Below are 142,726 nucleotides of genomic sequence, written 5' to 3'. Positions count from 1 at the left end.
TAACCAAGCCACACAGTACACAGTACACAGCCATATAATCCAAATAATAGGGGAGAAGTATAATGCAAAAAAAATGCACTCATCTCTGCTCTTTGATATTGTTATTAATACATATCAAGTCAACCTCATTATACTGTTCTTCAATGGCTTTTACATTGCAGCAGATTACACACAAGCAGAGCACACACATACATTAAACTATTTAAAATACAGTACACAGTGGAGAGAGTTACAGGAAATAGTCAGGTAATCACATTACAGGAATTTATGCAAATAATTTGCAGCACAAAAATGAAATACTTATGTTTTCATTGTGTTGAGTGTCACGTGCACATTGATGGAATGATAGAACACATTCAATCTAATTTGCAACCTGTAGTTTAGTTTTGTTGACATCCAATTGGCCTGCTATGGCCAAAGAGGAGTCCAATTAAAACAGTTGTTCTTTCCTATTTGATATCAGATTATGTTGGATCAGTACCCAGCTTGTCCATTCACAGCAACGCCCTACAATCATTTATGCCACTATATGTCACTCGTACAAAGGCTTATAAGGGATACTTCCTGTGAATGGCACCCAGCACCATTGTTTTGTTGGTGATTGATACCCCTGTACTTACTTTGGTAGTAAAGGCGGCAGATTGACTCACACCTCCATTCTAGTGGCCCTGCCCAGTGCATGCCAGTCATATTGATAATAGCCTTAAATGTAATGGATATATCTTGTATGGGAAGAAGCCTATACAATGCTGCCTCTCCCCACCTCCCATTGTGAGTCATTCATTGACCAATCTGTTCCCATATGAGGCTCAATCGAAATGAGTCATTATTTTTGACGAATGGCAAAAAAACTGGATTGTCCACCGTGTGTGTGTGTGTGTGTGTGTGTGTGTGTGTGTGTGTGTGTGTGTGTGTGTGTGTGTGTGGTTTGAATAGCCTGTAATTTTCTGTGTAAATGACCAGTAAATTGGGTTCAATGAGATTATGTAATATTGGCATGAACAAGCAATTCAATTATTGTGAAAATCAACAGTAGGGCCTTGAGAATGTTTATTAATAGGTCTGGTCAAGCCAAACCCCCTTGAAACATATTATTATTTTCTTGCTTGATCAAGAAAATAGTAAACTATCTGATATGATAGATATTAATGATAATCATTATTTATTTTTTCAGGCAAACTCTGGTCAACAGAACAAGAGCAGATAAAGATGAGCTACAAGCAAAACCAAATCACAGCCCCTGTAGATATGTATAGTTTGTCAGGAATTTAGTATGTTATATTTTAAGAATGAAAATGATCGGAATGAATGGTTTCATAATTTTTTATTTATTACACTTTTGTTTGCGCATAAATATTGGGCAACCTTGCTAGTATTTGTATTACTCTATATGACGTCATCATCTTTGACCCTGTTATCAAGACAACCAGCATCTTTATTATATTCTGACTTGTCCATTGGTACAAAAAAATATTGGTACAAATATCTCAGATGTTTTGCTTTGCATCTTGTGTAACTGTTCAGTTGGATAATGTTAAAGATTATTGTTAAAAAAATATATGTGAAAATCAGAGTGCATTCCTTAATTGGTCAGATATTTGAATAGGGAGTTTACACTAATAATTTGAAATCTTGTAAAATGGAAATGAATCCTAACTTGACTTGAGATCCCATTGCTGTCAATGGAAGATTTGCAAAAACTCAAGTTACATGCACAGATCTAAAGTTAGTTTTGGGAGTTGAGCACTACACATCATTAGTGTCCTTGATTTCTGTGTATTGAGTTTGTATCACATCATGTTATATACAATTTAATAGAAGACTTCATTGAAGTGTCCTCATTAAAGTGACAGTTCACTCCAACATCAAAGTTGGTATTTTTCTACCTTAAAAGTAGTTTAATGTAGAAATAACTACTTGCTTCAAGTCATCTAATCTGAAGTCATTCAAAATGCATGCAATCCCAAATATCCTTTGAATTACATGAAATTTGGTTTAGGCTTTATTGATTTACAGAAATAGGATGTGGGCTGGTACAAAGTAGATTCATTCATGAAAATGCTTTCAACCGTTTACCTCTGTCCATGTAATCTACACACCACACCCTTAAAGGAAGGATATGCCTTTTAAATGGCGATTTCATATTTATTTGAACCCAATGCGAATACCATTAACATTATGTAAGCAGACAGGTTGTTTAGCATGTGTAGTATATGAGTAATGTGTGAATGACATGATGCTCCAAGAAAATTATATATCTCTCACCATCCATCTCACTGTAAGATGCAGGTGTCATGGAGTTGGTTGATGAAGTAATTTGAAACATGAACTATCTTTGCATGATGAGTAAACCTGGCTGAGATCTGTTAATAACCTGTGCTTAGTATTTCTTTTTAATCATGATTAAATATTCAATTAAGATAAATGCTTTATTAAACATTGTAGCATGTTTTGTTTTGTCTTGCAATGTATTTATTTTTACTCCAATAAAATATATGAAAATCAAATATTTACTTAATGCTTTAGCTCAGCAGGCTAAGCGTCTGTTGGAGTGCAGACATTCAAAACGAGGTTCAAACCCAGTTGGTATTATAGGTGTATGTACTGTATATATCCGGAATAAGAAGGATATATATATATATATATATATATATATATATATATATATATATATATATATATATATATATATATATATATATCCTATACTGTACATAAATATAATAAACCTGTTAAAATCCTCCTTTACAACCATGAACACCAAATCCACATTGTGTTTGTGCATTATGAGTTGTAAAGTACAGAGTCAATACACGATTGGGAAAGTAAAGTCTACAGAATAAAACAGTCTTTCAGGCCGTAATCCCTCTAAGCTTTACACAAATAATCAGGTGTGTTAAGCTGTGCTCTTCCTGTTGTACATGCTCCCAGTGTGATTGTAATCAGATGGTTTTGAGGGAACCTTATAAAAACCCTCAACCAGAACCATGTAATCCATCTAATATATTTCCATTCCATTTTTTGTTCCATACACGTTGCAAACAACAAAGTTACTAACTACGAACGCACATACAAAACTTGATATGCCTATTTTTTGCCCAATCATTGAGAATTCTTCAATATATACACCTATAATACCAACTGGTATTTTATATTATTTTAACTGATATAATCACATTTGACAATTGATGTTAAACAAGCGATGTTACACAAGCCTCGACGTAATGATGTTTAGGGTATGGGGAGGAGTAAACAATTGTTGAAGGCTGTGAGCTCCAAAACAACAGAAACCCGTGATTGTGGGTGGCCTGTGTGATCCTTTTTGGTTGGTTCTTTATTCACGAGAACGTTCTGAAATCAAAAACGCAAACACAGTCTTTATAACACACACACAAAAAAGTTCAAATCTTAAGCTACGCCTTGCTCAGACAGTCGGTGTTTTTGCACTACACAGATACATTGTTTCTTTAATTTGCAACATGTTTCATAATCTTCTGCAAGCCTAACAGTTTCTCCACTCCACGGGTGGGGACAGAATGTCCTGTAAGGAACACAGTAGTACAACTTGTGTGTCGATAGCTCCTCTTATCATTTGTTTCACACTTGCACCCTGCTTACATACTAAAAAGGAGCAAAAGGTCCTTGTTCTAATTCTGACTAAAACTACACACATCATCAGATTATAGTTTTATGATTATAATAAATTTCATACAATTATATGGTTTCAGGGTGGAATTCTTTAGTCATTACTTTAAACATATGAATTCCATTATCAGGGTCCACTCCAGGACCGAGGAGCGGACCTCGTCATGAGCAAACATCCGGTTATCTGCCCCCACGCCCTCCCATGCTGCGCCTCAGAAACCTGCTTCCCTATTCTCCAGATGAGTGCCGTGGTGGCACGAGGTGGGAAGGATGGTCTCGGGTTCCGGGGTAGTAGCCGTGGGGCTATAGCAGCGTGACAGCCCATCTGGCTTGACATTCTTGGATCCCGGGTTGGTATGAGAGAAGTTGCACCGGTGAAAAGCAGGGCCCACCTAGCTTGCCTGGAATTGAGACGCTTGGCGGTGCGGAGATATTCCAGGTTCTTGTGGTTGGTCCACACAATGAACAGATGTTCCGCTCCCTCCAGCCAGTGCCTCCACTCCTCCAACACCATCTTCACCGTGAGAAGCTCACGATTCCCCACATAGTAGGTCCTCTCTGTGGCTTCAAGGTGATGGCGAGAAAAAGGTATGTAACTTGAGGTCCAGGGTAGAACACTGGGACAGGACAGCTCCCACTCCGACATCCGAAGCATTGGCCTCCACCACGAACTGGCGGGACCGGTCAGGTTGAACCAAGATGGGAGCTGTGGTGAAATGGTGTTTGAGATCCCGGAACGCCCGGTCAGCAGCTGGGGACCACGTGAACGGAAACCTTGGTAGAGGTGAGTGCAGACAGGGGGAAGCCAGGGTGCTGTAACCCTGGATAAAGCAGCGATAAAAGTTGGCGCAACCCAGGAAACGTTGCAGCTGCACCCTGGACATAGGCTAGGGCCAATCCACCACCACTCTCACCTTCCCAGGATCCATCTGTACACTCCCTGCAGTAATGATGTAACCCAGGAAGGGGATGGTGGAGTGAAAGCACTTCTCTGCTTTCACAGAAAGCTGGTTCTCCAGGAGGCGTTGGAGAAACTGTCGGACGTGGAGCACGTGTTCTTGGGCGGAGCAGGAGAAGATGAGGATGTCGTTGAGGTAGACGAAGACGAACCGGTTCAACATGTCGTCGCGGAGAACATAATTAACCAGAGCCTGGAACACAGCTGGATAGTTGGTAAGGCAAAATAAGGCATGAAAAGGGGTGCGAGTAAGGGTAGAAGAGAAGTTCTCCGTATGGCCCACCAGAGTACTCGCTCCTACCGGTGAGCCTGGTCTTTTAGTGGACAGGTGGAGATGAAATGATGAGTAGTCCTGCAATACAGGCAACTCTTACTGTGAAGCCTGTATAGCCGTTCAGCTGGAGACAGCCTACTTTAGCTCTGCCTAGTTGCATTGGCTCGGGAAGGGGTGAATTGGTAGACTTCGGAGACTCTCAGGAGAACCCGGGTATCCTCGGGTTCTCTCGGCAACAGGGATGGGGTGTCTCAGAGGCGAGTTGGAATCCTTGGGCAGGCGAGTGAAATCAAATCCCCTCTCCTTCTTTCGTTCCCGTAGTCACCCATCGATCCAAATGGTCAAGGCGATGAGCGAGTCGACATCTGTCGGTAGTTCCCGGGCTGCAAGCTCGTCCTTTACTTCCTCCAAAACTCCATGCAGGAACATGTCGAACAGCGCTTCCGGGTACCAGGGGTTGGTAATCCAGATCAGAGTCCAAACTGTACAGAACTGCAGGGAGAGGTCAATAACCCAGTGTGATGTGACAAGGTACAGAACGGCAGGCAGGCTTAGGGTCAGGGCAGGGCAGGCAGAATGGTCAAAACCGGGAAAGCTAGAATAAAGGAACTAGAAACAGACAGGAGCAAGGGGGAAAACGCTGGTCGGCTTAAAACCTGTTGGGTCTAGGGGGCAGCATTTGCACGTCTGGATAAAAAAAATGTACCCGATTTAATCTGGTTACTAATCCTACCCAGTAACTAGAATATGCATATACTTATTATATATGGATAGAAAACACTCTAAAGTTTCCAAAACTGTTTGAATGGTGTCTGTGAGTATAACAGAACTCATTTGGCAGGCAAAACCCTGAGACATTTTCTGACAGGAAGTGGATACCTGATGTGTTGTATTGACTTTAAACCTATCCCATTGAAAAACACAGGGGTTTAGGAATATTTTGGCACTTCCTATTGCTTCCACTAGATGTCACCAGCCTTTACAAAGTGTTTTGAGTCTTCTGGAGGGAGATCTGACCGAACAAGAGCCATGGAACGGTGATGTCCCATTAGACACCTGGCGCGCTAGTTCATGTTGGGTACCCTCGTTCCAATACGTTATAAAAGAGTATGCATTCGTCCACCTTGAATATTATTCATGTTCTGGTTAAAAAAGGCCCTAATGATTTATGCTATACAACGTTTGACATGTTTGAACGAACGGAAATATATTTTTTCCCCTCGTTCATGACGAGAAGTCCGGCTGGCTTACATCATGTGCTAACGAGACGGAGATTTTTGGACATAAATGATGAGCTTTTTTGAACAAAACTACATTCGTTATGGACCTGTGATACCTGGAAGTGACATCTGATGAAGAGAATCAAAGGTAATGGATTATTTACATAGTATTTTCGATTTTAGATCTCCCCAACATGACGTCTAGTCTGTATCGCAACGCGTATTTTTCTGGGCGCAGTGCTCAGATTATTGCAAAGTGTGATTTCCCAGTAAGGTTATTTTTAAATCTGGCAAGTTGATTGCGTTCAAGAGATGTAAATCTATAATTCTTTAAATGACAATATAATATTTTACCAATGTTTTCTAATTTTAATTATTTAATTTCTGACGCTGACTTGACTGCCGGTTATTGGAGGGAAACGATTTCCTCAACATCAATGCCATAGTAAAACGCTGTTTTTGTATATAAATATGAACTTGATAGAACTAAAAATGCATGCATTGTCTAACATAATGTCCTAGGAGTGTCATCTGATGGAGATTGTAAAAGGTTAGTGCATCATTTTAGCTGGTTTTATGGTTTTGGTGACCCTGTCTTTGACTTGACAAAACATTACACACAACTCTTGTAAATGTACTGTCCTAACATACTCTAAATTTATGCTTTCGCCGTAAAACCTTTTTGAAATCGTAAAACGTGGTTAGATTAAGGAGATGTTTATCTTTCAAATGGTGTAACATAGTTGTATTTTTTAAAAATTTGAATTTTGACATTTATTTGGATTCAAATTTGCCGCTCTTGAAATGCACCTGCTGTTGATGGAGTGCACCACGGGTGGCACGCTAGCGTCCCACCTAGCCCCAAGAGGTTAACGAACAAAACAAGCTGGCAACAGATAAACAGAGAACACAGATATAAATACACTGTGGATAATGGGGAAGATGGACGACACCTGGAGGCGGGTGGAGACAAGCATAAAGACAGATGAAACAGATCGGGGTGTGACACACACACAGTTGTTCTTAATGACGATAGCCTGCCGATAGAGTGGGCAGTACTTTCAGTACCATTTGTATGATGATCAATTGTTACTCCATTGAGAACGGAGAGTCAAAAATGTAATTAGAGATCATAGGATCCAAAAGGCCACGTACACAATGCAGGTTGTAGACAAGTACAATACCAATGTGGCCATAAGCATGTGCCCACACTTAGAAAATAGAAAAACACATTCACACATCATGCACACTCAACAGGGGCTCAGCTTTGCATCACATTCTAGAGTCTTGAGTGCCTTTCAACTGTGTAGTGCAAAGGGGATTCATTACAGGATTTGGAAATTGAAATAATGACATTATTTACTCTACCATGTTACAATCCATGATTAGATAGTACTAGCTTCCCCGAACCAAAAGTTGTATTCTGTAAAGAATGGAAGTCTGGCTTTCAAAACTTTAGAATGTTTTGGCTTTTTTCCTTTACCTGTCAACGTTTAGAGATACTGTATGCAAGAACGTGTCCATGATCATCATTTTATTTAGAGTTTTTTACCTTTTGACCTTAATTTACACATTACCTCCATCATGTCTAGTGACCCCAGTTATGTTTTCTAAATAGTAAGCTAACATATGACATGTTTTTGATATGCATTGAATAACACATTCATAAATGGCGAAAAAAGACAGTCAAAACATTTAACATAAGGAATACGCTTTTGAAGTGTCTGTCCTATATTTAGGAGATAAGAAAGCTCAGGAAATATTTGCGTTTTTTTGGACACATATTTAACCCCTTATTTTTGTTGGCACAAAACTACCTCCATACTTCCATTTGTTTGTAGGCCAAACCATTTGGACACTACTGACGTTTTTGTGAGACGACCGATTTTCGGATGTCTCATGGTCTGACAAACACCATTGTGAACGGGGCGGCAGGTAGTCTAGTGGTTAGAGCGTTAGACTAGTAACCAAAAAGTTGCAGACTCTTAAGGAGTTTCAACTACCATTTAATCCAATAACCAAAACATGCAAAAACTGTTATTTTTTTAATTCTGAATAGAAAGAATAGTAGATGGTAAAAATCATTTTCTATACAGTCGTGGCGAAAAGTTTTGAGAATGACATTAATATCCATTTTCACAAAGTTTGCTGCTTCAGTGTCTTTAGATATTTTTGTCAGATGTTACTATGGAATACTGAAGTATAATTACAAGCATTTCATAAGTGTCAAAGGCTTTTATTGACAATTACATGAAGTTGATGCAAAGAGTCAATATTTGCAGTGTTGACCCTTCTTTTTCAAGACCTTTGCAATCCGCCCTGGCATGCTGTCAATTAACTTCTGGGCCACATCCTGACTGATGGCAGCCCATTCTTGCATAATGAATGCTTGGAGTTTGTCAGAATTTGTGGGTTTTTGTTTGTCCACCCGCCTCTTGAGGATTGACCACAAGTTCTCAATGGGATTAAGGTCTGGGGAGTTTCCTGGCCATGGACCCAAAATATCAATGTTTTGTTCCCCGAGCCACAAAAGTTATCACTTTTGCCTTATGGCAAGGTGCTCCATCATGCTGGAAAAGGTATTGTTCGTCACCAAACTCTTCCTGGATGGGGGAAGCAAACCCACACATGAATGGTCTCAGGATGCTTTCCTGTTGGCATGACACAGGACTGATGGTAGCGCTCACCTTGTCTTCTCCGGACAAGCTTTTTTCCGGATGCCCCAAACAATCGGAAAGGGGATTCATCAGAGAAAATGACTTTACCCCAGTCCTCAGCAGTTCAATCCCTGTACCTTTTGCAGAATATCAGTCTGTCCCTGATGTTTTTCCTGGAGAGAAGTGTTTTCTTTGTTGCCCTTCTTGACACCAGGCCATCCTCCAAAAGTCTTTGCCTCACTGTGCGTGTAGATGCACTCACACCTGCCTGCTGCCATTCCTGAGCAAGCTCTGTACTGGTGATGCCACGATCCCGCAGCTGAATCAACTTTAGGAGATGGTCTTGGCGCTTGCTGGACTTTCTTGGGCGCCCTGAAGCCTTCTTCACAACAATTGAACTGCTCTCCTTGAAGATCTTGATGATCCGATAAATGGTTGATTAAGGTGCAATCTTACTGGCAGCAATATCCTTGCCTGTGATGCCCTTTTTGTGCAAAGCAATGATGACGGCACGTGTTTCCTTGCAGGTAACCATGGTTGACAGAGGAAGAACAATAATCCAAAGCACCACCCTCCTTTTGAAGCTTCCAGTCTGTTATTTGAACTCAATCAGCATGACAGAGTGATCTCCAGCCTTGTCCTCGTCAACACTCACACCTGTGTTAACGAGAGAATCATTGACATGATGTCAGCTGGTCCTTTTGTGGCAGGGCTGAAATGCAGTGGAAATGTTTTTTTGAGATTCAGTTCATTTGCATGGCAAAGAGGGACTTTGCAATTAATTTCAATTCATCTGATCACTCTTCATAACATTCTGGAGTATATGCAAATTGCCATCATACAAACTGAGGCAGCAGACTTTGTGAGAATTAATATTGGTGTCATTCTCAAAACTTTTGGCCACGACTATACAGCACTTGATTTTCAAAATACAAAAATCTGGCCAGTATGATTCTCTTGAAAACTTGATTGCTGACATGCAAAACATTTTCTGACTATATCAACATTGGACTAATGAAACAAATACCAAAAGATTTGGGGTTTTTGGGTGGAGTTTTCCTTTAAGGTCTCAAAATGGCCTAGAACATATCAATGGTTAAACAATTGGAGGATGAATGGAGGAGCAATTCAGCGGGTTGGATACAAGGCGTAGGTGGCAGGGGCTTCTAACGATCACGGATTACAAAACAACTTTTTCTTACGCTTTGAGCAAAATGACTCTGAGCTGCCGAGGAGAGCCCCTGAGGACCAAGAGGACTACGTGTAGGTCATTCAAATGGCCCAGACGGCATCCCTAGTTGCAGACCAACTAGCTGTTGTGTTTTCAGACATTTTCTCTCTCTAGCTCTCCATTATAGCCACCTGCTTCAGTGTCCAATACCATCCACGTGCCCAAGAAAAAGAAAGTAACTGAAATAAATGATTACTGACCTGTAGCACTCACTTCTGTTATCAGGCTAGTCAAAAACTACATCACCTTGTCCCTTCAGGACACAATCGATCCTCTACAATTCGTCTACTGCCTCGACAGATTCACGGACGATGCAATCGTCATTTTTTATTTTTATTTATTTATTTCACCTTTATTTAACCAGGTAGGCAAGTTGAGAACAAGTTCTCATTTACAATTGCGACCTGGCCAAGATAAAGCAAAGCAGTTCGACAACATACAAAAACACAGAGTTACACATGGAGTAAAACAACATACAATCAATGATGCAGTAGAATAAAAAAAAATAATAAAAAAATAAGACTATATACAATGTGAGCAAATGATGTGAGATAAGGGAGGTAAAGGCAAAAAAATGCCATGGTGGCAAAGTAAATAAAGTATAGCAAGAAAAACACTGGAATGGTAGATTTGTAGTTTGAAGAAAGTTCAAAGATAAAATATAAATAATATGGTGCAAAGGAGCAAAATAAATAAAATAAATAAATACAGTAGGGGAAGAGGTAGTAGTTTGGGCTAAATTATAGATGGGCTATGTACAGGTGCAGTGATCTGTGAGCTGCTCTGACAGCTGGTGCTTAAAGCTAGTGAGGGAGATAAGTGTTTCCAGTTTCAGAGATTTTTGTAGTTCGTTCCAGTCATTGGCAGCAGAGAACTGGAAGGAGAGACGACCAAAGGAGGAGTTGGCTTTAGGGGTGACCAGAGAGATATACCTGCTGGAGCGCGTGCTACAGGTGGGTGCTGCTATGGTGACCAGTGAGCGGAGATAAGGGGGGACTTTACCTAGCAGAGTCTTGTAGATGACCTGGAGCCAATGTGTTTGGCGACGATTATGAAGCGAAGGCCAGCCAACGAGAGCGTACAGGTCGCAGTGGTGGGTAGTATATGGGGCTTTGGTGACAAAACGGATGGCACTGTGATAGACTGCATCCAGCTTGTTGAGTAGGGTATTGGAAGCTATTTTGTAAATGACATCGCCGAAGTCGAGGATTGGTAGGATGGTCAGTTTTACGAGGGTATGTTTGGCAGCATGAGTGAAGGATGCTTTGTTGCGAAATAGGAAGCCAATTCGAGATTTCACTTTGGATTGGAGATGATTGATGTGAGTCTGGAAGGAGAGTTTACAGTCTAACCAGACACCTAGGTATTTGTAGTTGTCCACAAATTCTAAGTTAGAACCGTCCAGAGAAGTGATGCTGGACAGGCGGGCAGGTGCAGGCAGCGATCGGTTGAAGAGCATGCATTTAGTTTTATTTGTGTTTAGGAGCAGTTGGAGACCACGGAAGGAGAGTTGAATGGCATTGAAGCTCGTCTGGAGGGTTGTTAACACAGTGTCCAAAGAAGGGCCAGAAGTGTACAGAATGGTGTCGTCTGCGTAGAGGTGGATCAGAGATTCACCAGCAGCAAGAGCGACATCATTTATGTATACAGAGAAAAGAGTTGGCCCAAGAATTGAACCCTGTGGTACCCCCATAGAGACTGCCAGAGGTCCAGACAGTAGGCCCTCCGATTTGACACACTGAACTCTGTCAGAGAAGTAGTTGGTGAACCAGGCGACGCAATCGTTTGAGAAACCAAGGCTACTGAGTCTGCCGATGAGGATGTGGTGATTAACAGAGTCAAAAGCTTTGGCCAGGTCAATGAATACGGCAGCACAGTAATGTTTCTTATCGATGGCGGTTACGATGTCGTTTAGGACCTTGAGCGTGGCTGAGGTGCACCCATGACCAGCTCTGAAACCAGATTGCATAGCGGAGAGGGTGCGGTGGGATTCGAAATGGTCGGTAATCTGTTTGTTGACTTGGCTTTCGAAGACCTTAGAAAGGCAGGGTAGGATGGATATAGGTCTGTAGCAATTTGGGTCAAGAGTGTCACCTCCTTTGAAGAGGGGGATGACAGCAGCTGCTTTCCAATCTATGGGAATCTCAGACGACACGAAAGAGAGGTTGAACAGGCTAGTAATAGGGGTTGCAATAATTTCGGCAGATAATTTTAGAAAGAAAGGGTCCAGATTGTCAAGCCCAGCTGATTTGTAGGGGTCCAGATTTTGCAGCTCTTTCAGAACATCAGCTGAATGGATTTGGGAGAAGGAGAAATGGGGGAGGCTTGGGCGAGTTGCTGTGGGGGGTGCAGTGCTGTTGAATGCAGTAGGGGTAGTTAGGTGGAAAGCATGGCCAGCCGTAGAAAAATGCTTATTGAAATTCTCAATTATAGTGGGCTTATCGGTGGTGACAGAGTTTCCTATCCTCAGTGCAGTGGGCAGTTGGGAGGAGGTGTTCTTATTCTCCATGGACTTTACAATGTCCCAGAACTTTTTAGAGTTGGAGTTGCACGAAGCGAATTTCTGTTTGAAAAAGCTAGCCTTGGCGTTTCTAACTGCCTGTGTGTATTGGTTTCTAACTTCCCTAAAAAGTTGCATATCGCGGGGGCATTGCACTGCAAACTGACGTCATCATCCAGATGGACAAGCGGAATGCATATGTGAGGATGCTGTTCATCGACTACAGCTCGGCCTTCAATACCCTAGTGTCCTCTAAGAACACCACAAAGCTCACAACCCTGGGACTGAACTCCTCCCTATGCAACTGGGTCCTGGATTTTCTGACAGGCTGCCACAATGTTGTGAAGGTAGGCAACATTACCTTCTCCACACTGATCCCCAACAAGGGTACGTCCTCAGTCCCCTCCCGTACTCCCTCTATACCCACAACTGCGTGGCCTCCACAGTTCCAACTCCATCATCAAGTTTGCTGACGACACAACAGTAGTAGGCCTGATTACCAACCACGATGAGATGGCCTACAGAGAGGAAGGAGGCATTCTGACGGTATTGTGCCAGGAGGACTTCAGGAGGAACCAGGTGGGGCATGCCCCCAACTTCATCAATGGATTCGCAGCGGAGATAGTAAAAACGTCAAGTTCCTCGGTGTACACATCTCAGAGGAGTTGAAATGGTCAAACCACACAGACGTTGTGGTGAAGAAGGCACGACAGCGACTCTTTAACCTCAGGAGGCTGAAGAAATGTGGACTGTCCCGGAGGGCACTCACAGTGTTCTACAGGAGAATCATCGAGAGTGAGGGGGGCGCTGGTGAAGACGCGTTTTCTCGCTGCTCCGATCCAGGGCGGACAATTTACTATTCATACTTGACCAACACTTCCACCACAGTGTTCATTTTGTAACATTTAATTTGGAATCGAACCCAATTTACTAATCTGGCTTTTTTTTCTGAAATTGTTGGCCTTTTAATCGTAAAATGTCTAGACAACAACGGCCGTGGGCCACAAAGGAGCAGGCCTCTGCTGAAGCCTCGGGCTTACCTGACAAGGACTCTGATCCCCCCGACCTAGCCGTGGTAATGGTGGCTATCATTAAATCTGAACAGACTGTGCTGGCTAAGGTGGAGTCACTATCCACTGACCTATCCACACAAATAGCTATTCTTTCCACCGAGGTCAACATAAAGATCAACTCCGTTAACGAAGACTTGGCGAGACATGACACCCGTCTGAATAGCCTGGAAGATGCTGTAAAGTAGTGACACTGGAAGAGCAAGTCACCCGGCTATCATCAGATGTCGTCAAACTCACTTCCAAGGTTGAGGACCTCAAGAACAGACAGCGCCGGAGGAACGGTCGCATTTTTGGTGTGAGAGAAGGACTCGAGACAGTAGGTGGAATGTGGCCTACCCTGTCCATAGCTAAACTGCTACAGGAAATTCTAGGCCTCGATTATGCCCCCACCCTTGACCGTGCGCACAAAAGCATACAGTCTGCACTGAAGAATGGGGAGCCGCCCAGACCCATAGTAGTTAAATTCCACTACCTTCAGGAGAAGGAGGATGTCTTCTTCCGTAAGGCAGCGTGAGCGGCTCCCATCACCCACGATGGCCAGAATATTAGCATTTACCCGGACTACATGGCAACAGTCATGAAGAAGAGGTCAGCCTTCAACGAGGTGAGGGGGCTCCAGACAGCTGTCTGGATACCAGCTGTACTGAAGATCACTACTCCCTCCTGTGAGCAGAAGACATTCTTAGACCCAACCAAGGCCAAACAATACATTGTAGTGCACCAACATCCACAGGAGGACAGGCGAAATTATACTAACTAGCCATTGTAGGTTCATACTCTGACCCTGCACTAGCCGTGCTACCGCGACCAAGGACCAACTAGTGAATTCATATCTTGATTAGAAACGTGCCTCCACCCTGCTGCCAAAAAAATTACAATTATTCATCCAGTAACTTAACATTATGAACAATGATGGTATGTATAGCGTGACATGTTCTAACAAGGACAATATAGTTAGAGTAATATTTTATTCACAGTACATGGCACAATTAGCTTTTACCAACTAGCTGTGGCTGTACAGCCACGGTGCTAGGTGGCGCGGTAATAATTAGCCTTGTCGCTACCTAAGGCTAGCCACTGAGCTCTCTTTCCATGCCTTAATAGGATACTTAATAAGGACCATGTGTATTATTCTTTACTATTTGACTGGTTGGTCCGCCCTGGTGCTTGGTGGCGGATGGCATGGGTTTGCAGGTTGTATAGCCGAGCGGACACTGCAGGACGGTTATTAATTACCAAGCATTTGCCAGTCATTTTTCAGTGTTCTGCCTTGTTGGGATGTTCAACAGGGGGTTACATTTATACAAATGTTGAATTTTACTGGGTTTGTTTTCCTATTTACTTATTGAATTATGTTTTTTTTAAGTATGAGTGTGAGTTTTTGTCACAACCCGGCTTGTGGGAAGTGGCGGCCAGCTCTAGGAAAAGTCTTGGTGCTTCCAAAGTTCTTGCATTTAAGAATTATGGAGGGCACTGTGTTCTTGGGGACTTCCAATGCTGCAGAAATGTTTTGGTACCCTTCCCCAGATCTGTGCCTCGACACAATCTTGTTTAAGAGGTCTGCGGACAATTCCTTTGACCTCATGGCTTGGTTTTTACTCTGACATACACTTTCAACTGTGGGACCTTTTATAGACAGTTGTGTACCTTTACAAATCATGTCCAATCATTTGAATTTACCTGTAACGCTTGTCTTCATGAATGGACCAAGGCGCAGCAGGTATGTGAATACTCATGGTTATTTTATTACCAAAAAAAAGAGTAAAGCATCCACTTGAAAAAACAATGACGGTGACAACAGTAGCAGTTTTACAGGCTATACACGCAGTGTAAAAACAACTACCCACAAACCCAAGTGACAAACATACTCCTACATATATGACTCCCAATCAGGAACAACGATCCCCAGCTGTTCCTGATTAGGAGCCACAAGACCAACACAGAACACAAGACTGCCACGTCCTGACCCCAAAACTACAACAACAGCTCCATCTGCTGGTCAGGACGTGACAGTACCCCCCCCTCAAGGTGCAGACCCCGGAATGCACCTAACAATGAAAAAACACCAACAAACAAAAATCCCCAACAAAACCCATAAACAATAACCCCTAAACAATAAGGGAGGGAAGGGAGGGTGGCTGCCGTCACCGACGGCACTGTGCTACACCCTCCCTCCCCAACCCACCTATCCTGGAGGTGGCTCCGGTGCAGGACGTGGACCCTGCTCCACCCTCGGCGTCGCCCACTTCGGTGGAGCCGATAGCTGCGCCAGGCAGACGGACCCCTCGAGCCGGGCCGGAGGACAGGAGGGCCCCTCGGGCTGGGCCGGGGGACAGGAGGGCCCCTCGGGCTGGGCCGGGGGACAGGAGGGCCCCTCGGGCTGGGCCGGGGGACAGGAGGGCCCCTCGGGCTGGGCCGGGGGACAGGAGGGCCCCTCGGGCTGGGCCGGGGGACAGGAGGGCCCCTCGGGCTGGGCCGGAGAGCAGGAAGACCACTCGGGCTGGACCGGAGGGCAGGAGGACCACTCGGGCTGGACCGAAGGGCAGGAGGACCCCTCGGGCTGATCCTGGCAGGCCGGGCACCCTGGCAGATCAGGGCAGGCGGGCACCTCTGGCAGAACCGGGCAGTCCGGCCACTCCGGCAGAACAGGGCAGTCCGGCCACTCCGGCAGAACAGGGCAGTCCGGCCACTCCGGCAGAACAGGGCAGTCCGGCCACTCCGGCAGAACAGGGCAGTCCGGCCACTCCGGCAGTTCAGGGCAGTCCGGCCACTCCGGCAGAACAGGGCAGTCCGGCCACTCCGGCAGAACAGGGCAGTCCGGCCACTCCGGCAGTTCAGGGCAGTCCGGCCACTCCGGCAGTTCAGCGCAGTCCGGCCACTCCGGCAGTTCAGCGCAGTCCGGCCACTCCGGCAGTTCAGCGCAGTCCGACCACTCCGGCAGTTCAGCGCAGTCCGGCCACTCCGGCAGTTCAGCGCAGTCCGGCCACTCCGGCGACTGTTGACTGGCGGGCAGCTCCGACGACTGTTGACTGGCGGGCAGCTCCGACGACTGTTGACTGGCGGGCAGCTCCGACGACTGTTGACTGGCGGGCAGCTCCGGTGACTGTTGACTGGCGGGCAGCTCTGATGACGACTGTTGACCCCTGATGCGAGGGGCAGGTATTGGACGTACCAGCCTGGAGACACGCACCTCCATGCTAGTGTGTCTAGCGGGAAACACCGGACCGAAAGGGCGCACTGGCGGTCTTGAGTGCAGGGTTGGCATCACCCCTTCCGGCTCGATGCTCCCCTTGCCCTGGCACCTGCGGGGCGCTGGTACTGGGCGCACTGGGCTGTGCGTCCGTATAGGCGAGATGGTGCGCACCTCAGCGTAACATGACGCCCTCCACCTCGTACGCACCGCCCTGTAGTCACGGGTAGCTGGCTTACGGCTCTTCCCTGGCCTGGCCAAACTACCCGTGTGCCCCCCCAAAAAAAAATCTTGGGGCTGCCTCTCGGGTTCCCTTAGCTCCCTTAACTTGTCCGCCCAGAATTTTCTCTCGTCCTGCCAGGTCCATTCTTCCATTTCCTTCTCCTGTGGCTTCCTCCTCTTCTGCTGCTTGGTCCTTTGGTGGTGGGTAGTTCTGTAACGCTTGTCTTCATGAATGGACCAAGGCGCAGCAGGTATGTGAATACTCATGGTTATTTTATTACCAAAAAAAGAGTAAAGCATCCACTTGAAAAAACAATGACGGTGACAACAGTAGCAGTTTTACAGGCTATACACGCAGTGTAAAAACAACTACCCACAAACCCAAGTGACAAACATACTCCTACATATATGACTCCCAATCAGGAACAACGATCCCCAGCTGTTCCTGATTAGGAGCCACAAGACCAACACAGAACACAAGACTGCCACGTCCTGACCCCAAAACTACAACAACAGCTCCATCTGCTGGTCAGGACGTGACAATACCACAGGTGGACTCCAATCAAGTTGTAGAAACATCTCAAAGATGATCAATGGAAACAGGATGCATCTCAGCCCTATTTTGAGTCTCATAGCAAAGTATCTGAATACTTATGTAAATAAGGTATTTCTGTTTTTAATTTTTCACAAATTTAAAAACAATTCTAAAAACCTGTTTTCACTTTGTCGTTATGGGGTATTGTGTGTAGTTTGCTGAGGATTTTTTTATTTATTTAATACATTTTTGAATAAGGCTGTAACGTACCAAAATGTGGAAGAAGTAACGGGGTCTGAATACTCTCCGAAGGCACTGTATATATTATTGCTTTATTCACACCTGCACTGTTGGAGCTCAGATCTGAAGTATTTCACTGTACACAGCAACTACATCTGTGACCCTGTGTAAATGACTAAATAAAAACTGTAATCAATCAAATCTAACAATAAGCACAACATAGAGGATGTTTAAGAAAATATATTGAACATTTGACATGTAGGTAACACTTTGTTTGGACAGTACATCCGTAGATGCTCTACAGATTATCAGTAACATTTCAACTAACTACAGTGTCTACTAAGCCTAACCCTAGTGCTAACCCTAACCTTAACCCTTACCCTTACTTTAAACCTAACACTAATCGTAACCGTAGCAAGCAGTTGCATATCAACAGATAGTTTGATGATAGTATGACCATATGTAGAGCATCTACAGATGGAAAATCCGGACTATCCAAATAAAGTGTGACCTTTTAATCACTCTTTTGTTGCTGAGACTGAAAACCTGTAGTGTATTCAAGGTTTAAAAAGGCTTCTAAAGTTTGTCATTTCCATTTAAAATGCCAGACTTGATTTGCCCTAACAAAAAAATGCCTACTAGTTATATACCACATAATAGTTCACATTTCCTATTGCTGCAAATGAAGATCTCTGTACATGGTAAAGTATACAGTAGCCCTCCTTTCAGGTTAGACCCTGCAAAAATACTTTACTAATGATTAGTCAATGGTTTATAAGGGCCTATAATAAACATCTTATGAATGAGTAATGATTAATACATGATCAGCAAACTGTTCGCAAATGCCTTATAAAAGTTTATTACTGAACGTTATTATAAAGTGATATAAAGAGTTTGCATTATTGATAGCTTTGTAAAACCAACTTGTTGTTTTTTGGAATATGTTTAGTGGTTAGTTTCCAAGGGAGAACATTGGCAAAGGCCACCACCACTTCACCTAGATCTATCAATAGAAGATTCTTTACGTCAGAAGGGGAGAGGTGGGCAGAACAAAGGTCTTATTTGTGGATCATTTATCAACATGCTTTTCCTTTAAATGGCCATCATTATTCATCGAATTAGAAACCCGCCCTAAGTGCTTGAACATACTGTAGGTATCAGATCCTAACACACGCACGCACACACACACACGCGCACAGGACCAAATGTTCTATATCGTACACCTGGATAGGTAATTATGAGTGCCCTTATGAACTACTGGCAGCGTATGGAGGATGCCGGTATCGCTATAATCTCGATATCAATCAAATAAAACAATCTATTTGACATATTGTTATGTAAAGAATGATAATCGCTGATGCTTACGTCAGTATCAAAACGTTTTTTTTCTTCTCCCAATTACAGTCTGTCTTCCACAAAAAGCAAAGAGGACTTGTAATTAAATTAAATTAAAATCAAATCAAATTGTATTGGTCACATACACATGGTTAGTAGATGTTATTGCGAGTGTAGGGAAATGCTTATGCTTCTAGATCCGACAGTGCAGCAGTATCTAACAGGAAATATCTATCAATTCCACAACAACACCTAATATCTGACAAATTCCACAACAAAACCTAATACACTCAATCTAGTAAAGGAATGGGATAATAATATATAAGTATAAAATATATGGATGAGCAGTGACAGCGCGGCTAAGATGCAATAGTATAGATTAGATAGTGTAGTGTACAGTATACAGTATAAACATATGAGATATGTAAACATTCTTAAAGTGCCATTATTAAAGTGACTAGTGTTCCATTTATTAAAGTGGCCAATGATATCAAGTCTAGGTAGGCAGCCGCCTCCCTGTGCTAGTGATGTCTGGTTAACAATCTGATGGCCTTGAGATAGAAGTTGTTTTTCAATCTCTCTGTCCCAGCTTTGATGCACCTGTACTGACCTCGCCTTCTGGATGGAAGCGGGGTGGACAGGCAGTGGCTTGGTTGGTTATTGTCCTTGATTATATTTTTTGCCTTCCTGTGACATCGGGTGTTGTAGGTGTCCTGAAGGGCAAGTAGTTTGCCCCTGGTGAAGGGTTGTGCAGACCGCACCACCCTCTGGAGAGCCCTGTGGTTGTGGGCATTGCAGTTGCCGTACCATGCTGTGATACAGCCCGACAGGATGCTCTCGATTGTGCACCTGTAAAAGTTAGTGAGGGTTTTCGGTGACAAGCCACATTTTTTCGGCCTCCTGAGGTTGAAGAGGTGCTGTTGTGCCTTCTGTCTGTGTGCGTGGACCATTTCAGTTTGCCGGTGATATGTTCACCGAGGAACTTAAAACTTTACACCTTCTCCACTGCTGTCCCGTCAATGTGGATATCAAATCAAATCAAATCAAAATCAAAATATGAGGGATGTGGGGGTGCTCCCTTTAATGTGTCCTGAAGTCTGTCGGTCAATTTCTTCAACAAATGTTCAGGTCTATATAATTATCAAACACACATTAGTAATGGAAAGGAAACACAGACTCTTTATTTATGTATTAAAATACTCCTTTTAGTAATACAATTGTAGGCAGAAGTTGATACAGAGTACAGTATAACAGTATATGATAGTTCTCCCTAAGTTCTGCAAAATGTCTAAGACATCCTGTAACTCATATAGCCTCCCCAATCACCCTTACGTAACTTTCCCTAGCAACAACATATTAATAAATCTAACCTCCCCCTGACAGCAGGAACCATCTTATCAGCAAGTAAAAACTCAGAAGTGGGTTTGACCGAAACTTGACCTTTCATCACAAGTATAGAGTCATAACAATGTGAATGACTGTAAAAATCTTCTGACAGGGGGCTTTTCATCAGGTTTGTGGCAGCCTTGTGTTCTCAGAAAACCAGATAACCACGGTGGGTTCCAGACAGGAGGAGTCTGAATGTAGACGCCTTCTGATAGTGTCTGAAGGTCACAACACTCAAAAACAGGTTTTAACACACAGAGGTCTCCTGAAGAGGAGACATTACAGTTTATCATAATATAATTTATTAACCCTTTAAAAGGTATAAGGCCTTGGTTTAACCTTCTTCAAGTCCACGATTATCTCTTTTGTTTTGCTGACATTGAGTGAGAGGTTATTTTCCTGACACCACACTCCGAGGGCCCTCACCTCCTCCCTGCAGGCTGTCTCGTCGTTCTTGGTAATCAAGCCTACCACTGTTGTGTCGTCTGCAAACTTGATGATTGAGTTGGAGGCGTGCATGGCCACGCAGTCATGGGTGAACAGGGAGTACAGGAGGGGGCTGAGAACGCAACCTTGTGGTGCTCCAGTGTTGAGGATCAGTGGAATGGAGATGTTGTTTCCGACCTTCACCACCTGGGGGCAGCCCGCCCAGTTGCACAGGGTGGGGTCAAGACCCAGGGACTTAAGCTTAATGATGAGTTTGGAGGGTACTATGGTGTTGGATGCTGAGCTGTAGTCAATGAGCAGCATTCTTACATAGGTATTCCTCTTGTCCAGACGGGATAGGGCAGTGTGCAGTGTGATGGTGATTGCATCGTCTGTGGACCTATTGGGGCAGTAAGCAAATTGAAATGGGTCTAGGGTGACAGGTAGAGTGGAGGTGATATGATCCTTGACTGGTTTCTCAAAGGACTTCATGATGACAGAAGTGAGTTCTACAGGGCGATAGTCATTTAGTTCAGTTACCTTGGCTTTCTTGGGACAGGAACAATGGTGGCCATCTTGAAGCATGTCAGGACAGCAGACTGGGATAGGGATTCAGTTTTGCACGAATGCTGCAATCAATCCACGGTTTCTGGTTAGGGAAGGTTTTAATAGTCACAGCGGGTACAACATCTCAAATTACCTTTGTTAAAATCCCCAGCTACAATAAATGCAGCCTCAGGATATATGGTTTCCAGTTTGCATAAAGTCCAGTGAAGTTCCTTGATGGCCGTCTTGGTATCCACTATACATGGATATACATGGCTTTGACAATAACGGAGGAGAGTTCTCTTGGGAGATAATACATTTGATTGTGAGGAATTCTAGGTCAGGTGAACAAAAGGACTTGAGTTCCTGTATGTTGTTACAATTACACCATGAGTCGTTAATCATGAAACATACATCCCCGCCCTTCTTCTTACCGGAGAGATGTTTATTCCTGTTGGCGCGATGCACTGAAAATCCCGTTGGCTGTACTGACTCTGACAGCATGTCCCAAGCTAGCCATGCTTCCGTGAAACAGAGTATGTTTCAATCCCGGATATCTCTTTGGAAAGCAACTCTTGCCCTAAGTTCGTCGACTTTGTTAACTAGGGACTGGTCATTAGCGAGTAATATACTCGGAAGCAGTGGGGGGTGTGCGCGCATCCGAAGCCTCGCTAGAAGACCGCTCCGGCACCCTCTCCTCCGGCGGCGTTGTTTTGGGTCGGCCTCTGGAATCAGTTTGAATGCCCTGGGAGGTGCAGACAAAGGATCCGCTTTGGGAAAGTCGTATTCCTGGTTGTAGTGCTGGGTGTGCTGGTAAGTTGACGTCTCTCTGATACCCAATAGTTCTTCCCAGCTGTATGTAATAACACTTAAGGTTTTCTGGGCTAACAATGTAAAAAATAATACATAAAAAAACAAAATACTGCACAGTTTCCTAAGGACTAGAAGCGAAGCTGCCATCTCCATCGGCGCCATCTTGAAGTTAATTGACGAAATGAATGGAAAGTCTCAAAAAACCTATTAAAATCTGTAAGTAATGTCCAATTAAATTAATTTCCCTGTATCCTTTGGCATTGAACGTGGTTTTTCAAAGACCACATAATGCAATGCCGTATGGATTAGTAAACACTGACAATCAACACAATCAGAATGACAGTCTCACTGGATTTACAATATAAATGTAAGGATTGTTGAGGAGGACCCTATTAACATACAGTGTCTTTGGAAAGTATTCACACCCATTGACTTTTTCCACTTTGTTATGTTACAGCCGGAATTTAAAATGGGTTAAAAATGTAGATTATTTGGTCATTGGCCTACACACGATATCCCATAATGTCAAAGTGGAATTGTGTTTTTCAACATTTGTACAAATTAATTCAAAATGAAAAGCTGAAATGCCTTCAGTCAATAAGTATTCAACACCTTTGTTGCATGGACTCACTCTGTGTGTAATAGTAGTGTTTGACCGGATTTTTGAATGACTAACTCATCTCTGTACCCCACACATGCAATTATCTGTAAAGTCCCTCAGTCAAGCAGTGCATTTCAAACACAGATTCTAAATAAATACAATTATTTTAAAAATGAAGACATTAAATATCCCTTTGAGTATGGTGAAGTTATTAATTACACTTTGGATGGTGTATCAATACACTCAGTCACTACAAAGATACAGGTGTCCTTAACTCAGTTTCCGGAGAGGAGGTAAACTACACAGGGATTTCACTTTGAGGCCAATGGTGACTATAAAACAGTTAGAGTTTAACGGCTGTGACAGGAGAAAACTGAGGGATGGATCAACAACATTGTAGTTACTCCACAATACTAACCTAATTGACAGAGTGAAAAGAAGGAAGCCTGTACAGAATCAAATTATTATGTTTGGGGTAAAATCAATACAACACATTACTGAGGACCACTCCATATTTTCAAGCATAGTGGTGGCTGCATCATGTTATGGGTATGTTTGTAATCATTAAGGACTGGGGAGTTTTTCAGGATAAAAAAAAAACAGAATGGAGCTAAGCAGAGGCAAAATTCTACAGGAAAACCTGGTTCAGTCAGCTTTCCACCAGACACTGGGAAATTAATTCACCTTTCAGCAGGACAATAACCTGAACACAAGGCCAAATCTACACTGGAGTTGCTTACCAAGAAGACAAGTGAATGCTCCTGAGTGGCCAAGTTAGTTTTGACTTAAATCTACTTAAAAATCTATGGCAAGAACTAAAAATGCTTGTCTAGCAAAGATCAATAACCAATCTGACAAAGCTTAAAGAATTTTGAAAACAATAAAAGGCAAATGTTGCACAATCCAGGTGTGTTAAGCTCTTAGACTCACAGCTGTAATCGCTGCCAAAGGTGGTCTATAGAGTATTGACATAGGGGTGTGAATGCTTATGTAAATTATATATTTCTGTATTTTATTTTCAATACATAAAAGAAGTGGGGTAATATGTGTAGATGGGTTCTTTTTTTTGTAATTCATTTTGAATTCAGGCTACAACACAACAACATTTGGATTAAGAAGGGGTAGGAATAGTTTCTGAAAGCACTGTAGTAAACAGTACCAGTGTCTATTGCATATGATCCAATGTAACTGGTTTGCTGGATAATTAACCATTTTAAAGTTTCTTACATGGTTTCTTGATGGGGAGGGCAGGTGTGTGCGGACAGAGGTGGACTGAGGGTGTGAATGGGTTTGGGTTATTTTTGTATGTATTTCTTTGATTGTTTTTGTACCTGTAACCCCCCCTCTGAAAAAAATGATATAACTAAATAAAAAGTTGGCTCTGAAAGACTTACTTTATTGCATGTTAACAGAAATACCCATATCAATAGCACAGTCAAACACATTGTAAATAAACAGCAAACCAGACCTTTAGAACATCAACACATTCACCAATGCTGCCCTCTTGTGAGGACAGGGCATCAGTGGACCATGCACAAATATTACAGTAACAGCAGTGACTTTTTCTTCACAATGAAAAGAGGTGGAGGGTGGTCGACAAGTGCTGTAATGTCGCAAAAGGAAGAACTGCAAAAGTTTGTTCAGTGGTCAACAAGGGCTGGAATGACACAAAAATGAGTACTACAATGTCAGTTAGCTTTTGGTTAAAATGTCAAATGGACATACATTTTATTATTTTAAGGGCAGTCCAGAATATTCTTACTGTTTGAGTATTTTAGTATATCTGGAATATTAGAGCATACGCAAGAGACTCTTTTGCTTTGTTAGAGCAAATTGTTCAATAAAAAAAACAAGTAATAAATAAACAAATAAAAAAAGTAGATATTCAAACAAATGCCATACAAGTCAGGTTTCTTACGATGGAATCATAACACACACGGAAAAGGTTAGGCTATGGTAGGGATCAATTACGTATTCTGTGTGTTGATGTGGCATGTAACAGTATTTGCTTGCTTTTTGCTAATGTGTTCATCAGTGTTCATCTACAACTATTCTATATTCTAACATGATACAATCCTCTCAATGAGCACTACAGTACATTACCAGCATTGGTTGGTTAGCTTGGTAAGTGATTAGAGCTGTGATATCATTCACTTTAAAATACATGAATGTGCAAAACTAGACTAAAAACAATGAACAGAATCATATTATGTAAAGCAAGAAGCATCCTGAATACATCACTATACAGTATTATGACACGGTAGTGATAAAGGCTTGTATTATTTGGTCTCAAAAAGTGTGATGCCACCAAAACACAACAAAAGAAGCAATGAAAGTATACCTACTTACAATTTTACATTAGCTTCAGTTAGTCCCTAGAATCCTCCAATCCATGCAGTGACCGTGTTAGAAACTAAGACCTTGATTAGTTGATTATTTGAAACTGCTGTGTTAGTGTTGGGCTAGAACAAAGGCCTGCATACCCTCTTCAGGGATGTAGAACCCCTGTCCTATATGTTCATCCTTCACTTTCTGCATCCACGATAATACTTATAATCATAGTCTCGTAGCTTTGCAAACATCCTCAAAATGAATAACATTGGTAACAATTGACATTTTCTTCCCATTATATAGCTTAATAATTACTGAGGCAATACAGGTTTGAGTGCCTTCATTTACGGCAAAACAGTTATATGTCATTCATGGAAATTTGACCTGCTAGTCACCACACCATCTCCTTAAAAAGCTGAATTCCCAATTAACCCCTAGCCCCTATACCCCTTGGCATTCCTGTAGATCTGAAAGGATATGAAAGGTTTGAACAGTATGTAGGCCAAATGCTTCAACTTGTCTTCAGGTAAGCTGGGTGGAATTTCCACCACCTATCTAATCGTTTCAGATCTATAGAAGTGTCCAGGGCTCGATTTGGAATTCAGATTAAGACCTACACTGTTGCGCATATAATCCGGCGCAAGTGGCTGGAGTGGAGGATGAAGGAGGTTTGGTTTAAGGCTCAGCCGCCTCGATGGGCTCCACCTGTGGGTCAGTGGGGGGAGTGGAGACCTCCTCTACCTGGTCGGAATCGGGTTCAGTGACAACAACGGCCACCTGCTCAAGGAGAGAGGCAGAGAGAGAAAGACTGAGAAAGAGACAGTTATTATATTGACATGTAATGTTTGACATTAGAAGAATCTATTACTCGAACACATCAAGGTAATCAGACCTCAAGAGTAAATGGTAGCCAACAGTGCTAAATGGATAAGCCATTATAGGCTGGCACTATATAGTAGGCTAACCCCTTCGGGCTAGCTAGGCCCTACCTGAGATGCTGCAGCCTGCACAGCAGGGGGACCTGCCGGGGGGCGAGTCTGGGGGTAGGCTGGGCGCTGAGTTCCACTGGATGACTAGAGAGAGAGAGCAAGAAAGAAGTTAAAGGGAGAACAAGACATGAACTTGTGATGTTCAGTACCTATATGTAATAGAGGGTTCACCCTGCCATTCTTTTTTATACATGAAGGGTATCATTTTTGTTTTCTTAAAACAGGCACAATTTGCACTGAAAGAACTCACAAACCTTGAAGTAAAATGTCTTAAAACTTCCCATACAACAAAGTCCTTAAGAAGGTGGCAATTATTTATGCACATATGGGGAAATTCAGATCCGACTTCTCTCCACATGTATTCTGACCAGTGCCCGCAAGGTACGCATACCCTTATTGTTATAGTTTTCTCCTCTTCCAATATTTAATGGATTGAACAACTGAATGGCAACTTTCAGGATAATCAAACCACTGTATTTTTTATTCACCAATATATTTTGTCAGTAAAGGCTCTCCAAACCAGTTTTTTAAAGAAGTAGGCAGATCCCTAAATATGTTCCTAACCCTTAATAATGTACAGATCGGATACTTTTTCAATTTACCAATTGGTGCTAAAACTGAGATATGCATAGGCCTATAATTGTATGGCTTTCTTTCATTGATCCTTAATATTCTGAACCCGTTCTCTCAATATATTATAGTGACTGTCGAGAAAATTTGAATTAAAGGTGCACCGTATTTAAAGGGATGGCTTTAGATAACTGAAAACCCCATTGAATGAAAAGTCCATGAGGAAATCAGTTGGCCAGCAAGTGGGAGGGTTTTCAGCAGTTTAATTAAATGTATTCAGTGCGCATAAGGGAGCCACTCTCAAAGAGCTTGTTGCGCATCTGCGTAAAGTAAGTCTGAATACCAAATACTGAGAAGCGCAGGAAAGGCAAACATTTCCTAAGTCTGAATCGAGCCCATATAAAATAAATTGATTGAAAAACATTTTCACATGCAGCAAACACCACCTGCAGTGTTCTAAATTGTTACAGTTTTTAAATCGCAATGCCCGGGCAGCGCTGCACATGTAAAATGGTGCTTGGAGCCTTTTAGAATGCCCTTCCCCATGTGTTCTGTTATTATGTGGGTTCACCTGCATTCCACCACTAGAGGCCAGCACACTGAGGCCAAACAGCATCGCTGTGATGCAGATGAGCAGCTCCAGAATAAGGAAGATAACCAGAGTACCTATGATGCCGTCAATCAGGAGCTATAAGAAACCACCCAGGCGGGAGAGAGACAGGTGAAGAAAGACATGCGGGATGGACAGTCGTATTGTGGTCCAGAGAAAAATGCTTGATATTACAGTAGCATCAATAAATTCCATACAGCATGAAATGAATGCAATTGCAGGATAAAAAACATTGTCCAAAAAGCTAACTATAATGTCAGATCTTATTAATTAATTAATTTAGCAAGATAATACAAACAGATGTCAAACTAGGCCTTTTGAATAGCCATATAATCAATCACATGAAAGTGAAAAAATGTATAACAACTAATACCTATCTAAACATACGATTGGGTAAGATGTTTTTAAAACTTTTGCTGCAATACCTTTTCGGGTAATGTTTTGTTATAGTAACTATATGAGCAAGGCAGAAATACTGCTACCTACCAAGTGTTAGCATTGACCAGAACATATCTACAATAGTGGTCAACTACTTACTTTACATTTCATTTCGATCAGCCCAGTGCATTTCCTGAAACAATGTTGCTGCAGTAAACAGTAAACACAAAGAAAGACATGTTCCATTTTGAAGAACAATTACACTTTCCCTTGAAACTACATTAACCTAGATAAGATACTCATAGTGGTGTGTTTCTATTCTACAAACAGCAACTCTTCATATGTTCTTACATATTTTTACTTTAAAATATGACAAAAATACAATGGATGATTGACTGTATCATCAATTAAAACCTTAATAGTGTCATCAAAAATAGAAATGTCATTTACATTCAATTCTAGATCCCACACAGGTTTCGTACTGTTCTATATGAGGACTAAGTTTGAGCAGTTGTGTTAGCATAGTAGAATATGTATGTATGCTACCTCCTATGCAGACAGAATAAAGTGGGTCAAAGACTTTGATGCATGACCCCATTTTGACATAGCTCCCACCATAAATAGTTTAGGCCAAATTGTTCCATTGGAGCCTTTTTACAGTTTAGAACAATGTTGTTAAAATTGGTCAAAGCCTTGCCACAATAATCAAAATCCAAAACTCCTTTGCTGAATTTTTTTTAAAGGTCGTTTTTAATCATTCTGGGTAATACCAAACCCCAAAACACTAATTACATGTTTCATCAATGATTGCTTTAATTTGCTGTTTTGTTTAAACAATAATGACATTTAGACAAGTATTTTTGTTGTGGTACTGATATCTACTACTAATATGTGATGTGATAGAAAAAGAAAAGCCTGCACACTTAATTGACAGATTTAAAGTTGTTGTGGGATGTTTTTTTTGTATATTCATATGTTTTGATAAAGTGTTCATAAATCATGTGTAATGGGAGCAATGTTGAAATATAGGCCATTAAACAAATCCACTTGGTGGCCGAAATAAAGGTATGCATGTCTGCCAGTATTTCTTGGTGGAGATTGGAGTGCCTAACTCAAAACAAAAAAAATATTTGTGTAGATGAAATACTCATGAAAACCATGTAACTGATCCTCTCCGTCATTACTGAATGGTTTGAAGCTGGGTGCTGTGCTGAACCAATTAATCAACTAATGTTTTTAATGCTTATTTTACGGAAAATCTTTGCTTTAATCAGATGCACTGTATATAGGCCACACGTTGCTTTTAACTAGCAGCACATGGCAAAGGAAAATATACACTGACTATACCAAACATTAGGAACACCTTCCTAATATTGACTTGCACGCCCCAGCCCCTTTGCCCTCAGAACAACAAAGATTTAAGTGCCTTTGAACGGGGTATGGTAGTAGGTGCCAGGTGCACCGGGTTGTGTCAAGAACTGCAAAGCTGCTGGATATTTAATGCTCAACTGTTTCCCATGTGTATCAAGAACGGTCTAACACCAAACAGGACACCCAGCCAACTTGACACAACTGTGGGAAGAATTGGAGTCAACATGGGCCAGCATCCCTGTGGAACACTTTTGACACCTTGTAGATTTAAAAGGTGACATCAATAAGGGATTATAGCTTTCACCTAGATTCACCTGGTCAGTCTGTCATGGAAAAACCTTAATGTTCTTAATGTTTTGTACACTCAGTGTATAATATCTTGAGCAGATAAGTGTGCGCAACACAGATTTACACATTAATCTTTGCTCATTTAAGTTAAGCGTGCTGATCTCATGTCAGAATACCGCCTTGAGTGAAGACATTACACTAATACTTACACAAAAGACAATAGATTTTTTGTATAGGCTATTGTTGGATGCAACAATCCTTTTGCTCTCTATAAAAATTGAAATGTACTTCCAACAAATTCAGAGTTTTTTCTGAAATCCCGGTTGGAGGATCCCAGAATCAGGAGGGAACAGGCAGGATATCCGGAATCCTCCAACCAGGTGTCTGAAAAACCAGGGAATTTATTAAAGTTCCAGGAATTCTGCAACCCTAGTCCTGAGCAAACATTGTTTCAGAAAATGCATATCAACAACTGATACAAATGTATTCAAACAACAACGGTAACAATCTTTCAAAACATTTGTCAGAATAAATTAATTGTGAACACATTTTCCACAAAGAACTAACTTCAAATTATATGAAATTCAGCAAATGAGTTGGGGAATTTTACATTGTGACTCTCATTGTATGTCTTTTTACCACATGAACTCTCAAGTGGGAGAATGTGTGACATGGTCAGCTACTCAATCAAGATGACCGAGAAGGTTGACTAAACCATGATGACTATATCAAAATTCAGCCTGCACTTTATTGTTTCTTTTTAAAATTATGTCATTCTTTTAGACACTTTTTTTTAAATAATGTTATGCAATTTGCAAATGTATGTAATTTTTTTTATATGCAAATGTACACTAACGTTCAAAAGTTTGGGGTCAATTAGAAATGTTCTTGTTATTGAAAGAAAAGCACATTTTTTGTCCATTAAAAAAAAAACATAAAATTGATCAGAAATACAGTGCAGACATTGTTAATGTTGTAAATGATTATTGTTGCTGAAAACGGCTGATTTTTAATGGAATATCTACATAGGCTTACAGAGGCTCATTATCAGCAACCATCACTCCAGATACTCAACTATTCTAAAGAAGGCCAGTTTTATTGCTTCTTTAATCAGAACAACAGTTTTCAGCTGTGCTAACATATTTGCAAAATAGTTTTCTAATGATCAATTAGCCTTTAAATATGATAAACTTGGATTAGCTAAGACAACGTGCCATTGGAACACAGGAGTGATGGTTGCTGATAATGGGCCTCTGTAAGCCTATGTAGATATTCCATTAAAAATCTGCAATTTCCAGCTACAATAGTCATTTACAACATTAACAATGTCTACACTCTATTTCTGATAAATTTTATGTTATTTTAATGGACAAAAAAATGAGCTTTTCTTTCAAAAACAAGGACATTTCTAAGTGAGCCCAAACCTTTGAACGATAGTGTATGTAATAATTGTTTATATGCAAATTGATGTAATAAGTCAAGGTATACTGTTAGAATGACTGGTTACCACGGCATGCAGCTCCAGTCTCCGGCAGTGTTCACAGTGGTAGGAGTCCTGGCGGTAAGGCAGGTGTTTGGACATCAGGCCCAGAGCAGCCGTGGAGAAGGCAGCACTAATCAAGTGCAGCACCAGGGTACATTTCACCTGGGGAGAGAGTACACCACTACACTGAATACACCCAGATTGACAGAAAATATTATACATTGAAATTTTGTTTTTTGGGGTTTATGTGATTTCTTATAATCGCCTACATCACTCACAAAGATCAGTGGTCACACTCTGCCACAACAGGAGTAAACATACCTCCAAGAATGGTATGCAGCATTTCGGGATAATGTGTTGTTCGGTACATACTGTTGAAAAATGCAGCAAAAAATGTAACCAGCTGAATGCGCGCCAATTGCATTATACCCACCCAAAAGAGAGAAGGCTTCCTGCCCGCGTGGACAAGGACCGAACCAGACAGGATGAGCTGTGGGAGTACACCCATAACAGAATAAGACACATGACTCATAGGTCAGATTACACACCTATACAGAGATTAGAATAACTGATTCAACAAAATAAATTATATATTCTAGAAAATTGCCATTGTAGGGCTGTAAGCCTATTCAAGTGTGCTGGATCAGGGTTGAAGAGAAAGCCTGCAGGAAGGTTGGCCCGATCTGGCCTAAAGACACACTGCCAATGTAGAGGGCGCTGTTGTAATAGTTGATACTTGGCCAGTAAATTCTGACTGGTACGTGTCATCTGGAGTAGGTAGAAGTTGCCCTTACTAACTGATATAGGGTTGGGATTGATTATATTGCCCTAATGGTTAAGATTAGAATTGGGGGTAGGGACATCTAATTGTAGATCTTTGGTTGGGGTCAGCAATGGCTCACTCACCTGTAAGACAACGATCAAAAGGACAGCGACATCACCAGTGAAGTGGATCTCGTGGAGCTGCAACACAGAGGCACTCAGGCAGAGGACAAGACACCCGATGATGATCTGGACGGCCTGGGACAATACATTAAGAACACTCATCAGTACCATTAAAAGGACATTATGTGGTTCGATGGCTCATCTACAGCATAGTGTTTGGTAACCCCATAGTTGTGTTCAGTAGGACACACCGTAGCAAAACATTTTGAAATTCGAAAACGGAATTGAGCCTTCGTTATTAAGTCCAGGAATCACTCTCTGGTTCATTTTTTCCCTGTTTCATTTGGTGCCTACTGAACAAGACCCAGTTATGGGTTTGATTCAGGCATGGGAATATAAGTCTCCTAAATGAATACATTATCATTATATTATAAGGTAACGTGATTATGCTTTATTTTACAGCACAGAATTTAAGCTGTTATTGATTCATATCATATCCTTATAGTGTATCACAACCATCTGTATGGATGATTGGAGTATTGGTGTCTCTGAGGGGTCTTTGGCCTGGTTTGCTAACTACCTCTTTCAAAGAGTACAGCGTTTTAAGTCAGAACATCTGCTCTCAGCCGCTGCCTGTCACCAAGGGTGTACCCCAAGGCTCGATCCTAGGCTCCACAGTATTCTCAATTTACATCAACAACATAGCTCAGGCAGTAGGAAGCTCTCTCATCCATTTATATGCAGATGATACAGTCTTATACTCAACTGGCCCCTCCCCGGAATTTGTTTTAAACGCTCTACAACAAAGCTTTCTTAGTGTTCAACAAGTTCTCTGCCCTTAACCTTGTTCTGAACACCTCCAAAACAAAGGTCATGTGGTTTGGTAAGAAGAATGACCCTCTCCCAACAGGTGTGATTACTACCTCCTGAGGGTTTAGAGCTTGAGGTAGTCACCTCATACAAGCACTTGGGAGTATGGCTAGACAATACACTGTCTTTCTCTCAGCACATATCAAAGCTGCAGGCTAAAGTTAAATGTAGACTTGGTTTCCTCTATCGTATTCACTCCTCTTTCACCCCAGCTGCCAAACTAACCCTGATTCAGATTACCATCCTACCCATGCTAGAATACGGAGACATCATTTATAGATCGGCAGGTAAGGGTGCTCTCGAGCGGCTAGATGTTCTGTACCATTTGGCCATCAGATTTTCCACCAATGCTCCTTATTGGACACATCACTGCACTCTATACTCCTCTGTAAACTGGTCATCTCTGTATATCCCTGTCGCAAGACCCACTGGTTGATGCTTATTTATAAAACTCTCTTAGGCCTCACTCCCCCCTATCTGAGATATCTACTGCAGCCCTCATCCTCCACATACAACACCCGTTCTGCCAGTCACATTCTGTTAAAGGTCCCCAAAGCACACACATCCCTGGGTCGCTCGTCTTTTCAGTTCGCTGCAGCTAGCGACTGGAACGAGCTGCAACAAACACTCAAACTGGACAGTTTTATCTCAATCTCTTCATTTAAAGACTCAATCATGGACACTCTTACTGACAGTTGTGGCTGCTTTGCGTGATGTATTCCTGTCTCTACCTTCTTGCCCTTTGAGCTGTTGTCTGTGCCCAACAACGTTTGTACCCTGTTTTGTGCTGTTACCATGTTGTGTTGCTACCATGTCATTGTCATATTGTGTTGCTACCATGCTGTGTTGTCATGTGTTGCTGCCATGCTATGTTGTCGTCTTAGGTCTCTCTTTATGTAGTGTTGTGTTGTCTCTCTTGTCGTGATGTGTGTTTTGTCCTATATTTTTAATCCCAGCCCCCATCCCCACAGGAGGGCTTTTGCGTTTTGGTAGGCCGTTATTGTAAATAAGAATTTGTTCTTAACTGACTTACCTAGTTAAATAAAAGGTTTAAAAAAAATGCCTATGTGTGAAGATGTCACTCACCCCCAAGGTTTTAGGCTCCACCTTCTGGAAGGAGCCCACTTGTCCTGAGGTGAGGTTGCCAGTGGGAGGCAGGGGGTCCTGGCTTTTGAGGCCCATGTTGTCAAGGCTGACAAGGCTTTAGATGCAGAAAAGCTACACAAAATGGCATAGATAAACAGTAATGAACTGAGAAAATTATAGACAAGGCAATGAATGAAAGCTGCAGTAAATTACTGGAGGAGTATACAAAGATGAAGAGTTATGAGGAGGGGAAAATGTATGTTTTTTAAGGAACCCAGCAATAATAAAGACAACTAAAATGAAACTGCAGGAAATCTTTTTGCAGGATAATATGAGGAATTTGGGATACTTCATTGACATTGGTTGTAAACACACCATCTTCGGTTTGAACAAATATGCATACGCATTAGTGGGCAAAACCTGAAATTTGTCTTGACAAAGGTTATTATGAACTCTGGGAACAACAGGTAATTACAGGTCATTGTGATCTTGAACATGCAGGCTCTCAATTACATTTAAAAAATAACATAAATATATGACGTAAATGATCAAGAACTCTTCGTGAACATGAATCAATATCATGTTTGCATTCCAATTAACTTCAAAATATTTCAGAGGGAGGTAAATTGAGACGTCTGCCGCTGGTGAAAAAAAGAGCAACATCAGGACCGCAGTCGATTTTGGCAATTCTCCAACCCCTGTACTACGCCATCATCACACAACTTTAACCCATGTGAGGACGAGCTAATCACCATACTATAGATTATTTTCTTCACAAATATTTGACATAAAGCTTTAGTCAGAAAACCGATAGATATCTGCAATGTTCTGTGGTCGTCAAATTAGATAAATAAGGGTAGGATATTGTAAGTTTAACCATACACCTGCTAATTTGGGCTACATAAGACAGGAACGTGCTACGTCATGTCCCAGTTAGACCATCTCACAAAGCATGCCGCATTAAAGTGTGTATTCTGTCTTACCTCCTCTGGTTCGAACAAGAAGGTTATTCCTTTATTTATTTTCTGATTTATAATGTCGATAAGGCGCGTACAGCTACTCCTAACGCGTTGGTGTTGATGGGAGTTAAAAAATAACTAGCGGAGACGCAATGCGTGTGTGCTGTAGGTGGATGGGACGTTTTTCACTGCAGTGAGGCGCGGGATGCGCTGCTGCACCGAAGTGCGTGTGCATGTGTGCGCGTGTGTGCTGCGGCACTCTGGAAGAAAGACATGCATGACTCATGCTTTTTTAAAAACTTGCATAGCAATGGAGTAGAGATGAGACCAGTGTAAAATAAAATAACATATATTCATTATTTGCTGCTAGACCAAAGGATTTTAAATCAGAGAGATAAAACGCCTGTAGTTAATAGTGATCAAAAGTATTCCCAAAAACGCAGCACAGGGGCAATGTCCTACATTTTTATCCGACATTTATCCTACATTTTTATCTGATGCAAGACGACAAGCATCAGGGCGGTCCCATACTCAATGCAGGTATCCTGTATAGCAGCGTGCCCTATGCAATCTAAACTCAAGGACATGTGAAGCTTTACCTAAGGGGGGTTCCTCTACTCAGAGGCATGCCAGATTTTACACTGCCTGGATATACATTTTATGTATCTGCTAACCACATCATATGTTATAGCAAACTGTTGCCCTGATGCAGTGGCAAGCCGTCATTCAGGGCACGTGGGGGGCCTTCCTGTTTTGCATGTTATTTTGGCTTTAATATGTGTCACATATCAGTTTGCAAACAATGTAAAAATATATATATATCATTGAGTTAATAAAGCCACATACAAACATGGTCTCTTTTTTGTTTTCTTGAGTCAGCCTAGCTCAGTGCTTTCTGTGGAGGTGAGGCAAGCCAGCAGAAAATACGGAGTGTTGCACCGTGATTGGCTCAGTGTTCTGTCACTCATGGGGACACTACGTCAGCGCCAAGTCTAAGGGTAGACTTAAAAAATTCTAGCCCCTTGGGTGCTGCCGTAGAGTTACATTAGAAGTGCCCATCCAAGAAGGCTCAAGGTCATTGGCCACAGATAAAATGACTTCAAATCACGTTATATGTACAGTAGCTTTGATTGGACTGATCATGTCAACATCATACTTTCAAAATCTTAGCTTGCAGTCATCATCATGAATCAAGTCGACAATCTACTGGCAAATCCTTTTTAATCCTTGTCATATGAAGAGAAATAATGAAGAGAAATTATTGATAAAACGTATCGGTGCTCATCGGCCATGGGACATAAACATAAACACAACAAATTCAACAATGAGTGGTTGGGAAGGAATCCATGGCTAACTGCAAGCATTGCAAAGAGATCATAAGCCTGCTATTCAGTGGAGTGGCTGTGTGGTCCCAAGTCTAAGATTAAGGGTCTCTTTTCCTAGTTTAAAATTATAAACATTCAACATTGACCATGCTGTCAATGAAGCATGATTTGTGCCGTGCTCAAAAGAACTGTTAACTCAGAACTGCAAAATCTGACTTTAGTGAGTTCAAGACAACTGGGAACTCGGGGAAAAAATGAGCTACGACATGGGAAAATATGTTTTGAACTTTCTAGAGCTACGACCTGAAGATCACTGACATCATCATGATTCAACAATTTTGCCTTCTTCGAGTTCCCAGTTGTCTTACAAGCACTATAAATCCAGAGAATGGCAGACTTTGATGACAAAGTTTGATGACAAAATTTGCCCACGAAGGAACGTCGCTCAACCTTCCTGTTCAAGTGAGCACAGCACAACAAGGAGAGTCCAAAAATGTCTTGTATGCTGCTGCATAAATGATGTAATATACTGTAGCTAAGAAAGTCATAATAAGTTACTGTTGTGTAGTAAGCTGTTAGTAAGCCTTGTGCATCACCCTAAGAATTTGGTCTATTTTCATCCCTTAATTTCACCTACTGTTCTGACTTGTTGGTGCACATGTAGCCTATAACCTGTTTTTGAGAAATATAATCATTGAATATTGTAAGAGTCTTCATTGTCTGCTTATATGCCCCTTTTATTTATCCTACGGTTCTGCCTTGGTGTACAGGGAGAACACTGTAAGAACGGCCCATGTTCTGAAATCTGTTGTTGTACATTTCAAATGTGCTGAACAAATAAATATATTGACTACGTCCATCCTAGCTCGCTCATTAATGTCTTACACTTGGAACACACCAACACCGTCATGGTGCAAAATAGTATGCAGCATCATCATATGTATGCAGCAAAAGTTCAAGCCGTCTAGGCATACAGTTTGACGCATATATTCGATAAATCCAACGTATGCACCACACCGAACGCTCTGCGACTGTCACGACAGTGACGGATGGTGGCGCCCCTCCTCGGCCGGGCGGAGCTCGGCGGTCGTCGTCGCCGGCCTACTAGCTGCCATCGATCCCTTTTTGTTTCACTTTCGTTTGGTTAGGTCTAGGTAGGCACGCACCTGTTTTGGGTTAGTAATTAGTAAGGGGGGGTTATTTAGGTTAGCGTAGGATGTATGTGGTTGTACGTGATTGTGTTGCTTGTTCGGGTTTTGTGTGTTCGTCAGAACGTGTATTGAGTTTTCCCTTCTGCCAGTGGTTTCTTTATTTTGTGTACACCACCGCAGAATCTTTCAGGGCTGCGCCCCTATACCGTATCGACTGCGTACAGTACTTCAAATAAAGAAGTGTGGTCACGAACTCTCTCTGTCTCCTGCGCCTGACTCTACCTCTCCTGTTGTTCCTCGAGCCAGCCCGTGACAGAAATCACGTACCCAACCTAAATGGAGTCAGCAGGAGCTTCAGCGCCAGCCATGTCCATGGAGGAAACCGTCGACCAACACTCCACCCTGCTCCACCGGCTGGGGAACGCCATGGATCAGGTGTTGGCGCGCCTGGAGAGCTGGGACCGACGCGCTCTCGGCCCCCTGAACGCGGCAGGCCAACAGCCTGCGCCCCCACCAGCCCCCACAGCACCCAGTACCAGTGGGGTGAAACTCGCTCCCCCCAGGGAGTACGATGGAACGGCCGCTGGGTGTAAGGGCTTCTTGCTCCAGTTGGAGTTATACCTGGCGACCGTTCGTCCCTCTCCCTCGGGGGAGGAGAGCGTCAGCGTCCTCGTCTCCTGCCTCACGGGTAAGGCCCTGGAATGGGCAAACGCCGTGTGGGACAGTCCGGACTCAGCCAGGGACAACTACCCAGAGTTCACCCGCCGCTTTCGGGCAGTATTCGATCATCCCCCGGAGGGGAGAGCGGCGGGTGAGCGGCTGTTTCACCTGAGGCAGGAGACGAGGAGCGCGCAGGACTTCGCGCTCGAGTTCCGGACCCTGGCCGCGGGAGCAGGGTGGAATGAGAGGGCCCTTATAGATCACTACCGTTGTAGTTTGAGGGAGGACGTCCGCCGGGAATTAGCCTGTCGGGACACGACCCACACACTGGACCAACTGGTGGATCTGTCCATCCGACTGGACAATCTGCTGGCCGCCCGCGGACGTCCGACCCGGGCCCTGCTCATTCCACCCTCCAGCCCTCCTGCTCCCACGCCTATGGAGATAGGGGGGGCAGCAGCCAGGAAGACTGGAGGGGGAGGTCGCTCCTGCACCTCATGTGGTCGCAGAGGGCACACTGTGGACCGGTGCTGGGGAGACTCCCCTAGGAGTCCAGAAGGCAGGCAGAGCGCTCCTTTGACACCTCAGGTGAGTCAGCACCAGCCTCACCCAGACCCCCCTGTCCGTCACATGTATGTGTCAGTGTCCTTTCCTTGTTTCTCCCCTCACTCCCGGTTTAAGGCGCTAGTCGATTCAGGCGCAGCAGGGAGTTTTATGGACCGTGGGGTCGCGGCTAAGTTAGGGATTCCCCTGGTCCAGTTGGACCAACCCTTCCCCGTGCACGCCCTAGACAGTCGACCACTAGGGTCAGGGCTGGTCAGGGAGGTCACTGTGCCTCTGGTCATGGTAATGCGGGGGGGTCATGAGGAGCGGATTAGTCTTTTCCTCATCGATTCCCCAGCATTTCCAGTGGTTCTAGGGATTCCCTGGCTAGCCACTCACAACCCTAAGATTTCGTGGGGACAGAGGGCTCTTAAGGGGTGGTCAAATGAGTGCTCGGGCAGGTGCATAGGAGTTTCCATCGGTGCGACTACGGTGGAGAGTCCAGACCCAGTATCCACCGTGCACATTCCCTCAGTGTATGCCGATTTGGCTATCGCCTTCAGTAAAACGAAGGCGACCCAATTACCACCTCATCGACGAGGAGACTGTGCGATAAACCTCCAGGTGGGCGCTGCCCTTCCTCGTAGTCACGTTTATCCCCTGTCTCAGGAGGAAACAGCGGCTATGGAGACATACGTCACTGAGTCCTTGAGGCAGGGATACATTCGGCCATCTCACTCACCCGTCTCCTCGAGCTTCTTTTTCGTGAAGAAGAAGGAGGGAGGTCTGCGCCCGTGCATTGACTATAGAGGTCTAAATGCCATCACAGTGGGTTTCAGTTACCCACTACCTCTCATCGCCTCGACGATGGAGTCATTTCACGGGGCGCGCTTCTTCACGAAATTGGATCTCAGGAGCGCATATAATCTGGTGCGTATCCGAGGAGGGGACGAGTGGAAAACGGCATTTAGTACCACATCTGGCCATTATGAGTACCTCGTCATGCCGTATGGGTTAAAGAATGCTCCCGCAGTCTTTCAATCCTTTGTGGACGAGATTCTCCGGGACCTGCTCGGTCAGGGTGTAGTGGTGTACATCGATGACATTCTGGTCTACTCCACTACACGCGCCGAGCATGTGTCTCTGGTGCGTAAAGTGCTTGGGCGACTGGTGGAGCATGACCTATACGTCAAGGCTGAGAAATGTGAGTTTTCCAAACCAGCCGTCTCTTTCTTGGGGTATCGCATTTCCTCATCAGGGGTAGTGATGGAATGTGACCGCGTTTCAGCCGTGCGTAATTGGCCGACTCCCACCACGGTGAAGGAGGTGCAGCGGTTTTTGGGATTTGCCAATTACTACCGGAGGTTTATCCGGGGCTTTGGGCAGGTGGCGGCTCCCATTACCTCACTGTTGAAGGGGGGCCCGGTGCGGTTGCAGTGGTCCGCGGAGGCGGACAGGGCCTTTAGTCGTCTGAAGGTTTTGTTCACCGACGCTCCGGTGCTGGCGCACCCGGACCCCTCTTTGCCCTTCATAGTGGAGGTGGACGCGTCCGAGGCTGGGGTAGGAGCCGTGCTGTCCCAGCGCTCGGGCGCCCCCCCAAAGCTCCGCCCCTGCGCCTTCTTCTCTAGGAAGTTGAGTCCGGCGGAGCGTAACTATGATGTGGGGGACAGGGAGCTGTTGGCTGTGGTCAGAGCCCTGAAGGTGTGGAGACATTGGCTTGAGGGGGCACGTCACCCTTGTCTCATCTGGACTGACCATCGCAATCTGGAGTACATCCGGGCGTCGAGGAGACTGAACCCGCGTCAAGCCAGGTGGGCGATGTTCTTTACGAGATTTTGGTTTAACATCTCGTATATCCCAGGTTCCCGGAACACTAAGGCCGACGCACTGTCTCGTCTCCATGACGCCGAGGAACGGTCCACCGATCCCACGCCCATACTTCCAGCCTCCTGCCTGGTGGCACCGGTGGTCTGGGAGGTGGACGCGGACATCGAGCGGGCGTTACGGACGGAGCCTACTCCTCCGCAGTGTCCAGTGGGTCGTAAGTACGTTCCGCTCGATGTTCGCGATCGGCTGATTCGGTGGGCTCACACGCTTCCCTCCTCGGGTCACCCAGGGGTTGAGCGGACGGTGCGTGGTCTTAGTGGGAGATACTGGTGGCCCACCTTGGTGAGGGACGTGAGGCACTATGTCTCCTCCTGTTCGGTGTGCGCTCAGAGTAAGGCTCCCAGGCACTTGCCTAGAGGGAAATTACAACCCCTCCCGGTTCCACAACGACCATGGTCCCACCTGGCGGTGGATTTCTTGACCGATCTCCCGCCGTCTCAGGGCAACACTATGATCCTGGTCGTTGTGGACCGGTTTTCTAAGTCCTGCCGTCTGCTTCCGTTACCCGGTCTTCCTACGGCCCTACAGACCGCGGAAGCCTTATTCACCCACGTCTTCCGGCACTACGGGGTGCCCGAGGATATCGTCTCAGATCGAGGCCCCCAGTTCACGTCCCGAGTGTGGCGGGCGTTTATGGAGCGACTGGGGGTTTCGGTCAGTCTGACCTCGGGGTTTCACCCCGAAAGTAATGGGCAGGTGGAAAGGGTAAACCAGGAGGTGGGCAGGTTCCTGCGGTCCTACTGCCAGGACCGGCCAGAGGAGTGGGCAAGGTTCGTGCCATGGGCCGAAATGGCTCAGAACTCTTTGCGCCACTCCTCCACCAACATATCACCATTCCAATGTGTGTTGGGTTATCAGCCGGTCCTGGGGCCATGGCATCAGAGCCAGACGGAGGCCCCTGCGGTGGAGGAATGGGTTCAGTGCTCAAGGGAGACCTGGAACGCTGTGCAGGAATCCCTGGAACGAACCAGGGTACGACAAAAAGCGAGCGCTGACCGGCACCGCAGCGAGGCCCCCGTGTTCACCGCAGGGGAGAGAGTCTGGCTCTCGACCCGGAACCTGCCCCTCCGCCTGCCCTGCCGGAAGCTGGGTCCGCGGTTTGTTGGGGCCATTTAAAGTCCTGAGGAGAATAAACGAGGTGTGTTACAGATTACAACTTCCTTCTTATTATCGCATTAACCCCTCGTTTCATGTGTCTCTCCTCAGGCCGGTGGTAGCTGGTCCGCTGCAGGAAAATGAGGTACGGGAGGTCCCTCCACCCCCCCTGGACATCGGGGGGCCCCCGGCGTACACAGTCCGGTCCATCTTGGACTCCAGACGCCGGGCGAGGGGCCTGCAGTACCTCGTGGACTGGGAGGGGTACGGCCCGGAGGAGAGGTGCTGGGTACCGGTGGAGGACATACTGGACCCAGCGCTCATCCGGGAGTTCCACAGCCTCCATCCGGATCGCCCTGCGCCTCGCCCTCCGGGGCGTCCTCGAGGCCGGCGTCGGCGCGCTGCGGGAGCCGCGCGTCAAGGGGGGAGTACTGTCACGAGAGTGACGGATGGTGGCGCCCCTCCTCGGCCGGGCGGAGCTCGGCGGTCGTCGTCGCCGGCCTACTAGCTGCCATCGATCCCTTTTTGTTTCACTTTCGTTTGGTTAGGTCTAGGTAGGCACGCACCTGTTTTGGGTTAGTAATTAGTAAGGGGGGGTTATTTAGGTTAGCGTAGGATGTATGTGGTTGTACGTGATTGTGTTGCTTGTCCGGGTTTTGTGTGTTCGTCAGAACGTGTATTGAGTTTTCCCTTCTGCCAGTGGTTTCTTTATTTTGTGTACACCACCGCAGAATCTTTCAGGGCTGCGCCCCTATACCGTATCGACCGCGTACAGTACTTCAAATAAAGAAGTGTGGTCACGAACTCTCTCTGTCTCCTGCGCCTGACTCTACCTCTCCTGTTGTTCCTCGAGCCAGCCCGTGACAGCGACTGCCTCTGCAACTGCCTCTGCAACGCAATGCTGCAAGGCAAACACAGCGTTTCATCGGAAATGAATGTAATTCTGGTGTACTAAAATGCAATGACGTTGTCGGTGTGATCGAAGTGTTAATAGAAATTACGGATTGCCTCTTATCCGCTTGTCGTCCCTTTATGTCATAGTTTGTACATCTCAATTGTCAGTAGAAACCACATTTGTTTAAGCAAGTCAGCCATATCAGCTATGTTTTTTTAAAAGGCAGTAAATGAGGCTGAATGAACTGTTTCGCTGCCAGATAAGGCTCCGCTGATAGCCAGGTGTAGCAGTGGTAAGGTGTTGGGACTGCTATTGGGGTTCTGCTGTTGGGAGAGCTTTATGGAGGGCTCCCGGGTGGCGCAGCGGTCTAAAGCACTACATCTCAGTGCAAGAGGTGTCACTACAGTCCCTGGTTCAAATCCAGGCTGTATCACATCTGGCCGTGATTGGGTGGCGCACAATTGGCCCAGTGTCGTCCGGGGTAGGCTGTCATTGTAAATAAGAATTTGTTCTTACCTGACTTGCCTAGTAAAATAAAGGTTAAAATAAAAATATAGGCCCTAACAGTTTGTGGGCACCGTTATAGTGCAATTTTAGTGTTGTGTAGTGGCTTTGCTGGCATGCATCCCACTTTCTTTTTTTCCCCCCACCAAAACTGATGTCTGCCCGCTTGCCTTTTTAGTTGAATTCTCTTGCACTCTCTCTCCTCATTAATACGTCTCCAACAGCATCCTGGAGAGGCGTGCTGGGCATGGACAATCTAAATATTTTGCGCCCCTGCATTTGGTAAAGTGGGCACTGGTTATCACCGGGCGACATCAGCACTCACCTGCTTGTAGTGTATGTACAGTAAAGTGCTACCACCTTCAGTAACAGAATTGGCCGGGTAAAGTTCAAATTAATTGGGGATTAGAGAGGCCCAACCTTTGTTCTTTAGAGCTGGTTTGCCTTAACCTCAAAGGCATACTAATCCTGTAGGCCACTAGCAACCATACACAATACATTATACTGAACAAAAATATAAATGCAACATGCAACGATTTCAATGATTTTACTGAGTTACGGTTCAAATCAGCAAATGTGTCAATTTAAATAAATAAATTAGGCCCTAATCTATAGATTTCATTGACTGGGCAGGGGCACATAGGTCTACCCACTTGGGAGCCAGGCCCACCTACTGGGGAGCCAGGCGCACCCAATCAGAATGACTTTTTCCCCTCAAAAGGGCTTTATTACAGACAGAAATACTCCTGTTTCATCAGCCATCCGGATGGCTGGTCTCAGACGATCCCGCAGGTGAAGAAGCCGGATGTGGAGGTCCTGGGCTGGCGTGGTTACACGTGGTCTGCGGTTGTGAGGCAGGTTGGGCTTATTGCCAAATTCTCCAAAATGATGTCGGAGGCAGTTTATGGTAGAGAAATAAACATTAAATTATCTGGAAACAGCTCTGGTGGACATTCCTGCAGTCAGCATGCCAATTGCACGCTCCCTCAAAACTTCAGACACCTGTGGCATTGTGTTGTGTGACATTACTGCACATTTTAGAGTGGCCTTTTATTTTCCCCAGCACAAGGTTACCTGTGATAAGGATCATGCTGTTTAATTAACTTCTTGATATGCCACACCTGTCAGGTGGATGGATTATCTTGGCAAATGAGAAATGCTCACTAGCAGAGATGTAAACAAATGTGTATACATAATTTAAGAGAAAGAAGCTTTTTGTGCATATGGAACATTTCTGGGATATTTTATTTCAGCTCATGAAACATGGGACTAACACTTTACATATTGCGTTTATATTTTTGTTCAGTATATAACCTAAATAAATTGCCATTACACTGTCTTACTGGGCCTTTTCCAAAGGGGTCTAATGTGAGAGGTTTGCTGCAGCTCTGCATGATTACGGAGTAGAGTGAAAGAGATTCATAGCCAAAGGCCCGAACCTACTAGTCTGACTAACACCTAATCTCAAAGTCCTCCTGACTTCAGAGTCCAGAAAGGCTGTTTTGATGTTGTTGAAACAATGTGTTCATAATGAAGGGGACTGTGCTTTTACTGGATGGTTCTCCTAAGTGTCTCTCTCACTCAAACACACAGGCAGAGTCACACACACACTGAGTGCTGCCCCCTGCCATTACAACAGGTCAGATGACAGGTCTCAACTACCCAGGAAAAAAACGAAAGAACCAATCAAATGTTGCATTGACAAACAGCCTCCTGTCCAGACCAGTGAGTCACTGCTCTTCCTCGCTGTGTGGTCACGTGGGTCGCGTCAGCCGGGCTACAAACCTACAGGCACAACCAACAAACAGATGAGCGGGTGCACTTACACATAAAAGGTATGGACAATGTAGGCGTGCATTCTCAAAGCCTGAGGATGGCAGGTTGAGGATCACTGACCAGGTCTCCCTTGTCAATACAATATAGTAAAAGCAAAACTGATATTCTATCTGCCCCAAAATTATTTTTGTAGACCATAAAAGAAGGGTGTGTGTTCAATGGTGAGAGCTGATGATGAGGCGGGAAAATCCAGACCCCGGTGCGTGTGTGTGTTCTCATCATTTCTGGACCGATGTAATGTATGAATTATATTAACAAAATATACTAGAGAATGAATATAGTTGCTTGAAAACACACATTTCATTATATTACAGCACTGCAGTGGTAGTTTTTCTGTTTTAAGGCTTATGCTCCTATTGTAGACATATTGCCTAGTAGCCAAGATAACTTGTAGAATGTGCAACTCAATGTATTCACTTCTGACCATTTGTTTTCAAGTGTATCTCCCCAAAAATAGTGGGCAGACAAGGCCACACAAAGAGCAGAGATAATCAGACAGCAATGGATAATTGAAGTACACAAAAGGGCCACTCGATGTCACACTGACAGAGATAAAACAAAAGTAGATAGTATAAATCAAATTATAGATGTATCTCTACCAAAAAAACATATGTTAAATGTAGTGTTAGGACAAGGAACCTATACTCTCAAGAAGCGAACAATATAACCATAAAACATTTAAAACAGATGCAACACTAGATACATTGCACCAGGAGAAAAAAACTAGATGTAAGTAAAGGGTGGTACAATAAGGGCAGGTTTCCCTGACACAGATTAAGCCGAGAAATATTAGACTGAGTAGGTGTAAGTAGCGCCAAAGCCATAGTGAGGCAAACTATTCTCCAACTTGGCACTAACATTATTATGACATTCTCATCCTAATTTAGTTTTATTGTGGCCATGGAACCTTTGGGCCAGCATACAGTGCATTCGGAAAGTATTCAGACCCCTTGACCTTTTCCACATTTTGTTATGTTACAGCCTTATTCTAAAATTGATGAAATAAATAAAAAATCTTATCAATCTATATACAATCCCATATAATGAATACTTATTTACATAAGTATTCAGACCCTTTGCTATGAGACTCGAAATTGAGCTCAGGATCATCCTGTTTCCATTGATCATCCTTGAGATGTTTCCTCAACTTCATTGGAGTCCACCTGTGGTAAATTCAATTGATTGGGCATGATTTGGAAAGGCACACACCTGTCTATATAACGTCCCACAGTTGACAGTGCATGTAAGAGTAAAAACTAAGCCATGAGGTCAAAGGAATTGTCCGTAGAGCTCTAATACAGGATTGTGTCGAGGCACAGATCTGGGGAAGGGTACCAAAACATTTCTGCAGCATTGAAGGTCTCCAAGAACACAGTGGCCTCCATCATTCTTAAATGGAATAACTTTGGAAGCACCAAGACTCTCCCTAGAACTGGGAAATCTGGGGAAAAGGGCCTTGGTCACAGAGGTGACCAAGAACCTGATGGTCACTCTGACAGAGCTCTAGAGTTCCTCTATGGAGATGGGAGAACCTTCCAGAAAGACAGCACTCCACTAATTAGGTCTTTATGGTAGAGTGGCCATACGGAAGCCACTCCTCAGTAAAAGGCACATGACAGCCCGCTTGGAGATTGCCAAAAGACACCTAAAAACTCTCAGACCATGAGAAACAAGATTCTCTGTTCTGATGAAACCAAGATGGAACACTTTGGCCTGAATGCCAAGTGTCACGTCTGGAGGGAACCTGGCACCATCCGTACGGTGAAGCATGGTGGTGGCAGCATCATGCTGTGGGGATGTTTTTCAGTGGCAGGGACTGGGAGACTAGTGAGGATCGAGGGAAAGATGAACAGAGAAAAGTACAGAGAGATTCTTGATGAAAACCTGCTCCAGAGCGCTCAGGACCTCAGACTGGGGTGAAGGTTCACCTTCCAAAAGGACAGCGACCCTAAGCACACAACCAAGACAACACAGGAGTGGCTTGGCACAAGTCTCTGAATGTCCTTGAGTTGCCCAGCCAGAGCCCAGACTTGAACCCTATCGAACATCTCTGGAGAGACCTGAAAATAGCTGTGCAGCAACACTCCCCATCCAACCTGACAGAGTTTGAGAGGATCTGCAGAGAAGAATGGGAGAAGCTCCCCAAATACAGGTGTGCCAAGCTTGTAGCGTCATACCCAAGATTATTCGAGGCTGTAATCGCTGCCAAAGTTCTTCAACAAAGTACTGAGTAAAGGGTCTGAATACTTATGTAAATGTGATTTTCCCGGGTTTTTTTTATGTATATAAATTAGCAAACATAAAAATAAAAAATAAAACGTTTTTGCTTTTTCATTATGGGGTATTGTGTGTAGATTGATATGGGGCAAAAACTATTTAATACATTTTAGAATAAGTCTGTAACCTAACGAAATGTGGAAAAAGTGAAGGGGTCTGAATACTTTTCGAAGGCACTGTATATTGTAGTGAATTCAGGGGGTAGCCTCTACTCAAACCCGGATCCAGTGACTGTCATTCCAACACTTTAACTGTACGCAAAAAGGTTTGGACCACACACACGGCAAGCCTACCCCTACTAACATACCTACTATAAGCATTCACTTACATTTTCTATGTAAAAAAAATATTTTGAAGTTGGATTGATAACCACAGGCCTTTGAATGACATCTACATGTATTATTTTTTTCTATAGTATTATAAGGCCTCTAACAATACTCTAACGCTCATGTTAACATGTTTTCACACTTCTTAAATCATTATCATACCATTTTCATTTTCTTACTCCCCATCATCTCAGATTAAATAAGTGTGGTTCTTTGGACTGTGTCATGCATAGAGCAGGTTGGCAACATGTCATAAAGTATAATGTCATAGGGAACATTCTGTAATGAAAGACAACTAATGTCACCCCAATAATGCTGAAATGGGTCACTGCTCACCTGTGTTGGTGTTTGTCCTACTGTAATGATGATGATTACTGTAAGAAACAACAATGAAACTTAAGAATGGGAAGTATAGAAATAGAGAACATAGAACACAAATACCGCTTTTTAGAGTTGCTTTCAACACGAATGACAGATCTATAACTCACATGTCTATGCGACTTTGGTCAGCTCACTCAAAAAGTTACATATTGCAACTTTAAGAGTCCTTGTTTCCATATATGTTTTTATTTGTCTAGAAACAATAGAATGTGTCAACGTTTCATTGTTTGAACAGGGGGGTTGTCTGGGACTACTGTCCAGGCAGTTTCTATGCGCTGAGAGGCTGATGCTATCATCCAGAAGGCGAGGTCAGTGCAGGTGCATCAAAGCTGGGACCGAGAGACTGAAAAACAGCTATCTCAAGGCCATCAGACTGTTAAACAGCCATCACTAACATTGAGTGGCTGCTGCCAACATACTGATACAAATCTCTAGCCACTTTAATAATTACAAATTGGATGTAATAAGTGTATCCCTATTCACTTTAAACATTGCCGCTTTATATAATGTTTACATACCCTACAGTACTCATCTCATATGTATATACTGTACTCTATACCATCTACTGCATCTTGCCTATGCCGTTCGGCCATCGCTCATCCATACATTTATATGTACATATTCTTATTCATTCCTTACACTTGTGTGTATAAGGGAGTTGTTGCGAAATTGTTAGATTACTTATTAGATATTACTGCATGGTTGGAACTAGAAGCACAAGCATTTCGCTACACTCGCATTAACATCTGCTAACCGTGTGTGTGTGACCAATAAAATTTGATTTGGTCATGTTCACAGCACTCTGTGCCCATATCATGAGAAGTTTGCACGTCCTTGTTGAGCCCCATTGTCCTGAAAATGTCAGAATCACTGTCTCGCAAAACCGTGGATTTCCGTACTCCATAATGCATCATGACAGCCCCCGTCAGATGGGTGGCAATCAACTCGTATTCCTCAGCGTGGCAGTCCGACAACTTTTTGTGATCTCTCCGATTGTTGTTGCTGAAGTTCCAGAAGTCTACGGTGACCCTTTCCGACTTACAATGGGTCAGTGCCAAGTCGACCTTTCCACGAACGATTAGGACAGTTCTCTCTGCTATATTTTATTTAATTTTTTTATTTCACCTTTATTTAACCAGGTAGGCAAATTGAGAACAAGTTCTCATTTACAATTGCGACCTGGCCAAGATAAAGCAAGCAGTTTGACACATACAACAACACAGAGTTACACATGGAGTAAAACAAACATACAGTCAATAATATAGTAAAAAAATATGTCTATATACAAAGTGAGCAAATGAGGTGAGATAAGGGAGGTAAAGGCAAAAAAGGCCATGGTTGCGAAATAAATACAATATAGCAAGTAAAACACTGGAATGGTAGATTTGTAGTGGAAGAAAGTGCAAAGTAGAAATAGAAATAATGGGGTGCAAAGGAGCAAAATAAATAAATAAATACTGTTGGGGAAGAGGTAGATAGCCCATCTAAAATTTAGCCCAAACTATCTACAGGTGCAGTAATCTGTGAGCTGCTCTGACAGCTGGTGCTTAAAGCTAGTGAGGGAGATGTGTTTCCAGTTTCAGATATTTTTGTAGTTCGTTCCAGTCATTGGCAGCAGAGAACTGGAAGGAGAGGCGGCCGACAGAGGAATTGGCTTTGGGGGTGACCAGAGAGATATACCTGCTGGAGCACGTGCTACAGGTGGGTGCTGCTATAGTGACCAGCGAGCTGAAATAAAGGGGGAACTTTACCTAGCAGGGTCTTGTAGATGACCTGGAGCCGGTGGGTTTGGCGACGAGTATGAAGCGAGGGCCAGCCAACGAGAGCATACAGGTCGCAGTGGTGGGTAGTATATGGGGCTTTGGTGACAAAACGGATGGCACTGTGATAGACTGCATCCAATTTATTGAGTAGGGTATTGGAGGCTATTTTGTAAATTACATCGTCGAGGATCGGTAGGATGGTCAGTTTTACGAGGGTATGTTTGGCAGCATGAGTGAAAGATGCTTTGTTGCGAAATAGGAAGCCAATTATAGATTTAACTTTGGATTGGAGATGTTTGATGTGAGTCTGGAAGGAGAGTTTACAGTCTAACCAGACACCTAGGTATTTGTAGTTGTCCACATATTCTAAGTCAGAACCGTCCAGAGTAGTGATGCTTGTATTTAAGAGCAGTTGGAGGCCACGGAAGGAGAGTTGTATGGCATTGAAGCTCGTCTGGAGGGTAGTTAAGTGTTCAAAGAAGGGCCAGAAGTATACAGAATGGTGTCGCCTGCATAGAGGTGGATCAGCGACTCACCAGCAACAAGAGCGACATCATTGATGCATACAGAGAAAAGAGTCGGCCCAAGAATTGAACCCTGTGGCACCCCCATAGAGACTGCCAGAGGCCCGGACAACAGGCCCTCCGATTTGACACACTGAACTCTATCAGAGAAGTAGTTGGTGAAACCAGGCGAGGAAATCATTTGAGAAACCAAGGCTGTTGAGTCAGCCGATGAGGATGTGGTAATTGACAGAGTGGAAAGCCTTGGCTAGGTCAATGAACACGGCTGCACAGTATTGTTTCTTATCGATGGCGGTTAAGATATCGTTTAGGACCTTGAGCGTGGCTGAGGTGCACCCATGACCAGCTCTGAAACCAGATTCCATAGCGTAGAAGGTGCGGTGGGATTTGAAATGGTCAGTAATCTGTTTGTTGGCTTGACACAAGAGGTTGAACAGGCTAGTAATAGGGGTTGCAACAATTTCGGCAGATCATTTTAGAAAGAAAGGGTCCAGATTGTCTAGCCCGGCTGATTTGTAGGGCTCCAGATTTTGCAGCTCTTTCAGAACATCAGCTGACTGGATTTGGGAGAAGGAGAAATGGGGAAGGCTTGGGCGAGTTGCTGTGGGGGGTGCAGTGCTGTTGACCGGGGTAGGGGTAGCCAGGTGGAAAGCATGGCCAGCCGTAGAAAAATGCTTATTGAAATTCTCAATTATAGTGGATTTATCGGTGGTGACAGAGTTTCCTATCCTCAGTGCAGTGGGCAGCTGGGAGGAGGTGCTCTTATTCTCCAAGGACTTTACATTGTCCCATAACTTTTTTGAGTGGAGCATTTTAACTTGTCTTCGTCGCAGGTCGAGAGGTTGGACTGTGACCACCTTGCTCAGTTGCATCAGATGGGGTTGCCCTGGTTGGCTGCAAGTAAATAGGTCAAAAGATTTTTGGAGATTAGTGGCCTCAAACAATACCTGGCCACGGTCAATGATTTACAGTATCTTCATGTTTGCAGCTTGTTTTACCTCAGAGCTCATTCCCGTCTCATTGACCTCCACTGCCTCAACATCTCTGTGAAGATACAACCCAACTGTATAGTAAAGTGGAGCCATAGTAAAACTGAGCACAGAATTAGAATTACTGATTGTCTGTACTGTAGATGTGTTACCTGGCGTCCTCAGTAGCTGTACTGTTGCTGTCTGTACCCTTGCTCTTAGTATCATTACACACATTTAATAAAAGTCTACCCTACAAAATAACATACCTACCATAAGCATAAACTTCACTTTTCAAAAATACCTTTGGATGACAGATTGATAACCACAGGTCTTTGAGCGACATCAACCTTCATTTATTTTGTTAATTAGGGTACTAATATTACTCAAAAATGTTATTAATGTATATATATATCATAGAAGAGTGTAATTGTTTTTAGGCCAGCTGTTTTTAGTCAAGATGTTTGTGTTTTTAATGAAATATGTAATTGTTGTACTGTATGTGTGTATATAGTTTTTTTTTATGTGTTAGTGTATGTAAGTTGTTTTGTCTGAAACATTGTTGCCCCTGCTGCTATGGACCAGGTCTCTCTTGGAAAAGAGATATCTCAATGAGAAAAAACCTGTATAAATGAAGGTAAAATAAAAAAATAATAATCACCAACAGGTCTTGGCACTTCAATAATGATACCTTTTTCGATTTGTTCCCGCCCATGGTTGAAAATGTTATTGGAACGTTGCATTCAGAGAACAATGGTAGTAGGTAACATGTCATAAAGCATGATGTCAGTTATTCCAGGGTGGAATGTTCTCAATGATCCATATGTTCTAAATGTATTTCTATAGTAAGTCAGCAGAGGTCTTAAATGATACGGCTACGGAACACACGGCTAGCATTAATGGGATGTTTAAAATAGAAGAGCGTGTTTGATCTCCACCGGTTATTGTGCAGCATTAAAACTATATAGACACACAGTTCCATGCCTCAATCCAAAAGTCATATCAGGAAGGAATTACAATGTATTATGGCTAATATCTAGTGGCCAGAACAGGACACAACAGTTAACCATACATCATTGTGAAATAAAAAATGGCTGTCATAAATACACTGAAGAGCTAATTTATTAACCCATTAAAATCACTTATGATTTACCCATTCCCAGGATAAATAAGAAAATGCTTTGACAGGAATCTACAAACATATTTTCCACAAGTCAACAGTGACACTGTCGGATATTGGACTCTTCAGTAAAAGATGCAGGTCTTCGCGTACCCCCTCCCCCTATCTTACATTTGGTGGCAGCTGTGGGATGAACGTTAATGTCCAGGTGGAACGATAAGAGGGGAAGGTGCACATTCTATAAGGAAAGGCACTCCTGGTGGGGTTGACATAAGTCCACATAATCACAGGCACATAGACATTTAAACATGACAGGCAGGTGGACTCATTTCGTAATCAACATGTTTATTGGTTTGAACCAAAATGGACTGGCAGCTAGCTACAATGGTAGAACTAAGCAAGAAGTGTGGCGGATTGACAATCAGTGAAAAAGATCCAAAGAAAGTAAGTAGAATTTTACTCCCCACACATTTTTGGGGGGATTTTAAGTCCATTGTGAATTGCAGAGGTGGTGAGGATCTCGTTATGACCCCCAAAAACAGAATCCTATCCTTTTGACAGCATTAGGTTTTGAAAGTTGAAATGTAGAAGGGAAAAATAATGAAAGGTCCAGAATCATGGAGCAGGTCAGTCAGCATACAAAGTTGTCTATGAATGAGTGACAGTCTAGCAGTTGAAAGGGAAGCCTGGTGTAAAGGTCTGGGCCATATTCAGTACAGACTTAAAGCAGGTCTAAGACCTGTTCCTGAAGCGCCCCTGTGTGTCGTGGTTTAGTTCATTAATGACTTACAGAATTCTAAAAGACCTGATGATTGAATGCGTATATGGATTTCACTAAACAAGGGCCACATAATTGCAACAACGAATTAATGACATATCCAAAAAACATCCAATCATAAAAAAACTGAAGACACAGGGCCCCCCCACAAATCACAAAACATACATACGGGAGGGACCAATAAATGTGACAAAAAAGGGCTCCCCGGGATAAAAAAAAAACAAAAAAAAACACATATTTCATTTCAAATAACAACATATTCTTACGACAACACAAAATAATAAAACATTTGGTTTAGCAGCCAAAATCATAGGACAAGTCTCACTCTGTTTCAGTTCAAAAGGTTTGAAGGGCAAGTCACTCACACCAAAATATTAAGTTACACATACTCTAAGTATGTCCCACAGTAAATAGAATAAGAAAAAAAGCAGAGCAACTTCAAATCAGAATTGTGACAATCATGTACCCAAAGACAGAGCTATTCTGTACAGTGTTGAAGTGTTCGGTTTTCACAGGTGCCCCAATATCAAAATAACCTGGACACTGGCCACAAGGCTGATGTCTGTTTCACTACATTGTCACCATTAAAGCACCATAAGAGATGGATGACATGAGATTGTAAAATGTCTGGACCAATGAACAGTGCCGTTTCTATCAAGAAATGTATATCTTTTTTCAAGAACCCTCATATTAAAATCTGAACCTTGAAGCCACGTCTACTGCTTTTTTCCACTTTTCATTATTCCCTTTCTAAATCAGGTTTAAACCTGGGATATCAGGTAGGTGAAATTAATTAGGTGCAATTAATAGAACTGAAAACCAGAAGTACTTCAGACCTCCAGTGTAGGAGTAAATGTCCCCTTCCATAGAAGGTAGTCCTTCCTAGTCATCTTCCAGACCTGAAAGCATTGCGCGTCATCAAGCAGGTCACTGGTTAATACCAACATTGTCACAGAAACATTCAGGAATGTTTTTCTTGCTTTTAACAATGCACATTTAATTTTGGGGTAGTTTTTTGAAATATAGATTTCCCTTAACTATTTACACGTGGGAATTGACCTATATGGACAGGGATAAATTGTAATGTTTCTTATAGAAGAAATATGAAAATGCATATGCATAAGCATGGTAGCAATTGAAAGGGAACAGTTTGGAGATTATGGAATAATTTTTAGACCAACGTTGAGGACAACAGTTCACCTGACATCCAAACATTACAGTGTTGATTTTATGTGCATTTTACATTTAGTGTACTTTTCTTAGCATTTGTTGATAACAAAATCTGAAAATACTCTGGATACAACCAGTAAGGGAGAGATGGGGGCAACTTCTGAACTTGAGCACTGCACACGACAAGAACGGCTGTCAGTCAAAACCCATACAGCGCTGTGACACGCAGAGCCAGAGCTCTGACGTCATTTATAGCATGTTACTGTAGAGCCACTGCGTTCCAATTTAGACTTATCAGTGCCCAAATCTGCCATTTTCAACCCATATAAGGGTTCGAGTGTAAAGGGTTAAGACAGGGGTTTGCAAAGTGGTTTTCATTATCTTGTATTTGTGCTTATGTAAATAGACTTGTGACATTCAATCAAAATAGGGAATTCGGTGGGATCTAAGTCATTTAAGGCGCATTATTTGGTCACCTACCATGTACAGGTAACATGCAACATGTTATATAGCGTTAAAGCGATAGTTGTCGCTAGAAAAACTTGCTAGTGATCTAGGCAAAGCTAAATATCTTAAAAATGCAACACACCATGAGTAAGAAAATACATCGCCTGTTTCAAAGTCAGGCCGAGGAAAGGGAAAGAAAAGCAAGTACAATTACTATTATGTATACACCTTAAAGCCAAGAAAACATTTTTATAAAGCACAACGACATAGCAAAAAGCTATCAAGTCTTCTAACACCAACGACCCTCAAAACTAAAAACATATTCAAAAACAGGATTTTTATGTCAAATGGAAATGAATTATGAATGCAATGTTTACTAGATTTCCCCAAAATAGTTTTGTTTTTGTATTAATTTGCTTATGTTCAGGTTCTTGTTAAAGAAACCGCCGCGTATGTGCACTCTCTAAACTGCATTTGACACCTAGCAGCCAGACATCCTAATTGCACGCCAAAAAAAATGTATACATCCGAAACACATTTCCTCTTGAGCCTTGAATTTCTCATCACTATTGGTTTGACTTGACAATTTCAATCCTGGGATATACAATATCCCCAACTGGCAAGTAAGGTTTTTTGCCTATCAATATATATCTATAGATATATAGCAAGTACAATTTCTATATAGGTCTTAACATTTTCCAGTTACTTAAACAGGAGAAACCTAGCATTCAAAGATTAGCTAAATTACTGTATGTTGACGCCCCAAATTCCACAGAGAAGAACCAAGGGTCCTTGGTCATCCTCGGAGGCTTGATGTTAAGCACTGTCCATCACAGGCTGAAAAGAAAGCATGGAGAAAATGTTACATTGCATCAGTAATTTCATATTTTTAAATAAATGTTGGATATGAAACAAACACCACCAACTATTCAAATTTACGTGGGTGTGAGTTTCTCGAAAGCCTCGTTGCCAGTGCAGTAGTAGATACAGTATCTATTGATGAACCATTCCACGTAGAACAGCAAAGTGCTTCATTTGTTCAATTTCGTTAGTTCAAGCACAGAAGATTGTCAACAGAAATAACAGGCCACATAAGCTAGAAGGCTTTTGGGAAACTCACCCTGGATCAGGCCCTGATGTATGACCAAATTAATCGATCTCCTGTTCAGAGAAGATCTATGTAAAACATAGTGAAAAAAGGTAGTTTCATATCTAACTCAACAGCCAAAAGACAGCTTCCCTCACCTTCTCTGATGTTAGTTGGCCCTCGGTCGGTGGTTTTGCCTGGCCCTCTGGCTTTGATTCACCCGGCGCGGAAGACAGCTCAGTGGGCTTATGCCCTGCCTTGTCATTAAGCTTCAGCTCAGTGTCAGACTTCTTACTATCCACCTTCGAGTCACCTTTGCCCTCTGTGTCCTTAGGTCGTTTAGGAGAGCTCTTCAGGGAGAGAGAAAGACGCATCACCCTTATTCAAGTGACATGTTTCCCCAAGTCAGCAAGCATACAGTGGCAAGAAAAAGTATGTGAACCCTTTGGAAATATCTGGATTTCTGCATAAAATGGTCATAAAATTTGATCGGATCTTCATCAAGGTCACAACAATAGACAAACAGTCTGCTTAAACTAATAACACACAAACAATGATATGTTTAAGTCTTTATTGAACACACTGTAAACATTCACAGTGCAAGGAGGAAAAAGTAAGTGAAACCTTGGATTTAATAACTGGTTGACCCTCCTTTGGCTTCAATAACCTCAATCAAACCTTTTCTGGAGTTGCAGATCAGACCTGCACAAAGGTCAGGAGGAATTTTAGACCATTCCTCTTTACAAAACTCTTTCAGTTCAGCAATATTATTGGGATATCTGGAGTTAACTGCTCGAGGTCATGCCACAACATCTCAGTCGGGTTGAGGTCAGGACTCTGGGCCACTCCAGAAGGGGACTGGGCCACTCCAGAAGGCGTATTTTGTTATGGTGAAGTCTCTCACAGATGCAACCTGCTATAGACCACCCTCTGCCCCCAGCTGTGCTCTGGACACCATATGTGAACTGATTGCCCCCCCCCCCCCCCCCCCATCTATCTTCAGAGCTCGTGCTGCTAGGTGACCTAAACTGGGACATGCTTAACACCCCAGCCATCCTACAATCTAAGCTTGATGCCCTCAATCTCACACAAATTATCAATGAACCTACCAGGTACCACCGCAAAGCCGCAACACACAGGCACCCTCATAGATATCATCCTAACCAACTTACCCTCTAAATACACCACTGTTGTTTTCAACCAAGATCTCAGCGATCACTGCCTCATTGCCTGCATCCGTAATGGGTCAGCGGTTGAACGACCTCCACTCATCACTGTCAAACGCTCCCTGAAACACTTCAGCGAGCAGGCCTTTCTAATCGATCTGGCCCGGGTATCCTGGTATCCCTTCAGTAGAGGATGCCTGTTTTTTTTTTTTAAATGCCTTCTTCACCATCTTAAATAAGCATGCCCCATTCAAGAAATTTAGAACCAGGAATAGATATAGCCCTTGGTTCTCTCCAGACCTGACTGCCCTTAACCAACACAAAAACATCCGGTGGCGTTCTGCATTAGCATCGAACAGCCCCCGTGATATGCAACTTTTCAGGGAAGTTAGAAACCAATATACACAGGCAGTTAGAAAAGCCAAGGCATAGCTTTTTCAAGCAGAAATTTGCTTCCTGAGACAAACTCAAAAATGTTCTGGAACACTGTAAAGTCCTTAGTGAATAAGAGCACCTCCTCCCAGCTGCCCACTGCACTGAGGATAGGAAAATCTGTCACCACCGATAAATCCACTAAAATCGAGAATTTCAATAAGCATTTTTCTACGGCTGGCCATGCTTTCCACCTGGCTACCCCTACCCCGGTCAAAAGCACTGCACCAACCACAGCAACTCGCCAAAGCCTTTCCCATTTCTCCTTCTCCCAAATCCAGTCAGCTGATGTTCTGAAAGAGCTGCAAAATCTGGAGCCCTACAAATCAGCCGGGCTAGACAATCTGGACCCTTTCTTTCTAAAATGATCTGCCGAAATTGTTGCAACCCCTATTACTAGCCTGTTCAACCTCTCTTTCGTGTCGTCTGAGATTCCCAAAGATTGGAAAGCAGCTGCGGTCATCCCCCTCTTCAAAGGGGGGACATTCTTGACCCAAACTGCTACAGACCTATATCTATCCTACCCTGCCTCTCTAAAGTCTTCGAAAGCCAAGTCAACAAACAGATTACCGACCATTTCGAATCCCACCGCACCTTCTCCGCTATGCAATCTGGTTTCAGAGCTGGTCATGGGTTCACCTCAGCCACGCTCAAGGTCCTAAACGATATCTTAACCGCCATCGATAAGAAACAATACTGTGCAGCCGTATTCATTGACCTGGCCAAGGATTTTGACTCTGTCAATCACCACATCCTCATCGGCAGACACAACAGCCTTGGTTTCTCAAATGATTGCCTCGCCTGTTTCACCAACTACTTCTCTGATAGAGTTCAGTATGTCAAATTGGAGGGCCTCTAACTTAGAATATGTGGACAACTACAAATACCTAGGTGTCTGGTTAGACTGTAAACTCTCCTTCCAGACTCACATCAAACATCTCCAATCCAAAGTTAAATCTAGAATTGGCTTCCTATTTCGCAAAACAAAGCATCTTTCACTCATGCTGCCAAACATACCCTCGTAAAACTGACCATCCTACCGATCCTCGACGATGTAATTTACAAAATAGCCTCCAATACCCTACTCAATAAATTGGATGCAGTCTATCACAGTGCCATCCGTTTTGTCACCAAAGCCCCATATACTACCCACCACTGCGACCTGTATGCTCTCGTTGGCTGGCCCTCGCTTCATACTCGTCGCCAAACCCACCGGCTCCAGGTCATCTACAAGACCCTGCTAGGTAAAGTTCCCCCTTTATTTCAGCTCGCTGGTCACTATAGCAGCACCCACCTGTAGCACGTGCTCCAGCAGGTATATCTCTCTGGTCACCCCCAAAGCCAATTCCTCTGTCGGCCGCCTCTCCTTCCAGTTCTCTGCTGCCAATGACTGGAACGAACTACAAAAATATCTGAAACTGGAAACACTTATCTCCCTAACTAGCTTTAAGCACCAGCTGTCAGAGCAGCTCAGATCACTGCACCTGTACATAGCCCATCTATAATTTAGCCCAAACAACTACCTCTTCCCCTACTGTATTTATTTATTTAGCTCCTTTGCACCCCATTATTTCTATTTTGCACTTTCTTCCACTGCAAATCTACCATTCCAGTGTTTTACTTGCTATATTATTGTATTTACTTCGCCACCATGGCCTTTTTTGCCTTTACCTCATTTGCTCACTTTGTATATAGTGTGGCAAATAAGGGGGTCGAGTGATAAATGGCAGATATGTGAGGGCAGAACTAATAAACGGGCTCTGCCCGATCACTAAAATGGCCACCCCGATCAGAACTACAGATCACAAAATGGCCGACTGCCAAAACTACAATTCCCAGAAGCAAGGGGAACCCTCAGAAGGTGGAGCCGACCCACAGATAAAAGGTCAAGAAAAACCAGGAAGAGAAAGAGAGGGCGGGAAGGATCTATGAACCATAGAGAAAGAGACAATGTACATTGGCTGGATTTACCGTGTACGAGCTGGACTGTTTTGGACTTACCTGTTGGCGTTTAGACCTGGACCTACCGAGAACCAGATTTGTGTACCGAACCCTGCTATCCTTGACCTTACCTGCGGCCTGGGTGGACCAGGACAGCGAAACAAACACACAGGTACTGTCATGTTCGAAAGAACTTTCATTCTGGGCTGACTTTGGTGACAGTTTCCCACTTAATTTGTGACAAACGCTCCTAACTTTGAAGAGGTTTGCCACAATAGACTTATTTTTCTACTATATTATTGACTGTATGTTTGTTTTACTCCATGTGTAATTCTGTGTTGTTGTATGTGTCAAACTGCTTGCTTTATCTTGGCCAGGTCGCAATTGTAAATGAGAACTTGTTCTCAACTTGCCTACCTGGTTAAATAAAGGTGAAATAAATAAATCAAATAAATTAATTCTGTTGTGGATTTCATTCTGTGTTTTGGATTGTTGTCGTCATGTAGCTTCACCCAACTTCTGTTGAGCTTCAATTGTCGGACAGATATCCTTACATTCTCCTGCAAAATGTCTTGATAAACTTGGGAATTCATTTTCCCGTCGATGCTGTCCAGGCCCTGAGGAAGCAAAGTAGCCCCAAACCATGATGCTCCCTCCACCATATTTTACAGTTGGGAGGTTAATGTTGGTGTGCTGTGCCTTTTTTCTCCACACACATTGTGTGTTCCTTCCAAACAACTCAACTGTAGTTTCATCTGTCCACAGAATATTTTGCCAGTAGCGCTGTGGAACATCCAGGTGCACTTTTGCAAACTTCAGATGTTTTATTCGGACAACAGTGGCTTCTTCCGTGATGTCCTCCCATGAACACCATTCTTGTTTAGTGTTTTACGTATCGTAGACTCGTCAACAAACATGTTAGCATGTTCCAGAGATTTCTTAAAGTCTTTAGCTGACACACTCGGATTCTTCTTAACCTCATTCAGCATTCTGTGCTGTGCTCTTGCAGTAATCTTTGCAGGGCAGCCACTCCTAGGTAGAGTAGCAACAGTGCTCAACTTTCTCCATTTATAGACAATTTGTCATACCGTGGACTGATGAACATCAAGGATTTTAAATATACTTTTGTAACCCTTTCCAGCTTCATGCAAGTCAACAATTCTGAATCTTAGGTCTTCTGAGATCTCTTTTGTTCGAGGCATGGTTCACATCAGGCAATGCTTCTTGTGAATAGCAAAATCAAATTTTTGTTGAGTTTTTTTTATATGGCTAGGCAGCTCTAACCAACATCTCCAATCTCACCTCATTGATTGGAAACCAGGTTAGCTGACTCCAAATAGCTTTTGGAGAAGTCATTAGCCTAGGGGTTCAAAAACTTTTTCCAACCTACAAAATGAATGTTTAAATGATGTATTCAATATAGACAAGAAAAATACAATAATTTGTGTGTTATTAGTTTAAGCACACAATGTTTGTCTATTGTTGTGACTTCGATGAAGATCAGATCAAATTTGATGACCAATTTATGCAGAAATCCAGGTAATTCCAAAGGGTTCATACTTTCTTGCACTGTACATGATTGCTTATTTGTTCGTATTTTTTATTTTTACTGTTTAAAACAAACAAAAAAATGAAATGCCATGCAATGTCAGTTTCATTATGACAAGCAAAGTGACCCACTCCTGCCACTCTTCTATTGAATACTTAGTAGCACTTTGTTATAACACCTTGAAATACATTTTACAAGGGATTAGTAAATAGTTTATTCATCATTACTCCCACATTTGTTAATGTTAGCAAGCTAGTTATTCACATGTATAAACAACTTTTAAAGTAATAATGATCCATAAGATCATTTATAACATGTTTAATATTAGGTCCATAAACCATTTACTAATCATTTATACTTTATAAACGCGTTGAGTGACCAGTGTAATTTATCACAAAAACAACTTCATTGGTAGACATTCCAGCCGTATCCGATGCTACTTAAGGTCTCAAAATAGCCTAGAACATATCAACGGTAAAAGAATAAGCACACAACACAGGATGTTGAAGGAAATGTAAAGCAGATTGTTTGGAAATGAGGAAATGTTGTAATGCAACTGTTTTGCTAATGTCAACCTTGCAAACCAATCATAAAATCAGGGAGATGTAACCTACACATAACAGCTGGCCGGATCGGCCCGTTTTCCTCTAGTGGATTTTCATTCCTTCATTACAGCTGATATGTGATTGAAGTAGAAATGTTACATGTATGATTTGCAGGTGGAAATGTTGCATGTATAACCTTTAAATGCAGACTATTTTCACGTTTTGGTATATCACTGGCAAGAAAAGGGTAATAATTCCGTTACTTTACCAGCATTGAGTGAGTCTGAAGTTACACACACTATTACAACAGTGTGACTGTTTGAATGAAATTATAAATAGATTTCCTTAAACATCCTCTGTAGTGTGTGATTGTTTAACCAATGATATGTTCAAGGCCGTTCTAGGATAGAACAGCAGAATATGTAGTGCACATTTTTTCCCCCACGTTGCACCTCACCTCCACTTCGTTACAAAAAGAAACAGATTCCCTTACTGCAGATTCAGTCTAAGGAGCAGCAGGTACTGCTGAATGGTATACCAATGGCATGAACATTATCTTATGAGAATGTACACTGTTCACTCAAGACATTATGAATGATTATTACATACTTAGGTTGTTTATAAATGTGTGAATAACTAGCTTATTAACATTTACACATGGGAGTAATTAATTAATTGTGAATAAACTATTTACTTATCGTTATTATAAAGTGCTGCAGAATATTCCTGTGGAACATATAATTCAGTTTAAAGCAGAAAATGGTAACGTCATTGCCTGTGAGGCAGTTATTCTGCGATACCGGCCATCAATGTACCGAGCAAATTTCAGGTCTTATGAGCGGAATCTTGAACACTTGTGAGCATTCTGTGCAACTTGCAGCACGCTTTGACTGTGAACACTGATGCTGTGCCCACTTTCAGTTACAGTTTTAGAAAATGTCCAAGCAGACAACTGAAGCTATTTGGAGCCTATTAGGACTTTCACAGTGGCCTACCAACAAACACAATAGATCAAATGCATTACATAACATTTTCAGATGAAAATAGCTATTGATTGAGGCCTGTATTCCATGAGACTTTTTAAAAACATTATGCAGGACTTAACATTAACCTTAGGTTTTTTATTTGTCTGAAAGCTCAAGTCACTTGTCTGCAAACAGTGAACACCATGGGCCAAATATGTGACAGCAAATTGTGTTGTATTGTGATGAAGGAAGAAACTATTTTACAAAATAAAAAAGTAGCATTATTGGTACCATACAGAGAATTGTAAAAAAAAAAATCTGCCTGTTGTCTTCTTTGTATATTCAAGCTAGTCTCAAAATACTCTACTGCCCATGAGACAAAAACAAAGGTCTTAACCTGACCTGCTTTTCAAAGACGTCAAGAAATGCGGCATGGCAGTCTAAGGCACTGCATCTCAGTGCAAGAGGCATCACTACAGTCCCTGGTTCAATTCCAGGCTGTATCACATCCGGCTGTGATTGGGAGTACAATAGGGCAGCGCACAATTGGCCTAGCGTCATCTGGGGTTGGCCGGGGTAGGCCGTCATTGTAAATAGGAATTTGTTCTAACTGACTTGCCTAGTTAAATAAAGGTTAACAAATGAACAGCGTTTGTGTATTAGCTATAACCTGCCTAATAACTCGCTAACTAGCAAAGAATATGAAAACATTTTCACACACGGCTCTGCTCTTTGATCTCAAAAGCGCTTCTATTCCAACAGCGGTTGATTCCTGACGGGCCGGCCCCAGGTGGTAAGGGTATGCAACAACACATGTGCCACACTGATCCTCAACACGGGGGCTCATCAGGGGAGCGTGCTTAGTCCCCTCCTGTACTCCCTATTCACCCACGACTGTGTGGCCAAGCACGACTCCAACACCATCATTAAGTTTGCTGACGACAGTGGTAGGCCTGATCACCAACAACGATGAGTCAGCCTATAAGGAGGGCAGAGACCAGCAGTGTGGTGCCAGGAGAACAACCTCTCCCTCAACGTAATCAAGACAAAGGAGCTGATCGTGGACTACAGAAAAAGGAGGGCCGAACACGCCCCCATTCACATCGACAGGACTGTGGTGGAGCGGGTCAAGAGTTAAGTTCTTTGGCGTCCACATCACCAACAAACTATCATGGTCCAAACATACCAAGACAGTCGTTAAGAGAGCACGACAATACCTTTTCCCCTTCAGGAGACTGAAAAGATTTGGCATGGGTCCAGAGATCCTCAAACATTTCTACAGCTGCACCATTGAGAGCATGCTGACCAGTTGCATCACTGCCTGGTATGGCAACTGCTCGGCATCTGACCGTAAGACGCTACAGAGGGTAGTGCGTACAGCCCAGTACATCACTGGGGCCAAGCTTCCTGCCATCCAGGACCTATATACACTAGGCAGTGTCAGAGGAAAGCCCAAAAAATTGTCAAAGACTCCAGTCACAGACTATTCCCTCTGCTACCGTACGGCAAGCGGTACCGGAGCGCCAAGTCTAAGTCCGAAAGGCTACTTAACAGCTTCTACCCCCAAGCCATAAGACTGCTGAACAATTACTCAAAATGGCCACCTGGACTGTTTACATTGACACCCCTTGACCCTTTGTTTTTACACTGCTGCTACTCATTGTTTATCATCTATGCATAGTCACTTTACCCCTACTTACGTGTACAAATTACACCGACTAACCTGTACCCTTGCACATTGACTCAGTACCAGTACCACCTGTATATAGCCTCTGTTATTTTATTGTGTTACTTTTTTTATTACTTTAGCTTATAAGGTAAATGTTTTCTTTTATTCTATTTATTGAACTGCACTGTTGGTTAAGGACTCGTAAGTAAGCAAAAATGTTGATTTTCGAAACTGCTTGTGCCGGTCAATGCAAAAGAATGCTATTCTGATGTGCTCTGCCTACGACAAAAATCACTGACAATCTTGCCAAGTTAGGTTTGATGCACTGAAAAAGACTATGTTCATTTGATCATAATTCCCACAGTACTGTAGAAGGAAATTGATCTGTTTCAGGAAAGATAGTTTACATTAACGGGGCAACTAAAGGTCAATTTCATGCATCAGCATCTCTGCGCAGGCTGGCATTTCTTCTCCACTGCAGACCTGAAGGAGCTGCGCAGCTTAGAGGGAACATTGTCATAAATTACTACCTACAATAGTGGCTATATAGTTTGAATGCCCAATCAATTGAAATTGGCAAAATATTAACAAATACAGTAGCTATATGGGGTATGTTTCTACTTGTTAGACTGACTAGACATGTGAATGTTTGACACTTACCTCACTGGAACCCCCAGCTTTCCTCTTGGCCACTCCCTTGTCATTCTTCTCATCGATGACGAGGGTCCCTTCGTCCTCGTCACTGCTTCCTTCTGCATCCCCCTTTTGTGCCCCTCCTGCCTCCACCACCCCCTCTGCTGGTGTCTCCTCCTTTGCTGGCTGGGGGAGAAAGAACAGAATTAAGGATGGGAAACGTGGTGAACTACTCCCAATGCACACCTGTATTTGCTAATGTTGAGTATAGGTAAATGTGTATTTGGGAGTACTTTTCGTCACTGATGATGAAGTAGTAGGGCTTTTGTGTTCCCAGATTAGCAAAGAAAAACATTGGGTGGTGTGTGTGTCACACAGGAACAAAGGCTCAAGCATGTCAGCAGGCACACAGACAGACACGTCCCTTTCCGTCTCTAAGCACACACCTCATAGACTGCGGGTTCATGTATCACTGTAGGGTTGTTCTCAATTTCCCAGAGACCCTCGCTGAAGCCTTTCCTCTTGGTGGGCTTGCCAAACTTCTCCTTGCCCTCCTCATAAGGGAACAGGTCCTTGGGACCCAGGAATGCCCTGAGAGGTTAAAGGTTATAAAGTTCAAAGGTTGAAGCATGCAACCACCTACAGAGCTTCAAAATACTGTTCTATGGAACTACCAGGTAAACAACTAATGTGTAATTCCAAATGAACCACCCAGTGCACTCATGGAGATCTGGAGAGAATTTGATAGGTGTAAGGAACGATATTGTGGTAGCTCCAACTTGTTCTCTGATAGGTATAAGTAATACAGTGAAAATACAGACTAGCCTATTAAAGCCTCTCATATCACGACAAGTGTAAAGAAGGTAGGGGCTAGGGGTTCATTTGGAATTAGGCAAGACTATGTGATAGGATTCATCGCATCAAAAACGATTTACTTACGTCTCATGTGTCCCAAAGAAGAACACTTGGTATTTGTTGGAGGGGGACTTGACCACTCCCTCGGGTAACTCATTAATCTGCGGAAGAAGGAAACAATGAGTGTAATTGTTAGTGAGTGCTTCAAACCAAATAACTAGGGGCAAAAATTGCAACAAAAAAAAGCGCAAAGATGGTGATTTATGAATTTCAGGAGCTACCGCAAACAATACAAGTTCATATAAAATATTTTTGGGGCTACTGAAACAAAGAAAAAAGGCACACTCACTTGAGAGGCCAGGTTTCGAGTGTTTTAATGACTGACACACACACAGTTTCGTTTTCTCACTCAAATACACACATAGCGTAAATGACTGCCATTCAGAGTTCTGTCAAAATGGTGTCTCTGCCCCCAAGGCAAATATTGGGCACTGAACACAGTGGCAAATCAATGAGTCTCTTCACTGACCCCCTTCACCCAATTTGATAGACCTGTGTGTATATGTATGGCATAGTTTAGGGAATAGTAAAGAATTGCTGTTTTGTGTCCTGTGAATGTATTATGAACGGGATCATGCACAAATGTATTGATAACCCAACGCTTATGTGTGTAGTGAGTGTATACTTTCTTGAGGGCTCATTTGACACTTTCTTTGGTGTAGTTGAACACACACACACAGAAATAGAATTACAAATTCTAAGAATTAACATTTCAGAAGTAGGCCTAAATTAGTTCTACTTTTATCTCTAATTACATTTCTATGCTCACGCATCTGTTTCTTTTCAAAACTATGTAACATCAAAGGATTCAAATTGTTTATATGCGATGTATCCACAGGCACACTCAAGATACATTTCTGATGAGCACATGATACAATAGCCCTGCTGTAATCTAAGGGGGAAAAGAGATGATGCCATTATGTCAAACATGTAGGAGCAAATATGTCTAAGCAAACCAGATCGCACTATTTTTATTTATTTTCACAGATAGCCAGGGACACACTCCAACATAATTTACAAACTAAGCATGTGTTTAGTGAGTCCGCCAGATCAGAGGCATTAGGGACGACCAGGGATGTTCTCTTGATAAAGTGTGTGAATTGGACCATTTTCCTGTACTGCTAAGCATTCAAAATGTAACGAGTACTTTTGGGTGTCAGGGAAAATGTATGGAGTGAAAAGTTCAGTGGCGCAGCGGTCTAAGGCAATGCATCTCAGTGCAAGAGTGTGCAAAACTGTCAGCAAGGCAACGAGTGGCTACTTTGAAGAATCTATTTCAGCCACACCCGTTGCTGACAGGTGTATAAAATTGATTACACAGCCATGCAATCTCCATAGACAAACATTGGGCTTACATTGGCCTTACTGAAGTGCTCAGTGACTTTCAACATGGCACCGTCATAAGATGCCACTTTTCCAACAAGTCAGTTCGTCAAATTTCTGCCCTGCTAGAGCTGCCCGTCAACTGTAAGTGGTGTTCTTGTTTAGTGGAAAAGTCTAGGAGCAACAATGGCTCAGCCACGAAGTGGTAGGCCACACAAGCTGACAGAATGGGACCGGCGAGTGCAGAAGCGCGTAGCACGTATAACTCGTCTGTCCTCAGTTGCAACACTCACTACAGAGTTCCAAACAGCCTCTGGAAGCAACGTCAGCACAAGAACTGTTCGTCGGGACCTTCATGAAAACGGGTTTCCATGGCCGAGCAGCTGCACACAAGCCAAATATCAACATGCACAATGCCGAGCGTTTGCTGGAGTGGTGTAAAGCTCACCGCCATTGGACTCTGGAGCAATGGAAACACTATTTCTGGAGTGATGAATCACGCTTCACCATCTGGCAGTCCGACAGACAAATCTGGGTTTGGCTGTTGCCATGAGAAAGCTACCTTCCCCAATGCATAGTACCAACTGTAAAGTTTGGTGGAGGAGGAATAATGGTCTGGGGCTGTTTTTCATGATTCGGCTAGGCCCCTTAGTTCCAGTGAAGGGAATTCTTAATGCTACAGCATCCAATGACATTCTAGACGATTCTGTGCTTCCAACTTAGTGGCAACAGTTTTGGCATTCTGTATTTTATTAGGATCCCCATTAGCTGTTGCGAAAGCATGACAACACTGAACATTAATAGACAAGAATAGCTCAAGGACAGAACAGTTTGGGGAAGACCCTTTCCGGTTTCAGCATGACAATACCCCTGTGCACAAATAGAGATCCATACAGAAATGGTTTGTCAATGATCGGTGTGGAAGAACTTGACTGGCCTGCAGAGCCCTGACCTAAACCCCATCAAACACCTTTGGGATTAATTTGAACACTGACTGCGAGCCAGGCTTAATCACCCAACATCAGTGCCCGACCTCACTAATGCTCTTGTGGCTGAATGGAAGCAAGTCCCCACAGCAATGTTCCAACATCTAGTGGAAAGCCTTCCAGAAGAGTGTAGGCTGCTATAGCAGCAAAGGGCGGGACCAACTTCATATTAATGCCCATGAATTAGCAATGTTCGACGGGCAGATGTCCACATACTTTTGGTCATGTGTATTATCCATTCGGAATTCTCACACTAGCAAACTCCGTTACAATGTTTCAAAGTATCCATTTCGCGACTCGCCTAGTCGCAACTTTGTATCACAATCACATTGTAAAATACTACTGTTTGGACTTTGTATAGCCTAATATCCTAGAAGTCCAGGGTTAACTGACATTAAAATGTACTCCAGCCTATTTGTTACACAAGTTGAATATATTAAATGTTTGTTTACTTGAAGCCAGGATCTATCGAACAGCCTATACTAGGCCTCGTATCAATGATTAAATTAAACAGCGTCTCTGCGAAATGAATAGTATTCAGGACGGTATTTGCTAGGTCAATGTAAAAGTATGTTTACTGCTACAATTTAGATTTCCCAAAATGAAACACCAAATGTACAAATAAAAACCATGTCACTAGCCTATTTCACAGCGCGTAGTCATACGCAAATAAACTTTGCAAAGACCAGGGGTAGGCCTCATTGAACTGATCTAGCAGATAGGCCTATATACATGTGGGATAGAAACAAGAAGACGAAGGCCTACGATTAGCGTTTGGTTAAGAAGAAAAGTCTGAAGTTGCTTACCCTCGCGGGCCAATGTGGATAACCCTTCATTTTCGCAAACACGAGATCCCCAGGCTTATATTCTTTTTGCCTATTCGACCTCGGCATGGCTTCTCAGTGGATGAATAAGATATATAAAAAAATATATATATAAAAATGTACAATGCCGGTTTACTGTTGCAAGTACAACGAAATATAGCAACCTAGAGGATTGCGCTTGTTAAGTTTGGAAGCTCCAACTTTCGGTTGCTTTAGGTTTTCGCGTCAAAATTCAACCACGCGTAGAAAATTGGAAAGTGGACGCAATCAAATTGGTAACTTTGCGCGGTCCAGTGCTTTGCAGAGTGTGGTCACAAGCTACACCTATCAATTGTAATTTTCGTATGTTTTATAAAAATCCCGTTATTCCTGCCGTCCTAATCCTCTGTATATAGAGACTTGTTTTTGTTTGAAATTGGAACCGCTTCCCTCTTCCGAGCAGACTCATTATCTGAATTGACTAGTATGGTCTAGCTCTAAACCGAGGTAGCAAAGAGATTGGAATTCTGCAAGATTACATAACCTCCATGGATTTTAAGCAAAATAAACCTTCCAAAACACCAGCAAAATCCTTCTTTTGTATTTGATTTGCTTTACCTCAGATTAAAATTAAAATGGTCTATAATATTCTACTGATACAATATTATTGATGTATCTGGGTAACCTATCTAGGGAGATCCAATTAAATTTTCTCCACTATTGTGTCAATCCAAAAAGGGTACTGTATTGGCATTATTTTCTTTCACACCGTCCTATGTAGCATGGTTCCAGCAACCATATGGTGAATGAATGTGTAACCCCACAATTCAGCTTGGTGCAGCACCACTGGCTAGTTGTGTGAATAGGGTTGGGTAGTACACAAGTTTCAAACTGACAGTTAACTCTGAAATGTCCAACTGAATTATTATTATTTTTTAAATGTAACCTTTATTTAACTAGGCAAGTCAGTTAAGAACAATTCTTATTTACAATGACTGCCTACCGGGGAACTGTTGTTCAGGGGCAGGACAGATGTTGACCTTGTCAGCTTGGGGATTCGACCCAGCGACCTTTCGGTTACTGGCCCAACCCTCTAACCACTAGGTTACCTGCCGCCCCAATTTTATGTCCCAGGGTTGCTCCTGGTATTTTCAATTTAAGACAAAGCGTGGAAATATTGAGAAGTCCAAAGAACCTGTACAAATCTGTGTAAAAATTGACATTAATGGCTATATCAAGTAAATGTAGTTTTAGCAGTACTTTCACAGGGTTCATTAGTGAGCACTGTCCAAGCGAATTGCTGAATTTCCATGAAGGGTGGAAGAAATTCGATCTTGTAACAACATCTTTTTTATGCCCTTAGGGAAGACGCACCACAAACACGGACAACCACCCTTACATCAGAACACTCATATGAGAGCACTTGCAACTGGGGTAGTACATCTTGGAGCTTAACATAATCTTTGTAACTATGCGTCTTTTAAGACATTATGCATGGAATAAAGATAGACTCTGTTTGGAATACCTTGGAGAAGTGAGACTCATCACTCTTTACATTCACCAGAACACAAAAGCAGTGTGACCATCAGTCAGCTGAAAGAGTCCATTCTTCCTGTTAGACATTAGTAAAAATCCAAGACCAACCAAAATATGTCCAACCAAACCAAACCCGTTGGATGTGATGCCAGACTAACCATAGTGCCTTTGTCTCGCCTATACACTTTTGACACTTCATTATATAGCATCTCAAGTACCTAATTTGACAGGTTCTGAGCAGCACAGACAAAGGTGTCAGCATCCTGGTTGCAGAAAAACCTGTCAGCAGGTTTGGGTCCCTCCACACTTATGCCTAAGGATAGCTTCCTGGGTATTCCAAACAAGGCATCTGCAGCTATAATTTGAGTCCCATTTGCCAAAAAAGAAACTACTCCCACCTGTCAAATCCATATTGTTGTTTCTTGCTGTATACCCGAGGACATAGAGAGGTTCTGCTGACATCTGAGGAGGCTGGTGGAATCCAACTACTAGTATTGAGTACATGCCCAGTGGGCAAAACTTGGTTGAAAGGACATCAGTATGATGTCGTTTTATGACATCTTATTCTGGTCACAAACTGGTTGAAAAATTATGTTTTTTAAACTGACCAGAAAATAACGTATTTTTCTGACCATCATATGACCAGTTGGTCATAATTGTGACTATCTGACCAGCTGTTCATAATTCTGACCACTATAATATGTGATATATTATGTAGCCTACTGGTCATAGTTAAGACCCCATCATAGACCCCATTATTACCTAAGCTGCCAGTCGGAAGTCCTTGTATGACTCATTTGTGAAGATCCTGTAAAATCGGATTTCTGCTCCAAATTTAAGTACAGGAAATGAGAACCAAAAATGTTGTTGCTGGGTATTCATGGATCAATATTTCAACCCAAACACGATGTGCTGAGTAAAGACAGTAAAAGTTGCTCATATACACTCACTTTGGATCAACATGATAGCAACATTACATTTGTAAAAAAAAATAACAGTCTCATGAGCAGTCTCTTGTGGCAGTCTGTGAATGAACTGTCCTGTCTAAAAGAAACATAGCATAGCATTCACAATTCATTTAGCAATATCTGTTGGGCCCAGACATAAGGAGAGCCAAAAAGCAAGTAGATGGATTATCAGTACTATTATATATTCTATGCAGAATATCACTACTACAGTTAGTCAGATTATGCAGAATAGTGCAGAAAAGCTAGAATGATCAGCTGCTGATGAACAGGTGCTCTAAGGTCAATTGAAAGCTCATTGGATACAGTACATACCTCCCACAATTCCAAATGATGAACAATGTTTCTACCATTGTGAAACCTAAGGATGAACAGGGCTCCGGGCAGTCGAGCGGAAATGGAGGAAAACTCGCCTCCCTGCGGACCTGGCATCCTTTCACTCCCTCCTCTCTACATTTTCCTCTTCTGTCTCTGCTGCTAAAGCCACTTTCTACCACTCTAAACTCCAAGCATCTGCCTCTAACCCTAGGAAGCTCTTTGCTACCTTCTCCTCCCTCCTGAATCCTCCTCCCCCTCCCCCCCCTCCTCCCTCTCTGCGGATGACTTCGTCAACCATTTTGAAAAGAAGGTTGACGACATCCGATCCTCGTTTGCTAAGTCAAACGACACTGCTGGTCCTGCTCACACTGCCCTACCCTGTGCTTTGACCTCTTTCTCCCCTCTCTCTCCAGATGAAATCTCGCGTCTTGTGACGGCCGGCCGCCCAACAACCTGCCCACTTGACCCTATCCCCTCCTCTCTTCTCCAGACCATTTCCGGAGACCTTCTCCCCTACCTCACCTCGCTCATCAACTCATCCTTGACCGCTGGCTACGTCCCTTCCGTCTTCAAGAGAGCGAGAGTTGCACCCCTTCTGAAAAAACCTACACTCGATCCCTCCGATGTCAACAACTACAGACCAGTATCCCTCCTTTCCTTTCTCTCCAAAACTCTTGAACGCGCCGTCCTTGGCCAGCTCTCTTGCTATCTCTCTCAGAATGACCTTCTTGATCCTAATCAGTCAGGTTTCAAAACTGGGCATTCAACTGAGACTGCTCTTCTCTGTGTCACGGAGGCTCTCCGCACTGCTAAAGCTAACTCTCTCTCCTCTGCTCTCATCCTTCTAGACCTATCTGCTGCCTTTGATACCGTGAACCATCAGATTCTCCTCTCCACCCTCTCCGAGCTGGGCATCTCCGGCGCCGCCCACGCTTGGATTGCGTCCTACCTGACAGGTCGCTCCTACCAGGTGGCGTGGCGAGAATCTGTCTCCGCACCACGTGCTCTCACCACTGGTGTCCCCCAGGGCTCTGTTCTTGGCCCACTCCTATTCTCGCTATACACCAAGTCACTTGGCTCTGTCATATCCTCACATGGTCTCTCATATCATTGCTATGCAGATGACACACAATTAATCTTCTCCTTTCCCCCTTCTGACAACCAGGTGGCGAATCGCATCTCTGCATGTCTGGCAGACATATCAGTGTGGATGACGGATCACCACCTCAAGCTGAACCTCGGCAAGACGGAGCTGCTCTTCCTCCCGGGGAAGGACTGCCCGTTCCATGATCTCGCCATCACGGTTGACAACTCCCTTGTGTCCTCCTCCCAGAGTGCTAAGAGCCTTGGCGTGACCCTGGACTACACCCTGTCGTTCTCCACCAACATCAAGGCGGTGACCCGATCCTGTAGGTTCATGCTCTACAACATTCGCAGAGTACGACCCTGCCTCACACAGGAAGCGGCGCAGGTCCTAATCCAGGCACTTGTCATCTCCCGTCTGGATTATTGCAACTCGCTGTTGGCTGGGCTCCCTGCCTGTGCCATTAAACCCCTACAACTCATCCAGAACACCGCAGCCCGTCTGGTGTTCAACCTTCCCAAGTTCTCTCACGTCACCCCGCTCCTCCGCTCTCTCCACTGGCTTCCAGTCGAAGCTCGCATCCGCTACAAGACCATGGTGCTTGCCTACGGAGCTGTGAGGGGAACGGCACCTCCGTACCTTCAGGCTCTGATCAGGCCCTACACCCAAACAAGGGCACTCCGTTCATCCACCTCTGGCCTGCTCGCCTCCCTACCTCTGAGGAAGCACAGTTCCCGCTCAGCCCAGTCAAAACTGTTCGCTGCTCTGGCACCCCAATGGTGGAACAAGCTCCCTCACGACGCCAGGACAGCGGAGTCAATCACCACCTTCCGGAGACACCTGAAACCCCACCTCTTCAAGGAATACCTGGGATAGGATAAAGTAATCCTTCTAACCCCCCCCCTTAAAAGATTTAGATGCACTATTGTAAAGTGGTTGTTCCACTGGATATTATAAGGTGAATGCACCAATTTGTAAGTCGCTCTGGATAAGAGCGTCTGCTAAATGACTTAAATGTAAATGTAAATGATGCCAGTGCCACAGTCTCTACAACACAAGATCTCACCGCCTCCCACCTGTGACACTCCACAACTGCCACAGCATGCTGTGTCTAATGGAGTTGAAGCTCAACAGCTGGGATGTGAAGCAGCAACTCCTGCAGTGTCCTCCAGTGTCCTCTGTATCAGTCTCTTGGTCTTGGTCTTTGTATATTTAAAGGGTTAGTTTCCCTGAAAGGTTTAAACGATATCCATGTACCAATAGGTTATTTTTTCAGATCACCATAACAATGGTAGATTTGTACCTGCTGGACCTACTGGACCTAATACACAATAGGTACCTACTGTTTGGAATTTTTTTGTAAATTTTTTTTTTGTTGGGGGGGGGCATCAGGTGCGTGTTCAGCATAGGGCTGAAATCTATCTACATGTCAGATCTATTTACATGTCAATCAGATTGGACTCTGGTCCAATCTAATTGTTTTGTATCCTTTGACAAAACCGACAATTATTTAATTAACCCTTTTTTTGATTTGATATGACTTTTATGAATATTTGATAGGATATTGAACCATAGGATACTGATCTATGGGGGAATAACATTTTCCATGTCAAAGTCAAGGTGCACAGAAAAGGTGGATTTGCGGAGTCTGATGGTGTGTTCAGTAAAGTTTTTGGATGTGAGTGGAAGACTGTGACATTGGAAAATGGAGCAAATGGGAGATGTATTTTGGAAGACCCAATTGCTGTCGCACAAATGGTGGCGGATGCATTGGGGAAGGTGGAGTTAACCAGAGTTACCAGGAGTGGTATGTTGTTGATTTATTGTGTATCAGAACAACAAAAGGAACTGGTAAAGGTGTCATCTCTGGTATCTCGGTGGAAATTGAGGCTCCATGTCATAAACACCACATACCAGGAGTAGTGGAGGAATGTAGGAATGGACAGAAGAAGGAAAGTCTATATGTTATTGCTAATTGATGAAGAGTTTCTCCCGACACATGTATAGCTGGGGTATATGAGATATGCAGTGAGAGCTTTTGTGAACGAGCCATTGAAATGTCGTAATTGTAAAAGTTTGGGCATTTGTCAAATGTGTGTAGACGGAATAAATATGTTACTGAAGACTCAGTCAAATCAAATCAAATTTGATTTGTCACATGCTTTGTAAACAACAGGTGTAGACTAACAGTGAAACGCTAACTTACGGCCCTTCCCAACAATGCAGAGAGAAAGAAAATAGAAAAATAATAGAAAAATAAAACACATAATACTAAAATAAAAACACAAACGTGGCTATATACACGGGGTACCGGTACCGAGTTGACGTGCAAGGGTACGAGGTAATTGAGGTAGATACTCTATATATACAAAAGTACGTGGACACCCCTTCAAATTAGTGGATTCGGCTATTTCAGCCACACCCGTTGCTGACAGGTGTATAAAATCGAGCACACAGCCATGCAATCTCCATAGACAAACATTGGCAGTAGAATGGCCTTACTGAAAAGCTCAGTGACTGTCAATGTGGCACCATCATAGGATGCCACCTTTCCAACAAGTCAGTTCGTCAAATGTATGCCCTGCCCCAGTCAACTCTAAGTGCCGTTATTGTGAAGTGGAAACATCTAGGCGCAACAACGGCTCATTCCGCGAAGTGGTAGGCCACACAAGCTCACAGAATGCGACCTCCGAGTGCTGAAGTGCGTAGTGCGTAAAAAATCGTCCTTGGTTACAACAATCACTACCGAGTTCCAAACTGCCTATGGAACCAACGTCAGCACAATAACTGTTATTTGGGAACTTCATGAAATGGGTTTCCATGGCCGAGCAGCCGCACACAAGCCTAAGATCACCATGCACAATGCCAAGCGTCGGCTTGAGTTGTGTAAAGCTCGCTGCCATTGGACTCTGGAGCAGTGGAAACGTGTTTTCTGGAGTGATGAATCACGCATCACCATCTGACAGTCCGACGGAGGAATCTGGGTTTGGCGGATGCCAGGAGAACGCTACCTGCCGAATGCATAGTGCCAACTGTAAAGTTTGGTGGAGGAGGAATAATGGTCTGGGGCTGTTTTTCATGGGTTGGGCTAGGCCCCTTAGTTCCAGTGAAGGGAAATCTTAACACTACTTACATTATAGACGATTATGTGCTTTCAACTTGTGGCAACAGTTTGGGGAAGGCCATTTCCTGTTTCAGCATGACAATGCCCTTGTGCACAAAGCGAGCGAGGTCCATTCAGAAATGGTTTGTCGAGATCGGTGTGGAAGAACTTGACTGGCCTGCACAGAACCCTGACCTCAACCCCATCGAACACCTTTGGGATGAATTGGAACGCCGACTGCGAGCCAGTCCTAATTGCCCAACATCAGTGCCCGACCTCAATAATGTTCTTGTGACTGAATGGAAGCAAGTCCCCGCAGCAGTGTTCCAACATCTAGTGGAAAGCCTTCCCAGAAGAGTGGCTATTATAGCAGCAAAGGGAGGACCAACTCCACATTAATGCCCATGATTTTGGGATGAGATGGTCGACAAGCAGGTGTCCACATACTTTTGGTAATGTAAGGTATGTACATATAACTAGGATTATGTGACAGAGCGTAAACATTAGCAGCAGCGTATGTGAGGAGTCAAATAGGGTCAATGCAGATAGTTAAATAGTTAAAGAAATAGCTACCCAGACTAACTATTTAGCAGTCTTATGGCTTGGGGGTAGAAGCTGTTCAGGGTCCTGTTGGTTCCAGATTTGATGCATTGGTACCTCTTGCCGTGCGGTTGCAAAAAGAACAGTCTATGACTTTGGTGGGTGGAGTCTGACGATTTTTAGGGCCTTCATCTGACACAGCCTGGTATACAGGTCCTGGATGGCAGGGAGCTCAGCCTCAGTGATGTACTGGGCCGTACACTACCTTCTGTAGCGCTATGTGGTCGGATGCCAAGAAGTTGCATACCAAGCGGTAATTTCCAGTAGTCCACGATCGGCTCCTTTGTCTTGCTGACGTTGAGGAAGAGGTTGTTGTTCAAGCACCACACTGCCAGGTCTATGACTCCTCCCTAAAGATTGACTCATCATCGTCGGTGATCAGAACTACCACCGTCCTGTTGTTGGCAAACTTAATGATGGCGTTGGAGTCGTGCGTAGCCACGCAGTCATAGGTGAACAGGTAGTACAGGAGGGGACTAAGCATGCACCCTTGAGGGGCCCCGTGTTGAAGGTCAGCGTGGCAGATGCATACTTGCCTAACATCACCACCTGGGGGAGGCCCATCAGGAATACCAGGATCATGTTTCAAAGGGAGGTGTTCAGTCCCAGGGTCCTTATCTTAGTGATGAGCTTGGAGGGCACTGTGGTTTTGAACGCTGAGCTACACTCAGTGGACACACAGTGCTGCAATTGTTTAAGAGTGAAGAAGGTTGAAGTAGCAATCTTTCCAACCGGTCTCCTATGCAGAGGCATTGTCAATTGCAGAAGGAGCGTGTGGAAATTAGGAAGAAATGTCAATAGACATCTTGAAGCCGGGAGAGAATGTTTATTAGTTGAAGGATCCTGAAATTCTGATAGTAAAGAAGGTGGATTTTGTTGCGTTTATTGCGCAGGTGATAAATTATACATGCCAAACAAACAAGAAATCAAAGAAACTGGATATAATTGTGAATGTGGCTAAAAGGTTTTTGGATCTCCAGCAGTGGTGGGAAAAGTACTCAATTCTCATACTTAAGTAAAGGTAAAGATACCTTAATAGAAAATAACTCAAGTAAAAGTCAAAGTCACCCAGTGAAATACTACTTGAGTAAAAGTCTAAAAGTATTTGGTTTAAAATATACACTCCCGTTCAAAAGTTATGGGTCACTTAGAAATGTTCTCTTTTTGAAAGAAAGGCACATTTTCTGTCCATGAAAATAACATCAAATTGATCAGAAATACAGTGTAGACATTGCTAATGTTGTAAATAACTATTGTAGCTGGAAACGGCTGATTTTACAACACTGTGTACTACTCCCTTCACAGAACAGAGCAAACTGGCTCTAAACAAAATAGAAAGAGGAGTGGGAGGCCCCGGTGCACAATTGAACAAGAGGACAAGTACATTAGAGTGTCTAGTTTAAGAAACAGACGCCTCACAAGTCCTCAACTGGCAGCTTCATTAAATAGTACCCGCAAAACACCAGTCTCAACGTCAACAGTGAAGAGGCAACTCCGAGATGCTGGCCTTCTAGGCAGAGTTGGAAAGAAAAAGCTAAATCTCAGACTCTTTTTATTTGCCAGTCTGAGATTTATCTTTTTCTTTGCAACTCTGCCTAGAAGGTCAGCATGCGGGTACTATTTAATGAAGCTGCCAGTAGATGGCAGCATGCACCTTTAACGTTTGTTTGTGGCCTGTTATAATACCATAGAAGAAGAAGAAGACGAAGAAGAAGAAGGGAGCATGGCAGCAAACTGGTTACCGACGTAATTAAATAGGATCATAAACTGGGTGGTTCGAGCCCTGAATGATGATTGGCTGACAGCCGTGGTATTTCAGACTGTATAGCACACATATGACAAAGCATTTATTTTTACTGCTCTAATTACGTTGGTAACCAGTATATAATAGCAATAAGGCACCTCTGGGGTTTGTGATATATGGCCAATATACAACGGCTAACAGGCTGACTACAACGCTTGCGTTGCAAAATAAATGTTGAAATCTATATTATTCAATTATTGTACCCACACTGCTCGCACACGCCAATGAGCATCTGTGTTGCCAAAGGCTAAAATAGAAGTCAGTTCTATTTGTGACGCAGATCGCACTGCAAGTCCTTCCTCTCCCATCTCCTCATTGTTATACCCACGTGGGTGACTGAAAGACGATTGAGGTCAGTGGCGGTTATACACCTAATTTATGAAAGTTGCCAATGGCAATATAAAGTCCAGAGAAGAAAAGGCTTGGAAGGAGGAGAGATGACTAGAAACAATTCGGTTGACCGTTTTATGTGTGGATTAATTGTCAGAGTAGAGGACCTTGTGCATTTCAGGTAAAATAACAACTCAATGTTTATATCCCTGGACAAATTAGCTAGCAACAGCAAGCTAACTAAATAAGACAAATTAGCTAGCAAGTGCAAACTAGCTAGCTAAATTGCCATACATGTTTTAACCTGCGTGTCGTGATCGCGTTTGGTGTGGGGGAACAAAATACATTTATGCATGATGGTGCATGCACCCAGCCGGTTTGGGTTCCATGTAAGGACTGTGTCCAGGCACTCTGCGTTGCGCATAAGAACAGCCCTTAGCCATATACCACACCTCCTCGGGCATTATTGCTTAATTAGATGGCGGTGCAATGTCCTTTCCCCCCCCCCCCCCCCATTTCCATGAACAAATGTGCAATCCATTTTCCAAACTATGAAAGGCAGCAACACCCAACAAAGAAAGCATCTAGTCTGCCGGAAAACCAAACGAAGAAGGTGGATTTGCGTCGAAGCGGCGCAATTAGTAGCAGCTTGAACAATTCTGTTTTGCACGCATCCATCCATCGTATCAGAGACCCCAAAAGGATATGCTAGCGATTGCTGTTATTGGATGGAACCAGCTATTTTGGTGGAGAAAAGATGCCATGGGTATTGACTGCATAATATTCAGTGTAACCTTAAACTAGAACTAGCTTAACATTCACATTAAAGGTATGCTAAGCACCTGCTGAGGCCTTGTTTGCTTCGAGTCTAGTCAGTAATCGGCCTGTTTGGAACATTATTAACTTACTCTGCAGTGGCTCGACTTGAGCCGCAGGATTTAGCCTCTAGCTAGCCTTTGGCGAGTCAATTGTTTACAATTTGAAAGTTATCTATAAAGTTTGTCATAAATTTAAATTGTTGTCCACAATTTATTGGTTGTTCTCATGCAGTAAGCCTCGTATACTTGTACGGCCAAACAATTTTAGCCAGCGAACGTTAGTTATCGTAAACTTGGCAGGTGTGGGTCGGTGGGTGCAGCTAACTAGTTAGCCATATCAGTATTTACCCGCTACTTATGCCAAAGCTGCTCCAGAAACATCAACAATGTCTTTGGTAGCGTATGCTAACAGTGACGACAGTGACTCAGACGAAACGTCTAACGTTAGTTCCATCGTCCCGGGTAGCAAACGTGGGGGGCTTTTCGCACGCCTCCCTGCCCCCAAAAGATCTGCCTCAGAAGCACTAGGAAACGTGCGACCAAGCAAAGGGACAACACACTTCTCTTCACGGAACACTGTGTCAAACGATGGCGACGAGGACTCAGTTACCCGTTCTCAACCATCCAAGGGAGGGTTGCTTTTCGACTTACCTAAACCGAAGAAGCGAACAGAGCCTGTCAAAATCCCTATACCTGAGATAAAGAGAGGGGATGTAAGTAACAGGGCCACAGGCTCATAACCATGCTAGATGTTAAACATTTAATTTAGCTACAGACCAAATAACAAGTGCTTGTTTTGAAATGGATTAGAAGTGTTGATTTCAACATGATCCTATGTCTTGTCAACAGTCTGACTCTGATGAAGATGAACCAAGGAGAAAGAAATCCCTGCCCCAGGTAAAACATGACTTGCATTTTAGAAAATTTTCAGTGACAAATTCTCAGTATATTTAACCTTTATTTAACCAGTTAGGCTAGTTGAGAACAAGTTCTCATTTACAACTGCGACCTGGCCAAGATCAAGCGAAGCAGTGCGACACAAACAACAACAGAGTTAAACATGGAATAAACACATACAGTCAATAATACAATAGGGGAAAAAAGTCTATATACAGTGTGTGCAAATGAGGTAGGATAAGGGAGGTAAGGCAATAAATAGGCCATAGTGGCAAAATAATTACAATATAGCAATTAAACACTGAAGTGATATATGTGCAGAAGAAGAGTGTAAGTACAGATACTGGGGTGCAAAGGAGCAAAATAAGTAAGTGTGAGGATGAGGTAGTTGGATGGGCTATTTACAGATGTCTTATGTACAGGTGCAGTGATCTGTGAGCTGCTCTGACAGCTGGTGCTTAAAGCTAGTGAGGGAGCTATGAGTCTCCAGCTTCAGTGATTTTTGCAGTTTGTTCCAGTCATTGGCAGCAGAGAACTGGAAGGAGAGGTGGCCGAAGGAGGAATTGGCTTTGGGGGTGACCAGTGAAATATACCTGCTGGAGCGCGTGCTACGGGTGGGTGCTGCTATGGTGACCAGTGAGCTGAGATAAGGCGGGGCTTTACCTAGCAAAAACGTATAGATGACCTGGAGCCAGTGGGTTTGGCAACGAATATGAAGCGAGGGCCAGCCAACGAGAGCATACAGGTCGCAGTGGTGGGTAATATATGGGGCTTTGGTGACAAAACGGATGGCACTGTGATAGACTGCGTCCAATTTGCTGAGTAGAGTGTTGGAGGCTATTTTGTAAATGACATCGCCGAAGTCAAGGATCGGTAGGATAGTCAGTTTTACGAGGGTATGTTTGGCAGCATAAGTGAAGGAGGCTTTGTTGCGAAATTGGGAGGCGATTCTAGATTTAATTTTGGATTGGAGATGCTTAATGTGAGTCTGGAAGGAGAGTTTACAGTCTAACCAGACACCTAGGTATTTGTAGTTGTCCACATATTCTAAGTCAGAACTGTCCAGAGTAGTGATGCTGGACGGGCGGGCAGGTGTGGGCAGCGATTGGTTGAAGATGCATCAGCTATCTGGATTTGGGGAAGGAGAAATGGGGGAGGCTTGGGCAAGTTGCTGTGGGGGGTGCAGGGCTGTGGACTGGGGTAGGGGTAGCCAGGTGGAAAGCATGGCCAGCCATAGAAAAATGCTTATTGAAATTCTCAATTATCGCAGATTTATCGGTGGTGACAGAGTTTCCTAGCCTCAGTGCAGTGGGCAGCTGGGAGGAGGTGCTTTTATTCTCCAAGGACTTTAGTGTCCCAGAACTTTTTGGAGTTTGTTCTACAGGATGCAAATATCTGTTTGAAAAAGCTAGCCATTGCTTTCCTAACTGCCTGTGTGTATTGGTTCCTAACTTCCCTGAAAAGTTGCATATCGCGGGGGCCATTCGATGCTAATGCAGTAAGCCACCGGATGTTTTTGTGCTGGTCAAGGGCAGTCAGGTCTGGAGTGAACCAAGGGCTATATCTGTTCCTGGTTAAAAAAAAATTGAATGGGGCATGCTTATTTAAGATGGTGAGGAAGGCATTTTTAAAGAATAACCAGGCATCCTCTACTGATGGAATGAGATCCATATCCTTCCAGGATACCCGGGCCAGGTCGATTAGAAAGGCCTGCTCGCTGAAGTGTTTTAGGGAGCGTTTGACAGTGATGAGGGGTGGTCAATTGACCGCAGATCCATTACGGACGCAGGCAATGAGGCAGTGATTGCTGAGATCCTGATTGAAGACAGCAGAGGTGTATTTGGAGGGCAGGTTGATTAGGATGATATCTATGAGGGTGCCCGTGTTTACGGATTTGGGGTTGTACCTGGTAGGTTCATTGATCATTTGTGTGAGATTGAGGGCATCAAGCTTAAATTGTAGGATGGCTGGGGTGTTAAGCGTGATTCAGCCTGTAAATGTGGACGTAGGCCTTGCCAACCATACCTATCATGATCTAACCCCTCATCGAAGTCGCCACTAGCCGGCCTCCGCCCAGTACCCTGCCCTGAACCTTATTCACTTTTCTAGCCGGCTACCACTTGGTACTCTACCTAGCACCCTAGACTGCTACCCGATGTATATAGTCATGAACACTGGTCACTTTAATAATGTTTACATCTGGTTTCACCCACATTATATGTATATACAGTATTTTAGTCATGATTCATCCTATATAACTTATTTAAACATTTTGTGTATTGTTTGTTTTTCTAGTTATTACTGCACTGTTGGATCTAGAAACATAAGCATTTTGCTGTACCTGTGATAACATCTGTAAATCTGTGTATGCGACCAACAAACTTTGATTTGAGGACATGTTTTCTTTCTCTTTCCATCTCTTTCAGGGTCCTGGCACTGGCCTTTCCTCCCTCCTGCCTCAGCCAAAAAACATGGTTGTGAAGGAGATGCAGAGGGCCCTGGTGCCGCACACCCTCACCAAGCGGCCTGACCCAAAGAAACCCACAAAGCCCTCCTTAGGGGCCTCCCAGGGCCACCTCAGCTCCAGTGCATCCCCCTCCGCCATCAAAGCAGCAGCTAAATCGGCTGCCCTGCAGCTAGCGAGGCAAATAGCTGCTGAGGAAAGTGACGAAGAACTGGCCCCCGAGAACTACTTCTCCCTGGAAGACAGCGCCAAGCCTCTCCCTGCTGTGGTCCCCAGCTTGAACCCAGAGCCTGTCCCCACCTCAGGCCTGCTACCCGCTCCTCCAGGCATGCAGCGTGGTACATTCCAGTCAGATGCCCCTCTGGACTTTGGCGCGAACCAAGAGGGAGCTTGGGGAGGTCAACAGCTAGGGGTGTACCAGCAGCCCTCGGCAGAGCCTCAGGTATGGAGAAAATGTTGGGTCAATGGATACACTACATGACCAAAAGTATGTAGACACGTGCTTGTGGAACATCTCATTGCAAAATGGGCATTAATATGGAGTTGGTCCCCCTTTACTGCTATAGCAGCTTCCACTCTTCTGGGAAGGCTTTCCACTAGATGTTGGAACATTGCTGCAGGGATTTGCTTACGTTCACAAGAGCATTAGTGTGGTTGAGCGCTGATGTTGGGCGATTAGGCCTTTCTTGCAGTTGGGCTTATCAATTCATACCAAAGGTGTTTTGATGGGGTTGAGGTCAGGGCTCTGTGCAGACCAGTCAAGTTCTTCCACACCGATCTCAACAAACTATTTCTGTATGGACGTCGCTTTGTGCACGGGGCATTGTCATGCTGAAACAGGAAAGGGCCTTCCCCAAACTGCTGCCACAAAGTTGGAAGGTAAGAATCGTCTCAACTGTCATTGTATGCTGTAGCGTTAAGACTTCCTTTGACTGGATCTAAGGGGCCTAGCCCGACCCATGAAAAACAGCCCCAGACCATTATTCCTCCTCCACCAAACTTTACAGTTTTCACTATGCATTCGGCAGGCAGCGTTCTCCTGGCATCTGCCAAACCCAGATTAGTCCGTCGGACTGCCAGAGGATGAAGCGTGATTCATTACTCCAGAGAACGCGTTTCCACTGCTCCAGAGTCCAATGGCGGCGAGCTTTACTCCACTCCAGCTGACACTTGGCATTGCGGATGGTGATTTTTAGGATTGTGTGCAGCTGCTAGGCCATGGAAACCATCAAGCTCTAAACCAAGCGTTTTTGTGACGTTGGTTCCAGAGGCAGTTTGGAACTCGGCAGTGAGTGTTGCAACCGAGGACAAACTACTTTGCATGCTTGGGCACTCAGCGGTACCATTCTGTGAGCTTGTGTGGCCTACCACTTTGTGGCTGAGCCGTTGTAACAGCATTTACAGTTGACTGGGCAGCTCTAGCAGGGCAGAAATTTGATGAACTGACGGTGCCACGTTGAAGGTCACAGAGCTCTTCTGTAAGGCCATTCTATTGCCAATGTTTGTCTATGGAGATTGCATGGCGGTGTGCTCAATTTTATACACCTGTCAGCAACGGTGTGGCTGAAATGGCTGAATCCACTCATTTGAAGGGGTGTCCATATACTTTTGTGTATATATAGTGTATAGCTCTTTTTCCCTCTAGCTAGATAGATGGACAGATATAAGCTTTAAAGCTTAACAATGCATTGTGTAAAACTGTTGCCAATGCATCAAAATAAACTACAATAATACTCAACTTCCACAATTGACCAAATACAATAGACCTGCTGTGTATTACCTACTCAAATGTCCAACTACAACTTATTTTAGATGAGAGCAAATTATGGATATCAGTCTTACCAAGCTGATATTCAACATCGGCTGTACTGTGCCCAGAATTGATCCTTATTGACCCCTGTGAGTTTGGCACACAGCAGTTCGCTGTAAAATCTCTTGTTCTCATCCGTTGAGATGACTCAGGGTGGCGTAATGCTCTTATGTCATGTTGCATTGATACAGGCTAACAAAAAACATTATCCTGTTGGATAGGGTTACTACAATGAGGCTTACTACCAGGATCCAGAGTCTGACCCAGCATTGCCTGAGCCAGAGCAACCTAGTTCCTCCGCCCTGTTTGATGATGAAGCGGTAAGAATGTTTCTTGACTTGACATTGGTCTGTTGGCTTGTTATTGATCAGGAATGTGATTTCTTTCCCTGATCAATCAGGAAGTCCTTCCTTTCTGACATCCTGTATATCACTGAATTTGACCTACCCGGAAACCAATATCCTGCTCTTCTTGATTTGTTTTATATTGTCCTGATCACATCCATAATTGTCAGCATAGTTCATACACTTGAAGCGGCAACCGCTTCAAGATATTTTCTGGTTGCAGTTCATGAGGCTGCAGGGGAAGAGGAACAGGGGCAAGGAAGAGGTGAAGTTCCTGGAGATTAAGGGAGATGACCAGCTGAGCGGCAACCAGCAGTGGATGACCAAGAGCATGACGGAAGAGAAGCAAGAGCGCAAATCCTTCAGCAAGGTGAGGGAGATTTGCACTGGAACCATCCCCATATTGCTTACACTTGTCCATTCTTTTCAGATCTGTTAACATCAAAGGGTTAGGGGCTAGGAGCTGAATTGGAACCTGGATTGTAGTAGTGATGATGGGCTAGGGGAATAGTGGAATTAGAGTTGAGGAGTTGGTAGGGTAGGACTTTTTTCATGTCGCTTAGTGAGGATTTTATCTGATCTCAACCTTGCTTGGGCTGACTCCCTAACCTCTTCCCTATGTCTGTAGAAAAAGGGAGACCAACCCACAGGGCAACAGCGACGCAAGCACCAGATCACATACCTCATCCACCAGGTGAGTAAATACTGTTTACATTGCTTCAGTACTGTCTTGGAACCTAACAACAAGGTCCCATTTCAGTAGGCTCAAACCGGAGAAAAACAAAATGTGTTCCCACTGGACAAGTTGTCCTTCTCTTCTGTTGAGAGTTAAAAAAAATAAAAAATCCCAGTTTGGCGCCTACTGAACACAACTTGGCACACCTATCACTGGCAATCATTTTGGAAACACTTAACATGCATGGTTATTGGCCTCATATCAACAGACCTGGATTTGACCAGAAATGTGATTTTTTTTTTACAAGCAAAATGTGTCAAAGTTTGCGTTAACTTGTAATTTTGATCACCTATAGGCAAAGGAGCGAGAGCTAGAGCTGAAGAACAACTGGGCAGACAACAAGCTGACTCGCCGGCAAACACAGGCCAAATACGGCTTTTAAGAACCGTAACAGAAAGCTTGGTGGCATGCATAGCCCCCTCTGGAGATTTAGAGTAGTACAGTCCAGAATATTTTCTCAACATGGGGCATACTATACCCTTGCTGTGGGGGAGGGGTTACACACCTCATAGACCCATCCTTGGAGATGTTAGCACTGACTTTCCTTTTTGTCCCCCCTGTTTGTGGGCCTCCCTGGATTTGATACTTAAAACATTGCTGATATAAACAGTAGTTTTGGTGGTCTATTTTGTATTTGTTTATTGGCTGCATAGAAAATCAAACTAATCAGACTGCTGCACACATGGTTTCCTGGGAAATTGTATTTAAATGCAATTTTATGTGGTGGTGGTATTTCACCAGATTACACATTACTGATAATTGGTCGTTCCAGTCTGAGAATAAGAGGAATGTTTTCCTTGCGGAGTCCATATTGTATGTTTCCAATGGTGGGACGGTGACCTGCTCTTAAATTCTGTCAATCCAACCACAAGCTTCCCCTAGTTTTTTAAAATGTTAGGAAACACATTTTATGCCCTTGGTGGAATTTCCCTGTGGTGGAGATGCTTCAACCTGACCTGTTGGGAATGCATCTCTTTACTGGTATTTGGGGGAGAGTTAGTCTTTTTTGAAGGAGCCAGAAACTCCTGTCTGCCAATAAACACGATCATATACAGTGATGAGACTTATTGGAATTATAATGAACTGTGCAATTTGAATAAAATAATACTGCCTGTTCAGCCTGTGGAGAATCTTGTAGGATGTTGCTTTCTCTTCAGAGGGAGCATGGATGTGAAATTGGATCAGTTTTGTATTTTACCAGGTTTTTAAATGGCTCTTTTACCAGACCTCAACATTTACTGAGGATTTGGGAATCCATGTTTCTGAAGGGTGCTCTCTGCTCATTCTGCTGGTTTTGTTGTAGCTTTATATGGTGATGGCAGATACTGTATGTATAAGAAATATGCTACGGTGCATTCCTTGCTTACACTTACCCAATCCTTTCAGATCTTCAAGGGTGTGAGTGAATTAAGAGAAATGGAACTTGGAAGGGCAGTTTACTAATCCCATTACACCTGGATACCCCCCCCAAGAAAATGCTGAAAACCAGCAGTCAAGGAACTCGGTTCTACCTTTCGTGATAAACTAGCTCAAGTGTTTTTGTATATTGACACTCCTATTAAGTCAAAGCAGAAATAATGTAACCATGTTCACAACTTGGCATTGGCAGGGACAAAGACTGGCGCTGCCAAAAGCACCCCATTGAGGACAATGGTATAGCAGACAGACTACTAGATTTCTAAAGGTGTTACGGCTAACTATTTTAGGCACTCAGATCTTACAAAGGTCTGCTTTGCCAAGCTCATTAGAAGGCATTTCAATACTGTTTATGTAAGAGGCAGGGAAAATACCTTTTTGTTTTACCCTATACTGTTACAATAAAATGTATTTCATTTCCTGACTTGCCAGATTTGATACATGTTGTTCAGTATCTCAGCTCTTAACATTAAGGACAAACCGAAATAAAAATCAGTCAATGGTGCCGACACCTGGAAAACCAGACCAAGTTAACGGCTCCATCCCAGGCAGTTGCACTGTAACTACTCATGTGAAAGTGATGGCATGCATATGAAAATAATGAAATGACAGAATGAGACTAATACAATATACAACCATGAGTTTGTTATTTCATGACAATCTTGCACTTTCAAAACAGATCCAAAGATGCTTTAATCATTTTACACTTATTGTCAGGAGTCAAACAGAGTAAACCGTTCCGTGAGCAATCTACTACTGACATTAAGTACTCCAAAGCTATGTTTAAAGTTTAGTCCTCAATCGTGGGCTTCTGTCTTTTTCCTGTTTCTCTGTGGGTGGAACTTCTTTTTTCCTGAGTCGTCTCAGGTGCTGGGGCAGCTTCTGGAATGGTAGCCTCTGGAACAGTAGCTGCCTCAAACTGTAGGGACCTCTTGTACTGCAGCTGCAACAGTCTCCTGCTTTTTCAACAGTTTGCGCCCAGTCGCTGTAGGGTCTTCAAAGGGCACCACCGACATGGGGATCCGCACAGTATCTATCCCATTAACCTGGGGAGAAGAGGCAAATTAACACTGGAACCACAGGGCCAGATTACCAAACAGGCACGCAGGACACTAACCTTAACCCCCCCCAGATGGCTTATGATGTTCATATGCTATGGCAAAATGTGTGGAAATTGGCTATAAAAAAAGCACATTTCTCTCAGCCTCACGGCAAATTAGTTTCCCCAAATAATACAAAATTCCAGATTTTGCGGGGGGGGGCTCATGGAGGTAGGTGTGCGGGGTCCATGCATACCAATTCTGGCCAAGGCCGCACCTTTTGGGGAATCACCATTCAATTGCCTAATAGCATATGACATGTATTTATAGCAAAAATAATCATTTTTGGTTGTGTTTATGAAGGTCTTAGGTAACAGAATTCAAAAGAAAAATGTATTTCAAAAAACACAATAGCATTTTCATTAGTTTGTTACTCCAGGCCAGCATTTCCCAAGCTCCTCCCTGGGGACCCCAAGGGGTACATGTTTTGTGTTTTCTTCCCCCTAGCACTACACAGCTGATTCAAATAATCAAAGCTTGATGGGTTCATTACTGGAATCAGCTGTGTAGTGCTAGAGCAAAAACATGCCCCCTTTGGGGTCCCCTGGACAGAGTTGTGAAACTGCTGTAGACTATATGTAAAATGAAAAACCACAACAAAAACAATTAAAGTATTAATATACACCATCGCAAAGAAATCCATTATTTCATTTAGGCAGGTCTTAAGAAACATGCAACTAAGAACATTTATTTCAAAAGAACAGAATAGCATATATATTATGTTGCCACGAGTGCTGCCGTGTGGAACGCATGGAATTGCAGTAATTCTACAAAAAAAAGTTATATTTTGAAATAGAGCCCATCTGCAATTTTTTTTTTGTTTGGCAAATGTAGGTGTTTTAGAAACCTTTGAAGACATCTGACCTGCATGAACCTTGATCATATTGTCAGCCATCTAACTATTGTCAATGTAATCTTGTCTTTAAGCTAAATCTATTATTTTCATATTTGAAAATAGTTTTGATATAGGTGTAGTTTCGATGGGCCATTGCTAGATGGGCAGCCAACTGTCGGGTAAAGGAAGGGCGGGGAATGACATGTCCTCCTAAAACTGCTTAGAACAAACTGATATCTAAATTCTAACAACGTCAGTGTGTTAAATATACTTTTTAGTTAAAGTAAAGGACGGAGGGGGACATAACTTTAAAATGGCAGTGATACTACAATTCTTTATTCACAAAAGTCGTCAGTGGCGGTTCTAGTGTTAATGGAATGCCTTTAAAATCATCTCAACTATTTTGGCTCCTCTGTCTCCAGTTTCTGGGAGGCAACCATGCTCATCCTGTCTGATACCAGACCAGAGTCATTTGAGCTGCTGCTCTCTTCATTAGTAATGAAAGAGAATACTTATTTTGGTAGTAAAAAGCCAATGCTTTCATTGGAGAAAATTGCCAATAAAACCCACAGTTCCATGCATTTAGACCAGACAAAATAAAACAAAAATAAAATTGTCAACACAGTGAAATATGGAGTTGTGCCCTTACCGTGACCTCACACCAGTAATCTCCCAGGTCTTTGATTGACTCTTCCGGTAGTCTCAGTGCATGAGGTGGCACAAATATGCCCCGCTGAATAGGAAAAAGATGAGAAGAGAAGACTAAATCAAAAGATTGCTTTCACTTCAATGACGGCTTCTCAGTCATCATTGGCAACCTTTGTTACAGAACATGGTAGAAAATGCTACCAAACCGACACCACTTAATCAGTAGAGGATGATTAGACATGAGTGAATGTGGGCAATTCCACGGTAACAGTGTTGCTGAGACTCCCAATTTGTTTCACTTTAACTTCTTTGGGATAGGGGGCAGTATTTTCACGGCCGGATAAAAAACGTACCCGATTTAATCTGGTTACTACTCCTGCCCAGAAACTAGAATATGCATATAATTAGTAGATTTGGATAGAAAACACTCTAAAGTTTCTAAAACTTTTTGGTGTCTGTGAGTATAACAGAACTCATATGGCAGGCCAAAACCTGAGAAGATTCCATATAGGAAGTGCCCTGTCTGACAATTTGTTGTCCTTCTGTTGCATCTCTATTGACATTACAGCATCTGTGCTGTAACGTGACACTTTCTAAGGCTTCCATTGGCTCTCTAAAGCCGCCAGAAAGTGGAATGGGGTGTCTGCTGTCTCTGGGCAAAGTATAGGAGCAGAGTTTGTAAGTGGTCAGCCTGGGGACAGTGAGACTGGAGATGCGCAGTCACGAGAACTTGCCATGTTTCTCTTTCCCTCTTTGAATGAATGCAACGTTGCCCGGTTGGAATATTATCGCTATTTTACGAGAAAAATAGCATAAAAATTGATTTTAAACAGAGTTTGACATGCTTCTAAGTACGGTAATGGAATATTTTGATTTTTTTTGTCACGAAATGCGCTCGCGCGTTACCCTTCGGATAGTGACCAGAACGCACGAACAAAACGGAGGTATTTGGATATAACTATGGATTATTTGGAACCAAAACAACATTTGTTGTTGAAGTAGAAGTCCTGGGAGTGCATTCTGACGAAGAACAGCAAAGGTAATCCAATTTTTCTAATAGTAATTCTGAGTTTAGGTGACCCCGAAGTTGGCGGATGTCAAAATCGCTAGCCGTTATGGCCGAGCTATGTTCTCAGAATATTGCGAAATGTGCTTTCGCCGAAAAGCAATTTTAAAATCGGACATAGCGATTGCATAAAGGAGTTCTGTATCTATAATTCTTAAAATAATTGTTATGTATTTTGTCAACGTTTATCATGAGTAATTTAGTAAATTCACAGGAAGTTTTCGGTGGGTATGCTAGTTCTGAACATCAGATGCTAATGTAAAAAGCTGGTTTTTGATATAAATATGAACTTGATTGAACAAAACATGCATGTATTGTATAACATAATGTCCTAGGAGTGTCATCTGATGAAGATCAAAGGTTAGTGCTGCATTTAGCTGTGGTTTTGGTTTATGTGACATATATGCTTGTTTGGAAAATGGCTGTGTGATTATTTGTGTCTATGTACCCTCCTAACATAATCTAATGTTTTGCTTTTTTCGCTGTAAAGCCTTTTGGAAATCGGACAATGTGGTTAGATTAACGAGAGTCTTATCTTTAAAATGGTGTAAAATATTTGATTGTTTGAGAAAATTGAATTGTGGTATTTTAGTTGGTTTTGTATTTCGCGCCGTGCGATGCCATTGGCTGTTGGCTAGGGGTTCCGCAGGCCGAACGGCGTTCCGCTAGCGGAACGTCTGTCCTCAACAGATTAAAATGTCAAACAAAAACCAATCATTGAAAAGTTGAAACATACAACTATGCACAAGGACTACTTCTAACAATTTCAACAATTTTACAAAAACACATTTGCAGTGGCAAAGTTTGGTAACAGAATGATGGTTTGTGCCATCATTCTGCTACCCAACTTTGCATCTGCCCTGTTCTTCAAGTAAATGTGTTTTTGTAAAATGTTCAGTGAAAATTGTTAAAAGTAGTCCTTGTGCATAGAGTTGTATGGTTTGTTGAACATTTTCAACCGTGAAATTGCTACATTACTGTCTGTTTGATGAAAATGGTGATAATCCAACCCTCGCAGATCCGTGACTGCTTCAAGGAAGGATGAATGTACTCCATTTTACTGAATAATCTACAAGCCCAGTCTTACCTTCAGGAGAATCTGTCTGCAGACCATCTCTTTGGTGATGTCATACTCAATGGAGGTTCTTTTCTCAACCTTCAACTCCATATGCTTCAGGATCTCCACCGTCTGCAAACAAGACACACAGCTCAGTTGTAGACAACTGACAGACTAATGGTAGTAGGAGTGATGTTCATTTGCAAATACAGAAGTACAAACAGGATCTATTAAATATTATTCTAGTTGTTTCAGACAAACGCTTGGTGATGAGCAACACTGCCACAGTACACCAACTTAAGCAGGGGTTAGCCTTAGAAATGAGATGAACTGAAGGAAAAAGGAATGCCCTGCTCACCAGCTGTCCTGTGCGGGTTTGGATTCTCTCCTCGGGCCTCCCTTCATGTAAAAGCTGTAGAGGGAAATGATACGTCTGTTTTAGGAGGTGCAGTATAAGGACTGCATATAACATAGGGTTGATGTAACATAGCTGGATCCTACAATAAAAATGGCAGACTCACACCCATGAACCTTTTTCTATAAACCATACCCCCAATACATCTAAAGACTCAGAAGAAAACACTCACCCTCAGCTCCTCTGCAAACATGGCTTTGTTTTCTGGTGATGGGTAGACTGCCAGGCCTTGGGCCAGGAGGTTATTGCGTCCAACAGACTTTTTCACAAACACAGTGTCACCTCGCCCACCAAGCTCTGATAATAAAGCCACAAATACATTAGAATGCATGCATGCCCATTACTTCATGCTAAGTAATATCCAAGTCCGGATATTGGAAGAAGAACAAACAGGCATACGTACTAGCCACAGTCTGTGTGAGGATGAGTTCCATCTTCTCCTTAGGAGCATGCTTTGTGTCCTCTACCACTTTGTAGACCTGATGTCGCCGAGGGTATAGTCTTGGTGGGCGGCCCTCTTTGGACAATGGGACCTGCCACCAACGCTCTACCACAACTGTATTCTGTGCAAGAAAGAGAATGAGGTATAGTAGGAGAGTTTGGTTCCCCAGGGGTGTATTCATTACAGAAACCGTTTACTGTTTAAGAACCAGATGGAAGCAAACAGAAAACGTAACTAAAACGGGGAGGGACATACCTGAATTTGTCCAATACAAACTCTTGTTTAGGAATCATGACATTGTGTACTTGAGGAAAATAGGCATGTTTCTCGACTCAAACCCTGACTTTAAAATATGATCGATGGACATTTAGCTTAGCAACCATGCGATGCAGCATGACAACGTGAACACGATTGGTCAATAGTCTGCTTGGCAGGGTGTTATACGTTCCTCCATTCGTTGCAACCTGGTCTCAGAGCATTTCATACTATTCTGTATGTAAAGCCGAAATAATTAATTTGGTATGATATGTTACGTTTCGTATGGTTAGAGACAGATGCTTACTTAAAAAAAACGAATGGAGGGTGGTTGGTCGGGTAGATAGGTGGGGGTTGCGAGTTCAAATCTCACCATGGTCAACTTGAGCATTTTAGCAACTTTTCAACTTTGTAGTTACTTTGCAACTACTGTGCATGTTAGCTAACCCTTCCCCTAATCTTAGCCTTTTTAGCTAACTCTTCCCCTAACCTAACTCCTAAACTTAACCCCTAGCCTAGCTAATGTTAGCTACCTAGCTAGAAACATATAATCACAGTAACATATAATCCAAATTGTAATTCCCATATCATACGAAATGGGTAATGGACATCCACAAATTAATACATACCATACAAAACATAACATAACCATACTAAATGGAGAGTCTTGGATTTACGTACAGAACAATACGAAATGCTCTGAGACGAGGTTGTTCATTGTCCAATGGGATTCCTGACTCCTTTCTCTAATATCTCTGTATAATTCACTTGAGGCTGCTGAGGGGGAAGACTGCTCATAATAATGTCTCGAACGGAATTGCACAAAACACATGAAAACACTAGCAGTGTTTGAATACTCATACTAACCATACTATTTGTGACGTAAATTGAGTATGTAGTATGCTTATTGGACATAGTACTGAATGCCAAAATTTCCCGGATGTTGTTCTAGATTAACCAAAATACAAAGTATACAAGCAGTGGACACTATTTCTGTGCATTTAGGGCCCATAATGCAATTCTTCATGAAATGGGCATGGCTTCATTTTCAGATATGAAGTAAATGGCAGAAAATACAAATACATTGCTTTAGGTAATTATGACAAATATTAAGATTTTTTTTTTAAGCAATGTCAAAGTAATGACTTTTCAAATAAGTTACACATTAGGTTGGCTGACAATTTGTTAGCTACGCTAGCCTTACAAACCACATAGCATATCATTACTGCAGTTGCTTGTATGTACCGTTAGTTAGCTACTTAATATACCAGCAAGTTTGATGTATTAGTAGCCAACTAATGTTAACTATATGCCATCTACACTACCCAATGTTTACTGACTTGATTATTCACGTCATTCTTAGCTTAGCTAAGTGGTATAGTCGTTGTGTGCTCTCAATGGACATTTTTAATGAAGTCGTCAGATCTAACTAGTAATTTTATATTCTAACAAGATGCATAGAAGCAGCATCAACATCCAGTATACAGGCGAAGCGCTAGTACACTCAATTGAAAGAATAACGTTCATTTACAGCATACTAAAATTAACTAGTAGTATATACTCATTATGTAATATACATTATTGGTATTTGAACACAGCTCATGTGTTTGATATCTTTCCACACATTCTGCTCCAGCCATTACCAAGTGCCCATCCTCCCCAATTGAGGTGCCACGAACCTCCCGTGTTGGCTATAGTTAGCAGCACCCATTTAGCTTGCAACCTTATAGATTATTCCTGCCTACGTTTAAAAAACAGAAACATTTTATCATTCACTCAAAAACAAAACTATCTTTACCTTGCATGATGTTTGTGAAAAACACTGAACCGAGGAATGTGTCACTTTCGTAAACTCCCGGACTAGATCCTGAAGGACATGACGGCTGGTGCTCCACATGGTTGTCAAGTTTGTATTCAAAATTGCACAACTGCTATTTTCAAACTGTGCTAAAGCAAGGTGGCGTTAGTGCACCTAATGTAAACCAGAAGTTTGATGTTATGAATCAAACAAGACCTTGAAATTAATGCTAATCGGCTAGCTGGTTACCATTGACTATGCGCTATTGATGTGCGTCACATGGGCGACTACGAAGGAAAGGACCCCAGATTGGCATCTTAAATGAAGCCTGCAGTAACTGGTATCTTCCGTCAAAATGTTTAAGCATAATTTATATTAGGAATGATTTGAATGAAAACGTTGGAATTATTTTATGCAATTTCATAAAGAAACAAACGTGTGTGTGTGAGAGAAAGATAGTTGTGTGTATGTGTTTTGCTATGAATTCACCAGTGACGTTTAAGATGAGGGAGAACATTCTTTACATGTTTTTGTGGAGGCCAGGTCATCTGATGCATCACTCCATCGCGCTCCTTGGTCAAATAGCCCTTACACAGCCTGAAGATGTGTTGGGTCATTGTCCTGTTGAAAAACAAATTATGGTGTCACGACTTCCTCCGAAGTCGGTCCCTCTCCTTGTTCAGGCGACGTTCGGCGGGCGACGTCACCGGTCTTCTAGCCATCGCCGATCCACCTTTCATTTTCCATTTGTTTTGTCTTGTCTTCCCACACACCTGGTTGTCAGTGTCCAATGTCCAAAGGATCCTCAGCAGTCTTCTTCTTCCAGCCATTGGAGCTGGGTCGGGGAGATGGGGTAGAGGTTGATGACGTTGCAGGGCAGAGCCAAGGGTGCTTTCCATAATTATTAAAAATATATATATTTTGAATTCTGGCTGTAACACAGCAAAATGTGGAATAAGTCAAGGGGTATGAATACTTTCTGAAGGCACACTTAAATTGTGCTGCTTACTACTTGTGAATAACCATCATATTATTGACATAGCACATTTCATATTACATACTGTAAATTCTATAGTGTACAGTGCCTTCACCCATCTACATAATGACAAAGTGAAACATGTTTTTAGAAATTTTAGCAAATGTATTGAAAATAATACAGAAACATCTCATTTGCATAAGTTATCACACCCCTGAGTCAATACATGTTAGAATCACGTTTGGCAGCCATTACAGTTGTGAGTCTTTCTGGGTAAGTCTCTAAGAGCTTTGCACACCTGTATTGTACAATATTTGCATATTAATCTTAAATAAACTATTCAAGCTCTGTCAATTTGGTTGTTGATCATTACAAGACAGTCATTTTCAAGTCTTGTCATAGATTTTCAAGCTGATTTAAGTCAAAACTGCAACCAGCCACTCAGGAACATTCAATGTCATATTGGTAAGCAGCTCCAGTGTATATTTGGCCTTGTGTTTTAGGTTATTGTCTTGCTGCAAGGTGAATTTGTCTCCCAGTGTCTGTTGGAAAGCAGACTGAACTACGTTTTCCTCTAGGATTTTGCCTGTGCTTAGCTCTATTCTGTTTGTTTTTATCCTAAAACAATCTCTAGTCCTTGCCGGTGACAAGTATACTCATAACTTGATGCAGCCACCACCATGATTGAAAAAATTAAGAGTGGTATTCTGATGTGTTGCGTTGGATTTGCCTCAAACATAACGCGGTGTATTCAGGACATAAAGTTTATTTCTTTGCCAATTTCTTTATATTTTTTTCAGTTTTACTTTAACGCTTTATTGCAAACAGGATGCATGGTTGGAATATTTTTATTCTATACAGGCTTTCTTCATTTCAGTCTCATTTAGGTTAGTATTGTGGAGTTACTATGATATTGTTGATCCATCCTCAGTTGTCTCCTATCACAGCTATTAAACTCTGTAACTGTTTTAAAGTCACAATATTGGCCTCATGGTGAAATCCCTAAGTGGTTTCCTTCCTCTCTGACAACTAAGTTAGGAAGAGTGTCTGTATTTTTGTAGTGACTGGGTGTATTGATACACCATCCAAAGTGTAACTAATAACTTCATTCTCAAAGGGATATTCAATGTCTGTCCTTCTTTGCGTGGCATTGGAAAACCTCCCTGGTCTTTGTAGTTGAATCTGTGTTTGAAATTCACTGTGCGACTGAGGGACCTTACAAGTTATTGTATGTGTGGAGTACAGAGATGAGTCATTCAAAAATCATCTTCAACACTATTATTGCACACAGAGTTAAGTCCATGCAACTTACTATGACTTGTTAAGCAAATTTTGACTCCTGAACTTATTTAGGCTTTCCATAACTTCTAATGTGAAGTGTTTGACACAGACATGTATTTATTTTAATAATACAGAGCTTTTATCAAAAAATGGTTTTCTTCTTATCTACATATTGTAAGAATATTATTACTTTTGACTAATGGTACTATGTCAATGAAATATTTGTATCCATTGAATGTAAAGTACCTCAGTCTGTTTTGATTCTACTGAGGAGAGATGTGCACAGTGTGCAGTGGTGATTTTACCATTTACATCTTGGTGGGGCAAACTACAAAAAAAAAATATATATGTGCATGCCAGCAAAGCCACTACACAACACTAAACAATATATTAATTGCAGTATAATGGTGACAAACGGTGCCGACAAACTGTTAGGGCCTACATAAAGCTGTCCCAACAGCAGAGTCCCAACAGCAGTCACAACAGCAGTCACAACACCTTACCACTGCTACACCTGGCTAGCAGCGGAGCCTTGTCTGGCAGCGAAACAGTTCATTCAGCCTCATTTACTGCCTTTTTAAAAAACATATCTCAGATGGCTGACTTGTTTAAACAAATGTGGTTTCTACTGACAATTGAGATGTACAAACTATGGCATAAGGGAAAGATGAGTGGATAAGAGGCAATCCGTAATTTCGATTAAGACATTACTGAGCGAGCTAGGATGGACATTGTCAATATAACTATTTGTTCAGCACTTTTGAAATGTACAGCGACAGAATTCAGAACATTGGCCATTCTTACAGTATTCTCCCTGTACACCAAGTCAGAACCGTAGGATAAATAAAGGAGGGCATATAAGCAGACAATGAAAGCTCTTACAATATTTGATGATTACATTTCTCTAAAACAGGCAATAGGCTAATTAAGAGGGGTACATGATTACGTCATGTACCTACGTTATATAGGTATGCACGTCAGCTTTGACCTCGGTTTTGCACATCGGTGTGTTAAACTAGACATCCAATATGTTCACCGATATAACGTGCATCCCTAGTTCAAATGGTCCGACATTGGCATGGGAATCCCTCTTCCCATTTTGTTAGTCATACAAATCATACATTTTGCACAAAATTGTTCAGTAAACACAGAAAACCCAGGTGCAAACCAAAATGTATTTACAAAATCAACTACTCCCCTCTTTGACACATGATCCTCACCATGTGACAACTTAGCTAAGTAAGGGAAACAAGAACGTGGTAGGACTGGTAGCCCAGCCGGGCCCAGCCAGAGTTTCTGCACCTGGTCATATGTACATACACTTCCTCAACTCAACAGGACCTACAGATGATTGTAAGTCAGAGATATCAGTGGGAGAGAAAAGGTTATGAGCAGGAAGTGAAACCATCTGTAACACAGGGGCCTCCATGGAGACAGCCGCTGCCTTTGCTGCCAAGTCAGCCATAGCATTTCCTTTGGAGACAGGGTCAGAAGAGTTAGTATGAGCGAGGCACTTACAAACAGCAACTTCAGAAGGGAGCAAAATAGTCTTTAGTAAGTTATCAACAAGTTTTAAATGAGAGATTGTCTTACCAGAGGAGGTCAGGAAGCTGCGTTGTTTTCACAGAGTACCAAAATCATGTACCTCACCAAAGGCATATCTTCTATCTGTATAGACAGTAGCAGACTGGCCTTTAGCTAATATGCAAGCTTTGGTGAGTGCAAAGAGTTCTGCTGCTTGAGCAGAAAAGTGGCAGGGTAATTTAGCACTCTCCAATGTGGTTGAGGCAGTAGTAACCGCATACGCAACCAATGATTCTCCTTTCTCAGAATGCTGAGCAGCGCCATCTACAAACAGTTCCAAATCAGCATTTTGCAAAGGGACATCAGTTAAATCTGACCTTAGTTTAGATACAAGCTCTCTATTGTCCTCGGGAGGCAACAAAGTAGCAGGATTTAACACAGTGCACCTCTTCAGGGTCACATGAGACATTGTCAAAAGAACATTCTGATAATGGAGCGGTCGAGCTGGTGTTAGATGGGCCGTCTTTGCCTGTGAAATAAGAGCATGTACAGCATGATGAACGTGTTACAGTGAGTTCACACATGGCAACAATGTCTGCACAAGCCAGCACAGCTTCAGTAGCAGCAGCCACAGCTCTCAAACAACAAGCCGGACCTCTTGCCATACTGTCCAGCTGTTTGGAATAATACCCAACCGGACGCTGCTTTCCTCCATGATCCTGTGTTAGAACAGATTACATAAAAACATTTTTCTCACAAAGAGGTTACAAGGTTAAGAATGGTCAGGGAGTCCCAAACAGGGAGAAGTAGTCATGACTTGTTTTAGTCTGGTCAGAGCAGTCAGTCCCTCCGGTGTCCACTTAATTTTGTCATTCATAGCCATTGTGTGGCCATAAATAAGGTCAGAAAGCAGCTTGCCCCCCCTCAGCATAGTCAAGTAACCCTGCCATACCAGTCAATGACATCATGTGTTGTTTAGTAACCGGCTGTGGGACGGAGAGAATAGCCTGTATCCTCTCTGTACCCAGCTGTCTGCCATTGGGAGTGATGTCATGACCTAGATACTTGACTGTTGGTGAAACCAACTGTAACTTCTTCTTTGAAACCTTGTGGCCATTCTCTGCGAGAAATATCAACAGAGCACGAGTATCAGTTTCACAAAGTTGAGCTGGAGCACAACAACAAATCACCACATACTGAATCAGAGTGCTGCCCTCAGCTGGTATAAAACCCTCCAGATTTTGCACTAAAGCTGCTGAAAAAAATTGTGGTGGATTCCACGTAGCCCATAGACGTCCCTGTCCATGTAAATCTCTCATTGAGAAACGTGAAGGCGAACCAGAACTGAGATTCTGGTGCCACATGAATACTGAAAAATGCATTAGCCAAATCAATCACAGAGAACCACTCTGCTGTGGGTGGTACCGCCCCAAACAGAGTAGTAACATTAGCAACCACCGGGGCACGGGCAAAAACTGCATCGTTCACAGGCCTTAAGTCCTGGACCAATCTCCAATCACCTGAAGGTTTTCTAACAGGCAAGATAGGGGTGCTACAGGGTGATTCTGGACAGGGAATTAAAGCGCCATTAGCTAACAGGGATGCATGAACAGGATTAATAACTGCTACTGCCTCCATACTGAGTGGATACTGTGCTCTAAGACGGGTGCCTGGTATCTTTAGGAGTGACTATCATTGGCTCAGCTCTCTTCATTCTCCCAAAATCATACTTGTCCCTTGCCCATAGGCATTCAGGAACCCCTCTCAGGAGTGGTGAGTCTTCACTTAACAACATGATATTGGTAGAAAAAGAAACCTGATCAACACCATGCACACCCCTCTCAGTTGGCATTTCCCAACTGAGTGGGTAACAACTTGTCAGTGTGCTCGGTGAATAAGTTGACCCATCAGGGCGCATCTCCCAGTCAATAGCATCAACCAAGCATTTCATCCATATACCAGTATCCGCCCATTCTACTCTATCTGATTTTGGGACACATTTTGGAACACATGTGGTGCGCTATCCTCAAACAGGTAGAGCTCTTTCTGAGCAAGGGGTTGGATTAACCACTAAGGCACAGAAATCACTGCTACAGTATAAACCCTCATACTGCACTGACTCATCCTGTAATGTAGCACACAGCCATTGTTTCTCATAATGGAGATCTCTTGTCAATGGTGAAAAATGGGAGGTGCAATGTAAGCCTGCTTCAGACATGAAACTGCCCTCGTGGCCCCAATGGGTTTTAGTCATTGAGAAAACACAAGCAATATTGGGCACCTCATTATCTACGCCCCATGCGTAATATCAGTCACAAAACTCAGACATTAACATCAATTGCTCCCCCTCTTCCTCCTCCTCCTCTTCATGAATTATGGTTAAACTGGTTTGGCCACATGTTATGTTGATGACCAGTTTGCCCATGAGATCGACAGGACAGTGGTCAGAGTAGAGAACTTCTCCTCACAAAAGGAGACTGGCAGAGGCAAAGTTACATACTCTCTGAATGGGAGGCCTGAAGCCCCTACAGTTTAGACTGTTTCACTAGACATGGGAGGTATTGTCATAGCCTTACAGTTAATGACAGACATGGCAGCCCCAGTATCAACAAGAAATGTTATTGACTCACCATTGACGTAAGCCTCCATGGTTGGCTCTACTCTGGGAAGGGTGTGACTCTTTAAAAACAAATGTTCTGGTTACTCTGATGATTCTACCTCATCTGTCTCTTCACCATGTCAATATTCTTCCTCCTGTTCTTGTCCTGGATTGTACAGGGTCGCCTGTGCAGGCGGGCCTGTCTGACATTGCCCAGATTGGCCTCTGTCTCGGGGGTCCCCGTGGTGGCGGAGGGCCCCCCTGTGGGGGTGGCCCTGGCCATTGGTTGGGTGGCGGCTGCCATGGCTGTTGAGCAGGGGGATACCACAGTCCTTGTCCTCTGGGTGGACCTCCTCCTCGAGGGGCCCCCCTCGGGGCTCCTCTGCCTCTTGGTCCGCCCCTGCCTCTTCCCCTCAGCTGCTGGGCTTGATTGCATTGTGCAGCGAAATGGCCTGGCTTGCCACAGGTGAAGCAACTTCCAAGTTTGAGTTTTCCTCCACTTGCACCACCTCCCACTCCAGCAGGCACCTGCCCCTGGTAGAATGTCAACTGGGCAGCTTGCAATTTCTGAGTCTTCATTTTTTCTTGTTGTCGCTCAGCATGTTTGCAATGTTGTACCACAGTGCCCAGGGGTTCAGTTTCCCAAATCATACAGGTGGTTCTCCAGGTCTGGTGTCAAGCCCCTCACCAGGGCGTCCTTCAACAGATCTCCATATGCCAGTTCATTAGGTCTTATGCCGCTGTACAGCCTGAAACAGGTTTCCAGTCTCCTTCAATACGCTTCCAAGCTCTCATCCTTCGCCATGGTGCATTCTCTGATGGTCGTCCAGTCAGTCTTGGCGGGATACAGTGCTCCTATTCTTCCCAACACGGCCACCAGTTGGTCCTGATATAGGCCATTCTCAGCCCAGAGCTGGTTGTAATCAAAGTCCCCTTCTTAGATCTGTTAATATCTCCCTAACCTCATCCAACAGTGTCACACTCAGTGTCCCTGTCAAAGAAAAACCTCCTTCGATATGTCACAATTTCACCTGGTCCAAAATATCCCCTCCCCACTTATCTACCATAACCTCCACGGCACCCGTTGGGGGATCTGGAATGCTGTGTCCTCTGCTCCTGTGTGCTCCCATGGTTCCTGCTCTTTCACTCATACACACTCACAGAAAACACAAACACGGACACACAGGGGACGAGACAGAAAACCCCCGCTGTTTTTAGATTTAAAACCCTGTCTATATGAACAGGGTAACCCATACCATTTATCAAAATGATTGCCTAGTAAGTGGTCTCAAAACAGGATGCTGTCTCCCCACTGGGATATCGCCTACTGCGATTACTGTGGTACAGATTCTCTTACGTCTATCCAAATGTGCAAAATTACCTACAGAGTACCCATGTCTTCTATCTAATTGCGTAACACCGATACTCAAAAATCCAATCTTACCTCGTATATTTTAACCTCCACCTCTGGTGAAGTGCCAGGAATGACAAAACACTCACAATAATATCTAACAATAGTAATCTAGGGCATACCTGTTTACTTTATTTATCAAAACATTTCATTAAAACATTACATGTTACATTTTTAAATTCACCAAGCCAGATGACCTCGCAAGGATACCTCACTTAAGAACTCTCTTATCAACTCAACTCAGTCCTGCTAGTTACCCCAGCCCTGGCCCTCATAAGGAAGACCTTGCTCTGAGTGTACCCTCAGCAGGGGCTTTTGTTATTTTTTATATTGTTTTATTTTTTCTTATCTTTTCATCACTTATTAATAGATTGTCCAAGCTCACCTCTCTCAGTACTATGTTCAGGATCTGGCAACCACCCGTGCATTCTTCCTCTCAAATCATTAGGCGGGTCCAGCTGCTGTGGTATTCCCTGGGATCGCAATATCAGATCCCCTGTGCACAGTTTACCCAGATCTTCAGGAGCGGTCAACAGGTGAAGTTGTAGATCCCATTCTCGTCGCCAAAATTGTAGTGGAAATTCTAATCAATAATGAAGAGAGACAAGGTCAATCACCAATCAGGATATTACTTTATTAAAAACGTATTAATAAGGAAAGCATAGAGCAATTGCTTCTATAATGATGAGACTGGTTAGCTCAACACTTCCAATCATTTGATAACATATTTACAGCACTGAGTGTACAAAACATTAGGAACACCTTCCTAACATTGAGTTGCACCCCCTTTTTTCCTCAAAATAGCCTCAATTCGTCTGGACATGGACTACAAGGGGTCGAAAGCGTTCCACAGGGATGCTGGCCCATGTTGACTCCAATGCCTGATAAACACGGTAAACTGTTGAGCTTGAAAAATCCAACAGCATTGCAGTTCTTGACACACTCAAACTGATGCGCCTGGAACCTACTACTATACCCCTTTCAAAGACATTTAAATATTTTGTCTGGCCTATTCACCCTCTGAATGGCACAACACACAATCTATGTCTCAGTTGTCTCGAGCTTTAAAAATCCCCTTCACCTACACTGAATGAAGAGGATTTAACAGTTGTCATCAATTAGGGATCATATCTTTAACCTCGATTCACCTGGTCAGTCTGTCATGGAAAGTCTGTCTATGTCATGTTCCTAATGTTTTGTTCACTCAGTGTATATATACAGGGCATTCAGACCCCTTGACTTTTTCCACATTTTGTTACGTTAGTCTTTTTCTAAAATTGATTCAATCTTTTTTTCCCCCTCATCAATATACACTACAATACCCCATAATGACAAAGCCAAAACAGATTTTTAGACATTTATGGAAATGTATTACAAATAAAAAAATGAAATATTACATTTACATAAGTCATAATTCAGACCCTTTACTCAGTACTTTGTTGAAGCACCTTTGGTCCGGGCTCTGGCTGGGCCACTCAAGGACATTCAGAGACTTGTCCCGAAGACAATTCTGCATTGTCTTGGCTGTGTGCTTAGGGTCATTGTCCTGTTGGAAGGTGAACCTTTTCCCCAGTCTGAGGTCCTGAGCACTCTGGAGCAGGTTTTCATCAAGGATTGCTCTGTATTTTGCTCCGTTCCTCTTTGCCTCAATCCTGACTAGTCTCCTAGTCCCGCCGCTGAAAAACATCCCCACAGCATGATGCTGCCACCACCATGCTTCACCGTAGGGATGGTGCCAGGTTCTCCAGACGTGATGCTTGGCATTCAGGCCAAAGAGTCCAATCTTGGTTTCTTCAGACCAGAGAATCTTGTTTCTCATGGTCTGAGAGTCTTTAGGTGCCTTTTGGCAAACTCCAAGCGGGCTGTCATGTGCCTTTTACTGAGGAGTGGCCTCCGTCTGGCCACTCTACCATAAAGGCCTGATTGGTGGAGTGCTGCAGAGATGCTTGTCCTTCTGGAAGGTTCTCCCATCTCCACAGAGGAACTCTAGAGCTCTGTCAAAGTGACCATCGGGTTCTTGGTCACCTCCCTGACCAAGGCCCTACTCCCCAAATTGCTTAGTTTGGCTGAGGGCCAGCTCAAGGAAGAGTCTTGGTGGTTCCAAACTTATTCCATTTAAGAATGATGGAGGCCATTGTATTCTTGGAGACCTTCAATGCTGCAACATTTTTTGGTAACCTTCCCCAGATCTGTACCTCGACCCAATCCTGTCTTGGAGCTCTACGGACAATTCCTTCAACCTCATGGCTTGTAAATAAGGTATTTCTGTTTTTTATTTTTAATAAATGAGCACAAATTTCTTGAAACCTGTTTTAGCTCTGTCATCATGGGGTATTGTGCGTAGATTGCATTTTAAAAAATGTAATCCATTTTAGAATAAGGCTGTAACGTAACAAATTGTGGAAATGTCAAGGGACCTGAATACTTTCCGAAGGCACTGTATATACATTGTGCATAGTAATGTTGTAGGTCAAACTAGGTTTGTTATTTATTTACTGATTCATAACGATAAAATCAAAGGTTTCATTGTGGGAAAATTACTAGCATCGCACCTGCTTGGGACACAGGTCATGGTACCCCTACATTAAGAATATATCTATAAATAGCCATAGTAATGTTTTTGGTCAAACTAGGGATGATATTTATTTACTTATTCTTAACGATAAAAGCCAAGGTTTCAGTGTGTGAAAGTTGCTGTCATCAAACCTGCTTGAACACTGTTCAATTATTTCTACAGCTGTTTTCTTTCAAAATCTCCATTCAGTCAATACAAGTCCATTCACAAACAAAGCATACATTTTATGTGGATTAAAGCAATTTATTTCTATTGACAATTTTGAATAGCCTGTCCAATCATACAGCCATTGTGTCATTGTTGTGACTGAAACACTGCTGGGTTTGAAAGGGGTTAATATCTTAATGACATCACTGTCCAACAGATTAAACAATACCACATGTAAGGTTTGAAATCAATAACTCAAAGATGTCCTAATTGTTTTCCGTTTTGTGTTCATGTTTGTGGTGTGGCATTCTTCCCAAATGTGTCAGTTTTCTTTGAGCATTAACACTTACAGTTAATGTTCACTCCAAAATTAAAGTTTTTCAGACATTTTCAGATCTACTGCTGTGTAGGTCCAGCTATATGCTTCAATCCCAATATGAATGAGAAAGATGGGCGCCATAGGCATACTAGGGCTGTAGCTGGATTTACACAACGTGTGGGACGTAGATTAATCTCGACAATAGACAACTTTTGACGTCTAAACATATCTGGAAAACTTTGATTTTGGAGTGAACTAGCACTTTTAAATAGTGATAGTCAACTCCTATAGTTATTTTCTTGATGAGGTGCTACACAAATTAGAATTGCGACTCGTCCATGATCACCTGGCCAGCGGTCAAAATTTGGTATTGGACATCTTAACAACGTCATTTTCTGGTTGTATCTGGTTTTCTGGTTGTGGAGACCAGATGATAACCAGTTTATGATGTCTTACTTCCTTACAGTTAGTACACAACCTGACCATGACATCAGAAAATGTATCAGTCTGACATCATTGTAAACTGTTTTGTCCGCTTGTTGGAAAGTCAAGAGAGATGACAAACCTCACTGCTTCATTAAGTGGCAAGGCATAGTGAAAATAAGCATACAATGAGTAAAATGGACTCCCAATCCTCATGTAGTGTCCCAACAATTTTAATTTGAGGGTATCTATGTTGATTGTATGGTAGCAGGCTTAGTAGATGAGGGACCTCTCTCTCAGTTGAAGTTGATGATCATTTGAAGGAGGGGAGCAGCGGGGAAGTCCATGGTGATGATTCCGAAGCGCCTGTTCTGCCCTATCAGTGCCATCATGTAGTCGTACAGGCGGGCATTGATTCGCTGGGCGATGGCGTTGGGGTAGGCAAAGATGCCCGCTCCGCTGCCATAGGTGAGGAAGATATAGGCTTTGTTGCCCACAGGGGCAGCCTCCAGGTGTTCGTGCACACTTTGCCATTTCTCAGCCACATGCAGGAGGGTGGGGACCTGGGGAGACAACAAGCATATGAGACTCAATAAAAATGTTTAGCCACAATTTAATTTTCAAAATGACCATCTCCTTGCCTTCCAGTCGTCTGCAATGTCCAGGGAGCCGTAGCGCATGCCGAGGTCAGGTCCGCCAAAGTCCTGGAGGACAATGAGCTTCCCTCTGGCCTGTCCCACAGTTGGCATGAGCCGACTGTGCCACAGCATGTCCCAGTCGGCGTAAAGGTGAATGTAGCTGACCACCGCCCCGTAGATGTCAAAGGTCTCACTGAACTCCTCCTTGAGCCGCATCAGCACCGTCTCGCTGGGGTACTCACGTAGGAAGTCAGCCACGCCCTCCAGCACGTCACCGAAGTGCGCCCGCTGGTAGGACACACCGTGGTGTATGGTGAGGTTGCCACGCACATGGCGCACACGAACGTCCAGGAAGCGCACACCGGCACGCAACTGCGACGCCAGGCTCCAGGACTGGCACTCAGCCAAGGCGCCGCCGTAGATGGCCATGGTGTTGTGGGTGCCAGGCATGGTGACCTCGGACAGCGGGCGGCTGTCCGGGAGGTCCGCCATCCAGGAGGGGTTGAGGAACTCGGGGGCCGGAGTGTCGTCATAGTCAGGCCTCTGGATGGCGCTGTTGCTCAAGCCAACAGCCCTGGTGGGTAATTAGATCAAAGGTCAATACCTAATCCCAAAGTTCAATACCTAATCCCAAAGTTAGCTAATTATATTACTCATAACTGACTCTCACACCACTCTTACACTACTTCTCTAGAGTTGTGTCTAAATTCTCCTGAATGACGTCCTCTCCTTATCTCCTTTGCTTCATAACTGCATAAGTCTGAGATTGGCCTCTTCTATATTGTTCTGTCCTCTCCAGTCATTCAGATTAGTGCTAATGAAGGAAAGAAGACTGTGAGTCTCCTTAAACTATTCAAGACTATTGAGACACAACCCAGGGGTTGTCAGGACTACCTTTGAAATAAGATACTCACCCCAGTAGGGTCATCAGCTCGATAAGCATCTTCCCCATCCTGGGGACTCCTTTGGTGCTTGCCATGTCTGATTCTTCAGTTATATTAATGGGGACTGAGTTTGGGGGCAAGAAAAGGAAGCACAGATGAATCTCAGGGAAATTGTTTGGTGCTTTAGTTTTAGAATAGCAGCAATACAGGAATTGTTTTGTGATTTTTGGTTTGGGGGGTTACAGGTACAGTGAGTGAAAAAAGTATTTGATCCCGTGCTGATTTTGTACATTTGCCCACTGACAAAGAAATGATCAGTCTATAATTTTAATGGTAGGTTAATTTGAACAGTGAGAGACAGAATAACAACAAAACAATCCAGAAAAACGCATGTCAAAAATGTTATAAATTGATTTGCATTTTAATGATGGAAATAAGTATTTGACCCCCTCTCAATCAGAAAGATTTCTGGCTCCCAGGTGTCTTTTATACAGGTAACAAGCTGAGATTAAGAGCACACTCTTAAAGGGAGTGCTCCTAATCTCAGTTTGTTACCTGTATAAAAGACACCTGTCCACAGAAGGAATCAATCAATCAGATTCCAAACTCTCCACCATGGCCAAGACCAAAGAGCTCTCCAAGGATGTCAGATACAAGATTGTAGACCTACACAAGGCTGGAATGGGCTACAAGACCATCGCCAAGCAGCTTGGTGAGAAGGTGACAACAGTTGGTGTGATTATTCGCAAATGGAAGAAACACAAAAGAACTGTCAATCTCCCTCGGCCTGGGGCTCCATGCAAGATCTCACCTCGTGGAGTTGCAATGATCATGAGAACGGTGAGGAATCAGCCCAAAACTACATGGGATGATCTTGTCAATGATCTTAAGGCAGCTGAGACCATAGTCACCAAGAACACAATTGGTAACACACTACGCCGTGAAGGACTGAAATCCTGCAGCGCTCACAAGGTCCTCCTGCTCAAGAAAGCACATATACATGCCCGTCTGAAGTTTGCCAATGAACATCTGAATGATTCAGAGGACAACTGGGTGAAAGTCTTGTGGTCAGATGAGACCAAAATGGAGCTCTTTGACATCAACTCAAATCGCCGTGTTTGGAGGAGGAGGAATGTTGCCTATGACCCCAAGAACACCATCCCCACCGTCAAACATGGAGGTGGAAACATTATGCTTTGGGGGTGTTTTTCTGCTAAGGGGACAGGACAACTTCACCGCATCAAAGGGACGATGGACGGGGCCATGTACTGTCAAATCTTGGGTGAGAACCTCCTTCCCTCAGCCAGGGCATTGAAAATGGGTCGTGGATGGGTATTCCAGCATGACAATGACCCAAAACACACGGCCAAGGCAACAAAGGAGTGGCTCAAGAAGAAGCACATTAAGGTCCTGGAGTGGCCTAGCCAGTCTCCAGACCTTAATCCCATAGAAAATCTGTGGAGGGAGCTGAAGGTTCGAGTTGCCAAACGTCAGCCTCAAAACCTTAATGACTTGGAGAAGATCTGCAAAGAGGAGTGGGACAAAATCCCTCCTGAGATGTGTGCAAACCTGGTGGCCAACTACAAGAAACATCTGACCTCTGTGATTACCAACAAGGGTTTTGCCACCAAGTACTAAGTCATGTTTTGCAGAGGGGTCAAATACTTATTTCTCTCATTAAAATGCAAATCAATTTATAAAATTTTTGACATGCGTTTTTCTGGATGTTTTTGTTGTTATTCTTTCTCTCACTGTTCAAATAAACCTACCATTAAAATTATAGACTGAACATTTCTTTGTCAGTGGGCAAATGTACAAAATCAGCAGGGGATCAAATACTTTTTTCCCTCACTGTACAATATCCATTTCCATTTCCATTTCCATTATAATCAGTTTATATAAAATGTACCTGTGGGCTGCACACAAAAGAAAAATGCAAGCAAGAAATACATAGAGTTTTAAGTAATAATAAATTCAGTATAAACAGGAAAAGATAATTGACATCATTATTTACAGAATTAGGTACATTTGTCCAGGCCTCAATTATTCCTTGACTAGCAGCACCATTCATTCTCGCTGTCGATAATTCTAATGTTATCAGTTCTAATAGTAACGGTATCCACTGGTGAACTGGGAGAGAGTGAGGTGATTGCCATCTAAGAGCCAACATATTTTTTGCGCTCTCATTATTAAGTAACATAATAGATGCAAAGTATTGAATATTTACGATGATGCATTTCAAAATACATTTTGTAACTTTCATTTTGTAACTTTGCCCCAGAAACAATTAACTGAAGGGCACCCCCACATCATATGAAGGAATGTGCCTACCTGATTCAGGGGACTGAGTGAACAGTTGGGGCCAATTTCATCATAAAACATTTTAAATACAGATAAATATAGATACCAAGGTCAACATTTTAAAAACAGATAAATATAGATACCAAGGTCATATTTTTTCATATTAGGGTTGTTCAGATTCAATTATATCTGTGGACAATACTTTTTTAATGGCTAGTTCAGAATATGGGCTTTCCCAAAGTTGTTTATAGAGATCAGTCCTTTCGGGAGCCCAGATCATTCATTTATAAATACCATCATTGGATGGTTCGGTAGTTGGGTTTCCCAAGAGACTCCATAGGCCAGCATAGCTGCCCTAAATTGTAAATATTGAAAAAAGGAGTTACTTGGTAATGTGCATGGATCCTTCAAATCTGTGAATCTTCTCAAACCATTACTGTCCATGATACTGGCAAGGGAACAGATTCCACATTTGGACCATTCGGGGGGGGGGGGTGCAAAAGTCCGCCCTCCAGATCACAAGTCATCATTGTGAAATATTGGAGTATGGGCATGCCATTTTGATTCCCAGTTCCTTTGTTTTCAATTTTGCGCCAGATAGAGATTGTGTAAGCAATAATAGGACCAAAGCGTATTTTAATGTCACGGCGGTATAAAGGATCGGGAGACATGCACAGGAATGGGTAATAGGGATTTTTATTGACCCAAATTACAGCGTGCCATGTAAAGGCACGGGGATGAAGACCAAACAAACACGTTTACAAACATAGGGTTGAAACCCAAACAAAAGAGCGAGGCGTACCTCGAATAAATACACAATCGCACAATGATTATCACACGGGACGAGACCCGTAATCATCTGCACATTACACGTAGCACGAACGCCAAAACAACACAGCACAGGTACTCACAAGACAAACGGACAAAAAGGACAATGGTGAACAAAGGGCACACTTATACAATTACTAATCAAATGGGAATAGGGACCAGGTGTGCGTAATGACAGTTCCGGAGGGATCTGTGACATTTACATTGTTCAAGGGATATATCAGGGAAGACCATCTCTTCCAGGGCAATAGGAGACACCATATGTCTCTTTATACTCAGCCAGGGGGCGGTAGAATAATGTCTAAACCAATTTAGAATGGGACGAAACGCTAGTGCCTGGAAATACAATTTAAAGTTATAAATACAATTTAAAGTTTGGTACGTCTTTCCCTTGTAAGTTTGTTAATTTTAGCCAGAATTGCTTACCTTTCCATATACATTTTGATTCCACACTATGTAGTTTGTCCCAATAGCCAGAAGGGGGAGCAATGGGAAGCATTGAACTCCAGAAATTCAGCCGTGGCAGTAGACTCATTTGACAATAGATATTCTGCTGGTTAAAGCAACTGGGAAGTTATTCCATCTACAGAGGAACGTGTTAAAGTGATTTAAGCATTCTGTTAAAGTTAAAACAATGCCATTATTCATTAAATAAATTGTATCAATAGCATGTCAACTATTAAGGGGTTTATGAATGCTTATTCATGAAAGTTATTATAAAATGTTAACAAAAGGTATTATTTGAAATCAACACAAGCAACTTAAGAGCCTGTTGCTCATTTGTTTTTCGTAAGAGGTGCAAATGCCAACAGATACATGTTTTTCAGCTTTTTTGGGGAGGAGATCAGGTGGTTAACTCAATTGGAACTACAGTGCCTTCAGAAAGTATTCATACCCCTTTACTTATTCCACATTTTGTTGTGTTACAGCCTGAATTAAAAATTGATTAAATCATTTTTTTCTCACCCATCTACACACTATACCCCATAATGACAAAATGAAAACATGTTTTTAGAAATTTTTGCAAATCTATTGTAAATGGAATACAGACATATTTCATTTACATAAGTATTCACATCCCTGTGTCAATACTTTGCAGAAGTACCTTCGGCGATTACTGTTGTGAGTCTTTTTGGGTAAGTCTCTAAGAGCTTTGCATACTTGGATTGTACAATATTTGCACATGATTCTTTTTTAAATTCTTCAAGCTTTGTCAAGTTGATTGTTGATCATTGCTAGACAGACATTTTCAAGTCTTTCCATAGATTTTCAAGCCAATTTAAGTCAAAACTGGCCACTCAGGAACATTCAATGTTGTCTTGTCAAGCAACATCAAATCAAATTTTATTGGTCACATATACATATTTAGCAGATGTTATTGCGGGTGTAGCTAAATACTTGTGTTCCTAGCTCCAACAGTGCAGTAGTATCTAACAATTTGGTACATCAGTGTAGATTTGTCCTTGTGTTTTAGGTTATTGTCCTTCTGAAAGGTTGGAAAGCAGACTGTACTAGGTTTTCCTCTGGGATTTAGCTTGTGCTACTATAGACTACAAAGGGAAGCACAGACGAGAGCTGCCCAGTGACACGAGCCTACCTACATGTATTCCGTTTTGTTTTATCCCCCCAAACAACTAGTCCGTGCTGATAAGCATACCCATAACATGATGCAGCCACCACAACACTTTAAAATATGAAAAGTGGTACTCAGTGATGTGTTGTGTTGGATCTGCCCCAAACATAACGTTTTGTATTCAGGACAAAAAGTGAATTTCTTATCAATTTTTTTTCCCAGTATTACTTAACAGGATGCATGTTTTGCAATTTTTTTTATTCTTTACAGGCTTCCTTCTTTTCACTCTGCCATTTAGGTTAGTATTGTGGAGTAACTATGTTGTTGATCCATCCCCGGTTTTCTCAAACTCTAGCTGTTTTAAAATGACAATTGGCCTCATGATGAAATCCAATGAAATCTCTCCGGAAACGGAGTTAAAGAAGCATGCCTGAATCTTTGCAGTGACTGGGTGTATTGGTACACCATCCAAAGCCTAATTAATTTCTTCACCATGCTCAAACAGATATTCAATATGTGCTTATTTTTTATTTTGTTTACCCATCTACCAATTGGTGCCCTTCTTTGCAAGGCATTGAAAAACCTTCCTGGTCTTTGTGGTTGGATCTGAACATGAAATTCACTACTCAATTGAGGGACATTGTATATAATTGCATGTGTGGAGTACAGAGATGGGGTAGTCATTCAAAAATCATGTTAACCACTTATTGAACACGGAATGAGTCCATGCAACTTATTATGCGATTGGTTAAGCACATTTTTACTCCTGAACTTATTTAAGCTTGCCATAACAAACGGGTTGAATACGTACTGACTCAAGACATTTCAGCTTAAAAAAATTATAGTAATAATTTAAAATATGTTCTACAAACAAAATTTCACTTTGACATTATATGGTATTGGGTTTAGATCAGTAACACAACATCTAAATGTAATACATTTTAAATTCAGGCTGTAACACAACAAAATGTGTCACGCCCTGACCTGAGAGAGAGGGTTTGTTTCTCTATGTGGTTAGGTCAGGGTGTGGGGTGGGCATTCTATGATGTCTATTTCTTTGTTTTGAGCGGAGTATGGTTCCTAATCAGAGGCAGCTGTCTATTGTTATCTCTGATTAGGAATCATACTTAGGCAGCCTTTCCCCACCTGTAGTTGTGGGATCTTTATTTTGTACTGCTTGTTAAGCTTACAAGACGTTACGGTTGTATTCATTGTTTGTTCCTTTTGTTTGTAGTGTTCTGAGGGAAATAAAGACTATAATGAACACTTACCACGCTGCGCTTTGGTCCACTCCTTTAGACGATCGTGACAGAATGTGGAAAAATTCAAGGGGTGTGAATACCTTCTGAAGGCACTGTGTACAATATGCACTTGTGGACACAGGTGAAACCTAGAGTAGTTTTCCCACTACAAAAGGTAAAGGTTCTGCAAAAGGTAAAGATCACACTATTGATTACCTAACTCTTGTCAAACTTAGGTTACATAAATAGAAACATAACTTTATTTCTTATGCTGACTGCTAGTTTAAATTATGTCACTTGTTACCTATTTCAATACAAGTGCTTATAGATTTGTTTTAACCTACAGTAGTTTATTTTCAGTTATTCCTTGCTTTGTCAGAGTTGACCGCAGAGCAATTTCCTAGATGATCCCTAAATTAATATATCCTCCTTTTCAAAAATATGGTTAACCTCTAAACCAGACTTAAAGATAATATAAACCTAGGATGCAATTGTATGTGGCTCAAAAACAGCACAGATGTACAGTAGGCATAATAAAAGCAAGCAAGCCCATGAAAAAGTTGGCAGCGATACGGGCAAAGTACAGGCAATGAATGAATTCGATGTGAACCCAGTTCACCCCACAAGGAATTTCTATGGCAGGCTAAACCTTTCTAAGCCCAGATCCAAACATGAGTTCCTCCATTCTAGCGACCACAGTATCAATACCCTTGTTACCTGAACCCAAAAGGTGGGAGTCTTCGGCCTGACAACCCTGCAGCCAAAGGAGGACAGCGAGCGAGAGAGAGACAGAGACGGACTGAATGAACGAGCGAGGGGGCATGTTGATGGGGGATGTTGATGTAGCAGATCCCATGGAAAGCTGGGTGGGTTCAACATCAGTGTGTGAGAGGGGGGCGCTCGCTCGCTTGACCGATCACGCCACTGTTGTTTCAGACCGACTGTTCGGCGTGCTCTCTCTCTCTCACACACACACACACACACACACACACACACACACACACACACACACACACACACACACACACACAGGGGCAACTGTGTAACCATAAACAATGGTTTAAAATTCAATACACAATAACCTGTAATTCCAGCTATCTTTTGGTAGTAAGTTTAGCAAACTCATGTTTATCGTTCACTGTCTCATCATATTTTCGTATGTTTGCTGTGCTTGTGATATTAATTGTGCCTTAGTGCCAAATAGAAATATATAAAGTGAAATTAACTTTTTGGTAACACTTTACTTGATGCACAGCATCATAACACGTTATGACACGGTCATAACCATGTCATAATATGTCATAGTAGCTGTCGTAACTTGTCATAACCTGTCACAATATGGTCATAACACTGTCATGACCCATATTTATGCCTGTTGTGACATATATTGCGTTATTTTATGATTGGTTATGACACCTATATAATAGTGTCAAAACCCACATTTATTGAAATGTGTTTTTTCCCTAACAAGAAGTTTTCTTTCGTTTAAAAGTTTGTTTCTTAAGTCCTTTGTTGTTGTTATAATTAATTCTCCACAGTTATGTTATTTTCATCATTAAATAACTTGTAGAAAATACACTTTATGACACTGTCATAAAACATAACCATCCTGTGTTACATTACTTGGACTAAGAAAATGCACTTTATGACACTGTCAAGAAACATTATGACCATCATAATCATATAAGCCAGATAGGCCTACCTACCATGTACATGCCCTTATGTCAGTCATCGGTCAAAAAGAGGGTGTCTTGTCCTGCTCCTGAAATCTGTTCCTGCATTCATCCCAGTCACCAGAAACAGAACATTGGGGTAGGTGCATGTCTCACATCAGTGTGTGCGCAATTACAATAATAATTCAATATGGTTAATCTCACAAAATGTTATATAACAAAAACATACTGTTCAGAAAATCAAATCAAATTTTATTTGTCACATGCGCCGAATACAACAGGTGTAGACCTTACAGTGAAATGCTTACTTACAAGCCCTTAACCAACAATGCAGTTTTAAGAAAAATACCTGAAAAACTAAGAAATACCGGGTACCGGTAAGTTGAGGTAATTGAGGTAATATATACATGTGGGTAGAGTTATTTAACTGACTTATGCATAGATAATAACAGAGAGTAGCAGCAGCGTTAAAGAGGGGGCAATGCAAGTAGTCTGGGTAGCCATTTCATTAGATGTTCAATGGTCTTATGGCTTGGGGGAAGAAGCTGTTTAGAAGCCTCTTGGATCTAGACTTGGCGCTTCAGTACCGCTAGCCGTGCGGAAGCAGTGAGAACAGTCTATGACTAGGGTGGCTGGAGTCTTTGACAGTTTTTAGGGCCTTCGTCTGACACCGCCTGGTATAGAGTTCCTGGATAGCAGGAAGCTTGGTCCCAGTGATGTACTGGGCCATACACACTACCCTCTGTAGTGCCTTGCGGTCGTAGGCCGAGTAGTTGCCATACCAGGCAGTGATGCAACCAGTCAGGATGCTCTCGATGGTGCAACTGTTGAACCTTTTGAGGATCTGAGGACCCATGACAAATCTTTTCAGTCTCCTGAGGGGGAATAGGTTTTGTCGTGCCCTCTTCATGACTGTCATGGTGTGCTTGGACCATGTTAGTTTGTGGACACCAAGGAACTTGAAGCTCTCAACCTGCTCCACTACAGCCCCGTCGATGAGAATGGGGGTGTGCTCGGTACTCCTTTTCTTGTAGTCCACAATCATCTCCTTAGTCTTGATCACGTTGAGGGAGAGGTTGTTGTCCTGGCACCACACGGCCAGGTCTCTGACCTCCTCCCTATATGCTGTCTCGTCGTTGTTGGTGATCAGGCCTGCCACTGTTGTGTCATCAGCAAACTTAATGATGGTGTTGGATTCTTGGCAGGCTGTGCAGTCATGAGTGAACAGTGCGAATATTGCCTGTAATCCATGGCTTCTGGTTGGGATATGTACGTACAGTCACTGTGGGGACGGCGTCCTTGATGCACTTAATTGATAAAGCCAGTGACTGATGTTGTGTACCCCTCAATGCCATCGGAAGAGTCCCGGAAAATATTCCAGTCTGTGCTAGCAAAACAGTCCTGTAGCTTAGCATCTGCTTCATCTGACCACTTTTTTATTGACCGAGTCACTGGTGCTTCCTGCTTAAAATTTTGCTTGTAAGCAGGAATCGGGAGGACAGAATTATGGTCAAATTTGCCATATGGAGGGCGAGGGAGAGCTTTGTATGCTTCTCTGTGTGTGGAGTAAAAGTGGTCTAGAGTTTTTTTTCCCTCTGGTTGCACATTTAACATAGAAATGAGGTAAAACAGATTTCCCTGCATTAAAGTCCCCGGCCACTAGGAGCGCTGCCTCTGGATGAGCGTTTTCCGGTTTGCTTATGGCAGTATATAGCTCATTGAGTGTGGTCTTAGTGCCAGCATCAGTCTGTGGTGGTATGTAGACAGCTACGAAAAATACGGATGAAAACTCTCTAGGTAGGTAGTGTGGTCTACAGCTTATCATGAGATACACTAACTCAGGCGAGCAAAACCTTGAGAAATCCTTAGATATCGTGCACCAGTTGTTGTTTACAAATATACATAGACCGCCACCCCTTGTCTTACCAGAGGCTGATGTTCTATCCTGCCGATGCAGTGTGTAACCCGCCAGCTGTATATTAATCATGTCGTCGTTCAGCCACGACTCGGTGAAACATAAGATATTACAGTTTTTAATGTCCCGTTAGTAGGATGTACGTGCTTTTAGCTCATCCAATTTATTTTCCAGCGATTGTGCGTTGGCCAGTAGTATGGATGGAAAGGGCAGATTAGCCACTCATCGGCAGATCCTCACAAGGCACTCCGATCTCTTTCCGCGATATCTTTTCCGTCTCTTTCTCCTGCGAATGACGGGTATGAGGGCCTGTTCGGGTGTCTGGAGTAAATCCCTCTCGTCCGACTCTCGTACTGTTGACAAGAAGGCTAATGTGTAATGGAATGTTTTGCCTGTGTGGTAGGTTTTGTGGGTTTTTACACTCTTGTGTAGGTGTCATAACCAGCAATAAAACAATGCAATATATGTCACAAAAGGTTATGACAAGGTATTTCAGCTGTTATGACATATTATGACATGGTTATGACCGTTTCGTAACGTGTTATGACGCTGGGTGTCAAGTAAAGTGTTAACAAATGTTATTTTCACATCACAATGGCAATGTTACCATCAATAAAACTCTTAAATAATTGAAGAGGAAAATAATGGAGCCTTTGTTTGTTGTCATTGGACAATGAAAACAAATCAATATAGATGGCGGCAAGCAGACAGGTATTTTGTTATAATCTTTGATGAGCCTTTATGAATAAGGCTAATTATGTATCTTTATGTTTTCAACTTGTCTTTTTGACAAGAGAACATATGTAGACACTAGTATGATGCTAGAGATAATGAATATAAGGTTTAAAAGTGGTGAAGTGCACCTTTTCTTATACCTATGTAGTAACAGTGTAATTACTACAGTGTTGTTGCATAGTAACTTAGTGATTGCTTCGTAATTGCATACCACTGGTTGAGCAGTTTTTGTAATTAAATACGTTTAATGAGTCCCTGATTATTGTGTGCAAAATTGCTTAATTTCATTTCTGTACAACTCACATTAAATTACTGAAGTACAATGTAACATCAATAAGATGTTGTTACTAGTGTAATAACAGAGTTACACAGGTATAAGATACATTTCATGTAAAGTGAGTAATACAGGCTTACAACGATTCCGAACATGTGATCTCATAGGGCTGCTCACTGCTTGGTTTACAGCCACAAAGCAGCCAGCTGCATTTCCCCCTCCATCCAATCAGCACACCCCAAACAAGAGTCATGTTTCCTTGTTCCTCTGTCCTTATATGGCAGAAAGTAGGCTGGGCTTCTCAGACGGGGACTCTTGGAAAATGGTCGCTTGGAAATACTGACAGCTTGAATAAAGAGAAGGATAACAACAGCTTGACCTCAGGTAAACAGAAGAAATTTAGCCGTAAGGGCTTTATATTATCTTTTGGGGTTTTATCTGAAAAGGAACACTTTATATTTAAGTCAAAAGGGAAATCAGTGGTTCATGATACATGTTTGTGGTTGGAGAAACAGGAAATGAGTGTAGTTAGACCAAAATGAATGTGATTTACTCAAATGGATCTCTGAATTGATGTACAGTACACTGGCATGTGCCTTTATCATTTTGTTTTTCTTTAGAAAAACTTGCCGGTGTAATAGGTCGTCAATGATTGTATTTAATGTATCCAGGCGACACACCCACTGGTCTTCCAGATTTTTTTCCTTGGGTATGATGAGTAAGAGCTAAGCTATGAACTAGGGTTGTATATAATTTGCAGAGCCACACAAATCAGTTTGTGTATACACACAGAACAACATACACTCCCTTTCATAGGTGACCCAAATGTATGTTGTCCTGTGTGAGGTTTGAATTTAGAAGCCCTGTATCTGAATGAAATACTGTACTTGATTCCAACTGATCGCTAACAGCCATAAATATGAAAAAAAAGATTGATAATGAAAGATATGTTCTCTTAGAAAGACATAGTCTCTAATTCTCTCTCAAATAAGATAACAGTTCATCTTGGCTTCTAAACCGAAGTAATTATTGACTTGTTGCCCTGGCCTAGTGACTTGTTACTTACTACACAACTAGAGGCTTTGTGAGGGGTGTTACTCAGGAGTATTAAAACTGTAGCTTGATACATAAAGCTAAAAGACACAAAGTGACATAATGCATGTGTGGAATGCAACTTGAGAACTAAGATACCCAATTTTTTCAGCAGCATTAAAAGTAATAAGATTCTTCTGAAACATTAGTCGATCTCCCCCATCTACAAGAAAAGCTTAAATAGAAACTGTTCAGTTCATTGCCTACCCTCACACAACAGCCTGACACTGTCGGGTTTCTCTCTCTCCTTTTGCTTTCTCTTTCTCTTCATCATTATATTTTTCGCTCTCTCTGTCAGAGTCACAGACGCTAACGTCGATGGCTGAGGCTGGGCAAATCAGAAAGACAGCGGTCAAGGTGTTGGGTTGCGTGGAGAAGGTCTCCTCCTTCGCCTCGTCCATCGACCCCCTCTTCGGCATCGTCTCCTCCTTGGTGGGGGTGGTGCGCACAGGCCTGGTGGGCGAGGAGGCGCACGCCCTGGACAAGGACTTCCAGGTGGTACACGGCAAGTTGCAGAGCATCTCGGCGAAAAACCATCAGTGCCTGCGGCAGATCCGTGTAGACGAGGTCAATGAGACGTTCGGCAAGTATGAAGAGTACATCAAGCACCAGTATGCCGCCTTCAGCTCCATGGTGACGATGGTGAGGAAGGACCCAGAGGGAGCGCGGCGCCACATGGCCAACTTCGAGCGGGCCTACGAGAGGGATAAGAGTGACCTGAGCCTGGACGTGTACTACCGAGGCGTCATGGGCACCGGGTCAGTGTTTGGAAGGCCCCTGCTAAAGGTGTACCTGGAGCACTGTGACGGAGACCGCAGGGTTATGGAGCACCGGTGCTCTCACCTGGGCCACCTGTTCCACATCGGCCTGATCGCTCTCATGGCCTACACAGCGGTGACGGAGGACGACGAGGAAGAGGTGCGGGAGAAGTGGGCCAAGCGCGTGGAGGACATCCAAGCCAAGATGCAGGAGGTTTTGAGCCAGTGCAAAGAGGAGGAGGAGAGGAGTCCGCCCTAAAGCTTGGGAAAGGGGAGAGGTGGAGGCCCTGTCCAGAAATAACCCCTACTCCCAGTCCTGAAGTGCTACTGGGTGTGCAGTATGTCCTGGGTGTTCCTGCCCTGCTCTAATACATCTGATTCTACTAATCAGCTGCTCATCTTGAGCCTAATTAGCTAAACCAGATATGTTAGAGCAGGGATGGAATAAAAGCCTGCAGACCCAGTGGTTATCCAGGAGGAGGGATGGCCACCCCTGCTCTAACCCCCTTGTTAGAACTGGATAGGTACGCACAAAATGGCTGTAGCTCCACCGTGCCCTCAGAGGCATGGTGGACTTTTTGCAAAATATTTTGCTTAGACCTGTCCAATTTATTCCGATCAACACAAGTGCCAAGGGGTCGGGGCTAAGGGTTGATTGTCGACAGGGCCAGCGATTGAAGGGAGCTTCGGTGGGTTAGAAGTGGAGTTTTGTGGTTTGGTGGTTAAAACTGTATAGAAGTGGTTCCCAATTTCTCAGTAACCAGACTCATTTAAGTGGACCAAGTAAAACAAGGAAATCATATATTATGTGTATTATTAATAGATGGAAAACCAAATTCACAGTAAAAGCAATCAAAATATGTTTTCTTTGTTTGTGCACATAAACTGCATGTTTATTTTGGTTAACTGAACTCTGTTGTTGTGGTAATTGTTCCTAGTTTGAATTTGTGTTCATACCGCTGCCTTATATTAGGCTACCTGCCAATACTTGCTCTGGCTGTCTGGTAATCTCTTATACTCTGTCTTCAATAAAGAAGTCTAAATTATGACCAATATTACAGTATGTACAAGACATATGACTGAAAACCTAGTACCATTTCTCTCTCTCACAGAATTATAGAGCAACCCTATTAGTTATCTTGACCTGAAGTATTATGGATAGACCTAAAGAGCTAAAACATGTTATATTGGTCTTACAATAGAGAATAGCCATACATGGGGAAAGTTTGCTATGTTGCCTATCACACCATACATCAGGGGTTCCCAACCTAGGGACCTTCCTTGATTTGAGAGATACAGTTTGCTATGGTTAATACCGATCAAAAACAACGCAAACATCCGCGATGCTTTAGGCTAGAAAAGCAGTAATTTGCCAGATGAAGATGTGACTGATGCACATGAGAATATCTTTGGTTTGTCTCTATGACATTCAGAAGCTGAGCCACGACCTTCTAAAGTCGAGGAGTCAAATAAATCGGACGTTGCTTGGGAAGTAAATGCAAACACAAGCTAGGTTTCCATCCAATTGGCGACAGCTTTTCATGCGAATATTCTAGAATCCGCATAAGGAAAATATGCAAATTTCCATCAAATGGAGTTGTTGCAAATAAAAAATAAATGCGTGACGACGAAATACACACAACATTTACTTATCCGCTTAAATGTTCACGTACCGAATAAAAATCAAACGTTCAATGTGTTTCATCGCATTTTCAACTCACAAAAACGGCTTCATTACATAGTAAACGTGCCTACTCCGGTCTTGGCACCTTCGCTCTAGCCAACAGCTCGCAGATACAGCGCGGATAGGCTTTGCGATTTGTCTAGTTTACATGATGATATTATTATGGATAAAAGCGAGAATATTTGTAATTGTCAAACGGCAGCTAAACATCGATCATCATGTCAACATTATAAGACCCTCGGTTGGCCTATTTATTGGGAAGCAGCATCAAGCTAATCACCGTGCACTTTCACCATCCTGTAAAGTTCATCATAATTAATGTTATCTGTAGCCCAATAAACGGCATGGTTTCCGTCGTAGTGGCAGAACTACACACCATATCATAGCGTGACTAAATTTACTTCGATATGATGGTTATCATGTCAATATTTGTGCATAAAGGCGTTTCCACCGCCATTTCCCGCATAATACATTTTACTGACACAAAAAGATCCCATGTGTCGAACGAACAAATATCTATCTACATTTTTTTACATTACACCGACACTTCCTGTTTCCATCACAGAGTTGTCGTGACTTTAAAAGAAATACAATATCACTTTACTCGGATAAAAACTGTGGATGGAAACGTGATTAGTGTGTGACTATCAATTCATCGAATCACTTCGGGTAAAATAGAATATGTATAATTAAATTGAGGGCTCCTATAAATTATCATAGTAAATCATATGTAATTCACATTAAGGCCACAAGATGTCACAATTATTTCCCCAACATTTTCCCTGGCAGCAACTGCTCTTACTCAACAAAAACTGTCCTCTGTGTCATATCACAACTTTTGGAGATATTTCAACAAAACGATTTTGTGGTATTCATTTTAATTATTATTATTATTATTATATATTTTTTAAATGTATAATTAGGAAAGCCTTAAAATAAATAATCCACTTGTTTCGGGAGAAAAAAATGTAGATAATTTTTTGTAAAGAAGTAATATGTTGGATGAGTATTATTTGTACATTTACTTTTGATAATTAAGTATATTTAAAACCAAATACTTTTAGACTTTTACTCAAGTAGTATTTTACTGGGTGACTTTCACTTTTACTTGAGTCATTTTATATTAAGGTATCTTTACTTTTACTCAAGTATGATAATTGAGTACTTTCTCCACCACTGCGCAATAGCATGATTTTCATCCACATACCGATTTTTTCCCAAACCGTTGCTTTTTTGGGTCAGAAATTAGACATTGTTTTTAGGGGGGGCTAGTTACCCCCTACTAACCTAACATTTGGGGAAATATTATTATTATTATTATTATCATAATCATTAAATAGCCTACCTAAAATATATCATGAGTCTTGTTAAACTAAGTACAATTGCAAGAAATTAGCTTCAAAACAAAATGTTCCTTGATCCTCAAATTTAACAAAATCAAGCTGTTGTTCCATTCAAATGTGAAAAGGGGGGCCCTGGGGAAAAATGGTTGGGAACCTCTGCCATACGTAACCTGAAACTGGCAAAAGTGTACCTTAACTGTTTAACATACAAATATTAGGAAACATGGACAAAAATGTACACTAGAATTGCCTGAGTGCAATAAAAATGAATTCAGAAAAAAATTACGAGTCAATGGCGTTACATCATACCAAAGACAATTACTTTCACATCCGATTTGATTTCTGTCGCCTATAATTTATTTTAATCTGTCTACATTTTCACAAGAAAATATGCGCACTAAGTCCACCCGACCAGCAGAGTTCCCTGTTGTCAAAACGAGTCAGTCCAGGCATAATGTGACTCTTGTCTATTTCGCTTGCTGTGGTCGGCAACCGATGTTATGCTTTTAGGAAACACAAATATCTACTTAGAAGTTTGCCTAGATTATTGATCCTGCATGTCTATGACTTATTCCACCCGGGAACATAAAGACACCGACACCATATACTTTTAAAAGTTTGTGAGAGATCATAACATCAGGTATGTTTGAAAGCATTTCTCAAAATGTAGTTATCTGACGCATAGTTTCACGTCTACTTCTAAGGACACAATGTAGCTTTACTGAAAATTCGTGCCGCATATCACTTTTCATGTTGTATTGTATACTGTATGTGATGATATCAATAGTCTTCTACTGAGGAAGGGAACAGCGTGCTTGGTTTCCGGGGCGTGACTTTTGTTGGGACAGAATAACTTATTTTAGACTTTTAAACGCAATCAAATTTGCCATTTGAAAAGATTTTCAACCTAATAGTGTTACTATTAGTTATAGTGTCACTAATAGTGTCATTATGCTATTTTATTTGCATGCGTTAAAGTAACCTAGGCGAATGTTGACATTATTAAGTAATCTATTACAAGTTAACAATTTAGAAGTCTTATCTTTTCAAGATTGATCAGCATTGAGAACGATATGTGTAATAGCATACTACTTTTAAATAATTAAAATACACCCTACAATAGAATATAGATTATTAATAGAATAATCACGTTTTGCTGGCTCCCAATTAAATTGTGATTATATTTTATTATTTGTAACATTTCAGACATGGTGCTCCTCATCTTCCTCATAAATCGGTCCTTATGTAGGATACCTGATAAAAATTGAAGGCAAGTCAACGACATGGGCAACCAAGACAACTTGGAAGATGTGTTTGTAGCTGTCGTTCGTCCAAAGAACCATGTCAGTTTGAGCTCTAAGGAATATCGGGCTAAAGCCTATGAGGTAAGACTACAGTACCTTTCATAAGATACAGTAGTGATTAGAGACCATTCAACACCTAGCATCTGAAGGTTAGGATCTCTTTGCATAACAGCAAGGGGTTGGACTGAGAGTCGCAGGGTGCTGTGTTTGAGTCCCGGTCTGGGCTACTCCCTGGATTTGTTATGTTGGTGTCAGAAGTGGGATACACATGATTTTGTATACATGCTTAAGTATCTCTGCGAGTAGCAGACTGGTTACAGCAAAGTGGCAACATTTAGTGTAAGGAGGCTCAGTTCTGGAAAGCTCCCTGGAAATGCAGTTCTAGTTTTTGTCATATTACCATATCATCCACCCCAAATCTCCTGCAATATCATTTTACTTTAACCCGAATATTGTTAATGGCAAATCGCTATTATTTGTCTTATGGTTTGATTTCATAAATGTATTTCTAGTTCAGTTTATCTTCACCAGTGACATCATGTGTAACTCTGTTATTACCCCTCCTTTAGATCCTGTTGATAGAAGTTCCTTTGGAAGGAAAAGAGAAGAAACGGAAGAAGGTCTTACTGGCGACCAAAATCCAAGCCAATGGGGACACAGCCAGATCCATTTTGGATTATGTAGAAGAAATGACTAAACCCATATCGAACAACAAGGGTTTTATTGGTAAATAAATATATCATAGTTGCTTTTCTGTAATTATGGTGGCTTTCCAGATTTGGATGTGAATCATTTGTTAATATAAATGTTCTATGAAGAGAAAGACATTTCAAATAACAAATTGTGTCAAAGCACTAATTCCTCTTATGCTGTTGCTCATCACAGGAAAGCGTGTGGTGCACATGAAGAAATTCCATCTCGATGGTGACAATGAAGGAAAAGAGGTCTCCCTCTTTTTTGTGCCAATTAATGTCAAAGGTAGAACTTGACACTAACTTGTCAGCACATAAATAATTTGGTTTACAATAACTTATGTGTTATAAATTATTATAAATGTTATAAATGGGGGCCTCCCGAGTGGCGCAGCATTCTAAGGCGTTACTACAGACCTGAGTTTGATCCCAGGCTGTGTTACAACCGGCCGTGACCGGGAGTCCTATAGGGTGGAGGACAATTGGCCCAGTTAGGAGAGGGTTTGGCCGGGGGGGGGCTTTACTTGGCTCATCGCGCTCTAGTGTCTACTTGTGGCGGGCCGGGGGCCTGCAGGCTGACTTCGGTCGTCAGTGGAACGGTGTTTCCTCCAACACATTGGTTCGGCTGGCTTTCGGGTTAAGCGGGCGGATGTTAAGGAGTGCAATTTGGCGGGTCATGTTTCGGAGGACGCATGACTCAACCTGCACCTCTCCCACGCCCGTTGGGGAGTTGCAGTGATGAGACAAGATCTTAATTGGATCGTAATTGGATATCAAGAAATTGGGGTGAAAAAGGGGGTAAAATCCCTTAATAAAAATAAGCCAAAAAGATGGTAGAAAATAAATAATGCTAATACTGAGCTATAGTATAGTACCTTCAGAAAGTATTCATACCCCTTAATTTATTCAACATTTTGTGTTACAGCTTGAATTCAAAATTGATTAAATTTAGATTTTCTTCTCACCCATCTACACACAATACTCCATAATGACAGTGAAAATATGTTTTTAGATTTTTATCAAATTTATTGAAAATGAAATACAGAAATCTCTCTTTTACGTAAGTATTCACACCTTTAGTCAATACTTTTTAGAAGCACCTTTGGCAGGGATTACAGCTGTGAGTCTTTCTGGGTATGTCATTAAGAGCTTTCCACACCAGGATTGTGCAACATTTGCCCATTATTCTTTTCAAAATTCTTCAAGCTCTGTTGAATTGGTTGTTGATCATTGCTAGACAACCATTTTCAGGTCTTGCCATAGATTTAAGTTCAAACTGTAACTCGGCCACTCAGGAACATTCACTGTCTTCTTGTTAAGCAACTTCAGTGTATATTTGGCTTTGTGTTTTAAGTTATTATCCTGCTGTAAGGGGAATTCATCTCCCAGTGTCTGGTGAAAAGCAGACTGAACCAGGTTTTCCTCTAGGATTTTGCGTGTTCTTAGCTCCATTCTGTTTCTTTTTTATCCTGAAAAACTCCCCAGCCCTTAATGATTACAAGCATAGCCATAACATGATGCAGCCACCACTATGCTTGAAAATATGGAGAGTGGTACTTTGTAATGTGTTGTATTGGATTTGCCCCAAACATAACGCGTTGTATATGCTGTTCATTGACTACAGCTCAGCGTTCAACACCATAGTGCCCACGAAGCTTATCACTAAGCTATGGACCCTGGGACTAAACACCTCCCTCTGCAACTGGATCCTGGACTTCCTGACGGGCCGCCCCCAGGTGGTAAGGGAAGGCAACAACATGTCTACCACGCTGATCCTCTGCCACACCTCAACACTACTCCCACGACTGCGTGGCCAAACACGACTCCCACACCATCATTAAGTTTGCTGACGACACAACAGTGGTAGACCTGATCACCGACAACGATGAGACAGACTGTAGGGAGGAGGTCAGAGAACTGACAGTGTGGTGCCAGGACAACAACCTCTCCCTCAATGGGAGCAAGACAAAGGAGCTGATCGTGGACTACAGGAAAAGGGGGGCCGAACAGGCCCCCATTAACATCAACGGGGCTGTAGTGGAGCGGGTTGAGAGTTTCAAGTTCCTTGGTGTCCACATCACCAACGATCTATCATGGTCCAAACACACCAAGACAGTTGTGAAGAGGGCACGACAAAACCTTTTCCCCCTTAGGAGACTGAAAAGATTTGGCATGGGTCCCCAGATCTTCAAAAAGATTTACAGCTGCACCATCGAGAGCATCTTGAACGGTTGCATCACCGCCTGGTATGGCAACTGCTCCGCATCTAACCATAAGGCGCTACAGAGGGTAGTGCATACGGTCCAGTACATCACTGGGGCTAAGCTTCCTGCCATCCAGGACCTATATACTAGGCAGTGTCAGAGGAAAGCCTTAAAAATTGTCAGACTCCAGTCACCCAAGTCATAGACTGTTTTCTCTGCTACCGCACGGCAAGCAGTGCCAGAGCGCCAAGTCTAGGACCAAAAGGCTCCTTAACAGCTTCTACCCCCAAGCCACAAGACTGCTGAACAATTAATCAAATGGCCACCGGACTATTACATTGACCCCCCCCCCCCCCCCCCCCCACCTCCATTTGTTTTGTACACTGCTGCTACTCGCTGTTTATTATTTATGCATAGTCACTTCACCCCTACCTACATGTACAAATTACCTCTAACCTGTACCCCCGCACACTGACTCGGTACCGGTACCCCCTGTATATAGCCTCGTTATTGTCATGTTATTGTGTTACTTTTTATTATTTTTTACTTTAGTTTATTTGGTAAATATTTTCTTAATGCTTCTTGAACTGCACTGTTGGTTAAGGGCTTGAAAGTAAGCATTTCACGGTAAGGGCGGCAGGTAGCCTAGTGGTTAGAGCGTTGGACTAGTAACCGAAAAGATCGAATCCCCGAGCTGACAAGGTAAAAATCTGTTGTTCTGCTCCTGAACAAGGCAGTTAACCCACTGTTCCTAGGCAGTCATTGAAAAAAAATGTGTTCTTAACTGACTTGCCTAGTTAAATAAAGGTAAAAATAAATAAATAAATAGGTCTACACTTGTTGTATTCAGCACATGTGACAAATGAAGTTTGATTTGATTTGTATACAGGACAAAAAATGTATTACTTTAGTGCCTTGTTGCAAACAGGATAGATGTTTTGAAATATTTTTATTCTGTACATGCTTCCTTTTTTCACTCTGTCAATTAGGTTAGTAGGGTTTGAATACTTATTCACTTAATTTGTCAAAAAAAAAAAAAATCAAATGAAAAACATAATTCCACTTTGACATTATGGGCTACTGTGTGTAGACGAGTAACAAAAAAAACTCAATTTATTATATTTTAAATTCAGCCTGTAACACAACAAAATGTGGAAAAAGTGAAGGGGTGTGTTATCCGGCCGTGCAAATACTGCCCCCTAGCCCCAGCACTGTGTACTTAAAAAAAATAAAAAAAGATATGACTTGTATAGTAATACAAGGGAAGAGAAAGAGATTTTGTTAAACAAGAAATATGGAAGAGGAAGAGATTTTGTTTAACAAGAAATATAAAAAAGATAGTGGTCAAAATGATTGGATCCCCTGTTTTCAATACTCCAGCACTCTCCCCTTGCGAGGATAACGACACCTTGAGCCTTTTTTCTAAAATGCTTTATGAGATTGGAGAACACATTGTGAGGGATCTTAGACCATTCCTCCAAACTGAATATTTCCAGATCCTTGATATCCGTCGTCTGCAGTTATAGAATGCCCTCTTCAATTCAAATCAAAACAGGGGATCCAATATTTGTTTTTATTACTTGTTAAACAAAATGTCTTTATCTGAGCAATTGTATTACTTTAGTTTAAAATCATATAATTTTATTTTTGTTTTGAGCATACAATATAGCTCAATATTTGTATTACCGGTATTTCTTTTATAGTCCTTTTTACTGATCTTTATCAAGGGATACAGTAATTCCTGACCACATTGTAAGTGTTAGTACACTTGTGTCTGGGGTACTTTTTAAAGCATTCCTTAGAATATTTCCTTAATAATATAGTTTAGCTAACAATGTTTTTTTATTATTGTGTGCTGCTTATTGGTCTTTCGGAACAGATAATAGCAAGCCTATCTACAACCCTGGGAGCCCTAGTTTTTATTGCCTCCAGGATATCATGCGTGTGTGTAGCGAGACCAGCGCTCATTTCTCCTCCATCACCTCAAAGATGCTCCTGGCCTTGGACAAGTAAGTCTTTGTCTATGATTTCATATTGAAGTAATTTAGCAGGCGCCCTGATCCACTGTTTTAAGAGAGCTTAAAACCAGTGTATATGGTAGCTTCACTTACTCTACCATCTTCATGGCTGTTGTATTCATGCCACTTCGGGGGCGGTAGGTAGCCCAGAGGTTAGAGGTGGACCGGTAACAGAAAAGTTGTTGGTTTAATTCCCGGGCCGGACAATGAACAAAGTGGAGAACTAGACTGGTTACTGGAGGGCTGCTGCTTTCAGATCATGACTACTATCCACTGCTGTTGTGCCTTTGAGCAAGGCACTTAACCCCACAGCACTGCGACTGTCGTTGTGCTTCTTCCAGCCTCTCGTGACTGTGTGTATGTGTGGTGTCCGGGGGTTGGGATTGGAAATAACATAAGATATTTAAAACGACTTACAGTGCAGTGAGTGACACAGTAGATATTTCCCCCACCATGGAGACATTGGTAATCCTTACCAGAACGTCACCACTAAACCTTGACCTTTGAACTTGTATCTTGTACCTGCCATATCCAGGTGGCTGGCAGAGAAGCACACCATGCCTCACGCCATTGCAGCTCTGTTCCGGCCCGCACCGGTGGACCGAATCAAGACCAACGTGAGTAACCCTGCTTACACCAGCGAGGGCAAACCCAGTGATGGGGATTTGCACATGGGCTACACCGCCTTAGAGATCAAGAGCAAGATGCTGTCACTGGAGAAGGCCGACATGTGCATTCAAAACCCTCTCTACGGCTCAGACCTGCAGTATACCAACCGGGTGAGAGCCCAGATACCGTTTTATCCAATTCCTACCCTCTCCCGAGCGACGGCTTACAAGACAGTTCACATTTTTGTTTTAACCCTGCACGGACACACTTTTACATAAACAGAAATACTATGTATTATAATCAAAATATGTGAAGATAAACTAAAGTGTTTACATATCCTCTCTATTTTTGCAATTTCTAGGTGGACAAAGTTATCATCAACCCTTACTTTGGCCTTGGTGCTCCGGATTACTCTAAAATCCAGATCCCTACGAGAGAAAAGTGGCAGCACGGCTCTAACAATGCGACAGAGGAAAAGTGAGTGTGCCTCCCAAAATGTAACTTCAAAACAACAATGAATTCTCCAGACCTGGGTTCAAACAGTATTTTTTTCCTTCAAATAGTGTGAGCTTGTCTGGAGTGCCAAATTGGTTGACATTTGTACATTTGGGACTATTCCATCAGTTCCATTGCGCCAGGCAACCTGTCTGGCAGTTTGGGCCTTTTCAAATGCCTCATGACATTGTGAAGTCCAAGTGATTGAACAAGGCCTATTCTTTGTCTCCTCCATAGGGAGCACCAGTGGGTGGATGACTTCCCCCTCCACCGCAGTGCCTGTGAAGGTGACACAGAGCTGCTCACCAAGCTCCTGGAAAGTGGCTTCTCAGTCAAACAGCTGGACAGCGACGACTGGGCCCCCATCCACTACGCCTGCTGGTATGTCTCATACTAGCAGTGTTTTGTTCTAGCACAGCTGTACACCAAAACAAGTGGCAGGGCTGCCATTTTGCTGAAAATCTCATCCTAGATTGTAAACCAAGCTGTAAAATAAAGTAAAAATAAAGTGTTACCCAAATTCCCTATAGAAAATGAAAGTCTCTAAGGACAATAGCATTTATATATATTTTTTTATTGTACAGCTAACATCAAATAAGAGTAAAACCTCTGTGTTGTTTTGAATGTAGGTATGGTAAAGTGGAGGCGACAAAGCTACTGCTGGAGAAGGGAAACTGTAACCCCAACCTGCTGAATGGCCAGCTGAGCTCCCTGCTGCACTTTGCAGCTGGAGGGGGCCACTCAGAGATAGTACAGCTTCTGCTCCAGCATCCTGAGATAGACCGGGTAAGACTGAGACAGATGCACTTAAACAGGTTTAGATCCTGGCAGGGGTCTCCAACTCTAGTCCTGAGGAGCTATTAGGTGCATAGGCTTTCATCCTAGCCCTTCAGTAGAACATCTGATTCCCAGGCTGAAGATCATGCTTAGTTGGTTTGTTTGCGATGTGCTCAGTGGTTAAATTAAGCCAGAGCTGCCCGGAACCAAGCTCCTGCACCTTGGGTGAAGGGGAGAGCCAGGCAGAGCCATGCTTCTGCACCTCACAGGTCAAAAGACAAAAGTAGGATAAAAGTATGCTAAATCAAGATTCGGGTTAGTGTTGAACATAAGGCTAGGGTAAGGGTTAGATTTATGGTTAAGGGACACAGGTTAGGAGAGCATTTTCGCTAACCCTAACCCTTTTCCTAACGTTAAACATAGTCTCCTAACCTGCTACATTAATTATCCTAACCTGCTACGAAAAAAAGTGCCTTTGGTATCAGTGGCGTGAAAAGAGTGTTTCCCTTATGGGTAAGGTTATGAACGGAACACTAGTCACTTTAATGTTTAAATATTTTGTAATACTCATCTCATATGTATATACTGTATTCTATTCTACTGTATCGTAGTCTATGCCGCTCTGACATTGCTCGTCCATATATTTATATATTCTTAATCCCATTCCTTTACTTAGATTTGTGTGTATTGGGTATATGTTGTGAAATTGTTACATATTACTTATTAGATATTACTGCACTGTCGGAGCTAGAAACACAAGCATTTCGCTACACCCACAATAACATCTGCTAAACACGTGCATGTGACCAATAACATTTGATTTATTGACTAGTAGGCTCAGGGTTGAGTCGGGGTGTGGACATGAACCTAGGGTTAGGTTTAAGTTAAGTGTTATGGCTATGGTTAGAGTTGAGCCAGGGTGTGGACATGAAGCTAGGGTTAGGGTTGAGCCACGGTATGGACAAGAGGAAAGTGTGGAGAGACAGCAGAAAACAGTGAGCATGGCTTAACCCTAATCCTAACACTTTTGAATTCCCAATTCAACCCCTAAATGTGCTGTAATATAAGCCTGCACACCCAGTAGCTATCCAAGACCTTAATTGGAGAACCCTGGTTGAATCCAGTATATCCTCCATCCTATTTGCATTATGACCACATACTGTAGGGTGTGCTGGTACCAGTGGAACATCATAGCTTAGTATTTCAATATGTTCCCAGTAGTAAGTAGCAGTAAGAAAGTCACTTTGCTTGCTTGTTTTTATACTCTTATAAGCACATAGAGGATCAGCAAAGGAGATCGCCCCTGCAAATCTGTGAAGAGAACAAGCAAAACGAATGGGAGGAGACAGTGAAACTCCTACAGCAAGCCAATAACAAACCAGTGAGTGTGGAGTGTGTGTGCGTGTGCGTGACTGTATGCTACTCCAAAAGATTTGTCAAAGTCTTTTATTACCATTAGCAGTTGATGAAACTGTGTGTTCGTTCCGCAGTACGAGAAGGTGCGCATCTACCGCATGGATGGCTCGTACCGCTCGGTGGAGCTGAAGCACGGCAACAACACATCAGTGCAGCAGATCATGGAGGGCATGCGGCTTTCCAAGGACACCCAGCAGTACTTCACCATCTGGATCTGCTCCGAGAACCTCAGTGAGTCACACATACACAGATCCAAAATGGCTGCCCAATATCTGGGCATAGGTATTATATTCTTGTATCTGTAGTATCCTATTTCCATGCTACCTGTGCTCATTATACCCTTTGTGTGTGTTTGTGTCTTGTCTTCCATCAGACCTGCAGCTGAAGCCCTACCACAAGCCCCTGCAGCACCTGCGTATCTGGACAGAGATCGTCACTGACCTCACTGTCCTGGACCCCCAGAGGGAGAACCCACAGCTCTTCCTCCGTAGAGATGTCCGTCTGCCCCTCGACATTGAGAAAAAGGTTTGTAACCAATTTGATTCTGATCAACTTTATTATCCCCTTGGGAAATTCTTCTTGCTGCATCTGTAAAGCAAGGATTTGGGATTTAGAATATTGCTTAGATCAGTGTTTCTCAACTCTGGTTAAGGGGGACTCAGAGGGTTTGCATGAATTTGTTCCAGCCCAGTAATAATACACATGATTAAACTGATCAAGAGTTTGGTGTTCAAGTTAAATCATTTGTTCATTAATCCATCCACGATTGGCTTGAATCTTCTCCTCCAGATTGAGGACCCCCTGTCCATCCTGATCCTGTTTGATGAGGCCAGACACTGCCTCCTCAAGGGCTTCTTCCCCTCCCCGGACAGTAAGCTGATCACCCTGGCCAGCCTGCTGCTGCAGATCATCTACGGAAACTATGAGAGCAAGAAGCACAAGCAGGGCTTCCTTAAGTAAATATCTTAAATTGGTCTCTGAATTCAATCAATCTAGCATAATACTCTTCTTTAAAACTGTGGAAATCTTGGTATGATATTTGAAGATAAGGTACATAAAGCTGTGGTAATATGATATACTAATGACATAACTGTCTGTGTAAATGTTTTGTTTTCAACAGTGAGGAAAACCTGAAATCAATTGTCCCAATATCCAAGGTGAAAAGCAAAGCACATCATTGGACAAGCAAGATTCTTCATGAGTATAAGGTCAGGTTTATTTTCATTATTTTGTTTTTGTGAAATAACTTGTATACATTTATATATGTGGGGTCAAACTCTTAGCCTTACTTCACCTTATTGGCCCCACAGTGCTTCAGTATGAGTGAGGGTGTGAGCAAAGAGATGCACCACCTCCAGAGGCTCTTCCTGCAGAACTGCTGGGACATCCCGACCTATGGTGCCGCCTTCTTCACGGGCCAGGTCTTCACCAAGGCTAGCTCCAGCAACCACAAAGTCATCCGCGTCTTCGTGGGTGTCAACACCAAGGGCCTGCACCTCATGAACATGGAGACCAAGGTACCCCGGGGCTATTTGTTGGTTGGTGCCAGATTCATATGAATACATAAAGAACCATGTTTAACCATGCAGTATACAGAATACATTCTTATTTAGTGGTCACAAAGTAAGCATGGATGTAAAAATCTAAGCATATAAATAAGCCTCAAAAGTATCCAGCTTTGTATATTTTCATGTAAATGCCTTCTTACTGATACTGTGCATGTATTTGACTGTGTATTTGTAGGTACTTCTTATCAGTCTGGAGTATGGCTCTTTCATGTGGCAGCTAGGGCACGCTGATCAGTACTTTCAGATTCACAGTCTGGAAAATAAGATGAATTTCATTGTGCACACCAAACAGGTAACTATAGGACCTTTCCCAAGTAATTCCAATGGATGTATCTGTGATTATGTTGAATCAATGTGTTGTAGCCTGGAAAACAGTGCAGATTGTATGATTTATGAGAAAATATTTACCACAGCATACAGCTCTAACTCTAGCTGAAGAGTTGAATGTGGGCAATATTACACGAAATTGCTTGTATTCATTGGCTCCTTCTCTTCTTTCCTCAATAGGCTGGCCTTATTGTTAAACTGTTAATGAAGTTGAGTGGACAAATGACTCCAAATGACAGAAGTTTAACAGACAAGTATGCATATGGTTGATTCACCATGTACTTTTCCCCCCCCCATTTGTTTTGCTTTCTTGTATTGTAATTTGCTTTTTTGAGGAAAAAGTATTTTCACCAATTACATAGTTTTGTATCACAATAGAACAAGACATGTTTCACATTTGGTTTATTTGATATTAAGATTTCTGTTACATTTGACAAATTCTTACATGCTGTAATTTTTATGGTTGTAAATAATGTGTATTTAATGATTAATTTGAATAAAATGAATACTATACGAGTGTAATTCCTTCTGTTTTGCTGAAAATAGCACTGCCCATGTCACTCAATCTTAACAATTAATTTTTTATCTGTGTGCATTTCGTTGCTAGAAATTGTTTCAGTTCTGCAATGCATAGAAAAAAGACATTAGGACAAATTAATTCCCTAAACCTTGAAATCAGTTAAAGATAATGAAAATGTCAGAAATCAGACGGACAGACATCGGTAACATCAGTAGCTGCCACATGAGGGAGCTCTGCTCAAATAAATGACAACTTGTCCACAGTACGGTCATTTCAAACGGCTTGAACAAGATAACGTTGATACATTTGTATTAAAACGTTTAAAACAATGTGAAATTAATTTAAGTGAGTAATAGGACATTCTGCAAGATTCAGCAAACGTCTAAGCACGAGGGGAGAGGAAACGTCATTGTTTACATTATGTAACCATGGTAGCCATGATAGTAGCCTGCTGACATCTTCTGTATCACTGAAAGCCAGGGAAATTGATTTAATTTATATGGAAGTTAATTTATATGGCGATGTAGTGGACAAACCAAAGGTAACATTAAAATGATATGCTTGTCAACGATACGCTTTAAGTTAGTGACATGCGAAATTAGCTCTGCCATCGTGTTTGGAAGCTTGCCAGCCGAGAACCAGCTTCAGTGTTACATTATAACAATATCTTCACTCAGCAAGTGTTGTAACAATTTGAGGAATGAGACAGGTACCATTACTGTAACATTAACCAACAACAGCCATAATTGTAACAGTATGGAAATGACAGATGCACTTTGGGCTCTATAGAGCCCCACTGTGGAGGTGTCGTAATACCCATAAAACCTAGGGATCAAACAGGGAAATGGTTCCAGTCATTTTTCCACCATTCATTTTCCCCATAGAGAATTTTAGGAACACTTCAAATAAGGGCTGTGTTTTGTGTAGGCTGACACTGGCATGACGTTTTGATAACCATTCATATCTCTCTCGGACAAGGTGACTTTTATCAATATATTCGGCTCTATTTACTCTCAGATTTCGAAAAAACGAATTAGCATCAAAGTACACATAATGCAAGACTACAAATCCCTGCATGTCGTCTTTAGCTGACACCTTTGCTAACAAGTATTGTTTCAATTGAAATAACATTTCATTTTTGGGGTGTAAATACAGGTGAATATATTGATAAAAGTCCCCTTGTCTTAGAAAGATTTACACGGTTATAAAACGTCACGCCACAGCCCTTATTTTAAGTGTTTCTAAAATCCCCCTATGGGAAGAATGAATGGTGGAAAAACTATTGGAATTGTTTCCTTGTTTGACCGCTAGGTTTTATGGGTATTATGACTCATAGTGTGGTACTCTATTCCATAGCCATGGGAAGTAGGGGTGCTGTAGCACCCCCTGAAAAATCATAATCTGTAGCGTGGGCAAAAAAATTGCACACCCCGACCCCAAACATCTTCTCGCTGCTATGCTCTATTCAATCTGTGCTACAAATGTAATTTCTGATTGAGCCGACATATGCCGTGAATGCAGTCTCCGGTAACATTGCCTTTAAATTTCAATCACGCTGTAACGCTGAATTTACGGATTGAATACAGCCCCAAATCTAACCCCTATCTTGTTTCGCAGGGTTAATACAAGTCAGAGATAATGTTGGAAGACATGATTGACCAAAACTCTCCTTTGGAATTAATTCAGGAAAAACCTGTGAAATTCCTCACTTTATCAAACAATGAGCTAAAAACACTTCCAGAAGAAATAGGACACTTGAACAATGTGGAATTCTTATCTCTTCAAGGAAACAAATTAACTTCAATACATTCAGCTGTCCACTCCCTGCACATCCTCAAAGCCTTTGGTATCAGTAATAATACAATTGTAAGGCTTCCGGATGAAATCTGTCAGTTTGAGAATATCACACATCTCAATTCAAGCAAAAACAAACTCAAACACCTGCCATCTGCTTTTGGAGATCTCGCCACCTTGGAAATTCTCAATCTAAATGGCAACCGACTTACTTCTCCACCAGAGTCTTTTGGATGCTTGAAGAATATCACGGTTGTACATTTGGAGAAAAACAAGCAGTCATACCTTCCACAGGTTATATGCCAACTCCCTAAACTCTTTGAGCTCAATCTCTCAGGGAACAAGATAGTGAGTTTACCCAAGCATTTATCCCAGCTGAAAATAGGTTCTGTCTCTGAATTCCAACAACCTGACAACTCTGCCTTCAGAGCTTTTCTGCTTGACTAACATAGAGGAACTGAATCTGTGTAGAAACCAGCTAACATTGATTCCTGATGATGTGGAGAAATTGAAGGGGCTCAGAGTCTTGCAACTTAGTCACAACAAGATAAAGACACTTCCTGAGAAAATAAGCTCATGCTCAAAACTGCTGCATCTCTGCATCAGTGGAAACCTACTAACAAAACTTCCCAGGAGTATTGGGGCTTGGGAACATCTCAGAGTTACTGGTGAATAAAAATCAGCTAGAAACACTGCCTCGAGGAATCTGCTCTCTAAAAGAAATCTCTGTTCTGGAAAGCTCAAGGAATCATTTGGTTAATTTCCCCCTCAACATAAGAAATGTCTCTCTGTTGACCTTAGTGGATCTCAGTTTTAACCACCTCCACAACTTCCCAATGGGTCTGTGCTCTGGACTTTCTCTATGTCAGCTTGACACCAGTAAAAACATTTTATCGAAGTTACCCCCCAACATTGGTGAAATCCACACCTTGCAACGCCTGAATCTCAGTAAAAAAACGATTCACTGGCTTATTCCCCAAGCATCTCTACCGACTTCACAGGCTAATCCATTTGGATCTGAGCTACAATTCCATTCAGACCATTCCAGAAGGAATCTCTGGCCTGAAAAGAGTACAAGTGCTCCTACTTCAGGGGAATACTGAGTTCCCCCTTGAGTTGCACCATGTTAGGGCAGTACAAGTGCTTGACCTGTCTGATAATCAGATAGGGTGAGTTCCATCAGAAATACGAGGACTCAGAGAACTGAATGACCTTAACCTTTCCAATAATCAGTTCTTCCTATTTCCTGTGAAAGTGTGTGATCTGAGATCACTTGAAAAGTTGAACATCTGCCACAGAAGAGGCATCAAGGTAAGCTATAGTGAGCATAAATTAAGATAACTTTTTTGCACCAACCATTAGAGCTAAAATACAATTCATTAACATTTTGGACAGATATCAGAGCTAAGGTTTTCCTCAAAAGTTTCTCATCATCTGTGTGTCTTCTTGACAGCTAACCACACTGCCAAAGACCTTGTCGAAATTAAGATGTTTGAGAGAACTGGACTTCTGTAGTGCAGCAGATTCCCGAGAGCATCAGAGAGCTGGATCACCTTACTAAGCTGATAGCCAATAACAATTCCTACCTACCCAAATCTATAACATCCCTGCAAAGCTTACAGCATCTTGAGTTGAAAGGTAGGCATCATGCAAAGTGTAGTTAGAAACCACCAGAGCATGTTCTATGTAGCCAGCAATACTATATTTGAGAGAACATGTGAACTATCAAAAAAGTTATTATAGTAATTTAGTAGCCTATTTAGTGTACATTCGAAGGACCTGTTATTATGCAAATCATCCATGTCTCCTCACTGATTTTAAAACAACTCCACAATGCTACTTCCTGTAGGGAATCTTCTCCAGTCTTTACCTTCTGATATGGGCCAGCTCCAGTATCTGAGGAAGTTGGAGCTGGAGGGGAATCCTCTCACCAGACCTCCTAAGCAGATCTGTGACGGACACCAAATATTCCCCATTGGACAGTACCCTCAGCTCTGAAGTAACCTGGAACAGTGGGGATAATACACAAGCATTCCACAGTACATTTCATATTCAAATGGTATTGTTGTTTACTGTATGCTTGGCAAGTGAGGTAGTGTTGCAACTTTGTTATAGAGCACATCTTACAAAAGTCTTTCTGGTTTCTGGCCAATAACTTGCAGGGCGATGACTTTGATCACTTCTGTGAGAAACTTAAGATACCCACTGAGGAGTTTAAGACCAAAGAGAATAAACGGTATGACTTGAATCATCGAATAAACCTCTAATTTGGCATAGAATTTCATTGATAGATAGTGTTCCTCAATTTAATTTCAGTGTCCAATTACAATCGAGGAATTGATAGGAATTGGAATCACTCAATTTGATTTGACACCCAATTTGATTACTTTGTGTGTGTAGGGCATCCCAGAAGGAAAAAAAAACATGCAGGCCCTGACTCTGTGGAGAGACTTATTCCATAGTGACCAGGAGGCATCTGTCATAGCTGACCAACTTGTGAGAACTCTCCTCTCAGGTTCAGGCCATCAAGATATATGCCAAAGCCGTAAGACTTTGAATACTCTATGCCAAATGTGCTATATGAATAGAGGCGTAGTTCATGACTTTGTGAAGTTGGAAAGTGAGAGGAGTAATTTGTTTTTCATAAATGTACATTTACCAAGTGAATCCATACCAAAGTATTGATTATTGTTTGACCATGAGAATAAATGCAATTGGATATGCATCAACGTTGTGTGAAAGTGGTTGATGGATTACAAATTAAATTATAATCATTCAAAATCATAACAGTAACCTACACAAACATAGCCTACATCTAGGCATATTGCTTTGTAACGTTCACTGGTATAACAAATTCGATTGCATTTGACACACCCTTTAGTGACTACAGTAGCTACATCTATACCTATTCTACGCTGTATGTAGTTCAACCAATGTGATTCTCCTATTGAGGCATTTCGCTTAACTCGGGCAGTGACATCATATAGCCAGACATCAGTCCAGGTAGTGATAGCCAACCGGAGTGCAGGAAGGCAGCTGCGGAGCTTGGAGTTATTTGACAGACACACAGCGACTAGCAAATGAAATTGCTTTATTTGTCAGGCGGGGGCAAGACTAACTTCACATCTACAGGTAGAGATGCCCAGGAAACAGTAAAATCTTTCACGTATTTTCATTTAGTGCTATAATGACAATGGATGAAACTATGCCTTTGGAATAAAGAGGGATTTTACTGAGCGATGGGGAACACTATTTTCTGCTAATACTAATAGCCTGGGGCCTTCTGGAAAACCGAATTAGATGTTGTAGAAGCGACATCACAACCGGATAACAGATTCGTTGCAAATTCAAGGAGTCTGACGCAGTAGCCTACAATATTTTACAACAGTTTGAAAGAAACAACATAAGACGTAACAATGGCTATGCATTTATATCAAGTTAGTAGTATGCTAATAGAAAATACAGTCGGGAAAATGAGTGACAACTTGACATCAGTGGTCCTTGCCGTGTCTGTGATAACCCTAACTTTGGGATATATTTCTAAACTGGTGCTCAAACAGTCACAATCTTCTTCAGAAGAACACAAGGTATGTACATGAATAATAAATCAATTGAGTTACAGTATATATTACATTATTATTAGGTCTGCTACAGTGAATGTTACAGTATCACGGCGCATTCATAGCCTATTGCATATTGTCCAAAATCACAAAATCATTTGACTTGTGTATTTTATTTTTGTAACTAAATTAATGTTTTTCTTTTCTCAGAAATACCCACCATACATACCTTCTAGCATTCCATTTCTGGGTCATGCCATAGCATTTGGGAAAAGTCCCATTGAATTTCTGGAGAATGCATATGAAAAGGTAAGAATACAGTACTGCTGTAAAGTATACTTAATATATTTTAGTGCTCAAAGTGCTACCTATTTTTGTTTACAAAATGTGCAGTAATAAATTGCATTCACTTTACAATAACCTATTTCATATAATACAGCTTTTGAATCTCTACCTTACTGGTGTATAGTGCCATGTGAAAGTGCCCTTTATAGTAGGTGCTAAAACAAGGTTTATTTTCTTTCTATTCACAGTATGGGCCCGTTGTCAGCTTTACCATGGTGGGCAAAACCTTTACCTACCTTCTGGGTAGTGAGGCAGCCACACTGATGTTCAACAGCAAGAACGAAGATCTCAATGCAGAAGATGTCTATTCTCGATTGACCACGCCAGTTTTTGGAAAAGGGGTTGCCTACGATGTACCTAACCATGTAAGCGAATAAATACTTACGGAGATACTCCCTTTTGCACTCACAAATGTAGAGAGAATGTTACCACACATAAAGAAGTGTTGACATAGGTTAATGAGATGAAACAAACTTATCATAAACTAAGTATTGATTTATCTAATTAAGTTTAATTATGCCGCTCGTTTTCTTTTGTAGATCTTCCTGGAACAGAAGAAGATGTTTAAGACAGGACTGAACATCGCCCATTTCAAACAGCACGTTGAAATCATAGAGGAGGAAACGAAGGAGTACTTTTCACGATGGGGAGACAGTGGGGAACAAAGTAAGATGACAGAGCCATTAGAATTGGTCAGAGTTTCTACAGTATTCCATGTGGAAAGTAATCCAAATGCCCAGTTCCAAATCGACCCCTAGCCCCTACTGTAGCTACTTCATGTAGACCTAAAAGGATTGAAAAGCCGTAAGCAGAATGACACATTTCCCACTTGGCCTATAAGATGGCAAAGTTGAATTATTAATGCAGTATAATTATCCTTTCAGACCTATAAGAAGAGCTGACTGGATAGGGACTTGGGTTAAGTACAGTGGACTTTAGGTGTCAGCAGTGTCAACTGTTCAGAAAAGGAGCCATTCAAAACAATTTCCCATCAACAAGTTCTCTAGTAATACCTCATGATGATAAAATCAAATCAAAGTTTATTGGTCACGGACACAGATTTGCAGATGTTATCACAGGGGCAGCGAAAGCTTGTGTTTCTAGCTCCAACAGTGCAGTAATACCTAAACAATACACCATAATCAATGTGTTGTAACTACTGTAATACAGTTTGAACCTTGCCATCCATTTTAAGATAGTTACTTTTTTTATCTGTAAAGGTAGGGTAGCAATATGACATTACCAAAAGTAGCATTTAACAGAGCTACTCCTGACACGAATAAAGAGAGTAAGAAGCAAATCAAGTCAACATTTGTTGTCATGTATTGTAGCTATTACATTGCTCAAGAGAGCAGTGATCTCCCATGCACATACACAGATACTTAACGGGTTGCTAATGACTGCAGCCTTTTGCTTCACCCTTGATAGAATCTGTTTGCAACGTGTCGCTGTTTATGAATACGTCATAACGCTTGTTTACACGCCATAACATTTGAGCCGTAGCGCAGTCAAAGTGATCCAGTCAGCAATTCTGACCTCTGTTCTCTCTCCCTCTCTGTCTCACTCATTCACTATTTCCATATCTCTTCCGCTCTCTCTCTTTCACGCCTTCCTAACGCCCCATCTCTTCCCCTTCCTCCCTCAGACCTGTTTGAGGCCCTGTCGGAGCTGATAATCCTGACGGCCAGTGCCTGTCTGCATGGGAAGGAGATCCGCAGCATGTTGGACGAGAAGGTGGCCCAGCTCTACGCAGACCTGGACGGGGGCTTCAGCCACGCTGCCTGGCTGCTGCCCGGCTGGCTGCCCCTGCCCAGTTTCAGGTAAGAGAAAGACTTAATTCATACTGTCCTTTCCTCAACCAAGGGTCAATTCAAACAGTTCCACTTTCAGGTTAGGTTTTTTTGTTTGAAAGACCAAGCTAGACTGAGTTACCAGAACAGTTGCTGGAAATGATGATTCATGAAACTTCATTCATTGTTCTATCCTCAGGTTAGGGTTTTGGGTGATCAAACTGAGTTGGACTTAATTATTACTGTATTCATTCTGTAATAGCAATATGAGAATGCTGCTGCTCCAGTTTCAACTGTTCTGCCTGCGGCTATGGAACCCTGACCTGTTCACCGGACGTGCTTGTTGCACCCTCGACAACTACTATGATTATTATTATTTGACCATGCTGGTCATTGATGAACATTTTAACATCTTGACCATGTTCTGTTATAATATCCACCCGGCACAGCCAGAAGAGGACTGGCCACCCCTCATAGCCTGGTTCCTCTCTAGGTTTCTTCCTAGGTTTTTGGCCTTTCTAGGGAGTTTTTCCTAGGGAGTTTTTCCTAGCCACCGTGCTTCTTTCACATGCATTGCTTGCTGTTTGGGGTTTTAGGCTGGGTTTCTGTACAGCACTTTGAGATATCAGCTGATGTACGAAGGGCTATATAAATACATTATTTCTATAAGGCAGGAAAAAACACAGGTTTTGTCATTTTTGTACAGACGAAGGGACAGAGCACACAGGGAGATCAAGAACATATTCTACAAGGTCACCCAGAAACGCAGAAGCTCTGGAGAGAAAGTGGACGATATGCTGCAGACCCTCATAGATGCCACCTACAAGTAAGACATAAGTGGAGCAGATGCCAGTATTACTACATGTGGTACAAGTATATGCCTCCCAACAGAACTGAAGTGAATGGGCATTTGGTTTAAAGGTGTTCTACAACTGT

At 42.6% G+C, this 142,726-nt stretch overlaps 8 protein-coding genes and 1 long non-coding RNA gene across 15 annotated transcripts in view; 5 read left to right on the top strand and 4 right to left on the bottom strand.

Moving 5' to 3' along the window:
• Positions 1 to 25,492: 25,492 nt before the first annotated feature.
• On the bottom strand, positions 25,493 to 34,865 carry LOC106570203 (uncharacterized). Of its 2 annotated transcripts, XM_014142282.3 has the most exons (9): positions 34,697 to 34,865; positions 33,714 to 33,845; positions 31,779 to 31,892; positions 31,306 to 31,362; positions 30,897 to 31,034; positions 27,890 to 27,937; positions 27,314 to 27,430; positions 26,173 to 26,256; positions 25,493 to 25,960 (listed from the first exon to the last, which is right to left on the bottom strand). In XM_014142282.3, exons 2-9 carry the CDS (start codon positions 33,807 to 33,809, stop codon positions 25,859 to 25,861), a joined length of 756 nt encoding a protein of 251 aa, XP_013997757.1. In that variant the 5' UTR covers positions 33,810 to 33,845; positions 34,697 to 34,865; the 3' UTR covers positions 25,493 to 25,858. The 2 variants fall into 2 exon arrangements, with proteins under 2 accessions (XP_013997757.1, XP_013997759.1); XM_014142284.3 differs by lacking the exon at positions 27,890 to 27,937.
• Positions 34,866 to 54,837: 19,972 nt separating this feature from the next.
• On the bottom strand, positions 54,838 to 68,783 carry LOC106570204 (hepatoma-derived growth factor). Its single transcript, XM_014142285.3, has 6 exons — positions 68,340 to 68,783; positions 65,249 to 65,325; positions 64,756 to 64,900; positions 64,337 to 64,495; positions 55,568 to 55,759; positions 54,838 to 55,159 (listed from the first exon to the last, which is right to left on the bottom strand). The coding sequence occupies exons 1-6, from the start codon at positions 68,424 to 68,426 to the stop codon at positions 55,139 to 55,141; spliced, it is 681 nt and encodes a 226-aa protein (XP_013997760.1). The 5' UTR covers positions 68,427 to 68,783; the 3' UTR covers positions 54,838 to 55,138.
• A 9,831-nt stretch (positions 68,784 to 78,614) lies between these two features.
• On the top strand, positions 78,615 to 86,985 carry prcc (proline rich mitotic checkpoint control factor). Of its 2 annotated transcripts, XM_014142287.3 has the most exons (8): positions 78,615 to 78,842; positions 79,361 to 79,607; positions 79,744 to 79,791; positions 82,218 to 82,697; positions 84,287 to 84,385; positions 84,633 to 84,779; positions 85,038 to 85,103; positions 85,441 to 86,985. In XM_014142287.3, the coding sequence occupies exons 1-8, from the start codon at positions 78,805 to 78,807 to the stop codon at positions 85,525 to 85,527; spliced, it is 1,212 nt and encodes a 403-aa protein (XP_013997762.1). In that variant the 5' UTR covers positions 78,615 to 78,804; the 3' UTR covers positions 85,528 to 86,985. The 2 variants fall into 2 exon arrangements, with proteins under 2 accessions (XP_013997762.1, XP_013997761.1); XM_014142286.3 differs by having other exon boundaries at positions 78,615 to 79,607.
• A 201-nt stretch (positions 86,986 to 87,186) lies between these two features.
• Positions 87,187 to 95,048, bottom strand: mrpl9 (mitochondrial ribosomal protein L9). 2 transcript variants are annotated; one of them, XM_014142290.3, is made up of 7 exons: positions 94,702 to 95,048; positions 92,086 to 92,245; positions 91,855 to 91,979; positions 91,626 to 91,679; positions 91,298 to 91,399; positions 89,146 to 89,229; positions 87,187 to 87,607 (listed from the first exon to the last, which is right to left on the bottom strand). In XM_014142290.3, exons 1-7 carry the CDS (start codon positions 94,792 to 94,794, stop codon positions 87,476 to 87,478), a joined length of 750 nt encoding a protein of 249 aa, XP_013997765.2. In that variant the 5' UTR covers positions 94,795 to 95,048; the 3' UTR covers positions 87,187 to 87,475. The 2 variants fall into 2 exon arrangements, with proteins under 2 accessions (XP_013997765.2, XP_013997763.1); XM_014142288.3 differs by lacking the exon at positions 94,702 to 95,048 and adding an exon at positions 94,178 to 94,489.
• A 9,717-nt stretch (positions 95,049 to 104,765) lies between these two features.
• On the bottom strand, positions 104,766 to 113,827 carry si:dkey-266f7.9 (phosphatidylinositol-specific phospholipase C). 3 transcript variants are annotated; one of them, XM_082961195.1, is made up of 5 exons: positions 113,615 to 113,825; positions 112,928 to 113,081; positions 106,985 to 107,078; positions 106,074 to 106,644; positions 104,766 to 105,995 (listed from the first exon to the last, which is right to left on the bottom strand). In XM_082961195.1, the coding sequence occupies exons 3-5, from the start codon at positions 107,047 to 107,049 to the stop codon at positions 105,729 to 105,731; spliced, it is 903 nt and encodes a 300-aa protein (XP_082817321.1). In that variant the 5' UTR covers positions 107,050 to 107,078; positions 112,928 to 113,081; positions 113,615 to 113,825; the 3' UTR covers positions 104,766 to 105,728. The 3 variants fall into 3 exon arrangements, with proteins under 3 accessions (XP_082817321.1, XP_013997774.1, XP_013997775.2); XM_014142299.3 differs by lacking the exon at positions 112,928 to 113,081 and having other exon boundaries at positions 113,615 to 113,827; XM_014142300.3 differs by lacking the exons at positions 112,928 to 113,081; positions 113,615 to 113,825 and adding an exon at positions 110,510 to 110,657.
• A 762-nt stretch (positions 113,828 to 114,589) lies between these two features.
• LOC106570207 (protein rapunzel) lies at positions 114,590 to 120,399 on the top strand. The gene is made up of 3 exons (XM_014142291.3): positions 114,590 to 114,709; positions 117,779 to 117,878; positions 118,885 to 120,399. The coding sequence occupies exons 1-3, from the start codon at positions 114,605 to 114,607 to the stop codon at positions 119,601 to 119,603; spliced, it is 924 nt and encodes a 307-aa protein (XP_013997766.2). The 5' UTR covers positions 114,590 to 114,604; the 3' UTR covers positions 119,604 to 120,399.
• Positions 120,400 to 122,799: 2,400 nt separating this feature from the next.
• On the top strand, positions 122,800 to 134,303 carry LOC100195181 (KRIT1, ankyrin repeat containing). 2 transcript variants are annotated; one of them, NM_001140210.1, is given in 17 exon segments: positions 122,862 to 123,011; positions 123,578 to 123,756; positions 124,245 to 124,401; positions 124,561 to 124,653; positions 128,451 to 128,580; positions 129,125 to 129,368; positions 129,560 to 129,675; positions 129,931 to 130,074; positions 130,323 to 130,479; positions 131,744 to 131,851; positions 131,961 to 132,117; positions 132,260 to 132,411; positions 132,676 to 132,842; positions 133,007 to 133,094; positions 133,197 to 133,403; positions 133,630 to 133,746; positions 133,962 to 134,303. In NM_001140210.1, coding segments are annotated over 16 exon segments (2,229 nt in total). In that variant the 5' UTR covers positions 122,862 to 123,011; positions 123,578 to 123,654; the 3' UTR covers positions 134,052 to 134,303.
• A 3,013-nt stretch (positions 134,304 to 137,316) lies between these two features.
• On the top strand, positions 137,317 to 138,031 carry LOC106570215 (uncharacterized). Its single transcript, XR_001320627.2, has 3 exons — positions 137,317 to 137,406; positions 137,549 to 137,733; positions 137,945 to 138,031. It is a non-coding gene; the product is annotated as an uncharacterized LOC106570215 (long non-coding RNA).
• A 1,158-nt stretch (positions 138,032 to 139,189) lies between these two features.
• LOC106570209 (lanosterol 14-alpha demethylase) overlaps positions 139,190 to 142,726 on the top strand; it is a 6,389-nt gene continuing 2,852 nt past the window's right edge. The window contains exons 1-6 of the mRNA XM_014142295.3: positions 139,190 to 139,682; positions 139,866 to 139,964; positions 140,189 to 140,365; positions 140,540 to 140,666; positions 141,646 to 141,820; positions 142,497 to 142,616. Of these exons, the coding sequence (XP_013997770.1) occupies positions 139,512 to 139,682; positions 139,866 to 139,964; positions 140,189 to 140,365; positions 140,540 to 140,666; positions 141,646 to 141,820; positions 142,497 to 142,616 (869 nt within the window). The 5' untranslated portion in view covers positions 139,190 to 139,511. The remainder of the gene's footprint in view (positions 139,683 to 139,865; positions 139,965 to 140,188; positions 140,366 to 140,539; positions 140,667 to 141,645; positions 141,821 to 142,496; positions 142,617 to 142,726) is intronic.

This window comes from Salmo salar, chromosome 14, assembly GCF_965601325.2.
Source record: "Salmo salar chromosome 14, fSalSal1, whole genome shotgun sequence".
Lineage (NCBI taxonomy): Eukaryota > Metazoa > Chordata > Actinopteri > Salmoniformes > Salmonidae > Salmo > Salmo salar.
This window is presented reverse-complemented; position numbering and strand designations above follow the sequence as displayed.

What these genes read in the sequence shown, in the direction of transcription:
- si:dkey-266f7.9 (XM_014142299.3), bottom strand. Translation starts at nt 113,753, where the DNA reads ATGGGATCTGCTACATCAACATCCCCCATCAACATGCCCCCTCGCTCG. An exon ending in CTCCCACCTTTTGGGTTCAG is followed by an intron (nt 107,079 to 113,614) that starts GTAACAAGGGTA and finishes CCCCAAACTCAG; the next exon opens with TCCCCATTAATATAACTGAA. An exon ending in GAGCTGATGACCCTACTGGG is followed by an intron (nt 106,645 to 106,984) that starts GTGAGTATCTTA and finishes ATTACCCACCAG; the next exon opens with GGCTGTTGGCTTGAGCAACA.
- mrpl9 (XM_014142288.3), bottom strand. Translation starts at nt 94,276, where the DNA reads ATGTGGAGCACCAGCCGTCATGTCCTTCAGGATCTAGTCCGGGAGTTT. An exon ending in TGTTTGCAGAGGAGCTGAGG is followed by an intron (nt 91,680 to 91,854) that starts GTGAGTGTTTTC and finishes TTCCCTCTACAG; the next exon opens with CTTTTACATGAAGGGAGGCC. An exon ending in GCAGACAGATTCTCCTGAAG is followed by an intron (nt 89,230 to 91,297) that starts GTAAGACTGGGC and finishes TTTCCTATTCAG; the next exon opens with CGGGGCATATTTGTGCCACC.
- LOC106570207 (XM_014142291.3), top strand. Translation starts at nt 114,605, where the DNA reads ATGTACATGCCCTTATGTCAGTCATCGGTCAAAAAGAGGGTGTCTTGT. An exon ending in ACCAGAAACAGAACATTGGG is followed by an intron (nt 114,710 to 117,778) that starts GTAGGTGCATGT and finishes CTTATATGGCAG; the next exon opens with AAAGTAGGCTGGGCTTCTCA. An exon ending in TAACAACAGCTTGACCTCAG is followed by an intron (nt 117,879 to 118,884) that starts GTAAACAGAAGA and finishes TCTCTCTGTCAG; the next exon opens with AGTCACAGACGCTAACGTCG.
- prcc (XM_014142286.3), top strand. Translation starts at nt 79,281, where the DNA reads ATGTCTTTGGTAGCGTATGCTAACAGTGACGACAGTGACTCAGACGAA. An exon ending in GAAAGAAATCCCTGCCCCAG is followed by an intron (nt 79,792 to 82,217) that starts GTAAAACATGAC and finishes CATCTCTTTCAG; the next exon opens with GGTCCTGGCACTGGCCTTTC. An exon ending in AGCCCTCGGCAGAGCCTCAG is followed by an intron (nt 82,698 to 84,286) that starts GTATGGAGAAAA and finishes CCTGTTGGATAG; the next exon opens with GGTTACTACAATGAGGCTTA.
- LOC106570204 (XM_014142285.3), bottom strand. Translation starts at nt 68,426, where the DNA reads ATGCCGAGGTCGAATAGGCAAAAAGAATATAAGCCTGGGGATCTCGTG. An exon ending in AAGCTGGGGGTTCCAGTGAG is followed by an intron (nt 55,760 to 64,336) that starts GTAAGTGTCAAA and finishes CTCTCCCTGAAG; the next exon opens with AGCTCTCCTAAACGACCTAA. An exon ending in GCCAACTAACATCAGAGAAG is followed by an intron (nt 55,160 to 55,567) that starts GTGAGGGAAGCT and finishes CTTTCTTTTCAG; the next exon opens with CCTGTGATGGACAGTGCTTA.
- LOC100195181 (XM_014142221.3), top strand. Translation starts at nt 123,655, where the DNA reads ATGGGCAACCAAGACAACTTGGAAGATGTGTTTGTAGCTGTCGTTCGT. An exon ending in GAACAACAAGGGTTTTATTG is followed by an intron (nt 124,402 to 124,560) that starts GTAAATAAATAT and finishes TGCTCATCACAG; the next exon opens with GAAAGCGTGTGGTGCACATG. An exon ending in AGCAAGCCAATAACAAACCA is followed by an intron (nt 131,852 to 131,960) that starts GTGAGTGTGGAG and finishes TTCGTTCCGCAG; the next exon opens with TACGAGAAGGTGCGCATCTA.
- LOC106570203 (XM_014142282.3), bottom strand. Translation starts at nt 33,809, where the DNA reads ATGGGCCTCAAAAGCCAGGACCCCCTGCCTCCCACTGGCAACCTCACC. An exon ending in GGAAGCCTTCTCTCTTTTGG is followed by an intron (nt 31,035 to 31,305) that starts GTGGGTATAATG and finishes CTCTCTCCCCAG; the next exon opens with GTGAAATGTACCCTGGTGCT. An exon ending in TGCAGGCTGCAGCATCTCAG is followed by an intron (nt 25,961 to 26,172) that starts GTAGGGCCTAGC and finishes CTCCTTGAGCAG; the next exon opens with GTGGCCGTTGTTGTCACTGA.